We start from the raw sequence: 124,371 nt of genomic DNA, 5'->3' as shown, positions 1-124,371 counted from the left end.
CAACCATCAAATGCACTCACAGCACACACATCCACACGCACACACTCACTTTAAACAAACGACTCACTGCAGCACCCACTTTACACACTTTAGAACACCTAAACACACTTTATATTTATTGGTAAAGAATTTGCACTACAACCCATACCTCATTACACCTTACTGTAAATTGTACCTCATCCCATTTCTACTTTACACTATATAGTATATTAGTATATTGTATGGTAACTCAGTTACTTCTACTCTGCATTGAACATTGTACATATGAACACTTGTGTCCACGTACGTGACTTCTATTTTTACTTTATACTTATTTTATACTTTACTACTTTATAAAAGTATTCTGTACTTCTGTATGACAACTAATAAAGAAACTTGAAGTGGAAATAATGCGAAAGCGGTTTCCCTGTCACTGACACTTCCTCAAACAGGTTGACGTGACGCGAGTGCTGATAGAGAGAGAGCGAGAGCATTTACACACACTCCCATCTGCGTGTGTGTGTGGGAAAACACGCGCGCTCTCGGAGCATCTCTCCTCTCTCTCTCCCTCTCTATCCATCTCTCTCCCTCTCTCGCTTGTTCTCTCGCTCTCTCTCTATCAGCACTCGCGTCACGTCAACCTGTTGCAAAATATCATAGCGCACACGAACACTCCCACGCGTATTCCGATCCGTGCAATAATATTCATGGGATATATATTGTCATTTGAAACAAGTTACCAATGCATTGTCCCGTGGGATTATGCCCCCCCCCCCCCCCCGTGGTGAAATTAATTAGTCTCCCTCTCTATCTCTCTCTCTGTCTGCCAGTGCAGACTGTGGGTGACTGTCATACAGCGCATTGCGAGTATGGGCGGAGCCCAGCCAAAAACAGCTTAGAATCTTGAAGGGTAGAAAATGCTACTCTACAGAACTTGATTAGAAATACAAAACAATGCATTTTTTTTAACCTTACAGATGTGTTCCATAGACTCTCAGGAATTGTGTAAAATTGCCCAAATAGTGAAAGAAATAGTAAGATAGTTCCCCTTTAACATTTACATTTTGTCATTTATCTCAGGGGTTCCCAAAGTTTTCAGGCTGCGACCCCCGAAATAACGGTGTCAGAGAGCTGCGACCCCCACTGTTATAGGAGGTAAAAAAAAACTAAAAAAATAATAATATGTATATATATTTTTTTTTATAAATGGAAATGTATGGTTGAAACATGCAAACTTTCAAACGCACACACACTAATAAGCATTGGAGGCTTTTAACCAGGGCCTGAAAATTCAGGCCAGGAAATATAGTGCGGAATATAGTTTCCCCCACCAGGAAATTCTTTGTTACAAAGACTTCATTTCCTGCATTCTGGTACCCTTTAAATGCCAATGTTTGTGATGGCATCACAAATTATTGTTAAAAAACAGGCTAGCATATATGATTAGCAACAATGGATTTTCTGTTTTTTTGTAATGTCAGATTGAAAATAATACAATCTCTCTTCAACTTCAGCCCTGATCATAATACCACATATTAATTTTATAATTCTAACCCTTTAAATGCCAGTGTGTGTGATGGCATATATTTGCAATATATCAAATGCAAAGTAGATTTTTCTGGGGGGGGGGGGGGGGATTATTACAGGCTAGCATGTGTCAATGATTAGCAACAACACTGATTTTGATGGATTTTTTGTTTTTTTGTAAGGGTCACATGCGGCTCCCTTTGTGTGAGAGCAAGAGAGAGAGAGATAGTTCTCCAACTTGTGTGAGTTGCAGTGATCTCCTGGTTGTTCCCCACCTAGGTTATCTAACTATTGCGCCTGACTATTGCGACCCCCCCCCCCCCCCATGGCAGCTTGCGACCCCCACCTTGGGAACCACTGAATTACCTGACGCTTTTATCCAAGGCGACTTACAAGTTTTGTTCGAAGTCAGCAGGAAGGGTACAACTCTATCAGCTGAGTAACAATGTTCATCACAGTGTTGTGTGCTACAGTGTAGGTTAGTATTAGGACAAGGGCCCTAAAGTTACACACTTCACAATGATTGTAGACAGTATATTCAGTTAAATGATCCTACCCTCAGTGCTGTTGTCAAGTATTAAATCTTTTTTTATTTCTACAGTAAATAAAATATATTCATATTTTTTCTAACTTTACTTGAATGACATTGCCAGAAATCCACTGTATGATGAAAGACTAACACACCACTATGGTGAGTCAAGACGTCAGACTGCTGTGCACAGGTCCAAGCTAGATGCTTGTATAGGTTTTCCAAAAGATGCAGACTAGATTCGGTTAGCCTCCATTCAATCAAATGCAGACCTCTTTTTTTTTGGCAGATATTGATTGATAGATGCACAATATAACCAGGAATGGAAATGAGCTAACAAGGTAAAAAAATAAATGTATTATTAAATGTTGTCTTTAAGATTCCTCTAAGTGTAGGCTTTCTAGATTAACCAAATAATATGACTGATACATTTAGACTTCATGTACTCCACTCAAGTTGTTTCTTCCCATAGTAGGCTGCTATGATTGGAAAATTGGAATCACTGGTTAATGTGAATTTGGAAAGACTATAATAGTCCAGGGACTTATATAGAGCTTTATATATATATATATATAGGTCACAGGCCTGCCTCTGATTCATCACCCCTGGATAAGAGCACCAATATATTGTATTGTGACTAGGTCCCGGAGTGAGACTACTTTACTCAGTGTGGATCTAGTAGCTACAGTAGCAATGTTTTAGCAACTCCTGCTTTGAAGTGCCAACACAATTTCAAGTCACACTCCGTGTTTCTTCCGTCCCCTCTGTCCCGCCCCCGGCGTGTCCTGTCCTCACATCACAGTGCACTTCTCCTCCGCCTTTGTCTTCAGCTCGGTCATGGTGGCTGACGCCTTCTCCTTGATCTGCTCCAGCTCCATGCTCTGCAGGCTCTGCATGTGGCCCAGCAGGGAGCCGCTCTGCTGCTGCTCCTCCACGTGGTCCTCCTCCTCCACCATCTTCAGCAGCTCCTCGGGAACGTCCACGTCGTCGCCGGCCATCTCCAGCATGTTGGCGTCCTGCTCGCTCTGAGGACACGGAGTAACAGGAGGTAATAGCTCGGGGTAAACAAGATTGGTGAGTAACAGATTTACATGGAACTTGATTACAGTAATCAGATGCACAGTAAGGCTATGTGTCCACTAAAAGCCTTTTTTTCAAGGCGGACCGCTTTGAAAAAAGAAAAAGAAAAAGCTCAGAGCGTTTTTCTGAGGCTCGCGCCAGCCGCGGCTCCGCCCCTTCCTCGATGAGTTACATTGATGAGCGCGCTCCTTTTCCAAAAGTTGAACTAGTTTCAACTTTATGCGCTGGGAGCGCTCCGCCAAAAAACGCTGCCGCCGAGAGCGCATAAACGCGAGGCGTGGTGCTGGAAGAGGAGCGTGCCTGTCGCTTCTCCAGCATAGAAAAGAATGACAGAAAGGAGCTGACAACTCATAAAACGTCCCTGGTGGACACAAGCCCTTAAAGGCAATAGTGCTATAGATAACACTCAGCCACTAGATGTCGCACTAGAGCACCAGCATGTCATTCATCCAATCAGGTGCATTCCAAGTGGGGAAATGGGAAGGAGGGAGGGGATAGCTGTACATGTAAACAACATTCATTTTGGACCCACACAAATATTTTCAATGATAAATTCATTAATTCATAACTTTTTGGGGGGGAAAGCAATACTTTTATTCAGCACTTTTCTAAAACTTTTCTGGAAACTGCACTGTTTCCAGACAAGAAGGACAGGAAGGCACTCCAGAGAGTGATACAAAAAAACGGCACAGTACATCTGAGAAGCAGCCTTCCCCTCAGTACAGGACATACTCTACCAAGGTCACCAGGAAAGCACAAAACATCATTAAGGACAGTATACATACTATACACCCCCAGCACAGACGCTTCAAGAGTCTGAAATCCAGGATTACGAGACTGACAAACTACCCACAGGCCATCAGGCTTGTGAACAGCTCCCTCAGCTAGTCCCCCCCACCTTTTCTTTTGTCAGGCAGACACTCTGGATGTATTGTAAAAAATATATAGTTATTGTAAAAAAAATATATATATTCTTTTAAATCTGACTTCAGATACTTTTGAAAAAACGAATAAAAAAAACAACAGTTTGAGATTGTTGGGATTAGAAGCTTCAAGGGGTAAAAGGCATAACATTGTAAGATGATTGACAATTCTTGAAAATATTGTTGTTAATGGCTGTAGATTGATTGATTGATTGATTGATTGAAAACTTTATTAACAGATTGCAGAATGGGTACAGTACAGTACAGCTCAATACATACAATTGTTAAGGGGATGCAGACCAGAGAAAGACTTTCGTCTTGTTTACATCAGGGTCCCCCATTTTCAATTCATCGTAACATATATGACATATATGACATACAGATAGACAGTACTGCTACATCTATACATTTATGACATACCAGATTTGCAAATACAGTACTGTTTGTGATACGAAAAGAGTCCAGAAAAAAAGTATATACATTTGACGTAGAAACTGTACATTGGAGGAGGTTGGGTAGGTGGGGGGGGGGGGGGGGGGGGTACTGTACATTGGAGGTGGGTGGGTGGGGGGGGGAGGTTGGGTAGGAGTGGGGGGGGGGGGGGGGGGGGGGGGTTGGGTAGGAGGGGGTGGGTGGGGGACACTGTACAACTGTACAAGTAAAACTGTACATTGGAATATTGACAAGACCATACTTTTTACTGTACATTTGAGGGGGTTGTGTTAGGACATTTACAGGGGCCAGTTTCGAAGTCTCCCGTAGGTGTTTTTTGAGAGTGTTTTTGAAAGTGGGTAGTGATGATGATACTAACACTATTCAAACTACAGTCTATATAAAATGAAAGAAATTGTTTATCTAACTGCATATTCAATTAACTTTGGAGGTGATGTAATGCCAAAGTAACTAAAAGTAATTACTACTTTACTAGTGATTACTAGTATTACTAAGTAATACTAAAAGAGTGTTAGTATTTTGCATTGCTGCTCACATCCAGGTAACCAGTATTATGTAACAGACTGCATTTTCAAAGTAATCTTCCAAAGACTGGCGATAACACAGCTTTAAAGGGATAGTTCACTTTAGTAGAGGGTTCAGCAGTCTTACCTTAATCTAAGTGCATCTACAAGTAAGCTAGCGACCTGTCCCTGTTGTCAACACCAGATGTTTGGCTCCTTATTTCCTTCCATTCATTTTGGGGACCTAGTCTATAGGTCTAAATAGGTCTAAATAAGGAGCCTTGCTAAGCTCCACGCCATCAACCCCTCCCACCCACTACACAGACTTAAAGACTCCTAGATGTAACACTGAATGGCACAGGAAGTTCTTCATTCCGACAGCCATTAGACTCTATAATGCATCACTGTGCCTCACTGCATCACTGAGCACAGGGTGACAGTACAGCCTGGCGAAATCTTCCTGGACACTTAATTTTTTTTTACACTTATCACAATCTTCCTGGACACTTTTCACTTTACATTTTCACACTTATTATTACTGTATATTTTTGGCTGGATAGTTGTATATTTAAGATTTTAGAATGTATATACATACCAGAATGTATATCCCGGACCGTATTTAATTCTTTATTCTATTTTATTCTTATTTTTAATATTATTATATTCTTATTCCTATTTTAGTCCTATTGACTATACCTAAATGTGTATTGTTGTTCAATGTGAGCGATCTGTAGTGCCGAATTTCCCTCTGGATTATTAAAGGATTTCTATTCTATTCTATTCTATTCTATTCTATTCTATTCTATTCTATTCTATTCTATTCTATTCTATATCATACTTCTGAAGTACAGCAGTGATCGCTAGCTTACTTGTCGATGACCTTAGATAGAGGTAAGACTGCTGAATTTTGACAAGTCCTACTAAAGTAACACTTGTTCAATTATCTTTAGTTAGAATGGAATAGTGAAGTAGATTGACAAGTGGTGATATGGTGATGAAGGGTGAAAACTGAAAACCTTCAAATTCCTCGGAACCCACATTAGTGAGGACCTCACCTGGGCTCACAACACCCAACAGATCATACAAAAAATCCTAGCAGCGACTGTACTTGCTAAGAAGGCTGAGAAAATGTGTCGTGCCACCCAAAATTCTCAGCAACTTCTATAGAAGTACGATTGAGAGTGTCCTTACCAGCTCAATCACAGTCTGGTATGGAAACTGTACTGCTAGTAAGGACAGGAAGGCACTCCAGCGAGTGATAAAAAACTGTGCAGTACATCTCAGGAGCAGCCTTCCCCTCACTACAGGACATACTCTACCAAGGTCACCAAGAAAGCACAAAACATCATTAAGGACTAGGCCCGTCACGATAACACATTTTGCTGGGCGATTAATTGTCCCAGAAATTATTGCGATAAGTGATATTATTGCGGTTTTGAGAGAAATAATTTTTTTGAGAAATGTATTTCCCAGAAGTTTTCAATCAACCTTTTTTTTTTTACTAATATAATGATAATAGCATAATAATGCAAGGAAACCGTTTCAAAGTGCAATAAACCTTTATTTAACATTGGAAGACATTTTAAATATCCTAAATTACTACCTAACCAATCAGATATGAGGTAGTGTCAGAAGCAGAGTAACCTCGTTCCCAGTTTTATCTCCGTGAGAGCAATGATAAAACGAGCAGAGCAATGTGTGTGGACAAGAGGCGGGTTGCTACGTTTACTGTAGGAAGGGGCTTTCAGACCCATGTTTTTATTTTTTGCTTCGAAAAGAGGGACATCCTCTCAATATGCGGGACGTGGGACATTAGGTAAAATGGCTGTGCAGTATACAACCAAAAGCGGGACACCTGGTCACCCTAACTGTGGCTCGCGTTTGTTTACTGTGGCTCGCGGATTATGTGATGGGCAAGCTACTTGGAAAATGTAGTAAGCTACACTACCAGTTACTCTCGATTAAAATATAGCTCAACAATAATCAAATAAACACAAATATATACTATCTCTATTGGAATGGAGACTTTTCAGCACAGGATAAACTAGGGATGGGCAAAAAAAAACAGATCGATTGATCACACGATGTACTTGAGTACTCGTGGAGGAAAACGCTGTACAAAATAAACGTCTTTTCCGGTGTTTTAGACTTTGCTCTTTTATTTTGAAACCCACCGACCGGAAGTATTGTTGTTATTATCCTAGCAGAACCTATGAGCGGACAACTTGTGTCGTCCGGTTCAGTGTTTTTGAGCTAATGATAAAACAAATGTTGAGATTGTTGGTGAACAACTAACTTTAGGTTAGTTTTAACGTTAGCTACTAACGTTAGATGCAGCTACTACAGGCAATCAACGCTGAGGAGGAAGCGTCATAGCATCAACACTAGATCTTTAATCTTTATTTAGCAGTCCAGTTTCTCCTGGCAGTAGCGTATAGCGTTTGTTCACGCTACATCACTACTTGGGTCTAAAAATAGCTACGCTACTTGGTTCAAAAGGAGCGACGCTACCATCACGCTACTGAGAAATGTAGTTAAGCTATGTAGCGTTGCTACTGCCCAACATACGCATGGTGCTCACAGGAGCTCCCGTGCTGTACTCTGTAGTAACGCCAGCGGCCCGCCTCCCCACACGGAGAGGTACTGGTTCCCGCCTCATTAAAACAAACACGCAAATAGCAATTAATTGCGCCCATCAAAATCATTGCATTCATTTTCATTATTGCGCGATAAATTGATTTATTGCTTATTGCAACAGGCCTATAAGGACAGTACACACCCCCAGCACAGACTCTTCAAGATACAGGAGTCTGAAATCCAGGATTACAAGACTGGCAAACAGTTTCTACCCACAGGCCATCAGGCTTGTGAACAGTTCCCTCAGCTAGTACCCCCCCCCCCCCCCCCCCCCCCCATATCACACAACTTCATAAAAGTCAGACAAAGCTTTCCAAAAGCTCAAACAGTGAACTCCAAGCCCACGTGGTTGAACAAAAAATTCAAAGAAACAGACTAAGAAATGACGTAAACACCATGATCAAAACCTAAAAAAAAAAATTCATCAATGACAAAACCGAGGAAAACAAAAACAAACCATGTGAACTTTGGAAATTACTCAATAATCAACTAGGCTGCAGCAAAAAACTTAAAACCAGATTCTCAAACATAAACATAAAGACGGACAACACGCTCATCACAGACAAGCTGGATGTAGCCAATTACTTAAACATCTTCTTCACAAACATAGCCACAACACTGGTAAACAAACTACCCTCCCACTCAGGGCATTATGGGGTAGAACACATAGAAGCATACTACAAGAACCTAGGCGTCCACAAAGACGACTTCAAACTAGAAATGGTAACAACCGATGAGGTACTAAAAAAAATGTGCGCCCTCTAGGGCTGTCCCCGACTAAGGATTTGGATGGTCGACTAGGATTGGCCAAAATTTGACGTTAGTCGACTATTGGTCGGGAAAAAAAGAAAAAAAAGGATAATATAAATATTTTTAAATTTTAAATTTTTTATCATTCCATTTGGGCTGTGGGGGGTGCTTAATGTCTGAAGGAGTCGACTGAAGGCTTCTTGTCCTCTGCAAAAGCATGCAATTGGTCCACTGATGGATACATCTTGATATTTGTCTAGTCTAGTGTGTTCATTAGATGGGTGAAATCCTCTTTCAGTGCCTCTGTGCCTGTTTTCGTAGGCAGTTAGCCTCTGGTATGCGTGCCATTAGCGTTAACCACGCTTCTATGCCTCTTTTCTTTTGGAAAGAATGATAAAAAAAAATTAATATATATATATATATATTTTTTATTATATTCGACTCCTTTCGACCGATTAGTCGATTAATAGGGGTCAGCCCTAGCGCCCTCCAACCTAACAAGGCCACTGGCCATGACAACATCCCCTCCAAATTCCTCAGAGACAGCAGCCGCCATCACCCCAGTCATCACACACATAATAAACCTCTCCATAAAACAGGGACACGTCCCCAAGGACTTCAAAATTGCGAGAGTGACCCCTCTGCACAAAAAGGGCAGCAAATTAGACCCAGGCAACTACCGCCCTGTTTCGATTCTTACCCCCATCTCGAAAGTCATGGAGAAAATAGTCTACGAACAGGTCAAAAAGTACCTGGCGGAAAAAAATCGAATCTACTTCAGAACGTCCCACTCCACTGACACATGCCTTCTCTATTTGAACGACCACATCAAACAAGAGGTGGACGCGGGCAAATACTGCGGCATGGTCATGCTGGACCTACAAAAGGCCTTCGACACTGTCAATCACTCCATTCTGATTGACAAGCTAAAAGCAATTGGTTTTGATAGTTTATCAGTGAGCTGGATGCAATCCTACCTGGAGGGGAGAGAACAGATGGTGGAGGTAAACGGTACTCTATCCCCCCCCTCACAGTGAGCTGTGGTGTTCCACAAGGAAGCATACTAGGACCGCTACTGTTCCTAATTTATGCAAATGACATGTCGTCAGCCTGTGACTGCAACTTGTTCCTGTTTGCGGACGACTCAGCCCTGCTGGTCTCTGACAAGAACAAGTTGCAGGTTTAAAAAACCCTCAGCTCGGAACTAGGCAAAATCTGCATATGGCTCGCTGATAACAAACTATCATTACTAATGGGCAAAACAGAGTCCATTCTTTTCGGTTCAAATAACAAACTCAGCAAGACCGACGGCTTCTCAGTTACAGTGGGTGACAATATTGTCACAAGGAAAGATGAAATTACCTACCTGGGTTCCATCCTAGAGGCAACTCTTTCCTGTGACAAAATGGCATCCAATGTAATAAAAAAAGTCAACCAACGAACTAGATTCTTGTACCGGATCTCCTCTCTGGTAAACAAGAATACTCTGAAGACTCTGGCAGGAGCACTCATTCAAGGGTACTACGACTATGCTTGCACCATACCAAAGCACCTCAAAGGTGCTAAAAACAAGATTACAAACATCACAAAACAAACTGGTCAGACTACTACTTGACCTTACCCCTAGAACCCACCTCACCCCTGCCCACTTTAACAACCTAGGTTGGCTTAGAGTAGACGACAGAGTACAGCAACTTGCAATGGGCCTGGTCTACAAGATACACTACACGACCGAGGTACTTACCAAAGGTCAGTGAATACCACGACCACAACACCAGAGGGAGTTCCACAAATCATGTGCAACCCAGATTCGGCTCAAACAAGGGACTAAACACGTTTAGCAATTATGCCATATCAATGTGGAACGCCCTACCCACAGCCGTAAAAAATTTGAATCCCTACCCACCTTCAAAACCGCTCTCAAAGAGCACCTACGGGAGCCTGCAATTCAAAACTGGCCCCCGTAAATGTCCGAAATCCCTCACACCCACCCGCCCCTCCTAATGTACATTTCCCTCCCCCTCGTATGTATATATTTACTGTTAGGATCTCTGTTTAACAGTACTGTATATTTCCATATTTTGTATGTCACAAATGTAACAGTACTGTATATCTGTATGTCATAAATGTCATGTTTAGATTAGATTAGATGATTAGCTTAGATTTTTACATCTGTATATCTGTATGTTGTGTATGTCATAAATGTCATCATGAATTGAAAATGTGGGACCCTGATGTAAACAAGACGAAAGTCTTTCTCTGGTTTGCATCCCCTTAACAATTGTGTGTATTGAGCTGTACTGTACTGTACCCATTCTGCAATCCGTTAATTAAAGTTTTCAATCAATCAATCAAACCATTTATATAAAAACATTTAAGAAAGATCTCCGTATTTTTAGCATTTGCTTGTATTTAAACTGTAAATTTGTTGTTAAGTATTGTGTGATCTGTGTGAAGGGCGGACTAGCAAAGTAAGACTTCCATTGAACGGCAAACTAACTGTGCACATGACAATAAATAATCTTGAATCTTGAATCTTGAATGTAATGGTAAATGACAGTGTGGGTAAACTATAAACTCCATAAGGTGAACTACCACCTGCTGTTTGGCTACACCTTCATAATAGTGTTAATTTATGTGTAACTTTATTGAAAAGCACCTATTTTTGTGTAAGTTACATTCGTCTCATACTACTTACTTTAATGTGTATACTATGAATTTATATCGTAAAGATTTATCTAGCTTAAAAAGGTGCCTAAACTCTATTTTACAAATAAAAACAGTGGGTAAACTGGGTTTTCCATTTACTATGACCATAGGTTACTCTTTCACTGTAGAATGACTTCAGAGCAATGTGAGATTAGTGATTTCTGGAATGGCAGCTTGACGACAGAGTATATTCAAGAGAAGAGTAGGCAGCCTTGGCAGTTTGGTATTTATTTCTGTTTGTCTGCTGTTTTTTTTTTTTTTTTTTTTTTTTTTTTGGGACCAAAGCAAAGAGTTTCCTTACTTGTTGAACTGATCTCAATTACTGTACTGACTGAAATTTGAATTGTCTGAAATAACAAAAAAAAAGTTAATGAAAAAGTTACTAAATTGACCAAATTCCCTTTTATTGTGTTATTTAGGATTCCGTACACCACAATGAAATGACTATGGAGTACAAGGGTAGGCTATACATAAAATTGTTTACTTTTTTTTTTTTAACCTATGCTGATCCATACTGTTTCCATTTGTTTGTGCTAAGCTAGGCTAGCTTGCAGAGAGGAAATTGGTATCTATCTATCTGACTCTGGAGAAGACAGTAAATGCATTTCCCATAATGTTGTTCCTTTAAAGGGGCTCCGCTGTGTGCCAGGCTTTACACATTGTAATGAAGTCTAACCAGTGGGCACAAGTGGCCTTCTGTGATATCCTTTTAGGTATTGATACAGGATATAAGGTATTAGGATTATATATACTATTAACCCTGAGCCTGATAAACATTATTGAGATAAGTGTTTTGGATGTGTTGTTGATGTTGTATTGTAAACATATGCTGCTCAGCACCCCCCCCCCCTCTAGGACCACAATGGAAATAAGCTTTTAGCTTTATTGTGTAGTATATCCTTGGGGGAAAAATACAACAACAACATCAACACGTGTTAACAACGTTGCTCTATGTGTAACCAGGAGGAGACATCCATCCAGCCATGGTCAATAAGTCTTTTTATTTTTGGATGCTGTAATCCCTCTGGCACTACTCTGAGTACTACTTCTTGTCATGCGACACACAAACGCACACACAGACACGGAGATTGTCACACACTCACACGCATCACTTTACTCAAGCAGTCATATTTGCGTTTACAGGGAAATGACGTAACCATAGGTTCATCTTCTGGACACAGAAAAGGTAAAGTCAGTATTTGTGTTTTGTTGCTCAGTAATGCACCTTGTTTTTCATTGACCAGAGGAAAGGACATGTCGTGACTCCTGAGCTTACCTTTGGTAACCTGTATTTGTCCCTTAGACATGTTCGCAGTGAGGCACGCTCAGCCTTTTTGTGCAAGAACTCTGCATCCCTCTCCATCCTGTTTTTGGATGAGGGGAAAAAAGGTCCTGTTATAAAAATATATGAACTGAGAATCTATTATCTATTATTTACAATATAATTTTCTTATATATATTTATATATATATTTGAATATTATATGATTGACATAGCTTCAGTTTGTGGATATGGATATGTTTGATATTTTACTGTCGCTCTATTGAAATTGGGTGGCTAGTACTGTGCAGAGGTGAAAAGTAACTAATAACATTTTACTCTTAAGTAACTGAGTTGATTCAGGCAAAACCTTTTGAGTGTTTTCAAATACTGTCACTTCTACTTAAGTAAGTATTTACTTTTACTTGGGTAAAAGTACTTTTGATCACAAGAGTACTGAGTACAATGAGATCAGTCATTTACAGTAGAACAGTCATTCAGTCAGTACATAACTGACCTAAGCGCTTAGCGTTGTTGATATAATTATAATTAATATTAAATCTTCAAACCATGAATTTATAGTGAATGATCAAAATACCACACCAGCATCAGTGCTCACTTAAACATAAGATTTTTGTTAAAAAGTAACTACATACTTAAATACTTATTTAGAGTGCTACCCTTTTACTCTAGGACTCTTACTCTAGTACTCTTACTCCTACTTAAGTAAATATTTTACTGAAGTAACAGCATTTTCTACTTGAGTAATATATAGTATTTCAGTGCTCTTTGCCATCTTTAGTTGTATGTTGAAGGACTAATTCAGATAACAGTGTAGATTCATCTGCTCTCAAGCTTTTTAAGAACCTTTCAAGAGTTCTTAACCCCATAATAACTCACTCAAATATGAAACTAATCATAGTAGCTATTATTGGAATATTACAGCTGTTATTAAATATCTCGCCTTGAATTAGGTTATAGTATGGTATGCTGAATATGGCAGCTTGTGTGGCCAAGTAATTGATTTTCTGTTCATCTCCACATGATCATAGTACTACCCAACCTAACCATAATAGAGTCGCCCATATTGTGGAATAAAGAGACTACACATTAACCAATTTCCAACTTAATGCTGCAAAGCTTGCTGTCTATGTTACTGATGAAAATGGAAAAAGAACATTTGACAAAACATACATTGGAGTTGGAATTGTACATGTGGCTCAAGTTGTATATATTTATTTAGAATAATTTAGGCTTGAGTAGTCACATTATGCCACGTGTGTGTGTGTGTGTGTGTGTGTGTGTGTGTGTGTGTGTGTGTGTGTGTGTGTGTGTGTGTGTGTGTGTGTGTGTGTGTGTGTGTGTGTGACTGTGTGTGTGTGTGTGTGCGTGTGTGTGTGTGCTAGGACTTACTTTTCCTCTACCACTTGTTTCTGGTACTCCTCTGCCTCCTCTCTGGACATGCCTGCCGTAGCCATGGTGTCTGCTCCTCCAATGTCCTCCTCTAACGGTAGACTAGCTGGTTTCTCTCTGCTCCTCGCCAAACTAACCCAACCCACTGGAGACTCCGACGGGAGGACTGTCCTACTGTACCGAGGGAGTTGTGGCAGACGTTGGCCAGTGGGACGTCCTAGGCTGGGGAGAGGCGTTGCCCAGGGCGGGCACAGTGACAGACATCATTATTCCTAAATCAGAGCCGTTTTAAAGGCCCAGACTGAAATCCAAATGTAAACAAAAGTGTAGTCCCACCACTGAATACAAAATATGGGATGACAGACTTTATTTTCTTTTTTCCTGAGCTTGATATTGAGTGACGGTTAAACTTGAATTTTGGGATGGATTTGAGAGTGTACATTTTCACAGCTGTAATGTTTGTAAACTCTGGACTAAAACAGACCTATAGTGTAGTCTAACAAGCATATTTTCTATCTACAAGTCAAATGCTTCAAGGAAATTCAAATATACCCATCATTTATATGGTCAAATCCTGGATCCTAGCTTTAATCCCACTCCATAATCTACCTTTAAGCCCACAAAGAGCAGATTGTTTCAGTCAGAAAAATGCTATTTGAGTAATTCAATGTCACCGTAAGGTAATTGCTAAAGGCCAGTAAGCACCAGTCCAGTCGTAATGTGTTACTATCACTCCTTTATCCAATCGGCATGCGGGAATTTGCTGTTAATCTTACATAAGGAGCAGGCCCCAGGTGCCAGAGGATTGTGGGAGCCGTGCTCAGTAGAGTCAGAGAGTCAGACCCAGATTACAAACGTTGTCATGCCACTCTGCTTCACTACCTGGAAGTTTAATATTAAACTGCTAAAAACTGGAAGGGTTAGATGTGTTAATATTGGTAGGATGTAGGTGGGGGTAGGAGCCTTGTCCTGCCAGTTTAGGTTTTTCTTCTTTTGCTTTGTAAAAGGATAAAAAAACAATTGGAACACGTTTACATTTTGTCATTTAGCTGACGCTTTTATCCAAAGCGACTTACAAGTTCTGTACGACAAGTCAGCAGGAAGGGTGAATGAATGAATGAATGAAAACTTTATTTAACAGATTGCAGAATGGGTACAATACAGTACGGCTCAATACATACAATTGTTAAGGGGATGCAGACCTGAGAAAGACGTTTGTCTTGTTTCCATCAGGGTCCCCCATTTTCAATTCATATAGACATTTATGACATACACAACATACATGACATTTATGGCATAGGGACATATAGGTATTTAGTACTGATACATTTGCGACATAAGCGGTATTCAAATATACAGTACTGTTACCCCTAGATCTTGACAGAGTATAGTATATACATATGATGGGGAGGGGGGACTGTACATTAGGAGGGGGTGGGTGGGTGGGAGGGAAATATACATACGGCGGGGAGGGAATATATACATGCGGTGGGGAGGAGACTGTCTATTAGGAGGTGGTGGGGGTTTTGGGCATTTACGGTGGCCAGTTTCGAATTGCAGCCTCCCGTAGGTGCTCTTTAAGAGCGGTTTTGAATGTGGGCAGGGATTCACATTCCTTTACAGCTTTGGGTAGGGCGTTCCACATTGTTGTGGCATAATTGCGAAACGTGTTTAGTCCCTTGTTTGAGCCGAATCTGGGTTTAACATGATTTGTTGAGCTTCCTCTGGTGTAGTGGTTGTGGTATTCACTGACCTTTGGGAAGTATTTTGACATGTACAACTCTTTCAGCTGAGTAACTAAGTTCATCGAAGTGTTGAAACTTGAGTGCTGCAGTGTTGAGTGCATAGTAGTAGAGAGATATTAGTATATTAGGAAGAGTGCAGGATAGTAGAAGACAGTAAGAAGGTTATTTTTTTATTTAAATCTTTTAATATTGATTGAAGAAGTGTGTTTTTAGTCGATGGCCAAGGATTGGTCGGGTTTAGGCTATCCTAACTGTGGTGTCCTTATGTTGACTGATTGTTTTGATAAAAACTTGTGAAAAAAAGCCCTGCTTAAAACCTGATCAATTAGGTATTAGGTGAGATAACATTCAGCCACTCTTTATCGCACGTCATACATTATATCCAATCAGGTGCATTCCACATAGGGAAATGGGAAGTAGGGTAAATTCAGAATAAATTATTTTATTCCACAGCTTTCTAAAAGCTCTGTGGATGTATTCTTTTTTTTAATAATGATTACTCTACATACACATGTTATCTCTATAGCACCTTTAGCTACAATCAGTAATTTATTTGACCACATGTTGGATAAATATATTCTAGAGTATATATGAGTATGACTTGTATATGGAATATAAGCTCTTTGGCACTTTCTTAACTCTTTAGTTCACCATAACTCAAAATAGTGCCATTCTAGTTCAGTTCAGTTCAGTGGGTAGACATGCTGCAGTTGGTTCCCTGACCATGGCTCATCCTTCTTTTTTCTTTAGGGGGCGGGGGTTGTTTGGTTTATCAGTCTTAAATAAAAAATATTTGGTTTATCCATGGAATAAGTTCCTGGAAACAAAGCCTCAAATCATTCCAATGTATGATATCCAGTGTGATATTACTAAGTGTCCACCAAAGTTTGAATGAAAAATATAGGCCTATATTAAGTTGACGAGACGTCCCTGATTTTCGGGCACAGTCTCTGAATTATGTCATCTGTCCCCAACCATAATCCTGTCCCCGAAAATGTCCCAGATTTGTTCTTACAGTAAAAAAAATAAATGCTTATATCCTTATCGCATTATAGAATAAATATGTATTATATTCACTATATCCGGGGGTGACAGTAGCTCGGGAGGTAGAGTCTGGCAATCCAGAGGTTCCCGGTTCGATTCCCGCTCCTCCCGGGCAGCGTGTCGAAGTGTCCTCGAGCAAGACACTTAACCCCTAATTGATCCTGATGAGCAGGTTGGCACCTTGCATGGTTGGCTCTTCCATTGGTGTGTGAATGTTGTAAAAATTGTAAAGCGCTTTGGATCAAAGAGATATATAAATGCAGCCATTTATAATTTATATCCGTTTGTTTACATTTGGATTGCAGAGAAGGCTTTTAGAGGGATAGTTCTGACATTTCAAACCTCCTTCTTACCAATTTGAACTGTTGACTCCTTTCTCAACACAATCCAAGCTTCTTCATACAAAGTCAATGGGCCTCATTCACCAATACCCTCTTATTATTTTTCTTTTATTGTTTCTTAACCGTCTGTTAAGAGAACAAATAAGAAAAGCCACCGCCGCATTCATCAAAATCATCCTCAAGAGGGCCCACATGTGAGGCGGCTGGGTAGCGCAGGGAACTGTGGGAAGTATAGTGTGAGCCTCCCACGCATTACGCTCCCCCAGTGAGAGTCCTCACTGTCAGGTGAAAAGAAGCGGCTGGCTGACTCCACATGTATCGGAGGGGACATCTGATAGTATCTATCAACCCTCCCTAGACCGGCAAGTGGGGGGCAAATGCACGCAACGACCAGGAAGGGGAGGGGGGAATTGGCACAACGACAAAAACATTTGGATGGGAGAAAAATACAGAAAAAGGAGGAGAAACAGTTGATAAAAAAAAAGAGGGCCGTTGCATGTTAAGAGACATAATTATCATAATGATATTCACACCTAAATTCAACAAAATTGTGCTGTTTTTCTTCTAAATAGATTTTTTGTAGATCTGAGCCAAATTAAGAGCATTATCCCACATACACTCCCATAATAAGATTTACCTCACAAATTCATCTTATAGCTTTTTTTTTGTAATCATATTTCATTATTTATCATATATAATCATCATTATTTGCTAGAATTACACATACACACACACATTTACATTTAATGGTTTATCTATTTATCAGTGTTCTACTGTATTTAACACTTTTATTGATATTTGTTTGCACTGGTGCTTTAATGTTTTAACATTTTGTCAGAACTATTTGTCTGTTTCCAAGATGATGTGTCATGTGTCGTTCAACTTTCAGATTGTCTCACATAACAACCGGAATACAACACCTAGAACCCCCCCCCACCACCACTAACCACACTGTACTACCAGGCTAACACTTCAACAGGACTGTCTTAACAGATTACAACAGTCCTTGAATAAAAACACACACATGCACAGCATGATGCATCACAATAAAAATACTAGATGGTTTAACCTAATAAGAATATCTCTCCCACGCTCCTGCTGTGTGGGCCGGCAGCAGCAAGAGTGTGTTTCTCCTTGAATAATGGATGGCGGCTGCTAGGGGAGGGAGGAGAGCAGCAGCGGGCTGGTGTCACGACTGCGTCACCCAGGCTCTGTGTGACGGTAGGGGAGGGATGTACAACACGTAGCCCGTGGAGGAACTGCAGGCAGAGCTGCTGCTACCCACGAGTGTGTGTGTAGGAGAGAGAGAGAGAGAGAGAGAGAGAGAGAGAGGGAGAGAGGGAGAGAGAGAGAGAGAGGAGAGAGAGAGAGAGAGAGAGAGAGAGAGAGAGAGAGAGAGAGAGAGAGAGAGAGAGAGAGAGAGAGAGAGAGAGAGAGAGAGAGAGAGAGAGAGAGGCAGGGAGCTAGCTGAATAGAAACATGTGTACCTCATGGAACCTGCTCCCCTCGATGCTCCTGCTGCTCATCTCCTGGAGAGGCATCAACTCAAGTAAATGGCCATTTGGATTTGATGTGTATATTTCATGTACAGCCGTTTCTGTCTCTATGGTCGGTTATACATCGCATTCTAGTGGCATCGTGTGACCTTGTAAGCAGTGGGTCCTCTGTGTTGTCCCGTGTTGCATCACTTAGAGTAGCATTGCTGTATTGTATTGTAGAATGGCTTTAATGTTTCTGTGTTGACAGCAGCTGGCCGGTGACATTGGTTCCCAGTGAGGGAGTGTATGTTTGTTTGTTTGGGGATTGTTTTCCATTAAGCCATTTGAAGTTCTCTTCAAAGTGTTCTTATGTTGACATTGAAGTATCATGTAATGGTTAGTGTTGCAAGCACTTTGTGACCATACTCCTGTCATTGCCCTTGTGGAGTGTCCACTGCTCCTAAATAGTTAGCATGGCTTAAATGCAGAGGGCAAATTGTTGGTACATGGGCAAATGTATTTGGCAATAAAGAGATTGCAATTCTAATAATAACATCCACACCTGCCGTACATTTTCCATAGGTACGGGCCCGTCCCCATTTGAGTTATATGAAGGTCGAGCTTCAGGCTTATTTATTTTTTCCACCCTAAATGCAGATTAAAAACATGCACAGTACAAAAGATGTGTCTGCCATTTGAATCCTCAGCGTGCAGGCTCACAGACAGAAGAGGCTCAGCTGTTGCAATGGGGGCACACTCCTATGTGCCAGAGCTCTCTCTACTGTCTGTACGTCACAGCCTGCTAATGTTTGACAGTGGAACGTCATCCAACTCTCTGCTTGGAGAAAGCAATCAGAGGACTGTATTAAGTATGGCTGCCCCCATTAACGAGGTCCTCCTAATGGGATAGATTCTTTGCATTGTTGGATAGATTAACTATTTTCAATTACATCATTGATGGGGGCAGCCATACTTAAAGGGGAACACCAACATCTTACTGTCTTCTCAGAGTCAGACAAGAACACATATACCAATTTCCTCTCTGTGCGTTCAGTATCCAGCTGCAAGCTAGCGGATACGGACCACTAGCCTAGCTGTTGGCCCAGAACACCTCTCCCGTATCCGCTTCCATTCATTTGTGCTAAGCTAGGCTATCTTGCAGCCAGATAGCTTTCTACTGAGGCCTAACAAAAATAATAGTTGGTTTCAGGTTGGTTGTCAGTTTGGCCATGGGTAGGTAGGGAATTTTTTTTTTTTTTTTTTTTTTTTTTATTCTTTCCCACGGCGACTATGGATAGGGAATTTCTTTATTTAATTAACCCTTTCACTGCCACACGACAGAAGGTTAGCCCCTTTACTATCACACAACCGACGGCGATGCTCCATCATTAGCATCATTAGCTCCGCGGATGCGGAGCTAATGATGCTAATGATGGAGCATCGCCGTCGGTTGTGTGATAGTAAAGGGCTAACCTTCTGTATTGTCACAGTGAAAGGGTTAACCGGCTGTCGTGTGGCAGTGAAAGGGTTAAAATGTTCACAACAACATGGATGCATGTACTCTGCCAGCATGTTTAATATCCATAATACTAAAAGTTTGACTAAGATTTCTATGAAACTTTATTCTAAAAAAAAAAAAAAAATGATTTTTTTTTTTAATATATAATTTTTTTTTTAAACTCATAAAATATATTGGGTCGCACCTAAATCGGCAGGGTCGGTCGGCAACCTGAAACCAACCATTATTTTTGTTAGGCCTGAACGCACAGAGAGGAAATTGGTACCGTATCCCCATACCAATACCAATACCAATCCCCATACCAATGAGGAAATTGGTATCCCCATAATGTTGGCGTGTTCCTTTAACAGTTCCCTATTACCAGAGCAAGTCTTGAGTGCCTATCTTAATCGTCAGTCTTATACTTACTGTGCCATATTGTATTACATGATGTGCATGTGGACTACAGTGGTTATTGAGTACATCAATTATTGGCACAACCGATAAATAAACACACTGTACATAGCTAGTTTAATTTGAATAGGTTTCATGAAATTAATAATACTAAAAGTGAATGATGATGTCAACGGCACTTTGTAAAGAACAAGAAACCTTTTTTTCCAACAACAGGAGGATGGCTTCACACATTTCGATATGATATAAAGTATGCAGTCAGGTGTAATGATACAAAGACACTGATGTTGTATTGTGTGTCTCATATTTTACTTTACTCTTACAGCAGAACAACCTGCCCAAGTCTCCAAGCCGAACTCAGAGATAAAGACTCTCAGCGTGCTCATTAAAGGTCTGTTTTGCTGCAGCAACCTGCTAGAAACTGTAATGCCTTCAAACAGCAACCTCTAGGCAAAAGAGCCCTGCTTCGTATTGCTTTGTTTCCATTATTTAGTTTTTGTTTATTGATACATTTTTCAAGCAATTAACAATAATACAAAAACAGACAAAGTCAGAACATTCTATGTAATAACAATGCCCACCGTCATAATATAATTAAATATATATATATATTTAGTTTTGGGGTTTTCATATGTGGGTTGGAGTTGGGTGGGGATAGGGAATGAGTTGTTATAGATCGTATAACTACCGCTCTGCGTCCTTCTGAAACACATCCTTACGCCAGTATAATACTGAATAAAATCTCCACATGCACCTTTTTTTTTGTATTTTATTTTTTTATTCTTTTTTAAAACAAACATATAAACAAACATGACAACACACGATAAGATATACAAGCATTAATTGTCAGGGCACATCCAATGAGATCACATTTTGGTTAGTTGTTTTATATAAGATATACCCATAATACCTGTTATCTAAAAAAAAAAACCCTACATACATATGCTCAGCTCGAACCCCCCCCTCCCGGACCCCACCTTGAGAAGTACCTCCACTATCCCTCGCACCTAACCAGACACTACCATTATAAGCTAGCTTTTATTCTCTCCACCACTTCTAACCACATTGACATTTTGGATTCATTGAGACCCAGAATTCTTGCTGTAGATATTTCATGGTAAATTACATCGAGATATGTAAGAAACCAAACTTTACGGCACATTTTTTCCGGTTGAAACCAGCGTGATGCGATCAGCTTTTTGGCTACTGTGATACCCGATAAAACCAATCTCTTTAGCTGTGGATTCACTGCAAACTCAAAAACATCATTCAACAGCAATACCGAGGGGTGTACAGGAATATTCCAAGATACGAGTTTTGATATTTGTTGGGTCACATCTTTCCAGAATGCCTTAACTGGTGAGCAGTCCCAATACATGTGCATAAATGTCCCTTCGTCCCCATTTGTACATTGGGTGCATTTGGAATCTTGTTTGAGCCCCATTCGGCACAGTCTTATAGGAGTCAAGTATGTCCTGTGAATATAGTTAAGATTGATTTGTTGATGATCCGGGTTCCTTGATGTAAGTCGGACATTTGCCCAGGCTCCTTGCCAATCAAAGTCATTTTCCAGGTCTGGTATATCCCTCCTCCAGACAGAGTCAAGTTGGAGGGTTTCATACGAGGACGTTAGTAATTGATGATAAAATTCTGAAACAAAACCTCTCGATGTCTCTCTTGAGTAGAAGAATTTGTGGTATCTGTGGTGTTCAATTGGTCTGTCTAATGGAACACCGTGAGACTTCAAACATAGCTCTAACTGTTTGTGAAAAAGCCATGTGGACTTGGTGAGATTAAATTTTTTGCGTATTTCTTTATCACTTTTTTGCTGCAGCAACCTGCTAGAAACTGTAATGCCTTCAAACAGCAACCTCTAGGCAAAAGAGCCCTGCTTCGTATTGCTTTGTTTCCATTATTTAGTTTTTGTTTATTGATACATTTTTCAAGCAATTAACAATAATACAAAAACAGACAAAGTCAGAACATTCTATGTAATAACAATGCCCACCGTCATAATATAATTAAATATATATATATATTTAGTTTTGGGGTTTTCATATGTGGGTTGGAGTTGGGTGGGGATAGGGAATGAGTTGTTATAGATCGTATAACTACCGCTCTGCGTCCTTCTGAAACACATCCTTACGCCAGTATAATACTGAATAAAATCTCCACATGCACCTTTATACACTCATTCACCTGGCCACACCCCCATCCGCTCCTCTACATAAGCAGGGGTGTGGCCATACTATCAGCTCCTTCCTTACTTTCACCACGGTGAGTGTCTGTATACACCACTCAAGTTTAGTGTAAAGTGTTGAAGTTTGGAGCTGTTAGACATTATTTCTTTATTTTTCTCTCTCTCACAAATTTTGAGAAAAGGCTAAGCTATAATGTCTTCATCGGAGGGTTCGAGCGTTGGCAACATCACCCTTCACCAGCGATTCTCTATTGCCGCCTCCGCCGTGCGTCGTGGAGCTGCGCTGACTCCACGGTCGTGGCAATCAGACGCACCTGAGCGGCGTCCGGTGGAGAGTCTGCCTCTCTGGGGGGCTGTTGAGCCAAGGCCGTCTCCTGTGAGATGGCTTAGTTCCAGCCCTGGTTCCCCCTCTAGTGGACGGTCGGCCGCAAGGCCGACGGCTCCTCTGGGGGCGGAGGATCTGAGACGCAAGCTCTTCGCCTCTGCTCGCTCCCGTCGTAAGATGGTGAGCTGCAGGGGCGAACGGCCTTGGGGAGTTGCTGGAGCCAGACGAGGGTGCTCCTGCTCTGTCTCCTTGTCCGATGGATACAGAGGATTTTATGGAGGGAGCGGGAGCGCTCTTGTTTGACGCCCCGGTGGAGACGTATCACTCTCCCCCTCAGGGTGTGGCAGGGTGTGATATGTCTCCTTGGGGTCCCTCGTCATCCAGTGTTGGGTTAAAACCTCCGACTCGGAGACGGGATGCCCTGCTATCAACCTCGTCGGATGGTGGCGCCACACAGAGTGGCCGCCTCCCGTATGTGAGGGACGCGGGCTGCGGGAGGAAAATCGGCTAGGCAGTTGGCCAACTGGAGTGACCAGTCATTCATCGCCACGACGCAGAGCCTGGTCGCGACGTCAAACATTGCGCAGCTGGCACGCTTCATGTCGGGGATGATGACGGGCGGGTTGGTGTTGGACGAGCACCATCAAGTCCTACACGCCCAGGCGGCTGGAGCCATCCTGCACCTGATACAGCTGCAGAGAATCGCCGCCGGGAAGATCCGCGCCCTGGCCACTCTGTCCCAGCGCCACCTTTGGCTGGAGCAAGCAAGGGTGCCGGAACAGAAGAGGCTTCCCCTGCTCACGGCCCCCCTCTCCGAAGCTGGGCTGTTCGGGTCGGCCATGCAGCAAATGACAGCTGCATGCAGGGACAAGGAGGAGGAGCGCGCTGTGCTCCAGCCCCATTTCACCCCACCCAACGCTGCCGGTGCTGTTCGACGGAGGCCACGTCGTCGGGGATCCGCGACCGTCGCCACCGCCGCCACTGCTGGGCCCTCGGCCAAGAAGGCCAGGAGCGAAGAGGGTGCCTCGTCCGCTGCAGCCAGCCGACCCACGCCCGAAGGTGACGGTAGGGATCGACGTGTCCAGGCACCCCAGAACCGTCCCTCCGGGCCGGCTCCCCATGGGGGCAAGCACCAGGCTGCACGCGGCAGGCGCCGCTAAGTGACTTTCCCCATGTTACCCCTGTTCCCTTCCCCGCCCCAACCATATGATTTTTGCATTAAATAAAGGGTCCCTCCTGAGTGAGGGACTATTTTTTGTTACAAACTGTGTTTATTCACTGTATGTTGGGGATACGATGTGTGAACTCTCACCTAGTTGGGGTTGTTAGGAGAGCAGGACTTTTAGTGCTTCTGGTCGCTACATATATATGTGCTTAGCAAGGCCTGTAGCTAGCACTCGGTCGAAAGGCTTTTCTTTCCTCATCCTGAAGAAATATGTTTCTTCTTATAGTGGTACATTTTTACCGTTGTCTGAGGGCGTTGTGTGTGTTCTGTTACATTGATAAACAATGGCATTGAGTCCACAGCTTTGGAGTGTTAGCCTACAAGAAGTGCTCGTGTGTATAGCACCCTTATTGACCCTCTCTCAACCTTCTGTGTTTTCTTCTTGAAACATGAAACACGGGTGTCGTGTTCACACATAAGCCTTCGGCCTTGTTTATAAACCCTGTTCGCAGACGAGTTGTCGTCTGTGACTAGCGTGCGTTGGGTTAGCTTATCCTGATACTTATACGCTTCTCCATTAGCATGCTGGCTACATAGGTATCACCGCTGAATGGCTTGTTTTCTATAAAAGCGTATCCGGGGTGTGGGGTCATGAGGGGGTGAACTGATAAACCCCTCCTTCCCTCTTTTCTGATTGATCAGGGGGTTGGGCCTTCTATCCTTCAGGTTCCCTGCCGCACTGATTGGTCAGCACGGCACGGGAGAGGGGGGGGGGGGGGGGTAGGGAGTTCCCTGACTCCTCGCCTGTAATGGTCGGTTGAGTCATGGGATTCCCCCCGCCATAGAGTACTTCACTGGGCGCGTTTTTATTGATTGCCGACTTCCGTGAGTTCTTTACAGGCTCCATATGTGGACCTCTGTTGTTGTCAAGTTGGTGTTACGGTGCATGGGAACTCAAGAGTTCTGCTGCACTCTGTATATATGTGTCTTGAGCTTTTGGTCACGTGGCTCAATGTTACACAAACTTTTCAATTGGTTGCTCATGTGGGAAGTCTCTGGGGGTTCCCCGTCCCCTCTATTATGGAGAGGTTGACGGGGTGTTGTTTTCCCTCAGACGCGTCATATGGGACCCATGTCTTTTTTCTGTAAAAAAAGCGGCTTCTTGTCGTTCTCCCAGGCGGCTTGGAGGAACGGTATATGGGTTCTTGATGGAATTACCATTGATATGTTTTGGGTCTCGACGTGTATGTAGTGCTGGCCCTGGGTGCTTCTGATAGGAACCATACATGGGCTTGCGCGCCTTGGTTGCTCATCATTGGAACAGCGTTTTTTATGGGGCAACTGGGATGGAGTTTGTCTCTTCTGAGCGCCAGTGTACTAGGCTTGTCTCAACGAATTCTCGTTCATCTCTGGGGGATGTTAACAGAATATATCGAAGCATTGGTAGAGGGGTCTCACGCCCTTGGGGTGGGCCACTGGGCGCGGTGCTTTGTGTTCTAACCGTCTGGGTGGCGCCCTCTATAATGTTTTGGATCGACACGTGTACCTACCCCCCTCCTGGGACTGGGGATGGTGCCGTGATTAGGGCACGGGACTGGTTCTGGTCTCGCCGGACCAGGTCAGTTAACCCGTTGTCCGCCGGGGCGCAGATCTGCTGTTCTGGTACCCTGAGGGACTTGTGCTTTTTGGGGGGGGAAATGCCGGGTCGGCCCGGGCGTTGCAGGGTTTGATGTTATGGAGGTGTTCGTGGTTATGTTACTGCGTGTTATCCCTCACTGTTGCTTGGTCCATATTGTGGTGTACCTTGCACTGTGCTAAAGGAGCCTGGTCTTTCTCCATTCTTTTTCGCCCCTCTCTTTTCCTGCTGGGCGGGGCTGGGAGGGGGCTGTCGAGGTGGTTCTTGTAGAACCCCTCTGGCATCCCTGTGTACGTCCCGGTCCGCTGGGCTCAGGTCCGAATTTGTTTTCGTCGACCTGTTGGCCTGGGTTAACCCCTTCTTGAAAACTGAAACACTTGTACTGCTGTATAGCCAGTGTATACCCGCAGTTGTGTTTGAGTTTTTTCTTGGGGGGTTATAGGAACAACCGCCTCATGTTAGAACCAAGGTGGTGGTTGGTTTCCTGGTGTGTTGGTAGCGGAGTCAACTCTCGGGGTAGGCCGGGCTTGGCCCCGTCTGCCTGTGAGTGTGCCCCCGCACCTTTCATGACGTCTGCCAATCATGTCTGCCTTCTCTGCCTCGGCCCCTCTAGAGGGTTGGGTTTTTTTTGTGGAGGCTGCGACATGGTGCACAGCATACCAGCATACGCCCCTTCCGCCAGGGTGCTGTTCTCAGCAGATCCCTTTGGCGCCTGTCTAGTCCGCAGTGCTCCGGGCTCAGGTCGAGTGGCTTGTTGCCTGGATTGAGGGATCGCCCTCTTTGAGGGTTGTCTCCCCGGTGCGCTGCCTGGTCCCGCGCTACGCTGCTACGCTGCTACGCTGCTACGCTGCTACGCTGCTAGGGTTTTTGCCCTTGACCCCGTGATGTTAGGGGTTGTAACAGGGTTTTTATTTCTTCCTGTTCGTTCCCTAGTGGCATGTGGGTTGCGCGTTTGTGTAGTCGTGGGTTCTTCTGTGGGAAGGTAAGTCCCACGGTCTGCTCACCCTGTGCGTTTGAGTTGCTAAACCCCTCTTCGCACAGTCGGATCCGATTCCCTCTCGTCCTCCACTAGGGGGGTCCGGGGGCTTGGGTCCTCCCCGGTTCTGATGGTTGTGGGGGGCCTCAGCGGGTACATTTGTCGAGCTTCCGCTCTGCTCAGCTCCTGTGTTCCAGAAGGACGCAGAGCGGTAGCTATACAATCTATAACGTACGGTTATATATATTGTATATTCAAATAACGCACCGGACTGCGGCTTTACGTTTGACGGTTTATTTAATCCGCTCCACCAGTGCACAACACACACACACCATCTCCCGTTACCACAACGCTTTACGGTATATCACAGCAGTGTCGCAACATTACCGTGCCATCTTAAAGGCCCGGTGAACACCGTTGTGATTCACATACACAACATATTCCCCCCCCCACAGGGAACCCCGAAGAACATCCCCATACAGTTTAATTCATATTTAATTCATACTAACAGTCCCTGCAGCCTACCTAGGTGAACCGGGTAGACTGCCAGTCACTGACATAGTCTTGTGGATTATTCTGCCACGCAACAGACTATGCTCTGACTAAACCGGTCAATGAATAAATATAAATAATCTGTAACATAAATAGTCTATCTCTCAAGTAACATAGTCTCTCAAGTAGGCCGGTCTATTCCGGACGCGGACTGGCCGTGCGTCCCGGTGAACCTGGGGCTCGACTGGCAATGGCAATGGTGAGCCCCGCTGGGCGCGGTCTGGAGAGGCCTCCAGGTGAACCTGGGGCTCGGCTGGCAATGGCGGGCCCCGCTGCGGCTCATCTGGCAAAACCCAGTCCTCAATGTCCAGCTCTGAACCCTCCCTGGACTCTGGGTCCGAGATGGGGTCGTTTGCCACCTTCTTAAGCCGGTTTGCGTGCCACCGTGATCCATTGGCCAGACGAAAGGTGGCCGGGCCCAGCCGGGCCGTGACCCGTATCGGTGCCGACCAGAAGGAGAGCAGCTTGTGGTCCCGGTGGGGACGACGAATCCGGACCCAGTCTCCTTCTGTGAAGGAAGGCGCTTTCACCCTCCGCCTCCTGTCGAACCGCTGCTTCATTCGACGCTGAGCATCTGCGACCCTGGTGCCCTGGCAGGGTATCACTGCCGGCGCGATACTTGCTGGGACCCTCAGCCGATCCAGGGGAAGCTGCAACTCGCGTCCCATAATCAGGAGGGCTGGGGAACTGCCCGTAGTTGTGTGCGGCCTTGCCCTGTAGTGCAGCAGAGTGCGGAGTAAAGCGGCTGAGAACGGCAGACCCTCCGTCAGGTGCGCTCTGATGCCGTTCTTCAATGTCTGATTAAACCTCTCCACCCCCCCGTTTGCCTCCGGGTGGTAGAAAGCTGTACGGACGTGGTTAATCCCCCTGGCCTCCATGAAAGTGGCAAAGTCAGCAGAGACAAACTGCGGCCCATTGTCCGTAGTGAGGGTGTCTGGAATTCCCCACCGGGCGAACAGGGCGGAGAGGAAATCCGTGACCACACGGGTAGTCACAGACCCCGAGGCGGCCACCTCCGGCCACTTGGAATGGAGGTCATAGGCAACCAGGAGGAAACGCTGGTGGTGTGGGACACCATGGAGCTCCCCACAGATGTCCAGCTGGATGTGCTTCCAAGGTGCGGGTGGCCACGGCAAAGGCTGCAGCGGCTCTGGGGTCGGCGGCCCCGTCTTACCGCTGAGAAGGCAGGCTGAGCAGTCCCTCACCATTGTCTCTATATCCCGGTCAATGCCCGGCCACCACACCAGATCCCTGCAGCGCTGCTTCACCCTCACGATGCCCAGGTGCCCCTCGTGCGCCATGGTCAATATGCGTGCTCTGAGGTCACTGGGGATGACTGTGCGAAGCCCCCGAGCCACACAAACACTGCTCCAGCAGGACAGCTCATCCTTGACCCGATGAAAAGGCGCCAGCACCTCCGGGACCTTCACGGGCCACCCCCCCCTGATGTAGGTGCGGAGCTGGGCGAGCGTGGAGTCCCCCTCCGATGCAAGCTGAAGGTCCTCCAGGGAGACTGTGGCCTGGAGCGGGCCGTGAAGCTGAAGGACAAGCTCCGGTTCCATTGGATCCGGGCACGTTTTGGGTGCCGGGTCAGGGGTGGCACGGGAGAGCAGGTCAGCCACTACATTCTCCCTGCCGGGAGTAAACACTGTGGTGAAGTTATATGGCTGGAGCCTCTCAGACCAGCGGTGAATCCTCAATGGCTTGTGGCCCGACCCGGATGTAGCGAGCAGGGCGGTAAGAGCCTGGTGGTCCGTCCGCAGCGTAAAATGTCGTCCATACACGTACATGTGCCACCGTTCACACGCCCAGACACAGGCCAGAGCCTCGCGCTCCCCCACCGAGTACTTCTGTTCCGCTGGGGAGAGAGCGCGGGAGGCAAACGCCACTGGGCGCTCCACGCCCCGCTGGACCTGAGACAGCGCAGCCCCGATCGCCGTATTGGACGCATCACAGGTGACAAACGTCGGGCTCGCCAGATCGAAGAACGCGAGCACTGGTGGTGAGGTGAGCTGCGTTTTAAGTTGGCGAACAGCGATAGAGCAGGCTGGGGTCCACTCCCAGACCGCGTCCTGTTTCAGGAGCCTCCGAAGCGGGGTGGTGGTTGTGGAGTATTGGGGAAGGAAGCGAAGGTAGTAGGCTGTCATCCCTAGAAACGACGAGAGCTGCGCTGGGCAGGACGGCTCAGGCAGGCGCAGCACGGCCTCCACGTTAGACTGGAGCGGGCTGAGGCCATCAGCAGACAGGCGGAACCCCACAAATTCGATGACTGGGACAGAGAAGGTGCACTTGTCCCCATTCAGCGTGAGGTTGTGACCGGAAAGGACGTCCAGCACCCTCGCCAGGCGCTCGTCGTGGATGGCTGATGTTGCACCATGGACCACTATGTCATCCAAAAAAACGACCACGCCCGGGATGCCGGCGAAGATGGTGGCCATTATTTTTTGAAAACAGCTGGGGGCTGAGCTGAGACCAAAAGGCATGCGGGTATACCTAAACACTCCGACATGTGTCACGAAAGCCGTAAGGTAGCGACTGTCAGGATGCAGTGGAACCTGCAGGTAGCCTTGGCGAAGGTCCAGTTTGGTGAAAACAGAGGAGCCGTAAAACTGTGCCGCCAGTTCCTCCACTGTGGGCAATGGGTACTTATCCGGAATCACCGCTTTGTTCACCTGCCTGAGGTCGACGCATGGACGCAGTCCCCCTAATTTCCTTTTGACTATCACCAGGTTGGAAACCCATGGTGAAGCGTCGACGCGCTCGATGATGCCCGCATCCAAAAGCTTCTGCAGCTCGGCGGTGACATCGTCGCGTAGGGCGAGGGGCAGGCGGCGCAGCAGCTGGATCACCGAACGCACCTCCGGGATGAGGAGAGGCTGGTGGTGAAACGCAGTGAGGCAGCCCAACCCACTAAACAGAGCAGGCCAGCGCTGGTGCCAGGGCGAACCCACAGACAGAATGTCAGCCCCTGTATTGTCCACCAGGGAGAACCCGAGCCCACAAAACAAATCGTAGCCCATGAGGTTGGCTCCCTGATGAGACACTTGGAAAGTGAATGAGGGAAGGGCCTTGGTCCCGTAGCACACAGTGAAGGTGATTGTGCCTGCCATTCCTATTTTAGAGTGTCCATACCCATACAGGTCCTCTGCGTTGGCGGTGAGCGTCCGGCGCGGGAAAAGTCGACGAACCGTGGAAATGTTCAAAAGTGACTTGGAGGCCCCCGTATCCAACAGGAGTGGGAGAACCACCCCGTCCAGTTCCACCGTGCACCATTTAAATGCACGAGAGGTGGCGTCCACCGAATGGATGGTTGTCGGCGTAGGTGGACGTGGCGAGCGTGGCGGCGTGCTATCAGCACCGGGAGCAGAGCGGCAGACCCGGGCGAAATGGTTCTGCCTGCCACAGCGTTGACACCTCTGTCCCCTGGCAGGGCAAACTGGAGCCCGGCTGGGGTGTGATGCGGAGCCACAATTTCCACACACGGCCCGGCGTGCTGTTGACGCGGCCGTACCCCGGCGTGCAGCGAAATTTACCTCCAGGCTGTCATCCGGGAAAACCGGTTCGGGAAACTCCCCGGACGGTGCCACTGTTTGAGTCAACATCAGAGGTTTGGGGAAAACATTACAGGGTGCTAGCTGTGCTGCCAAACCTGCTGCTGACTCGAGATGGAAAGCAATATTAACAGCCTTTGTCAATGTCAATTCATCTGGCATCATTAATAGCTTATCCCTGAGCTTAGGGTTGTTAGTATGTTCAGCTAGCTGATCCCGTATCAGTTCATCTTCCATCACTCCAAATTTACAGAGGCTAGCCAGCCCCCGTAGGTCAGCTACATAGTGGTGGATCGACTCACCCACTTGTTGACGTCGCTGACGGAAGACGATCCTCCGGAGCATGACGTTTTGTGGAGCAGCGAAATGTCCCGACAGCAGTGTGACACAGTCCGCATAACTCGGTGCAGCTCCGAGAGTCCTAAAGATCCGTTGTCCCTCGGTTCCTAGGTTGTGAATGAGCAGGGCTCTCTTCCGAGCAGCGTTAGCGTCGGCGAGCCCGACGGCTATTATGAACGTATTAAACGCCTCCAGCCAGTGAATCCACGGAACCGGTGGCTCGCCAGGCAGGGCGAGGAACGGAGAGAGAGGTGCAAGTAGGGAATCCATAATCCCATCCTCGTCGCCAATATTGTGTATTCAAATAACGCACCGGACTGCGGCTTTACGTTTGACGGTTTATTTAATCCGCTCCACCAGTGCACAACACACACACACCATCTCCCGTTACCACAACGCTTTACGGTATATCACAGCAGTGTCGCAACATTACCGTGCCATCTTAAAGGCCCGGTGAACACCGTTGTGATTCACATACACAACAATATCTATAACCAATCCATAGTTATATGAGTATAGCGGACGCTCTGCGTCGGACTCACTGAGGACCCCGTGGTCTTCGCCCTGGTGGTGAAAGGCTTGGGAAGGAGCTGATAGTATGGCCACACCCCTGCTTATGTAGAGGAGCGGATGGGGGTGTGGCCAGGTGAATGGGTGTATAAAGGTGCATGTGGAGATTTTATTCAGTATTATACTGGCGTAAGGATGTGTTTCAGAAGGACGCAGAGCGTCCGCTATACTCATATAACTATGGTTATAGATATAACCGTACATTACTGCTGGCCACATCTCAGCTTCTGTGAAGTCTGGACTATAGCAAGTTACTATATCTATATATCTATATTTATATCTATATCTATATATCCCCTCACATCAGATGTAAAAAAATGTGTAGTACCAGGAGCCCTTTTGTGCAGAGGTCGCTCTTTGATTGCATCACAGATTCTACCTTTGATGTCAAGGTGAAATACTTTGTGTTCAATTCATGGTGAATTGAACACAAATGCATGTTCCTTGTTCACACCCATATTGTGTCTTCATCATTAAATAAGGGTAGACTTACAGATGTTCTGGTGTCTCTAAAGGGTAGTTACAAAACACTTGATTAAGGCCCCGTTTAGACGGAAACGCTAGCAGGTGAATCCGCAAAAATATTTTTTCGGATGTGCCTTTCGTTTATACGGAAACAGCGTTTTACGGGGTGAAACCGCAAAAAAGTGAGACTACCTTCCAGGGTGGAATTCCTAGAAACGATAAACCTTTGCGCTCTCATCTAAACTGTCAAACCGCATAAAACGATGACGAAAGGGTTGTCAAGGCTCTCGTCGCATGTACTGCTTACATCACAGGCATGCGTCAGTAGCCTAGAAGCGTAAACAAAGCATGTCTGATTCTATCCATGGCGATCACCTGAAGGCTACACTGGCAGTACTTTTAAATACACAAGAATCTGTCCCGCGGCGTGACTGGACCCACTGTCTGTGAGTGACTCTGCTTTGGTCCAATCACATTCCCCACCCACAGTCTGCGAATCAGAGGCAGAGTAGGGTGGGTCTTCACAGCACGTCATGTGACATATGAGCCAATCGTGTGACAGCGGGGCTCAGTCGTCTGGAGTCGTTACAGCCTCGTCTGCACGGAGAATTCCATCCCAAAACGATAGTCTAAACGCAAAATTAAAAGTGAAACCGTAAGACGACTTTTGCGGTTTCTGTTCAGACTCTCTCCGTCTAAACGTAGCATAAGTGACAGGTACAGTAGCTATAAAACATTGCTTATCATGATAGGAATAACTTTTTTCTTTAAGATAAGATTCCTTTATTGATCCCCTTGGGGAAATTCAGGCATCATAGCAGCATGGGGGAGGGGGAGGGGTACAGGTAGTAGAAGACATGATACAGGTCATACAATTATAGTACAGTGAAGAAGTAAAAATTGTAATAGAATAAAAATAGGCAGTGTAAACAATATAACAATATAATTAACTCTCGGCATGCGCATATGGGTAAGTAGGCAGTGTAAAAAGGTCAAGGTGCAAGGTGAGGTTATGTCCTCTCAGTTATATTTGCCCTACAATAAATATAGTTACAATATATAATCTAATATATATAATCAAAAAATTCTAAATATATGCTCTGATGAAGGGTTAGGGTTTAGGTGGGAGTCAGACACACTCAGTGATGGAAGTTCCTAGTAGTTTTAGTTTAGTACTTTTAGCTGTGACCAGCAGCTCTATAGCTTGTTCTGTCGGTTGGTTGGTCCCCACAAAAGTTCCCCCACCCTCACAAATTTGGCATGGCGGTCAAGTGTGTGTGTGTGTGTGAATGCACTCAGAGCGTAGCTATTGCAGATTTGCGCTTGTTATGATGAATTCCATGTTGTTCATTCAAATGTAAATGCACTTTCTAAACAAACAGTCGTCTGATTTTAGCCTGTGTTTGTGTTTGAAATCCCTCCACAATTCTCAACGCAGGTGAAAGTCACATTGAGCGAGTTGAAGTGTTGAAAGCCGTCAGTTTAGAATTGGAGTGTACCTGGGTTGGTCATAAAAACAAACTGCCAAACATAAGTGGCTTTTGGACAAAGGATGGGAGTGAAATTGACAACAGCCGCCTCACCGTGCCGTTGGAGAATGAGCAATATAATCTCAAAAGAGCGTAAGTATGTATTTGTTCATCCATATATTTTTAGGAAATCCACATTTGACCATGTCTTTCTGTCTTTACACATACAGGCCTATCCATTGCCATATGTGGTGGTATGTATGCGGCCTTAGACTTGTGCTTTACAGTGATATTACCTTGTGCGTGTTAAAGGGACACGCCAACATTTTGGGAAAGGAGCTTACCGTCTTCTCCAGAGAGAAAGAAGAAGATAGATACCAGTTTCCTCTCTGTGCGTTCAGTAGAAAGCTATCTGGCTGCATGTTAGCCTAGCTTAGCACAATGAATGGAAGCGGACATGGCCGGTTAGCCTTCGGGAGAGGTGTTAGTTGGACAATGCCTAGGCTAACCGGCACTGTCCGCTTCCATTCATTGTGCTAAGCTAGGCTAATGTGCAGCCAGATAACTTTCTACTGAACGCACAGAGAGAAAACTGGTATATATCTTCTTGTCTCTCTCTGGAGAAGACGATAAGCTAATTTCCCAAAATGTTGGCGTGTTCCTTTAACTCATTCCCCGCCAACAACGAGTTTACTCGTTATTGGGCGCCATGCGTTGAATGCCAACAACGAGTAAAAGCCTTCTCTGCAATCCAAATTTTTATATTCTATTCAATGTCACGGACCTGTATGTTGCCGTTAAAAGGCATACTGGGACCCAGAGGGTGCAGTACCGGCCAGATCCGGCTAGGTGGCAGTATCGAGAGTGCAGTAAACCCTGTTCCAGACCGTGTGTTACATTTAAATCCCTCCGGGCGGTAAATTTAGACGGAGCCGAGTAAATCGCTTCATCCGACCACTTCGAAGCGCATCTGGCACACTCGATCCATAAATTGTGCCAAATTATGTCCGGGACCAGATGGACACCAATACTGCAAATCGCGATCAGACAATTGGAATATTATTTTTGGAATACCCCCGATCAAAGGTAAGGACTATCTGACATCAATTTCAGCTTGATCCAACAATGTACAAACGCTGATCCAGCAGATTAGCGTCTGTAGTGTTGATGGATTGATTGATTGATTGAAAACTTTATTAACAGATTGCAGAATGGGTACAATACAGTACAGCTCAATACACACAATTGTTAAGGGGATGCAGACCAGAGAAAGACTTTCGTCTTGTTTACATCAGGGTCCCCAATTTTCAATTCATCAGGACATATATGACATACATGACATACAGATAGACAGTACTGCTACATCTATACATTTATGACATACCAGATTTGCAAATACAGTACTGTTTGTGATACAAAAAGAGTCAAGAAAAGGGAGTATATACATTTGATTGACGTAGAAACTGTACAGGTTGGGTGGGGTTGTGTGGGGGGGGTTGGGTACATTGGGATATTAACAACCATACTGGGTAATTTACATTGGAGGTGGTTGGGGGGGGGGGGGGCACTGTATAAACAAGCAAAACTGTACATTGGGGGGGGGGGGGACACTGTACAAACAAGCTAAATTGTACATTGGAATATTGACAACCATACTAGGTAAATTACTGTACATTGGAGGGGTTTGGGTTAGGACATTTACAGGGGCCAGTTTCGAATTGCAGTCTCCCGTAGGTGTCCCTTGAGAGTGGTTTTGAAAGTGGGTAGTGATTCACATTCCTTTACAGCTTTGGTTCAACACGAATGCCGCTACTGGCCATCAAAGCATAAAAAAACGACCCCCCCCTCCCCCCTTTCATGCATTCATGATGAAACATAATACCTATTATAAACATTTGATTTGGAAATAGTAGCATGTCCAGGCAAGAAACGCCAACCCTTATAGTAGAATACACGTAGCGCCCTATAACTAAACTTTTTAGGAATTATCCCGGATCACTCCTAAACTATACTTATATTCACCACAGGATAACGCGCAAACGTATGCATGAAAATCTTTTCTCTTTTTTGCATGTTCGACGGAAGAAAGTGACTGTCAAATGACTATAGTATTGTCTCCATAGCTATAATATAGAATATAGATATAGCTCTAAAAACAAGGTGACGCACCCCTATCCTTAAAACGTGGCATAGCTAGAACGGGACAAGGCTAATCCCTGGCGCTGAATGAGTTAACACAGAATCTTTAATGCTGTGACCTCTGGGCAAAAGAGACCCTCTTGGTATTGCACTTTGTTTACCTTTTTTCTTTTCGTTTTACAGATTCAACATCACTGGTGAAGGTAACCTTGGGAATTATTCCTGTGTCTTTGGTGTTGAAGCACACGGAGACTTCATTGTGGCAGGTACACTATGCTTTATGATTTAGATCTGCAAGTACATGTATCAAATCATATGTCATATTTTCCTGCTGGCCACTGTGTTAAAAGAACACGGCAACATTATAGGAAATGTGCTTACCGCCTTCTCCAGAGTCATACCAATTTCTTCTCTGTGTGTTCAGCGGATATGGACCAGCTAGCCTAGCTGTTGGCCAAAAACACCTCTCCCGGAGTTTTAAGTTAGGCTAGTGGTCCGTATCCGCTTCCATTCATTTGTGCTAAGCTAGGCTAGCTTGCAGCCAGATAGCCTTCTACTGTCTAACACTGGAGAAGGCAGTAAGCACCATTTCCCATATTGTCGGCGTGTTCCTTTAATGTGAGTCCATCTAGTGTTCGATACATGTTTTCTGGTGTCTCTAAAGAGTAGTTACAAAACACTTGATTATTGCCATTCAAAACCACATCTTGTGTTTGGGTCTCCTACAGTCAGAACTGACTAATTGCATATTACCCTTAGAATATTTGAAAAGTTTAACCCAAATACACAAGCGGATGTTAAAGGAGCACTTCATGGAAAAACAACAGCAATTTATTTTGCACATAATCTCACACATACCCCAAGGCTCTAAACTGTTTTGCACACATTAATTTAATTTGACAGTTAATGGGATTAAATATGACCACCAGTGATGCCAAACTCTATTGCAATCCTTATCTCTATTTTTTTTTATCATTTCATTGAGCTGTAATTAACACAACACAAATATTCAGTGTCCTCTGATGACATCACTGGTGCCAATATTCAAACTAATTAATTCTCAATAACTGTCAAACTAAATGAATGTGTGCAAAACAGTTATAGCCTTGGGGTATGTGTGAGATTATGTGCAACACAAAGTGCCCTTTTAAATTGAACAAGAGTTGTAGCAGTGTAGGGTGCTGTGAGTTATGTACAGGCCTATGCTGCATTCAGGCTACACAGTCTTGTGATTGATATATTTATTTCCTTCCTTGTCTACCAGCTCCACAGATGGGTGAGGTGCGAGATAAGCCTATTGTTAGCTACGTGGGAGACTCTGTAGTTATTACATGTAAGATGGAGGAGCCCAAGCCAAAGCCCACCACCTGGACCTGGTACAGGGCTAATGGAACGGACAAGGTGAGTGGGCTGCTGCTGAGCGCCATCTTTGATTAAGTTTTAGGTAGGATTCACTACCACACTACAGAAGGTTAACCTTTCACTACCACACTACAGACGGTGTGGCTGTGAAAGGGAAACCCTTTGTCGTGTGGCAGTGAAAGGGTTAAGTTGGCGCAGTGAAAGGGTTAACCCTTTGGTAGTGTGGTAGTGAACGGGCTAAGGTTAATTATGGACGTACCCTTGCTCTATTTGTGAAACATTGTTACTCAGCTGATAGAGTTATGCCTTTCCTGATGACTTGTCGTACAGAACTTGTAAGTCGCTTTGGATAAAAGCGTCAGCTAAATGACTAAATGTAAATTAAACCTTTTGCTTTTTGAAAGAGTCAATGGGATAAATGACACGAGTACATCTACAGAATAATATGTAACCTAGGAAACTATTATGTTAAATTCTGTTTGTGTTGTGGCTTCTTATATGACTTCCTAACTTAAATTGCCGTTATGGCAATTCATTAACAGTTATGGACCAATGCATGTTTAATAAATGTATTTCAACACAAGACTATACCATGACTATCTTCAATAAACCATAGATTTGGATTTGCCACACTGGACAAAACAATCTGTGTTAACCTGTTAAGCTGTAGCCCTATTTTCAGAAATTCTGCCTAAAGGTACATGCCCAAGTAAATGGAAGAGTGCTCCACTTCTACAAGGTCAATTTGCATGTTCTTGGTATCTAGGAACATCTAGGGACCTGGGGCTGGGGGTATGTATTCCCAGTCTCAGAAATATTGTGTCTGTTACTAGGCTTGAGTAAATTGTGATGAAACAAAGGAGAATATTATTTTAATAATTTTTTGCATCTTTGCCAGTGAATAACACCATGAAAACATTGAGGTTCCTTTGATTACGCTCACTGAGCTCACCTTCTTGAGATCAAGTGTACAAAAAGTCTAAGCAAATGAATAAAGGGAAGATGATTAAACAGAACGATTTGTAGATGCAGTAATAAATTATAATCCATTTTAATTATAAATTCATATTTGACCTTGAACTTGACCTTGGCCTTATTATGGCCAAATCATACATCTATGGATATAGAAAGAGGTCCTCTTTCTAATGGCAGTGTTAAATCTGGATTTAGTCATTTCCTCACGGTTTTACGATAAAAGAGATATAATTAGCATTTTTCCATTAAATTCTTATTTTCGGTAAATCTTAAAAACATCGGTAAAAATGAAAATATACACTTTGACAACTGTTGATAGGGTTATGGTCTTTACTCTTGGCTACATTTGAAAAAGAAACACAACATTAACCTCTTAACTTGTGGGCCCTCTTGAGGACGATTCGCGACGCGCCACTTTGCCGACCTCTAGCGGCTTGGGTGTGCATTTCTTTTAATGCAATATATATATAGAATTAAAGCCCTATGTGTTGCCTATCGATGGCCATTTCAGGCGACAAAATCCGTTCAGCGGTTCTCGAGTTACATGCCGATATGTGAGGCGTGCGCCAAAGTACACAAAGTACACGGCGACTCCCGGGGCTCTAGCTCCGTCAATCATTTGGTGATCTTGAAAATCTTTAGACAGGGTTGTAGCCAATGAGTGTGGCTTTCCAATGATACCCAACATGGGGATCTAATACGGTCTGTATTGATCGATTTATGATAAAAACAGCCGGGTCCCCCAATTGTTCCTGATATTGTAAAACCTACAGATCTGTTACTTTTAAACAGGTTAAAAGTAATAATAAAAAATTAAAAAAGAATGCCTACTCTTTGACCCACGTATTTTGAACCTTATTCAGTTACAATAACTTCCTGAGCACTTTACACTGGGGACAATGAAAACTCTGTCAAAAATGTATGGTCACATGAGTGACTGTGAGTGTAACTCATGCCCTCATGAATGCTCAACATTAGCTCTACCCTGACTGACACTTGGATAATAATAATGATCCTTTCTGATTCTCTGATCGGTTGTCGTCCAGGAGGAGCTCATCGACACCGGCGTGGCCTCGCGTCGCTACGAGATCCTAAACGACAAGGGGAAGACCGCGCTCACGGTGCACGGCCTGACGGAGGCCGACACGGGCATGTTCTACTGCGGCGCGGTCTACGACATCAGCACCAGCGTGAGCCGCGTGGAGCTGCGGGTCATCACCTACCTGGAGCCTCTCAAGCCCTTCATAGCCATCGTGGTGGAGGTCCTCGTCCTGGTCTGCATCATTCTGCTCTGTGAGAAAAGGAACTCAAAGAGCGACTCTGCCTCAGGTAGCTACGACAACACACCAAAAGTGAACATCCTTCCTCAGTCAGGAAGTTATGGGATAATACAAAGGGATAATCCACAATCCACATGATTATAATTTTTATCTTTTTTGGATGGGCGATAAGCAGTCATTGCTGTTGCATTTTTGCACAGCACTTACTTGCTCTCCATCTTGAAAGGCTATGCTATCAATCAGATTTTATTTTTTATATAGCAAGTTTTACATGACACAGGCCAAAACAAAGTGCTTTACAAAGGCAGGTAGGGCAAGACGGATTGAGGTAGGGATACTGTTCCACAGCCTGGGGGCTGCAACAGAAAAAGCATGGTGGCCCTCTGTTCCTTAAGTCGCCCCTGATTGGCTGATCTAAGGGTCCTAGCACAAGAGTGGGGGGTGAGTAGGTCAGGAATGTAGGAAGGGGCTTTGCCATTGAGTGCTTTGTAAATAAAAAGAAGAACCTTGAATGCTAACCACTGAGTTTATCTTATCTTTATTACAAACAAACCATTGTTGCTGGTGGTGATGTAAAATGCATTACTTCCTGTGCACCGGATGATTTTCCAGGGAATTTCCTACCAGACACTGGTATTTAGAACAGCAAATTCTAGAACAGCAATTTATAAATTAGGTATAGGTAGAATTATTGTTATGTCATATCAATCAATGATACAGACTTACAGAGTAGCAACATTTTGCATTTATCTACTGTATGTATTTGAGATTATTACTTGGTTGCACCTTGTAGTTTGTATGATCGCAATTTCATTAACACAGCTGTCTGTGGGTCTCTGCCTTCATCCTTAGGAAATGTGGTAAATGCTGACCAAACAGATAAGCTGTGAGTATTACTGAATCTATCTTGTTTTTTTGTGTGTGTAGCCAGATAGCATATTCATAGTATTTTCATGATGTGTCATGCCAACCAATATGGCTTAATGCCACAGCTCATTGTCCGCGGTGATCATTTCATTTTAATCACCTGCTAGTTGATTACAATCACCTGTTGTCTGCAATGGAATGCTAATTGATATTTATTCGTTTGTGTCCTCTCATAATAATGGATGTTGTGTCTCTTTTCAGGACACAAGGAGAGAGCAATGGGATGGAGGGGAGTTCCTCCACGAGACAAAGGAAGGTGTAACATGGAACGTACAGCAGCTTCCATTTGACGAAGGATTCCCGTACTGTTAATGTAGCATACCTGCTTGTTTTTCCTCAAATTGGCTAATCAATGTTGGGAATAGTCTTGAGGTTTGAACCATACAGAGCTAATACAGCAATATATAATTTGTTATTACACTGATATACGTCATCTGTTGTTACAATAACATGTTCACCAAAGGGAGAGGCAGCAGCTGCCAGTGCCACTAAATAATCACCAATCTACCTGTAAGTGTTGATTGACGATAGTACATCTGGTCTATTCTCTGCTACAATGTTCAGATTCTTGCCACACACCATATTTATTTTAATTGGTTCACATGAGATAGAAATCATGGAGTGAACGATGCATCTCGTAGCTGCTTCCTCGGGTTTGTAATGCATCCTTCGCTCTATGACTTTATATCTCATGTAGAATAAATAAATAACTTTTTCTAGAGACTTGAGTGTGCAGCAGGAATTGGAACTTTGTAACAGTGACTGCCTTAGCCAGCACCCTGTAGCTACATTTCAGTTGTGCATGGTTTCATGAACTCTTTTACTGGTCTATATTTCTATTTGATTATAATTCAGTCAAGCAATACTGTCAGTCAGTTTTTGTCCTTTCTCTTCTTTTAGAGATGTTGTCATTAGCTAAAACAGCAACCTGTATGCTTTCTTTGTCTTGAAGTATAGGCAACTTCCTGACAGGCCTTTCCAGCATGGCTGCCTATAACATAGGAACCATTGTTTTGTACATGGCAACGCAAGAGACAACGGTTGCTATGTGCAAAACAACAGTTGCTATATATTGACTTAGGAGAAATACATAAACAAAAACACAATACTGGATCTTGTAAACAAGTCACAGTGGAACAATAATATCATGCTTTTCGAGTGTTTTACCTACTCTACCCACTGACTCTACTACCGCACAGAAATGAGGCATTTTGTTTTCAAAGTGGTTATCAATGGTCACAGGCAGAAAGAGAACTACCGGTACACAAACATTCCGTGCAAGGCCTCTATTCTATGGGTTAGCCCCCTTCAACTGTATTTATTTTAGTTTTTAAGACGGTAAGAATGTATTCAAGATTGAACACTGTGCAGGGGCGGCTAGAATACTTATGAAGATACCGCCGCCCCTATATAAGTATCAATAATCCTACTTAGTAAAAAGAAAGATATATATATATTGTTATGGTTTGTGTGCTCTGCCTTATACTAGAAAAGATTTCCCTGCTTTGCTTGTGTTCATCTCTGCAGTCAGTTCAGTACTGTGTGCCTACAGTAGAACTGCCTACATCACCTACATTAAATATACATGGCTTATGCAACAATGGGAATGTATCACAGTGAAAAGTTTAAAATGCATGTTTTTATGCAATCATTACACATGACTTTAGTGTGCTTAATGCATCGTGCCTACAGTATCTTTCCCTGTTTGCCTTCTCTTGTGATGAGGTATGCTGTTGTTGATATTATCTATAGAAGTACCACAGTCATGTTTGTCAGACTATAGTCTATGGACTGTACGATGGATGTTGTATGATTCGCTAAATATTTCCCTGAATATTATTCACAGCAGTCATACACGTTAAAGGGGCACTTCACCAAAAAACAATGCCGATTTATTTATTTTTGCACATCATCTCACACATCCAAAAACTCACTTTAGCACATTCATTTAGTTGAGTTATTGAGTAGGCTTGAACATGGCCATGTGAGGTCATCGAGGACATAAGATCCTTGTGTTGTGTCAATTACAGCACCATGAAATTAAATAAAAATAGCACTAACTGGTCTTATAGGGACTGCTACAGTACCTTATTTTATTTAGCTGCAATTAACAATGATTTAATGTCCCCAGTGGTTCAAGAGGTAGAGCAGTCGTCTGGTAATCCGGAGGTTCCCGGTTCGATTCCCGCACAGCGTGACTAAGTGTCCTTGAGAAAGACACTTAACCCCTAATAGCTCCCGATGAGCAGGTTGGTGTGTGTGAGTGAATGGGTAAAATGTGAGGAACAAATTGTAAAAGCGCTTTGGATAAAAGCGCCATATAAATGCACCATTTACCATCACTGGTGGCCATATTCAAACTTATTTACTCCAAAAAACTGTCAAACTAAATTAATGTGTGCAAAACTTTCCTTTTTTGAATGTATGAGATCACAGTATGTGCAAAATAAATATAAAGCAGTTTCAGGAGCTAAGTGCCACTGTGATCTCACAAATTACAACAGTGGCCTCTTGAAAAGCATGGTATCTTTATTTCTGCATAAATACAATCTGCACATTCACACGTATAGTGCAGTTTGTGACTTCTTCTGCCACAGTTCAATCCAGAGATTACACTCTTAAAGTCATCTCATGTGTATTTACACGTCTCTGTCATGATGACATCTAAAATATTTTCTTAATCCTCGTGTCCTCACCCTTCCTTGAAAACACTTGACTACAAAAAGAATCCTCTGTGATGGATTAAAGGGGGGGGGGGGTTCGGAATTTACTTTGAGGTTGAGAACTTCTAACAACAGAAGAAATCCAACTCTGGAGGAGAGAGTGGAACTGGATAGGCCACACTCCGAAAGACAAAACGAAATCGATCACAAAGCAGGCTCCAACATGGGACCCACAAGGCAGGAGGAAGATGAGAACCACCTGGAGAAGAATCACTGAACAGGAGATGAAGGGGGAAGGCCCATCATGGCACAAGAGCGGCGCAGATGGAAGGGTTTCAAATCGATGGCCTATGTTCCTCAGAGAATTTAAAGGCCTAAGCAAGTACGTTCTAAGTGTAAAAGTATACATTTTCCTAAAATGCTTTTCTTTAAAATAAATTCTGAGCTCTCAGAAATCAAGACATTTGCATTTCTGTGACATCACTTCAAATGGCTGAAAGTAAATTTTATGGGAAACTATGTCCTCTGTGACTGTATGAAACGGCTAATCTTATTTTAAACTGTTGATTATATACATAGTTATACAGTGACTATTCCAAAGGGGTTCACATAACACTGCATTTTCTTTACTTTGAAATCTGATATACTGTAACAACAGAAATCAGTTTTTTCAGTTACAACATAAAAAGACATTTAGGCGGAATTCTCCTTTAAATAAAAAGATTTAGTCAAGAGATAAGGAGGACATCAAAGGAATTGAAGGGAAGACTTAGGAGAAGGAGCAGAGGACATCGTGCCTAGGGCTTGTTCATGAGGAAGTGCACCAGAAGCTTGAGGACGCCATCGTCCAGGCCCACCAACTCTCCGTCCTGCACCGTCTCGTACAGGCGCATGCTCTCCGTGCCCCACAGCAGGTTCTTTCTGGGGTTTCCCGCGTCGGCCTCCACAGACAGGGCCAGAGTGTTGAGTTGGTAGCAGAAGAAGGAGAAGTACTGGCCATCTGTGATCACGGCCTGAGACACAAACGGCCTGCTGACGTCCTCCCGGCTCCAGAAACCTACAGAGACATGAAGGAGGGTCATTAAAGAAAATGCCCATCTCTGCCCTCTGAACATTTTGAAAAAAGCTTTTTCCCCCCTTTAGGGTGGAGTGAGTGTGTATGTGTGTGGCGGAGGGGGGTCACCTGAATTGCAAAATGGTGTTGCTTCCACACATAACGGTAGCATAATTTATGCACTATACTGACTCACAACACCTAGGGGCTCTAAACGATGACAAATTCCAAAAGATTACAGTGACAAGTGGTCCAGCACAGCAATGAAAATCCACAAGCCAGAAATTAGGCATTTTGTTTTGAAAGTGGTTACCAATGGTTACAGGCCAGCTCTCTTCCTGAAATAAAAATTCCCAAGGATAGAAGGATGGAATGATACGGGAATGGGCTGTGTGGCAATAGGTGCGGAAGCATACTGTGTGTAGATGATGCCCCAGGTTTCAAGATGACCACAATGCCATTATTCAGGCAAAATATTTTCAACCACTAGATGGAAACAGTGAACTGTGATTTGCACAGAAAATCCAGGAGACAGAATGATAATGGTGTAAAGATTGGATGGATGTTTCGTTATAAAATCTGGAACATCCGAATATGCATTTGGGAAAGCACAGATAATAATGAGATGGACAGATATTTTTATTACACAGATATTCATATTATTATTATGGAATTATTTGTTTTTATGTTATGAGCTCCATAACGTGCTCGGCCTAGGTGCACCATCTGTAGGACTGTCCCGTCTACGTCTGAACCCACGGAAATATCAGTAATCATATTTTTTAAGTTGTGTGTCAAATGAGAAAGAATATGTCCTGGTATTACAAATGGAGATGGTGAATAAAAACGTGCATCACAATGCTTGTTGTTCTCCAGACACACACCTTTCGAAATATTATGGAATAATAATAGGCATGTCAAGTTTGATATCACGCACGGAAAACTCATCCTTCCTCATGTATGGAAAACAGACTACGAATTTCATATTTAGGCTATTTATCATGCTTATTTTATATATAAATAATTCGTTAAGATAAACTTTAAAACCGAAATCTTGAACATGGGCCAATTTAAATTTGTAGATAGTGAGCACTCTTTAAAGATTAGTTTCAGACACTCATCATAAGCATCATGTTTAAACCTTTTCTGCTCTATAAAGCTGATTTTGTTTTCAGAACATCATGCACATATTAGATTAGATCAAACTTTATTGTCAGAGAACAACAAAATCTGATGTGGAGCCTATTAGTCTACAGCAGGGGTCTCGGATGATATTTTGCGGCCCCCTACTGGACATCAAAGTTTAGTGTTAATGCGGCCCGCGCGCAACTGTTTGCCGAGTCGTTGCGCGAGAGTTGGAAGTTTTATTTATTTTATCACTTGTAGGCTACCATAGCGCAGGCTCATGACAGCAACGTTATGTTAGTGACTTGGTTGAAACGTGATTCCGGAGTGATATCAAGTAAAGTGGAAGTCAAATGCATCCTCGCTATTTTTCTCCTCTGCGAGCAGTGCTCTGCATGTCCGGCTGCACTGCCACTGTCTGTCTGTGTGTACGGGTCTGGTCCAATCACATACGCGTCCCGTCAGCGTTTTTCCCCCTCACCCACAGTCTGCGAATCAGAGGCAGAGCAGGGGAGTAGGGCGGGTCTTCACGGACTGCATGTCGTCTCTCTCTTTCAGTTCAAGTCGGAGCAGAGTTGACTGCGCATCTACAGTAAAATCGCTCCCAGTTTTATCTCTGTGAGATAAATGTAGCTATTAGCCTATTTTCGCCAGCAGGCAGCCAGCAGAAAAATATGGCATTTTCAAAGATGGTCAGTAAAAGAAAAGTCGACTGCAATTAAAGGTTAATGGACTGAAAAATATGTGTTCATCCTGAGTCCCAGCACCAAACCAATTATGTGACTATATGCCAAGAAACGGTAGCTATTTGAAAATAATGTATGACTGAAGTGGTGATGGAGACCATGTTTGAAGGCAAACAAAAGCAAATCCCCCTCAGATCGCACAGCAACCAGAATAACTGAAATACTGGCTGGTGATTTGATTAAACAGATTTGTGATAGAATAAAAAAAATGCACAGTGCATTTCCATAGCTGTGGATGAGTCCACTGACACCACTGAGAAGCCTATGTTCTGAAGAACCGTTCATGTTCTGAAGAACTGTTCATGTTCTGAAATGTTATTGCTAAAGATTGAGAAGATTGGATCAGTTGTACTTTTTTTTTAATACTTGAAACCCTTTTTTTGTGGAATATTTGATGCGGCCCAGCCTCACCCAGACTCTACCTCCAGCGGCCCCCAGGTAAATTGAGTTTGAGACCCCTGGTCTACAGGCTGCGTAAAAAGAACACACCTGGTTTAGCAGGAGAGGGAAGGTGGGGTGTGTGCAAAGGCCTGCTGTTCTTTTTTATATGTTTTTGGTACGATATTTTATTGGTTTTGTTACCGGGCAGTCCGGTAGAGAGGAAGTATGGGAGATAGACGGGGGAAGACATTCGGCAAAGGTCGCCGGGTCCGGGAGTCGAACCCGGGACGGCCGCGTTGCACCCCAAAGGCCTGCTGTTCTTCACTCTTAACAAAAAGGGTACTAAATAGCACTCAAAGTTGTTAATTTGATAACACATGTAATAATAAAGTATAAACCACCACATTTCAGAATCTGAATACAGATACTGATTATTTTGTTGGTGGAACAGATACAGATAATGATGTCTCCGCTCACCCCTACTACACAGTCTTATTAGGAATTTAATTCGTTGCACACCCCTCTGAGCAACACATAGTAATGTACATGACGGGGTCAAAGCACAGGGTCAGCCTTTCGCAGCAGCCCTGGAACAGGCTGACACTCATGGCAGGAATGGGTGCAGGAATGGCTGTATGGATAAACAAGACGCAGTAGCACACTGACACCTCCCACACATGATGTTCAATAGCACAAATGTTTCCATAGACAACCATATAAGGCAAACAACTTAAATAAATGTATTTAGATAGTGTGGGACAGGGAACAAACGTAACTTTTTGACTTACCAGCCATTTGGCTGGTAGATTTTTAAAAGTACCAGCCGGGCAGATTTTTTACTAGCCAAAAATTATAAATAGCTTTTTAGTATATCGCCATGTGTTATTATTACATATAATACTCTCATATGCTATTTTCAATTAATATCATAAACAACATAAGGAATATTAGCATAATTTTGAGTGGACTGAAGGAATGAGTCAGCGTTAATAGTTTTAAATGCAAATAATTTATTGAAACATAGAAGTGGGGTCGGGACACACAGTGTTTCAACTCACCACCCCCGCATCATATTGTAGTCGTCTTCAAACTTCCACTCCTCTCAAAAAATGTTATATTTGAATATCAACATTATCTGTCTATCCTCAGTAATCCTCAGTTTACTATAATATACTCCTGTCCTGAGTCCTGACTAGTGACTCCGTCGTCTTTCCAAACGCACGCATACACACACACAGTGCCCCCCCCCCCCATTTCCCTTTCCTCAGTGCTGTTTACTGTGGCTCTGCCTCGTCTGATCATCAGGATTAGCTTGTTAGCTGACGTTAACGTTGTAGTGATTGGTACATAAACGTTAATTTCGGGCGATGTGGGCATAAAGGAATGGCAACGGTGCAAAGTATGTAGCTGCATTGGACTCGTTGTGAGAAGAAAAAAAACATCACAGACTTATTTCGCGTCTGTGTAGGCGCACTGCTATGTTAACGCTGCTCTGTTTACAACGCTGCTCTGTTTTCAAGAAACAACACGGACTGGGCGGATATCATATGACTCGCGGAGTTGCTAGAGGGTTTTCAAAATAAGAGTATCATATTAACCTGAACGTTGCTAGCTGCCGGAGCCCAGATATTATGACTGGAGCTGCGCTTGGGGCAGCAATGAGACCCGCACAGGATTTTCAAAATAAGAGTATCGATATGAATTACACGCCAGCTGGCGGGCAGACTATTATTTTTAGACGCCAGACGGTAAATCTACACGCATTTGGCGATGGGCGCCCAGTTATTTTGTTCCCTGGACTGTGGGAGTAACTTTTGTGTTACTATAGGACTCCATTGGCCATCACCTCACAAACAGCCAGGTATGTACTTGGTATCCTCTTTTGTCGCAGGGATCAAACCAGTTTACCCACCCGGCCATTCCTGTCGCTCAGGCCAAACGCCATCACCCATACATAATGATTGAAGAAATTGCAACAGTCATGTAGTCATGCAGTAGTCTGCTGTGTGAAGCAGCTGGGATTGTGATGCATGCATTGTTAAATGAATAGCTTCAATCTCATAAAACCATTAATGTCACTTTGTTTTACAGTTTCATGTTAATTTGTTTAGACTAATTATTAATGTTGTTGTTTTTGTTATTATTACTTTGATTATTATTGTTATTATTATTATGATCTTATTATTATGAAAATTGTTTTATGAACTTATTTCACTTTACTTTTGTTTTTGTGTATTTTTTTTTTTATCCAATGATTTAATGAGTTGAGGCCCCATAAAGGCCCATCTGGGTCTCTTGCCTCTACTCAGCACCTTTATACACTTTCTGTCATGGTCAATGTTTTTACTGTTTTGCTGAAATGGTGCGAAATAAAATAAATAAAATTGTGATGCTCTACCTTGGTACATGGCCTGTGCTGCCGTCCAGGCGAAGAGGCTGGCGAGGCCGTTGGCCCTGAGGAAGACCTCGATCTGGTCGGCCAAGTTGCGTTTGGCCATCTTGTCCCGGCGGTACCGGTCAGGCACCAGGTGGAACTGAGTGTGGCCATAGCACGTCGGATCTGGAACCTTGGCGCCTGGGAAAAGGGAGAAAGAGATATTAGAATAGAATACAAAATAAATCCCTTTATTTATCCAGAGGGACATTCGGCACTACAAATCGCTCACAGTAAACAGTTAACATTTAGGTAGTCAAACAAATAAGTCGCGAAGAAGAATAAAGAATAAAATACGGTCCGGGATATACATTCTGCTATGCATATACATTCTAAAATGTAAAATATACAGCCAAAAATATACAGAAATATACAGTAAAATGTACAGTAATAAGTGTAAAATTGTAAAGTGTCGATTTAAAAGTAACGGTCCAGGAAGATTATGCCAGACTGTACAGTCCAGGACTCCCTGGAAGAAGAGATCGTGTATCTCAATGGCACATTCCTGGATAAATAAAGGATAAATTAAATAAACAGTCACCCTGTGCTCAGTGATGCAGTGAGGTACAGTGATGCACAGTGATGCGTTATAAAGTCTGATGGCTGTCGGAATGAAGGACTTCCTGTGCCGTTCAGTGTTGGATCTTGGGAGTCTTAGTCGAACACTGAACGTGCTCCTTCTACCAGCCATGTCCGTGTGTAGTGGGTGGGAGGGGTTGTCCATGATATTAGGTTCTATGGCAATTTGAGAGAGAATAGAATCCACGTTACTGATACAAACTATGGACATAACTTAAGTGCTCTTCATTCACTATAACTACCTCATGGAAGTTATAAGTGGAGTAATCTATTACTGGACCCTTCCCTCTCCACAGCTATAAACAAACTGTATTCCATTCCGTTAGTATTAATGTACTGGTACTCCATGTATATGTGGATTGGTATATACAGTACACTATAGTCCGTCTGTTTGTTGTGTTGTGTCCCCATGTACCGTGTACAGAGCATTGCAACAGGAGCTGTTGTCATTGAACCATAAGTGTATGTCACACTGTGAGACTAAGGGCTCGGCTACATTGATCCGCTCTGCCTCTCAGTCTACGTTGGTTATTCATTCTTTTTCAATCGAGGAGCGTCCATTTTATTGGGCAGGTCTAATGATTTCATCTTCAATCAAATTTGTATCTGTTTTGACAGACGGATAAGTTCGAAGGGGATGAACTTGAACTGAGAATGAAGTGGAAGTGACGGATACATCAGTCAGGAGCAAAGCTGTCATTTCTGCAAGTGTACGATTAATTATGTCACGATTATGTAAGTTCTAATTAAAAACAAACCATACGGCCATCAATAACTTCCAGCTTGTTTTCTTGTTGTTTAGTGATGGATCAATGTAGCCGCTCCCTAAGTTGTTGATGTCTGTGTGTACAAGTGAATTATGTTCTGTATATCACTCAACATTTCTGCGTTTGCCATTAGCTACTCAATAGGCTATGTGATGAGAATAACATTACATATATATATATTTTATGAACAGACTACTACATTACTAGGGTTGGGTACCGACCTCTGTACTTTTAAGGGTACTGACCAAATTACGTCTGTAAAAAATTATCTGAATTCCAATGATGAGAAATTGTCATTTCATAATAGACACAGACCTGCACAGACATTCAATGACGCATAATTCAATACAGAGTGTAAAGTACAGACAAAAAGGTACTGTTGGGTACCGGTATCGATTCCCCAGGTACCGGTACAAATGTGAACGGTACCAAACTCAATACATTACCTATGAAGATGTTATTGTCATACTGTCTTCTGAACAGAGGCATCACGTCAGGGGAATACTTCATTTCTGGAATTTCAGCAGAGACGGAAGACTCCATTGTGGCGAACTACAGGGGATATTAATTTGGTAGGAAGTAGATTAATTCACACAGTGGCATTGAAGCAAACATGATATTCTAAAAACTGAAAACATATCGCCATGTAACTCGAGAACAGAGGCACGGATTTCATCGAGTGAGGTGGTGTTTCGAACGGCAACAAATAGATCTTTAATTCTGTCATTTATATGTTCTGCGAATACGGGCCGTTGCATGTTAAGAGGAAATCTGATTTATTTCACGTCACTAATAGATCAATACAGTCCGTATTAAGTGATGTTGCATTTCTTTTTCAAATGTAGCCAAGAGTAAAGAGACCCTAAGCCTATCAAAACAGCAGTCAAAGTGTATATTTTCAGCACTACGTTTGTTTACCAATGATTTTAAGTGTTATTAGCTAAATATGAGCTTATAAAAATCTCTGTGCATTGCACTGGAAACGGACGATTTAGACGCAAGAAGAAGCACTCATGAAATCGTTGTAGTCCTAAGAAAGAGGAGACCCAAGGCTTTCGATGGACATCTACATTTCATAAAACTACACTACCCAGCTCACACCAGCCACCGACAACCGAAGTCCAACCATTTTTCTCTTTCAAATATTGACGTGATTTTCATGTTTATATCTCACGGGTCGAACTAACCTCAACATTATTAACATAAAATACAACATATATTGTTTCTTTACCTTTCTATGAACGTCTAGAAAAAAACTGCGTCGCAATCCGGTAAAAGATGCCGGAGCTATGGACATTATACAAAAGTAACTGTACTTCTTACAGTAATTTCATTCACGGTCTTTGCTGCCCTGTAACGAGTGCCTGGTGGTACTAAATCCAGATTTAACTCTGCCATTGGAAAGAGGAGATTTGGCCCGATCCATAGATGTATGATTCTATATTCATATCATGTGTCCGGATTGCAACATTCTGTACTGTATCTACAAAGACCCCTGTAAATCATCTGCCCTTTGTTCATTTGCTTAGATTTTTAGTACACTTGATCTCAAGAAGGTGCTGAATGAGCTCAGTGGCCATTTCTAATTTTTGGTCAATGTTAGCATGGTGTTATTCACCATCAAATATGGAGAAAAGAAACGTCCATTTTTCTAGTAACAGACACAATATTTCTGGCACTGGGAATACATTCCCTGAGGTCCATATATGTCCCTAGATACTAAGAACATGCAAATGTAGAAGTGGAGAAATATTTTACTACCTTGAGTTTTATTTATATGCGTAGGTATGTACTTTTAGGCGAATTTTCTGAAAATATGGTGTGAGGGAAATGTTATCCATGTCCATCTGTGTTAAATCTCTGTACAGCTTGACTATAGTTAATATGATCAACTACCTACAGCCCAGACACTAGGCTAAAGTCTGACAGTGTCTCTTTAACAACGACCAAGGTTAGGAGATGGCCTATTTCTTCAGTTCTAGTGAGAGACATAACACTGCCATAGAGCCAATCTTTGTTATGATTCTCTCACTAGGGCAATTATTTGTTTACCTTTCTTATCATATCTGGTATCTGTGTACGTCATGTAAATTCTGTATTTAATGTACATCTGACCAAGACCTCTTGGTCACTTTCTGGTCAGATGCTTTGTGTGTACACACATGTTGTCTCTGATTATAAACTGATCACTTTTTCTATGGCTATGGCCATAGAAATAAACTATGTTCTATATTTTTATACAAATTGACTCGATCTGAATTCCTACAGCTTACTGTCATGGCTCATTTGTTATTCCACAACAGAATGACGATGAGATGGGCCTTGTTATTTCCACAACAATGGCTAGGGCTTAAGAGGTTAAAATCGCTGTGTTGACTCTAAAAACTAGTTTTACCCCATGACAAGGGACTGGACAAAAACTGATTTCCCCCACTGCAGAGTTGGAGCTGATTTGTTACATACTAGGTGAACCTACAGTAGGTTCTAAAAGCATAGTGTGCGGATAATAGGGTTAGTTATATCCCAAATTAATAGTGTGGTACTGGGGACATTTTAGACACAGCCAAATCTTACCAGGACAATTGCATGGATATGGGAGGGAGTTTGATTTACCTGTGGCAGTTGTTCAGGTATCCTGATTTGACTGTGTGGTGTATCATCAATCTGGAACTTGATTGGCTCCACCCGTCCTCTCCGGTGGCCCTTTGGGACAGTCCTCTGCCCTCTCATCCAGTAGAAATTCACCTGAGGCTCAAGATCTAAACAAGGAGTGATGGAGGTATTATAAGTCAACACAAGGCCAACAGTAAAATAAAACATTGTCGTCAATATCATTAAATGCATAATATCCATGGTGGAATCTGAGCCTCTACACACACACACCACTGACAAGATAACAGTCTGTTAATGTGACAATTCATCAAGCCATACCTAAACTGGAGTGCTGGAGCACAGGGTTGTGTTTGACCAGATAGTTGGTGAGTCCAGGGACCAGGTTTCTTAGGAAGGGCGCAACATTGTGCCGTTGTTCGTTCTGCAAGAAAGCCTTGCGTTTCTTCATGTACCAGTGCTCTTGCAAAACGGCATGGGTAACATGGGAGCGAATGTCAACGAAAACGTCGTCGTCAATGCTGATGGGCGGTTGTGCATTTGGAGTCCCAGGCGGCGAATCCTCCTTGGTCTCAACAACCCCGGTGTATTTCTCGGGCAGGCCGGGGAGGTATGCGGTCTTGGTGAAATGCTGGTACCATTGATCTGCATTGCGAGCAAAGGTCTGTGGGCAAACCACGTATTTCATCCGCTGCTTGCGAGTGAGAAGGGACAGTTTATCTTGCACGCTAGAGGCACGCACTCTCTCGTGGAATTCATATATCCTACCCTGTCTCGCAGACTTACTTTTAGCAGTGTAAGAAGGGACTATGGGAGGATATGCGGGCTCTCGAAGTGCTACTGCCTCGGTTTGAACAGCCCTTTCGCTTCTAAAAAGCGGCCCATTTTTATGGAGTAATGCCCGCAAGGACAACTGTGTGCGAGTCGCCATGTTTGATTCTCATGTGTACTGTCAGAGTGTCAGCTGACTGACGTCTTGTTCTACTGTTTCTTATTGCGCGTGTCCACCTCAACACCGCCACCTGTCGCGTGGATGACAAGAATGTTTAATGATCATAAATGTATTATTTGGCAACGTTGTCGCTATATATATATACGCTTTTGAGCAAAATAATCTAAAATATCAAAACTGATCTAGCGAATGTCCGCAGCAGTACTGGAGTTGAATGTACATACCAACAGTGGTGACTTTTAAAAGTTTTAGCATTACAAAACGTTTGAATTCTTGAAGCTACCCTTGTGCTTCCGGTCAGAAGGCGCTCGTCCTTCCGGTTAACCCGTGCGTGGATTTGAAAGCGTACGGTTCACTTCACTATGCAAACCTCGCTCTATCGGTGTGCACCGCATTTACAGGAGCGAGCTAGCTAACACCGTGCAACAGACAGAAATGATTCCTCGTCATATTTTACGGATATTGTTCCTCAGGAACAACACTTGTAACTTCAGCCTTTTGCACCGTGCGTGTCGAGCAGAGGTAGCTTGTGTACGAATAAACTATTATTGTACTAATCCTCATAATAAACCTTTTCTTTTGGTGGACTGATGCAGATAATAGACTTGTTCGCTGTATACAAACATACCGTGTTCGAGCCCATCAGCAATACCAAATGAGTCACGTGACTAAATTGCCTCGGACCTGCGCGAACTACTGCGCTAAAATAATACGATGGGGTTCTATGGAGAAACCATGGCACTCGCCTGACTAAAAGTAGTTTCAAACGAAAACGGCTGGATGTCATTTAGCCAAATCAGCATGGCTGTGAGTGTGAGTCTTTCACCTTTTACATAATAGCATTGGCATGGATTGATTGTTTAGATCGCTAGCATGGCTAACAAATGCAAATATATTGTAGTCTGCTCCGTTGTTCTGACCAGGATTACGTTCCTTTCTGCTCCGGGGATGCGCGCGCGCACACTGAGTCTGACGTAAACAGCGAACAGGTCTGGCTCTGGGATACAAGTAGAAGAGGTTTGGCTTGTTTATGGATCGAATCTGGATAGAATCTGGCCATCTGAGAAGTCAAGAGTGTACATATTAAAATAAAGAAAACGACCCCTGAACCTTGGCTGTGGTGGTTTTACCCTACCATAGCATTTGCAACACAATGAAGCAAAGGAAATTTTTTAGATTCGTTGAGATGGGAAAAAAGGTATGGATATTTTATTAGGGCTGAACAATTCATTGAAATTTTCTTGAAATCCCAATATGGCCTATAGTGCAACAAATCTGCTGGAGGTGCAATATTTGTTAGAGGCGAAATATGTCAAATACCATTCTAAATGTGTCAATACCATAGTACAGTGTACACAGACAATTTGAATAATATAATTCCCTCGCATATCGTGAATCATATCGCAATATCAATCAAAATACTTTCAATAAAATATTTTTTCTAAATCATTCAACGCTAATGTTTAGGTAATTATCCAAGAGATATTTTCTTCCCCCCCCCAAAAATACACAGTGGAGCTTTAAAGTAAGCACATTGCATGTTTAGCCTTGTATTTGTTTTGTTTTATTTCATTGTATTATTTATTTAAAGGTGTTATAGAAAATGTTTATGGGTAATCATTTATAAAAAAAAAAAAAAAAGCTTTTAGAAAGGTGCAGAATAAAAGTATTGCTTTCCCCCCAAATTAATATTGATTAATGAATATATAATGTTTTAATATTTTGCGGGTCCAAAATTAATGTTGTTTACATGTATCCCCTCCCTACTTCCCATTTCCCCAAATGGAATGCACCTGATTGGATAAATGACATGCTGCCACATCTAGTGGCTGAATGTTATCTATAGCACCTTTAATAATTTTTTTGTTTGTCAGGAATGATGTTACCAGCGTTAAATTATACATTCTATATCTGTCACAGAGACACTTATGCACAAAAAGTGACGAGGTGCATCTGGCAGAAGAGGCCAGCAAGAAATATGGGTCTCCAGCTCAGACCATATTTTCCAAAGTGATTGACAAAAGTATTCCTGCAGACATAATTTATGAAGATGACAAGGTAAACTACCTCTCTCGAATAATCATACATCAACATGTTTGGCACCATGTTCCATGTTGAGTCCAACCATTGATCAACACTCTGCCTAAGAGATTGAATCCATAATGTAAATTCAATACTTTTATATTATCTTGTCTTTGTGTATTTCAGTGTTTGGCCTTCAGAGACATCAGTCCGCAAGCCCCCGTCCATTTCCTCGTCATTCCAAGGGTGCCTATCCCAAGAATTAGTGAGGCTAAAGATGACGATGCAGAGGTATGGCTTGTCTTGTGTTGTATAGAGTATAGGGTTACATTTGCACTCTGGCTAGATTACTATTTATTTTCGTTGTACTGTATTTGTGTTGTATAATGACAATATATTTGAATCTAATCTAATGCACCAATCTCAATGGTATCACTCTAGTTCTACCAGACCATCCGAGTAAAAGAAAAGTTAATACATGCAATTCAAAAAGACTCACAACACTGTAGTAGTTCCCAGCTTTTTCTCACTTTATTACATGAAAAACAAAAGTTTCCAGCCCTCACAGGGTCCCTGTCAGGTCATGTCTTCATACAAAGCTGACGAAGAGCCTGTGAATTCTCTTAACATTGTATTCTGTAATAAAGTAAGACAAATATTGGGAGCTACAGTACAGTTTTTGCATGGCATCATGGAACACCGTGTCTGAAGCATGATGCAATCATTGGTGTAACACATTAGACTCTATTGATTGATTGATTAGAAAATGCATCAATACTAAACAAATACAATAAATGCTTGTTTTCCCTTCAAACCTTTTATTTTTTCAATTCTTAGCTGTTAGGACACCTCCTGGTTGTTGCCAAAAATCTGGCAAAGAAAGAATCTCTAGGTGAAGGATACAGAGTTGGTAAGTTACCATTAACACTACAGTGGTATGAATGGTCAGATAACTGCTGCTATTCCAGCAAGAAATGTTAGGGATTGTTAGATTTCTTTAGGGGAAGACTCCTCAAGTTCAACTTTTTTTGCCCTGAGCAAGAATGCCTGAGAAATATTTCTATATCACACGTGCGCGCACACACACACACACATTCAGTTTTAATACAAGAGCACCGTACAACCTTCTGGACAATACAATATTTACTCTGCTGAGCACTTGTCAATCCCATCTATTTCCAATCTTAGAATTTAGCTGGCTCAGTCATGGCATATCGGGCTAATTCTACATACAGTAGCCTATGTGCCTCAGTTCTATGCTATTTTACTGAGGCAAACAGCAATAAGCAAACAGCCTACTTGCAATTGTTCATGAATGGTTCATGTAACTAAAACTGACTTTATGGTGTAAGTTCCTGTGTGTTATGTTCAATTACCTTGGCTTTTACTGAGTAGTCAACGGGGCACTCCACGCCCCTTGGCTGACTGTTCTGGAAAGGCTCCTTTGATTTTTGTCAGCAGGTCCTCTGATCTTTTTTGGCAAATCCTCGATAATGAGGTGACACAACATTCTACTCTACCCCAATGTGCTCTGCCATACACTCCATATGGGGCACAATCACTGGACAGAAATAGCTAGCATGTTAGCTAGGTAGCAGTAGGCTACCTTGCTTTGGTTAAAATAACATGCCAACATTTTGGGAAATTAGCTTATCGTCTTCTCCAGAGAGAGAGACAAGAAGATAGATACCAATTTCCTCTCTGTGCGTGTGCGTTCAGTAGAAAGCTATCTGGCTGCATGTTAGCCTAGCTTAGCACAATGAATGGAAGCGGACATGAGCCTAGGCATTGTCCAACTAACACCTCTCCCGAAGGCTAACCGGTCATGTCCGCTTCCATTCATTGTGCTAAGCTAGGCTAACATGCAGCCAGATAGCTTTCTACTGAACGAATTAATGATTTTTAGGAGAATACAGGAGGGGACACACACACCACTGTGGATAAATGGGGCTGTCGTGGACAGGGGGACACACACACCACTGTGGATAAATGGGGCTGTTGTGGACAGGGTGAGCAGTTTTAAGTACCTGGGAGTCCGCATCACAGAGGACCTGACATGGACAACACACATAGACACCGTAGTAAAAAAGGCAAAGCAGCGCCTCTATCACCTGAGACAATTAAGGAAGTACAGAGTATCGGGGAAGATACTCTACTCCTTCTACTCCGGGGCTGTAGAGAGCATCCTGACTGGGAACATCACTGCCTGGTTTGGAAACTACCCAGGACAGGAAGGCCCTACAGAGAGTGGTGCGCTCAGAAGAGCGTACTACGGGTATTGCACTACCACCCCTGCAGGACTTATACAATAGGAGGTGCAAATCCAGAGCCTGCAGAATAATGAAGGACCCTCACCACCCCAACAATAGCCTGTTCAAGCTGCTGCGGTCAGGCAAGCGCCTCTGCATACACTCAGCAAGAACAGAGAGACTCAGGCTCAGCTTCTTCCCCCAGGCCATCAGAACATTGAACACTGATCTCTCCACACACACACACACACACACACACACACACACACACACACACACACACACACACACACACACACACACACACACACACACACACACACACACACACACACACACACACACACACACACACACACACACACACACACACACACACACACACACACACACACACACACACACACACACACACACACACACACACACACACACACACACACACACACACACACACACACACACACACACACACACACACACACACACACACACACACACACACACACACACACACACACACACACACACACACAGTTAGGATAGCATAGCATAGTGACATAGAGTATAACTGTATGTACATAGGACTCATTACCTTTTGTATTTTATCTTAGTACTTTTATCATGTCTATTTTATTTTATTCTATTATTATTTGTATTTTTTGCACAATCGAAGCGGGCATGGCCACCTTCATTTCACTATATCTCTTGTGTATGTATGTGAGGAATAAACCTCTTGAATCCTGAATAAAATAAATTAAATATAGCACAATAGAATATAGTACAATTATAAGTAAAAAATGTAATAGGAATAAGAATAGGCCTGGGCCCTCATTTATCAACAATGCGTAGAAAGTGTTCTATTTTCGTTCTTAAGCACAGAATTTAGAATGTGTGTACGCACAGAAAAATCGGGATTTATCAACCGTGCGTACACGGGTCCTACACACACTCAGTGTTGATAAATGCCATTTGTTCTGCGCTCGTGCACGATTTTAAGTATTTGCATATAGAACCGCCCGTAATTAACCATATATGTTAATGAAACACCCCCATGAAATGTGGAAAAGTGGACTAAACCGAGCGAACGCGGGGGAGAAATACGCGACAGGCTGACAGACGTGTACACGCTACGGTGATGTCGGATATGATATCTATTAACTTAAAGACCATTGCTGCCTGGGCAGCGCAAACACTAATAAAGACCATTAACCACTGTTTGGCGTTGGTGTCATTAATAATAACCATGCTGGAATATGAATGCCCTTTTTCGTTTTGTTCTTTTAAAGTTCGATTACCCAGGGATTAAAGTTCTCCGTCAATTTGATTCCAAATTGCGATGGATTTTCCGTAAATTTTCTACCTGCATGGTTTAATATGATTTGTAGAGGCATACAATCTATTTTGATGTCGGTATTAGGTATAGCCTATATAAATTATATATGCAACAGTAATTTGCGCATAACGCAGCATGGCACAGACATGTCACACGGAGCCCTGTGCCTGCATACAGTAAACTAACATGATTGTTAATATAACTGTTGTCCTTGTATCTATACTATACGCTTATGAAAACATTTAATAATATTTATAGGCTATATGCCCTCGTTTGGCCATAATAGCCTATTCTCAAATGGCCAAATCTCCTCGCTGACGGACCCATGTATAGCCTATATCATATTCCTATATGTCTCCAAGGAATCGTGGGGCTCGGGGAGGAAAGGGAACCCCTGCTATAACCTATCCTTTATAATGTTATATGCTATTTTATTTACAGTAGTCTATTTATGATTTGTTTCCATAGCCGGTCTCAGTTATGCTGTGGCTGAGATGGGTCGGGATTAATGAAGCTGATAGGAGACTGCTTCTCGGCTATACGAATTAAAGCCACGATTGAAAATAATGTACTTCCTTCTTGACAATAGCATATACTATAACAATAATACGAGAGTACAAGAACAAAGAATCTCACTGCCATGTAGCCTACGCCATGTATAGCCTGCCTATGTGATCAATAAAAACGCGAACTTGAATTCCATCATCATATTTATATGTTGTGTCTGTCCACTATGTTTGTTACTTTGTTATTTTTTTCCCCTATGTAAAGCGACCTTGGGTCTCTTGAAAGGCGCTATATAAAATGAAGCTATTATTATTATTATTATTATTATTATTATTATTATTATTATCACGTCTGTGCGGGAGCTCACAAATAGACTGTTAGTCTCAGTGAAGTTTCAACAGAGGTCATCTATTCTAACCAACAAATTGAAGTAGAAAGCATTTTGTTTTGACCAATCTTATTTGGAAACATGGCACACAAAATAATAGTATTTCGCTTTTTATTTTAAACAATATTTAATCGTGTTTGGAGGTGGGTGTTCTGCGTCTCATTTCTCTTTGCTTGAAAAAAAGGATCTGACTGTAGCTCGCAGTTCAAGCTGCAACGGTGGGGGCTGCTCTGACACCGTAGCGGTGAGGGGGCCGGCAAACAGCGCTATCCGTGACTGCATGCCGTTGAAATCTTCAAACCGATCATTGAATTGCATTTGCAGTGTTTCAATGTCGCTCCTGTACTTTCCGACGGCTCAGCCATCGGATTTCTGTGTGTAGCTGCAAGTCGCCATAATCAGTGTCCATCTCTTCCAAAAAGGAGACAAACTTTCTATGGTTTAGTGACCTGTTGCCTCCACTAATTAGATTGGTAACCTTGGTAACCAAATCCATAACATGGCTGTATTCAAGCTTCTTGGCACAGAGAGCCTCCTATATCAGATAAAAAAAAAGAAAAACGATTTAACGACTCTCGCATATAATTTTACTACACTCGACTCGCATTGGTCATTATAGTGACGCACAATAGATGGAAATTATGTTAGCGAACTTACCTGATGTATAATGCAGTGCAGCATTGGACACTCAACGCCACTCTGCCTTAGAAGCCCGGCGAATCCATCGGTAACAACAGCCGACAGTTTATCAAAACCCCCATATTGCTGCACGGCACTTTCAACAGCGTTGAATATGTGCACACTAGGGCTGACCCCTATTAGTCAAATAGTCGACTAATCGATCGAAAGGAGTCATAGTTGACTGCCAACTCTTCTTAGTCGAATACAATACAAAAAAATAAAAAAATATTATAATTTTTTTTTTTTTTTTTTAATATTGGCCTGGGGCCGCATGGAACGTCGGTGAGGGCCGCATGCGGCCCGCGGGCCGCCAGTTGCCCCTCCCTGAACTAAATGAATGTGTACAACACAGTTTCCACATGGGTGTGTGAGAAAGTACGATGCAAGTTTTTTGTGTCAAAGGTCATGGAAATTATGAGGTTTTTGGTCGTGGAATGTCACTGAGAATCTTGGGAATTTCACTATCGTCTAAAAAGGTGTGAAACCTGACTACATTTACGCCTCTGTCGTCTGCAGTGATCAATGATGGGAAGCATGGCGCTCAGTCAGTCTACCACCTTCACGTCCACGTCATGGGAGGGAGACAGATGACGTGGCCTCCAGGATAATGGTTGTGCGTGTGTGTGTGTGCATTTAGCCAGTTTTCGCGATATGTGTAAATGTCTATCTCTTACTCAGGCTAGTTCTCACAATCATGTTTCCCAAATATATCAATAAATGAAACTGATGATGACATGATGAAACAACTGCAAATAAAGACACAATTTGAACAATGGAAACCTGTGAATTATTGACCCATTCAAAACAACAGTCTACTGTCTTAATTGTTTACTTGGTAAGGTGTGAGAAGGGTCTCATGTTTAGTATATGTAAAAATGTACCAGTTGTGAAATCATGTCAAACGCCCTTTTTATTTTTTAGACACTATGTACTATTTATTTATACTAGGGCTGTCAGTTTATCGATTAATTAGATTAATTAATTACACAGCAAATTATCGCGTTATGAAAATTAACTTTACAAAAAATATATATATTTTTTTTATACTTTTTTTTTTATCTCATTCATTCCATAATAACGTAGAATACACATTTACAGATTTCAAATTGAGGATTCGTTTGAGGATATATAATAAAAATTATTTAAAAAAAAATAAGTAACTATAAATGTTCTATAAAGGTTAGAACGTCCGTTCGAAGAACCCTGACGAAGTTTGAATCCCAAAAACAGGCTTCGGGGACAGCCTTACCATATTATTATATTATTTATATTAAAATGGAACTCACATTCATTGTGATGGCACAGTATGATGTCATAATAGATCATTCTAGAACATTTGTGATGTCACAGTATGATGTCATAATAGAACATTTGTGATGTCACAGTATGATGTCATAATAGAACATTCTAGAACATTTGTGATGTCACAGTATGATGTCATAATATAACATTCTAGAACATTTGTGATGTCACAGTACGATGTCATAATAGAACATTCTAGAACATTTGTGTTCTATATATATTCAACAATGGACCTGTCTCAAACCCCGCCCTCTTTTCTTGATCCTCCAATCACAACTGTCGCTTGTTTGTCCGAGGTAAGCGACAGTTGTGATTGGAGGATCAAGAAAAGGGGGCAGGGTTTGAGACAGGTCCATTCTCTAAGTGAGACGGGGTCCAGTAGAAGAAGAGGAATAAGAAGAAGAAGAAGACCGGACTGAACACTAAACAACACATAGACTGAAACCTGCATTTCTCAACCAAGGTGCCTTGCCACCGTTTTGCTGTGGAAAAGTGAGTGTCCACAACGGCTAGCTAGCTGTTCTACTTGAATACTGAATATTAATATTGAATCAGACAATATTGAATACTGAATGTTAATATCAGACCATATTGAATACTGAATGTTAATTCAGGTTGACAGTTGACTGCAAAAGTGTGTGTAATGTCAACAGGGCTGTCAGTTTATCGTGTTAATTAGATACATTAATTACACAGGAAATTATCGCGTTATGAAAATGAACTCAAAATTAATTACAATTTTCTTTTTATCTCATTCATTCCATAATAACGTAGAATACACATTTACAGACTTCAAATTGAGGATTCGTTTGAGGATATATAATACAAATTATTTAAAAAAAAAAAAGTAACTATAAAGGTTCTATAAAGGTAATAAATAAAGGTTAGAACGTCCGTTCGAAGAACCCTGACGAAGTTTGAATCCCAAAAACAGGCTTCGGGGACAGCCTTACCATATTATTATATTATTTATATTAAAATGGAACTCACATTCATTGTGATGGCACAGTATGATGTCATAATAGATCATTCTAGACCATTTGTGATGTCACAGTATGATGTCATAATAGAACATTTGTGATGTCACAGTATGATGTCATAATAGAACATTCTAGAACATTTGTGATGTCACAGTATGATGTCATAATATAACATTCTAGAACATTTGTGATGTCACAGTACGATGTCATAATAGAACATTCTAGAACATTTGTGTTCTATATATATTCAACAATTCTCTAAGTGAGACGGGGTCCAGTATAAGAAGAGGAATAAGAAGAAGAAGAAGACCGGACTGAACACTAAACAACACATAGACTGAAACCTGCATTTCTCAACCAAGGTGCCTTGCCACCGTTTTGCTGTGGAAAAGTGAGTGTCCACAACGGCTAGCTAGCTGTTCTACTTGAATACTGAATATTAATATTGAATCAGACAATATTGAATACTGAATGTTAATATCAGACCATATTGAATACTGAATGTTAATTCAGGTTGACAGTTGACTGCAAAAGTGTGTGTAATGTCAACAGGGCTGTCAGTTTATCGTGTTAATTAGATACATTAATTACACAGGAAATTATCGCGTTATGAAAATGAACTCAAAATTAATTACAATTTTTTTTTTATCTCATTCATTCCATAAGAACGTAGAATACACATTTACAGACTTTTTTTTAATATGGTCCATTAAATGTTCTTGGTATCTGATTCTAGGGAAATATATGGATCTCAGGGAATGTATTCCCAGTGTCAGAAATACTGTGTCTGTTACTAGGCTTGAGTAAATTGTAATTAACCAAATGAGAATATCAATACATTTTTTTTTATCTTTGACTGTGAATAACACCATGCTCAAATTGACCAGACCTGAAAAATCGAAGCAAATTAATAGATGGAAGATGATTAAACAGAAGGTTTTGTAGATACAGTACTGAACTATGATTATAGAATATCAGGCATAAAATGGTTATGCGATTAAAATGCGATTAATTAGATTAATTAATTACAAATCCTGTAATTAATTAGATTACTTTTTTTAATCGCCTGACAGCACTAATTTATACATACACATTTATAATTATATATAGTTTTGGTGGTTCCCTTGTAAGTATAGTGTATGTGTATGTCTCAATCTAGCATTGTTATTGATAGATGTGTAACTACAGTATTTACCTACATATTTAGCACAGGCACGTGTCCAGCAATGAGGACAGTGTTCGTGTGACCGGGTTGTAAGACTGAATGACCTTGGTGCCCACAGCCGAGGTTACTGTGTGTCATCTGAGAACGGGTTTGAACTTTCACCTGTATTTACTAAAGCACAGTGTGCAGCGACATCTTTCAATAGAAAAAAAAGATAGTCAGATATGAGACATGTAAACCGTTGACAGTAAATAAGTGAGTACATTTTTATTTGTATAGCACATTTGAAGTGAAGAGTGTTACGAAGTCCTGCTTAACATTAGAACAATGTAAGAATGGAATACAATAACCGCACTCCTATGTTGTGACGTGTAGAGGCATCTCTGCACAGGTGTTTGTACGATTGTCAGAGTAACAACGATGCATTTGACTAACATGACATATCTTGTCAAAGTAATGTCAGAGAGAAAGACAGCTGCGTAATCTTTTTTGTTCTAGATCTTGTGGGCCAAAGTCTCATATTTCTTATCTAGCTTTATCAATGTCTGGTGATGTACCCTAATCAGGATGGGAATCTCAATAGCTGACTCAATAAGTTACTCAAGTCAAGTTACATGTTTTAGACGGATACATATCGATATTAACAGTAACTGCAAATTATAACATCAAACTCAGTTTAAAATCAACAATAGCAATGCTTTTTCCTTTCCTATGAATGTCCTGAAGTAGAATAGTCAAAGCTAGTCCAGACTGATAAGACTATGTTTCTTGGTCAGTTCTTGCTCTCCTCTACCTTTAGGAAGTAACCTTTGATCCAAGTGTGTCGCTGGATCTTAACTGGTCGGCTCAACCTCAGTAGGTGGGCACACAACATTACGTAAGTTTCCATGAGGCTGGACTGACCTGAGTGAGTGGTCCGTTGTGTTGTACCCTCATACAAGCCTCCCATAGGCTTATTGGGCTCCTAGGACCAGCTGTTCACAACACTCGTGCCAGGCAAAATCTGACCCCGGTTTGTCCTGCACCTGACTGCTCAGTCAAATTCATGTCATTCAGCTCTGCCTCTGGATAAGGTAGGCTCTATGTAACATTCTCTATTTCAATGAAATGTGATGTTAATTCAGAGGCATGGGGGGGGGCATAGCTGCTTATTCACAAGAATGAGACGTGAAGCAGAATCGGCTGGTTTCCGAGTATCTAAATGTTTTAGGTCTCATTCTGTTTTGATGTGTTCGCTTGTGTTGTCATGGTGCTCGTAGGCCAGTCTCTGCCCTTGTAACTACTGTTAAGTATGTGTTCTCACATGTCATTGTGGACTGGGTGAGGGTCATATTGTCCACATGGTAACTAATAGATCTGTCCCTGCTATGAGGCATATGGCTATTCAAACTACATTTTAAGTATAGATGCTTTTCATTGAGGACATTATTCTTTACCAGTAATGTCTACTACATAGATTACCCTGTAATTATAACTGTTCAACTAAGAGGGCATTGACATAGTGGGGGAACAAAATGCAATGCACCACAGTCCCCTTGAAGATGTGTTTGAAATAAATACACCATGTTTGAGGAGAGCAGGTTCCTCGTCTTCTCATTGTTTGGTCAACAGAGTCACTCTCCTCAACCAGGGGGTCTAGCTAAACACTAAACAAATACCATTGTCTGGGGCAGGGCGCCGAGGTCTCCACTGCTAGATCCCATCCTTGCAAACAGACTGTAAGCATCTAAAATCTGGAAGATACAGCGATGTTTCCTAGGTCAACTTAATACTTTTATTACATGCCTGAAAGATTCACTTTTGGAATATAAAGCCAAGCAGTTGCAGTGTCTTCTCAAAGAGCACAACTCATTCATAGGTAATGTACACACTCTTCTATATAAATGACAAATGGGAGTAAATGTATGCTACCTTTTCATAAATGTCAGCGAGAGGTACTTTGAAGAATGTTTGCTTAATGCCGAGCAAAGGCTGCGTCTTGGCCACCTCTTATTGCCACACTATAGTTTTGTAATTAGGATGAACTTTGCCCCAGTACAATCTCCACCAAAGTTACCCCGTACACCATGATGTCAGATTAATGGGCTGATTATCTCTACATCTGAAATTAGTTAACAGATCTTTTAAATTATGTCAAATTATATATTTCTCATTATGTTAATTGTAGATACGGTCATTGATTTGATTTGTTCGTTTATTGATTACAAATTAATATTTGTATTATATTGAATGACTATGTCTTGGTAAATTACAAGAATTTGAAGTCAGACGCTCTTGATGAGGCAACCGTTATGAATAGCCTCAAATGACCCAACCAACATTCTGGCACAATGTCCACGGTTTCAACACAGAGAACTGCGATAGACCGTGACGTGTTGCAATGACCTCTGTGAACGTCTGTCTCTTATAAATATCCAAAGTGGGATACCCATCTCTGTGAAATCTCATCTCTGTGAAGAGACTGATGGGAAAGAAATCCTCTTCACACAATAACTTTATTTGTCACCCGACTAATGCAGTATGCTCTCCCCTTATTCAAGCACGTGCAAGATGTCTAATCAAGAAGATACAGTCAACAATGGAATCCCAGTTATGGAAGATAATACTGACAGGTATGTATACAAGTATGAGGATGTATGAGGATCATTATCATTAACCGTAAAATAATCTCATTAAGATTTAAGCTGCCAAGCACCATATGATTTCAAATCTAATAATCATAATAATAATAATAATAATAATAATAATTATTATTATTATTATAATTATTATTATTATTATTATTATTATTATTATTATTATTATTATAATAATATTTCAACAGAGTTGGATATCATCTTTCAATCATTTCTTCTCAATTCCCTCTACAGTACTCAAAAGGAACAAGCTCGGCTAGATTCGGAACCCCTTCAGAACCAGGCCCACTATAGTCACCTAGTCAACAGAGGGGCCTCGGACTCAGAACTACAGAACTGTCCTGTAGAATCCCACCCACTGGAGACTGCTACGAATCCAGAGCCCTGTATGCCGTCGGGTTCGGAGAGCCAGGAGAGCCTGGTGGAGCCAGAGCCCTGTACCCTGTCGGGTTCAGACAGCCAGGGGAGCCTGGCGGAGCCAGAGCCCTGTACACCGTTGGGTTCAGACAGCCAGGGGAGCCTAGTGGAGCCAGAGCCCTGTACACCGTTGGGTTCAGACAGCCTGGTGGAGCCAGAGCCCTGTACCCTGTCGGGTTCAGACAGCCTGGGGAGCCTAGTGGAGCCAGAGCCCTGTACCCTGTCGGGTTCAGACAGCCAGGGGAGCCTAGTGGAGCCAGAGCCCTGTACACCGTTGGGTTCAGACAGCCTGGTGGAGCCAGAGCCCTGTACCCTGTCAGGTTCAGACAGCCTGGTGGAGCCAGAGCCCTGTACCCTGTCGGGTTCAGACAGCCTGGTGGAGCCAGAGCCCTGTACACCGTTGGGTTCAGACAGCCTGGTGGAGCCAGAGCCCTGTACACCGTTGGGTTCAGACAGCCTGGTGGAGCCAGAGCCCTGTACCCTGTCGGGTTCAGACAGCCTGGTGGAGCCAGCAGTGATAACGCCGTCCAGTTGTGCTGAGGCAGCAGGTAAGAAGAACCCTTTTTTTAATCTTAGGAAATGATTTATTAAAGGAGAATGCCACCCATTTTAAGAATGTACATAATTATGTTCCGGTTTATATAGCATTTCTTTAAAACCTTGTTCATTTTCTATGGAGGAGCGGCAGCCCCAGATTTGACATCCTAGTGACATCACTGATTGTAGATTTTTTGTTTCGGGAGAGAGCTGCATGACTGAACAAATACTGACTGAACTGTCCCGAGGCACAGGAAGAATATGAATTCTTAAAATGTGTGGCACTCCCCTTTAAAGTTTTGTTGGAGACTCCCCTTCTCCTTGTTGGGGGTTAAGGGCGAGATGTGTTGTAAGGTGGGCCTATGTGGCCCATTGAGATGTGTAACTGTGATAGTGGGCTGTCTGAGTAAACTTCACTTGACCGGTTTGACCTGGAATAGATGCCTTACAACAACAGCAGGCTAAACTAAATGCTAATTTATTGATTGAATTCGTAGCTGAGGGAGAGTTGTGTGTCGAAATGAGTGACTAGAGCTACCTGGAGTGTATGTATGGTATAGACGTGCATATAAATGGGTGTCTAGAGGGGGCGGCTACGTGGCGTAGTGGGCAAGGCGCTCGCCACGAATGCGGAGACGCTGGGCTCGCCTGTTCGACCCCAGCGCGCCACATTGCTTTCAGTTTAGCTGGTCGTTCATACTAATACACATTGGCCGTATTAGGGGGTGGGAAACTGATGGGTGGGGATCGGGCGCTGTGGACAGCGACTCCTACAGGTCGGTTGGTGCGCCTGCGCAGTAGAATCAGGAAGTGTCGGGGGCAGCGTGAGCCTCCCACGCGTTACTCCTCGCCACTGAGAGATCGAGCTGCGCAGGTGAAAAGATGCGACTGCTGTTACCTCAAGTACCGGAGGGGACTTGTGCTATGTATGACTTAGTCCACATTGCAGCCGGCTTGTGGGAGGCAAGAAACAGCGTTCGTGACAGGGGAGGGTTGAATTGGATGATACGAAATTGGGATGGGAGAAAATATAGAAAATGGGAGAAAAAGTGGATCAAAAAAAAAAATTGGTGTCTAGAATAGAGCTCTATAGGGGCTTTTGGAATGGACAAAAAATAAGCCTTTCTCTGTTGATCAATAGATTGCGTTAGTAGCTCAATGAGGGAGACAGTTTGTTACCATGGTGTAAAATGGTGTAAATGACAAAATGATGGTAACAGCAGGAAAGAGTCCTGAAATATATTAGTACTTAAGTAGAAACAGTATTACTTAAGTTCAGATATGGCTAGAAAATTACTCATGTAAAAAAGTAGCACACTTGAAAAAAGTACTCAATTACTTAGTTACTTCAAAATGTCCCTCACACAAATGTAATGGCTTGTTTAGGTGGTCTTTGAAATATATATATCATAAAAAATTTAATAAAAATAAAAAAGGTTGGCTATAGGCCAAGGTTTTGGAATAGTCTATTTTTAAAATCACATCTGTTAAGGGTTTACATTATTTATCAAAGAAAAAGGGTAACACATGCACATTCCACAATTAGAGACTGGGGCAGAACAATTATATTTCATATTTATCATCAGGCAAACATGAAAAGAGGCTTAAATGTTTTGATTAGATACTAGTCTTCAGAGTTTGTGAAGATTATTAGGCCTACTTTAAACAAAAAAAAGCATTGAGGCCTAGCCCTCATTTACGATGACATTGATGTAAGAGTAAATTACAAATCGCTTAAAGATTTGTTTTTCAATCTCATTGCATTGTTCAACAGAAATGTAAAGTTACTCTGACGTTATAGCCCTGGTGTTATAAGATGTTATAGCCCTGTGGCAATCCGACTAAATCCCCTTGAGAAACCAGTTCAGATAGCCAATCTATAGTGCCTGAAAAGATAGCATCGTCTACTCCTTTACGAGTTGGTTGTCAGTAGTTGTAAAGGATATCAGCTAGGCTAGCCTAGTCCACACACAAGTAATGAAATTAGTTTACTACAATTTAGTTAATTTTACTTAATCCTCTTCATCCCCTATGGGACATGTCCTCTCTGTATTATAGGGACGCTAGGGACATGTCCCTGCCAGTGCTGAAGCCAGAGAAACATGCATCAGCAGCTATCCTATTTGCAATATACAATCAACAACCTGGACTTGTCAGTAGAAGTCATAGGCACACCTGTAGACTATTTAATCTCTGAAATATCTTTTGGTAAGGTTTTTTGGACCCAATTTACTATCAAATTGTATGCAGCAAGTGCACATGTAGGCCAAAGGTCACAGCTCTGTGCCAGGTGCTTTTGGGCTTCCCAGGTTGAGTTATTTTAGTGGTTCAAAAACATCCAGAGCAACTCTTACTATATTTATCACCCGCTAGCAAAGGTTAGCGAATGTTAATCTTCCATAGCAAATTATCACACTGATCCCATGAATTTCTTTACATTTGAAAGCTTCATGTATTGATACTAACTTGATACTCCTTTAAATGAACAGAGGGCCACGCCTCCTCATACTAAATAGTTAGATGTGCTCAGAGAGAGTGCACTAAAACACTATGAATTGAAAATAGGGGACCCTGATGTAAACAAGACAAACGTCTTTCTCTGATCTGCATCCCCTTAACAATTGTATGTATTGAGCCGTACTGTATTGTACCCATTCTGCAATCTGTTAAATAAAGTTTTCATTCATTCATTCAGTCAGTCTAACAAATAAAATAAAATACCTGAAGCTGAAGAAATTACACTCCTAACATCATTGTAGTGGTTCATTAACCCTTTCACCGCCGCACTACCAAACGGTTAACCCTTTCACTGCCACACGACAGAAGGTTAACCCTTTACTATCACACTACCGACGGTGACAGTAAAGGGTTAACCTTCTGTCGTGTGGCAGTGAAAGGGTTAAATAGGCACACCAACATAAAGGGAAACACGCTTACTCTTCTCCAGAGGCAAGATGATATCAATTTCCTCTCTGTGCGTTCAGTAGAAAACGTTCCGGCTCCTATCCGAGCTCCAGGAGGGTCATCAAAGAGAAGCCATCCTTGCTCCACAATGGTGGAATGAACTTCGCACACACTTAGGACAGCTGAAACACAACCAATCTTTCGCTGTAGACTAAAAACACACTTCTTCAATCAATATCTGAACAAATTATAATAAACAAACCAAATGTCCACCTCTGACTAAAAGCAATGTAATGTATAAAATGCACAAGGACACTTAATCCTCATAGAGTTTAATATAGACCTTTTCAGTGGAATCGTTGCAGCTTGGGGGAGCATGTCTATGTTCCCCGGGTCCTATGTTCCCCGGGTTCTATGTTCCCCGCTTGATTGATTGAACATTTTAGACCACCAGCCCTGATTCCAAACTCTAACCATAACCAACTTCGAAAGAGGGCCTAAGCTTAACCAGTTCGAAACAAGGCGGACATTAATAAGTAATAAAATAATAAAAATTTATAAAATGTTCAATCTATTAATCAATCAAGTGGGGAACATGGGACCCGGGGAACATAGGGATGATCCCCAGCTGGGAACCAAGTGTATTTCTGTCAGCAAACACTGCAACAGGAAATTTACTTGGGCCAAGCCCAATCTACAATGTTTGTTGTCAAGTTTGACATGGTCTAAGTGTAACGGATGGTATCGTGAAGCGCAGTCAAGAAGGGCTGGGGTGAGTAGCGGTGCTATGGGTTAAACTCACTCTCACATCCTCAAAAGACGCATAAATCCATTACTTAGAAGTGGATTCACCTCTTGGTATAGCGGTCTGTGTTGCTGCCTGCGGTGTGGGAGACCGGGGTTCGACTGCCACTCGGGGCATTGAAGTTTGAGGTGACGTTGGCACAAAAGTACATGCTCCATCTTATTTTACATTCATGCAGAAGTGCAAAAACTGGAGTCAGGGAAAATATACTTTGGCAACTAGAAAAACAACAGTGAGGCGAGGCTAGAAGACACTCAACATACAAACAATAAAACAATACTGCCTGAGGTGACAGATGACACTGGAATTGAGTAAAGACGGAATGTGATTGTGAAACTAATGAGGGACAGGTGAGTGTCATTCAAATGAATGAGGGGCAGGTGGGAGTAGTTAGTTCACTGGAGATGTGGATCTCTTGAAAGTGTGTGGGTGTTGTTGACGAATGGTCTCTAGACAATACCTATCTATTATGTAAGGCTGCAGAAATTATGTACCGAGTCGGTTTTTCAAGCACCCCCTTCAATTTTGATTATTTGACACCTACTGTACACACACAAACTAAATTGGCTTGCTGATCCTTGAACGCAATTGCATGATCCCAGTCTCGTCTACCTTGCAGCCAGAGCCATCTAAAAGATTATTATATGGCTCTGCTTGCAGCTTGAGAGTCTATCTTTTGTTTTAATCAAGTTCCCCTAACCAAACCTGATTGGTAGGTAGGCATCATGGACATTCCAGAGCTTCCTGTTTTATCTCATGTTACGAGAAGGCCAGCCCCCCGCCATAGAGTCGCAAATTATTAGACAGCTTGCGTGAACACACCCCTCCCCACAGCAGGTTAAACTATATATGTACTACTAGTACTGATGGACATGTCTGCAGCTTCAAACCTCTCGCACACCTGACTCTCCTCTCAGTGGTCGTAGTGAACCCGGCGTGCCACTTAACTCCCTGGTGGATCTTCTTGTTTGACTTTGACCGAGCTGTCATGCTGATGGCAGGCACCTGCAACTGTCCTTGTTGTCCTCAAGCAGAAGAGCCCCGGACGGTCCCTCTGTCGTCGTCGGCCACTCTGTCCCACGCCACGCAACTATGGGTCAACCGGAGGGACGAGCCTGTCAAGCTGAGGATGGAGAACTGCGGTCCGGGATCGGAGTCTCCCCTGACGATCCATCAGATGTTCCGGGAGGCGGTGGAGTCCAGCGGTGACCGTCCAGCTCTGGCCTCCAAGCAAGAGGGAGAGTGGGTCACGCTGACCTGGAGAGAATACTACGAGCAGTGCCGAGCCGCAGCCAAGAGCTTCATCAAGGTGTGTTTAATGTCTACTCTAGATCACACGCATTAGGTACACATAATTAATTGATTTGGTTGTCATTTTGTGTAACTTATTTTAAAGTATTATACTTGCTCTACAGATCGGATCTAATTAAGTAACAATATATTATTAGTACGTTTAATTATTAGTATTATGAAGCAGAACCGCAGTCTTAGCCCCTGGTCCTGAGCATTTGTTTTGTTTTGTTTGTACACTGCAGTAAAGACGCTCATTGTAATGTCCATCTGAAAATGAACACTTGGGCGTGTGGGATTCACAGCTTTTGTTACATATCCCGTTTCGCACCCGTGCGTGGGGGTAGCTCAAGCATGATGTAGGTCAAGAGTAAATGAGGCCATTTCATTTACAGTTTCATAGTCAAAGTGAAATAACTTCTGTGTTCCGTTTCCTTGTAGTTGGGGCTGCAGCGTTATCATGGTGTTGGTATTCTAGGATTCAACTCTCCTGAGTGGTTCATCTCTGAAATTGGCTGCATCTTGGCTGGGTAAGATAACATTTAATAATGATAATGTTCCCCCCTAACATGGCATGTTCACGTTACACTACAAAGTGCGCGAGTTGTCAAATTATTTTTCACCTGACACCTGCACAGGTATACACATCTCTTATGTCGGTCAACCTGTCTGCCTTGTCTACAGAGCTTGTTTAGTCTAATAATTAGACTCGAATTAACATTGACGTTCCCATTTTTTGTTTGTTTTTTCGAGATCGATTGGTGATAAGTGATCATTGCTGTTGGGTTTTCACATTGTAGTTGACTTGTTTACCATCTTAAAGTCATGATAACTACTGAATTAGTCTTGTATTAATTCCAAACAAACTGCTGTTGCTGCTGGTAAGTTAACATACTGTACGCATCACATTCCTGTGTGCATGATGATTTTCTCTGGAATGTCCTACCATAATTTGGAGTCACCAGTGTTTTAGGACAGCAAATGTAAAGGCATTCATGAACTGGTTAGGTAGAATCAATTTTGAGTTATAACAATTGGAAATGGTAGAGTTGCAAAATAGACATTTATTTATATGAAAATGTTCCAAGATTATTACACTTTGGTCTCATATTGTGATGATGATGTCAGCAGTGATAACAATAGTCGCTATGAAAATGTTATCGGTGCAATATGCAATTATCAACTCGTTTTACAATGCATTGTTTTGGTAAATGATCTAAAGCAATGGGGTTGTTTTCTACGATGATCAGGATATACAATATGCTCAACTCCAAACCAAGCTGCCTTCTCTAAATGTTACTCCTCACATTTCCTCTTTCTTCACTTCTCTCTACTAATAATTATTATATTGCAGTTTGATTTGATTTGAAATCTTTATTTCGAACATGTAAATGAATACAAACAAAATAAATAACTAAACAAAATCAAAACATAACTCAAACTCGCTCATCACAGACAAGCTGGATGTAGCCAATTACTTAAACATCTTCTTCACAAACATAGCCACAACACTGGTAAACAAACTACCCTCCCACTCAGGGCATTATGGGGTAGAACACATAGTAGCATACTACAAAAACCTAGGGGTCCACAAAGACGACTTCAAACTTGAAATGGTAACAACCGATGAGGTACTCAAAAAATTGAGCGCCCTCCAACCTAACAAGGCCACTGGCCATGACAACATCCCCTCCAAATTCCTCAGAGACGCAGCAGCCGCCATCACCCCAGTCATCACACACATAATAAACCTCTCTATAAGACAGGGGCACGTCCCCAAGGACTTCAAAATTGCGAGAGTGACCCCTCTACACAAAAAGGGCAGCAAATTAGACCCAGGCAACTACCGCCCTGTTTCTATTCTTACCTCCATCTCGAAAGTCATGGAGAAAATAGTCTACGAACAGGTCGAAAAGTACCTGGCGGAAAAAAACCTAATCTACGAATTCCAATCTGGCTTCAGAACGTCCCACTCCACTGACACATGCCTCCTCTATTTGAACGACCACATCAAACAAGAGGTGGACGCTGGCAAATACTGCGGCATGGTCATGCTGGACCTACAAAAGGCCTTCGACACTGTCAATCACTCCATTCTAATGGACAAGCTAAAAGCAATTGGTTTTGATAGCCTATCAGTGAGCTGGATGCAATCCTACCTGGAGGGGAGAGAACAGATGGTAGAGGTAAACGGTACTCTATCCCCCCCCCTCACAGTGAGCTGTGGTGTTCCACAAGGAAGCATACTAGGACCGCTACTCTTCCTAATTTATGCAAATGACATGTCGTCAGCCTGTGACTGCAACTTGTTCCTGTTTGCGGACGACTCAGCCCTGCTGGTCTCTGACAAGAACAAATTGCAGGTTGAAAAAACCCTCGGCACGGAACTAGGCAAAATCTGCATATGGCTCGCTGATAACAAACTATCATTACACATGGGCAAAACAGAGTCCATTCTCTTCGGTTCAAATAACAAACTCAGCAAGACCGACGGATTCTCAGTTACAGTGGGTGACAATATTGTCACAAGGAAAGACGAAATTACCTACCTGGGTTCCATCCTAGAGGCAAATCTTTCCTGTGACAAAATGGCATCCAATGTAATAAAAAAAGTCAACCAACGAACTAGATTCTTGTACCGGATCTCCTCTCTGGTAAACAAGAATACCCTGAAGACTCTGGCAGGAGCACTCATTCAAGGGTACTATGACTATTCGTGCACCTCATGGTACCAAAGCACCTCAAAGGCGCTTAAAACAAAATTACAAACATCACAAAACAAACTGGTCAGACTACTACTTGACCTGAACCCCAGAACCCACCTCACCCCTGCCCACTTTGCCAACCTAGGATGGCTTAGAGTAGACGACAGAGTACAGCAACTTGCAATGGGCCTGGTCTACAAGATACACTATACGACCGGGGTGCCCATGTACATGTCAAAATACTTCCCAAAGGTCAGTGAATACCACAACCACTACACCAGAGGAAGCTCAACAAATCATGTTAAACCCAGATTCGGCTCAAACAAGGGACTAAACACGTTTCGCAATTATGCCACAACAATGTGGAACGCCCTACCCAAAGCTGTAAAGGAATGTGAATCCCTGCCCACATTCAAAACCGCCCTTAAAGAGCACCTACGGGAGGCTGCAATTCGAAACTGGCCACCGTAAATGCCCAAAACCCCCACCACCTCCTAATAGACAGTCTCCTCCCCACCGCATGTATATATTCCCTCCCCGCCGTATGTATATTTCCCTCCCACCCACCCACCCCCTCCTAATGTACAGTCCCCTCCCCATCATATGTATATACTCTGTCAGGATCTAGGGGTAACAGTACTGTATATTTGAATACCGCCTATGTCACAAATGTATCGGTACTAAATACCTATATGTCCCTATGCCATAAATGTCATGTATGTTGTGTATGTCATAAATGTCTATATGAATTGAAAATGGGGGACCCTGATGGAAACAAGACAAACGTCTTTCTCAGGTCTGCATCCCCTTAACAATTGTATGTATTGAGCCGTACTGTATTGTACCCATTCTGCAATCTGTTAAATAAAGTTTTCATTCATTCATTCATTCAAACAAAATAAATAACTAAACAAAAGCTAAACATAACTCAATTTACATGTTCGAAAAGGAGTAGGAAGAAGTATACACTTATTTAATCCTACCCCTTTTCCACTACTCAAATGAGTGTACCAATTTAAAACATTTCAAGACAAATATATATATATATGCAAAACAAAAAAACAAACTATATATGTAAAACATGAAAGAAATAAAATAAAAATGTAAACACCTGTGAATATCAAGTCCCTTCCTCATCCCTGTACCAAACAAACAACATTGGTCTAAATAGATGCTCGGAAAAGAAAAAAACATTAATTCTGACAACTTTTGTGTCGTCGTATACGGACACCCTGACCCAACAGACCAATCGATGGCTAATAGTCTTTTAATGTTAGCTGGCAAAATTTAACCTGGCTGGAAGTAAAGCACTACCTAAGCACCTCAAAGGCGCTAAAAACAAGATTACAAACATCACAAAACAAACTGGTCAGACTACTACACTCCTAGAACCCACCTCACCCCTGCCCACTTTGACTACCTAGGAATCGGATGGCTTAGAGTAGACGACAGAGTACAGCAACTTGCAATGGGCCTGGTCTACAAGATACACTATATGACTAAGGTACCCATGTACATGTCAAAATACTTCCCAAAGGTCAGTGAATACCATGACCACAACACCAGAGGAAGCTCAACAAATCATGTTAAACCCAGATTCGGCTCAAACAAGGGACTAAACACGTTTCGCAATTATGCCACATCAATGTGGAACGCCCTACCCAAAGCTGTAATGGAATGTGAATCCCTACCCACATTCAAAACCGGTCTAAAAGAGCACCTACGGGAGGCTGCAATTCGAAACTGGCCACCGTAAATGTCCAAACCCCCCCACCCCCTCCTAATAGACAGTCTCCTCCCCACTGTATGTATATTTCTCTCCCACCCACCCACCCCCTCCTAATGTACAGTCTCCTCCTCACCGTATGTATATATTCTCTCCCCACCGTATGTATATTTCTCTCCCTCCCACCCACCCCCTCCTAATGTACAGTATCCTCCCCATCATATGTATATACTCTGTCAGGATCTATGGGTAACAGTACTGTATATTTGCATATCATATATGTAACAGTACTAAATACCTGTGTCATGTATGTCCCTATGCCATAAATGTCATGATGTTATCTATGTCATAAATGTCACTATGAATTGAAAATGGGGGACCCTGATGTAAACAAGACTAACGTCTTTCGCTGGTCTGCATCCCCTTATGTATTGAGCCGTACTGTATTGTACCCATTCTGCAATCTGTTAAATAAAGTTTTCATTCATCATTCACCTAATCTGTGTTTGGTCTGTCCCACACAGGGGCCTTGCGGCAGGCATCTACACAACCAACTCTCCTGAAGCGTGCCAATATGTGGCAGAAAACTGTGAGGCTAACGTCCTCGTTGTGGAGAACGACAAACAGCTCGCCAAAATCCTCCAGGTCAGGAGCTGCACTGTAGTACTAAAGATACGGCCTCTGACCCTGTGCACATTGATTTAAGCCATGTTTCCCACTCTTATATTATGGAAAATCAAGTGTAATTTGTTTTATTGTATTGTTGATTCACTTTACTGTAGATAAATGAATCCCTGAATACCCCTCATGTCTCTGAATACCCCTGATGTCCTTCGTTGTTCCCTTCAGGTTCGAGATCAGCTGCCTCATCTGAAAGCCATTGTTCAGTACAAAGGCGAGCCGAAACAGAAGCTCCCAAACGTGTACTCGGTATGTTTGCAATGTGTAACACTTGATGATGCAGATGAGACTATAGATACCCGTATGGGGCCACGTATGGCCTGCATGCTGTACTATTTATGCCTTTATTACCTTTATTTGTGATCGGTACAGAGTGTATTGAAGCTCTGGATATACAGTACATAAAACTGGAACATGGATACATTTACATTGTTAACTCTTACAGAAAAATATCATGGTATTTCCAAAGCATTTTATCATGCTTCCCACCAAAAGATTATACTTATTAAATACTATGTCTTCACCATTGATATCAGGGTTGTAATTGGATTCTACCATGGTTTTGATTGATTGATTGAAAACTTTATTAACAGATTGCAGAATGGGTACAGTACAGCTCAATACATATAATTGTTAAGGGGATGCAGACCAGAGAGAGACTTTCGTCTTGTTTACATCAGGGTCCCCCATTTTCAATTCATCATAACATATATGACACACACGACATACAGATAGACAGTACTGCTACATCTATACATTTATGACATACCAGATTTGCAAATACAGTACTGTTTGTGATACAAAAAGTGTCCAAAAAATAGTGTGTATACATTTGATGTAGAAACTGTACATTGGAGGAGGTTGGGTAGGTGGGGTTGGGTGGGTGGGTGGGTGGGTGGGTGGGGGGGGGGGGGGGGGCTGTACATTGGAGGTGGGGGGGGGGGGGCACTGTATATTGGAATACAGACAAAGCCATACATGGTCATTTACTGTACAACTGGGTTAGGACATTTATAGGGGCCAGTTTCGAATTGCAGTCTCCCGTAGGTGTTCTTTGAGTGTTTTTGAAAATGGGTAGTGATTCACATTCCTTTACAGCTTTGGGTAGGGCGTTCCACATTGATGTGGAATAATTGCGAAACGTGTTTAGTCCCTTGTTTGAGCTGAATCTGGGTTTAACATGATTTGTGGAGCTCCCTCTGGTGTTGTGGTATTCACTGACCTTTGGGAAGTATTTTGACATGTACCTTGGTCGTGTAGTGTATCTTGTAGACCAGGCCCATTGCAAGTTGCTGTACTCTGTCGTCTACTCTAAGCCATCCTAGGTTGTCAAAGTGGGCAGGGGTGAGGTGGGTTCTAGGAGTCAGGTCAAGCAGTAGTCTGACTAGTTTGTTTTGAGATGTTTGTAATTTGGTTTTTAGTGCCTTTGAGGTGCTTTGGTACCATGAGGTGCAAGCATAGTCGTAGTACCCTTGAATGAGTGCTCCTGCCAGAGTCTTCAGGGTATTCTTGTTTACCAGTGAGGAGATCCGGTACAAGAATCGAGTTCGTTGGTTGACTTTTTTTATTACATTGGATGCCATTTTGTCACAGGAAAGATTAGCCTCTAGGATGGAACCCAGGTAGGTATTTTTCCTTGTGACAATATTGTCACCCACTGTAACTGAGAAGCCATCGGTCTTGCTGAGTTTGTTATTTGAACCAAAGAGAATGGACTGTTTTGCCCATGTGTAATGATAGTTTATCGGCGAGCCATATGCAGATTTTGCCTAGTTCTGAGCTGAGTGTTTTTTCAACCTGTAACTTGTTCTTGTCAGAGACCAGCAGGGCTGAGTCGTCCGCAAACAGGAACAAGTTGCAGTCACAAGCTGACTACATGTCATTTGCATAAATTAGGAACAGTAGCGGTCCTAGTATGCTTCCTTGTGGAACACCACAGCTCACTGGGAGGGGGTGGGGGGGGGGTAGGGTACCGTTTACCTCCACCATCTGTTCTCACCCCTCCAGGTAGGATTGTATCCAGCTCACTGATAGACTATCAAAACCAATTGCTTTTAGCTTGTCAATCAGAATGGTGTGATTGACAGTGTCGAAGGCCTTTTGTAGGTCCAGCATGACCATGCCGCAGTATTTGCCCGCGTCCACCTCTTGTTTGATGTGGTCGTTCAAATAGAGAAGGCATGTGTCAGTGGAGTGGGATGTTCTGAAGCCAGATTGGAATTCGTAGATTAGATTTTTTTCCGCAAGGTACTTTTCGACCTGTTCGTATACAATTTTTTCCATGACTTTCGAGATGGATGTAAGGATAGAAACAGGGCGGTAGTTGCCTGGGTCTAATTTGCTGCCCTTTTCGTGCAGGGGTGTTACTCTCGCAATTTTGAAGTCCTTGGGGATGTGTCCCTGTTTTATGGAGAGGTTTATTATGTGTGTGATGACTGGGGTGATGGCGGCTGCTGAGTCTCTGAGGAATTTGGAGGGGATGTTGTCATGGCCAGTGGCCTTGTTCAGTTGGAGGGCGCACATTTTTTTGAGTACCTCATCTGTAGTTACCATTTCCAGTTTGAAGTCGTCTTTGTGGGCGCCTAGGTTCTTGTAGTATGCTACTATGTGTTCTACCCCATAATGCCCTGAGTGGGAGCGTAGTTTGTTTACCAGTGTTGTGGCTATGTTTGTGAAGAAAGTGTTTAAGTACTGTAATTGGCTACATCCAGCTTGTCTGTGATGAGCGTGTTGTCCGTCTTTATGTTTGAGAACCTGGTTTTAAGTTTTTTTTACTGCAGCCTAGTTGATTATTGAGTAATTTCCAAAGTTCACGTGGTTTATTTTTGTTTTCCTCAGTTTTGTCATTGATATTTTTTTTTAGCAGTTTTGATCATGGAGTTTACGTCATTTCTTAGTCTGTTTCTTTCTAGTTTGAGTTCAGTCACGTGGGCTTGGAGTTCACTGCTCGTGCTTTTGGTAAGCTTTGACTGACTTTATGAAACTCAGCATTTTTTGTCTCTGGCTTTCATAGCGGTCAGTATTTCAGTGTGCATCCACGGCTCAGCGCGATTTTTTACCCTGGTGGTTCTTAGGGGGGCCATGTTGTTTAGTATTGTTGAAAATTTGGTTTTGAAGCCAAGCCATGTTTCTTCAACCAGTGTACCATTGAGCTCATCTGACCAGTCCAGGCTCTCCAGTTCAAGGTTAAAGGCCTCGCTAGAGTAGGTTTTGAGGTCTCTAGATGTGGCTGTTTTGTGACAGCCAGCCTTTTGCTTTAGCTTTTTGCGGGTACAGAATATCATATAATGATCACTTAACTCTCATGCTATAACCCCTTTTATTGGAGATCCTGGACTTGTCAGAGGTCAGGATGAGGTCAATGGTAGTCGGAGTTGAATCACACACTCTTGTGGGTTGGGTGATTAGCTGGCTGAGGCCGTGTAGATCACAAAACCTACTGAAGGCCTTGAAGATGGGTGCTGCTTTACGTATCATGTCCGTGTTCCAGTCCCCAATACGAATTTTTTTCTACGCCCTCCACCTCAGCTAAACACCCATCAAGTGTGTCATAGAACCCACTCTGTTCTGGCGGTCTATAGATTGTGCCTACTAGTACTGATTTCGCCCTTTCAAATAAGATTTCAATCCAAACAGTTTCAATCTCGTCATGGTTAAGGTCAGTACGGTTGATGAATTTGGTATATTTGTGAATATACACACAGACGCCACCTCTATACTGGTTTCTATCCCTCCTGACTATTGAATAGTTCTTGATTTCAATCTCTGGATCCTGTACAGATGAGGTTTTGTTTCTGTGAAACACAATATGTTAGTCTTACCGTTTAAAAACAAATGTCTGATTTCAGCCAGTTTGGGTCGCAGGCTGTTTGTGTTTAGGTGAAATATATGAAGCCATTTGTGTTCTTTATTTGGTTTATGTCGTCGAGTTCAAGGTGTTGATTGTCTGGTTGTCCGGGTGGCGGTAGGTGGGGAGGGGGGGATGGGGTCCTATGTCCATTGTTGTTAGCCCTGTTAGCTTTCTGGGTCCGTTGTCCATTGATGTTAGCTTGCCGGCTAGCTTGCCGGCCAGCGTCTATATTAATCCCAGCCCAAGAGTGCTTCGCGTTTCTCTGATTGGCCACAACGCCCATGTGACCGCGGCGCACGGCAGAGCGGAAATAGGCTGCTGCTCCGGCGAAAGAAAGACGGGCATTCTATTGCCATGCTCTGCGACAAACTCTAACCTTAACCAACTCCGAAAGAATGCCTAAACTTAACCTTAACCAACTCCGAAAGAATGCCTAAACTTAACCTTAACCAACTCCGAAAGAATGCCTAAACTTAACCGGCGAAAGAAAGACAGGCATTCTATTGTCATGCTCTAAGACAAACTCTAACCTTAACCAACTCCGAAAGAATGCCTAAACTTAACCGGCGAAAGAATGCCTAAACTTAACCGGCGAAAGAAAGACGGACGCTAGTTACGTTTATATAGAGAGATGATAAATGAATTAAACGTAAAAAAAAAAAAAATTGAAGTGATTCAAACTTGTCACCAACGCATCGCAGGCTCCACAGCAAGCTGAAGAACGAGTTGAGCTAACCGTAGATGTTAAAACAGGGGGGATTACGGCTGCATAATGCCGCCGCTCTGCCAATCAGGGAAAACGTGGAAGCACTCTTGGGCTGGGATTAAAGAATAGGCCGCCGGCCATGGTATTATTTAATTTAGCCTACAAAAAGTTTTACCATGGCAGTACTATGGTAAACTATTTATACAATCGCCAGTACCATGGTAAAACTGAAATTACCATAAGGCCCGGACGCCTGAATACTTTACCAACGGATTTCCAGTTCCGCATTCGCGTTCTGCGCTCTGATTGGCCACTGACGTTTCTGGTCGCGCCAATCGTGTGACGCCTATTTCTTTCACTGGTTAAGCTTAGGCACTCTTTCGAAGTTGGTTAAGGTTAGAGTTTGTCTTAGAGCAGGGCGATAGAACACCAGCCCTGATTCCAAACTCTAACATTAACCAACTTCGAAAGAGTCGCCTAAGCTTAACCAGTGATAAACTAGGCGTTAGGTAGTTTGCTGCTGTTCGAGGCGGAAATTGGCGCGTCACACGATTGGGCGCACATGTCGCATGACCAGAAACGTCAGTGGCCAATCAGATCGCAGAACGCGAACGCGGAACTGGAAATCCGTTGGTAAAATAATAGACGCGGCCCGGACTGGCCATCGGGACGTTCAGGACGAATCCCGATGGGCCGGAAGTAAAGTGGGCTGGTCCCAAAAAATAAGTATATATATATTAAATAAAAAATTGGGTGGGGGGGTTCGACTGGCCCATTTAGTCCACTCCGATAGGCCCACTTTGGTAGGGTAGGGCTGAAAAAGTTAGATGCTGAAAAAGTTAGATGCTTAAAAATAGCCTACTAGCTCTTTCAGTGATTTCAGTCATCTCCCAGGCTACATGGTCTGTACGGCGGGTCGGTGAGTCGGTGTGTGGGCCGGTGTGTGAGTCGGTGTGTGGGTCACTAATGTGGGCCGGCAGTGGCGCAGGCAGGATTAAATTCCATAGTACACATGCTCGCTCGCACAGAAACAGTCCGTCCAGATGATGTAGCCTACACAGCGCTCTACTACAGATACACTACCCAGAGCGCAACGACACACGTGTGGGCCGGAGCGACTCTGAACGTCTCAGGCTGAATTTGTGTCCCCTAGCCTATCCGTGACATCGAACGAGAGAAACTCAATGCCATTTGGAGCATACCGTAGTGTATCCTAATTCTCCTAATTCTCTGACACCGTAGCCTATTCTCTGACAATATAAGCCTTCAGAGAGGTTTTTTGTCGTCCTTTTAATGAAGGAATACTCTCCAAATCAGATAACACGGACGATTGCTTCTACTGTGAGAGCTGCCTGCCATTGCTGTTTGAATGAAGATTCGCTTCTGTGTCGTCAAATGTTGTGCTTAGAGGGGGGCTCCAGTAGCTCACCGCATATCTCTGCGCTATTTCTGCGTCGGGGAAACCCGTGCTGCGTCACGGATCTGGTGGACTCCGAGTTCGATTCCCGGACCCGCCGTCATTTGCCAGAATGTCTTCCCCTGCTCTATATCCCGTTTCACCCTGTATCTGTCGGTCATGCTTGACCAGAAAAGCGATAAACGCTAAAAAATAAAGTTTAAAAAAAAAAAAAAATGTTGTGCTTAGTGAACAACGTGAGGCTGCCTGGAGATATAGCTCTAAGGTGGAAGAGCTGATCAGCAGAGGGAAGCAGTAATCTAACAACTGTGAGAATTTCAAACAGTAGGCTATCTTTCCTTCTTTCAGATTTTTGACACACTTTCTCCATCAAGAAAGCTTTTTCATAATTCGGGTGGCATTTTACTATCTTCAGTGTCAACCAAGAATGATATGCAATTCGAAATTGGCCCCTGTGGAGCTGAAAAAGCTAGAATTAAAAAAACTAAAATTGCTAGTAAAAGACTCGGAACAATATTTGCAAATTACAAACCTGTTTAGTAGAGGAAGGAACAAGTGACTTGCTGTGAAACATGCTGGTGATGTAGAGTAGGACAGTTTAATTGGGGGAGAGACAGAGACAGAGACAGACGGAGACAGACACAGAGACCGAAAGACACACAGAGAGAGAGAGACACACGCAGAGAGAGAGATGCACAGAGAGCGAGACACACACACAGAGACGCACACAGAGAGACAAAAAACGGAGAGAGAGACACACACACACACGGAGAGACACACAGAGAGAGAGACACATGCACACAGAGAGAGACACAGCGAGAGAGACACAGCGAGAGAGAGAGACACACACAGAGAGAGACACACACGCACAAAGAGAGAGTGAGACACACACAGAGAGAGAGACACACACACATAGAGAGAGAGAGTGAGACACACACAGAGAGAGAGACACACACACATAGAGAGAGACACAGAGAGAGACACACAGAGAGAGAGACGGAGAGAGAGAGACAGACACACACGGAGAGAGAGGGAGAGACACACACACACAGAGAGAGAGAGAGACCTGGAAAGCGAACAGGCTCTTGGAATGGGTGTCTGGGAGGAAGTGGGGGGGTCTTTCGATGTTGATTAAATGGCAAGCAACTAATGTCATGAGTGCAAAATTAAAGGACAATAAATTGAATCTAACTGAAATTGTGTAGCACAGACCTTTCTATGGATCAAAACCTCTATTATGGTGTAGTTAATACTTCATGTATCCTTAATCCCTAGGCTAATGAAGCACTAAGATGTTAGTAGAAAAAAAGAACTTATGACAGGAAGTAACGGTATATATGTGTGTGTGTGTGTGTGCACTGTGCACAAGTGCACATCTAGGGGCGGGGTGTAGATTTGATCTCCCTGATGTTGACTCCTTAGCCACAGCCTTGGGTTGTTTAATACTGGACGAGTGTTTCATAACGGCCGTTGTGTGGGCCGGTTTCGGGGCCGGTGCGTGTGCTGGTGCGTCTGAATGTCCCGGGCTGAATTTGTGTCCCAGTCCGCCCCTGCCATAAACTACTATGATCCTTTCTTTTGTGAGGGAAAATCCGGTTCAACCACGAGTAGGCCTGTTGCAATAAGCAATAAATCAATTTATCGCGCAATAATGAAAATGAATGCAATGATTTTGATGGGCGCAATTAATTGCTATTTGCGTGTTTGTTTTAATGAGGCGGGAACCAGTACCTCTCCGTGTGGGGAGGCGGGCCGCTGGCGTTACTACAGAGTACAGCACGGGAGCTCCTGTGAGCACCATGCGTATGTTGGGCAGTAGCAACGCTACATAGCTTAACTACATTTCTCAGTAGCGTGATGGTAGCGTCGCTCCTTTTGAACCAAGTAGCGTAGCTATTTTTAGACCCAAGTAGTGATGTAGCGTGAACAAACGCTATACGCTACTGCCAGGAGAAACTGGACTGCTAAATAAAGATTAAAGATCTAGTGTTGATGCTATGACGCTTCCTCCTCATCGTTGATTGCCTGTAGTAGCTGCATCTAACGTTAGTAGCTAACGTTAAAACTAACCTAAAGTTAGTTGTTCACCAACAATCTCAACATTTGTTTTATCATTAGCTCAAAAACACAGAACCGGACGACACAAGTTGTCCGCTCATAGGTTCTGCTAGGATAATAACAACAATACTTCCGGTCGGTGGGTTTCAAAATAAAAGAGCAAAGTCTAAAACACCGGAAAAGACGTTTATTTTGTACAGCGTTTTCCTCCACGAGTACTCAAGTACATCATGTGATCAATCGATCTGTTTTTTTTTGCCCATCCCTAGTTTATCCTGTGCTGAAAAGTCTCCATTCCAATAGAGATAGTATATATTTGTGTTTATTTGATTATTGTTGAGCTATATTTTAATCGAGAGTAACTGGTAGTGTAGCTTACTACATTTTCCAAGTAGCTTGCCCATCACATAATCCGCGAGCCACAGTAAACAAACGCGAGCCACAGTTAGGGTGACCAGGTGTCCCGCTTTTGGTTGTATACTGCACAGCCATTTTACCTAATGTCCCACGTCCCGCATATTGAGAGGATGTCCCTCTTTTCGAAGCAAAAAATAAAAACATGGGTCTGAAAGCCCCTTCCTACAGTAAACGTAGCAACCCGCCTCTTGTCCACACACATTGCTCTGCTCGTTTTATCATTGCTCTCACGGAGATAAAACTGGGAACGAGGTTACTCTGCTTCTGACACTACCTCATATCTGATTGGTTAGGTAGTAATTTAGGATATTTAAAATGTCTTCCAATGTTAAATAAAGGTTTATTGCACTTTGAAACGGTTTCCTTGCATTATTATGCTATTATCATTATATTAGTAAAAAAAAAAAAAGTTGATTGAAAACTTCTGGGAAATACATTTCTCAAAAAAATTATTTCTCTCAAAACCGCAATAATATCACTTATCGCAATAATTTCTGGGACAATTAATCGCCCAGCAAAATGTGTTATCGTGACGGGCCTAACCACGAGGAACGGCAAAATACAAGGACAGTTAAAATACAGTTGGTGTGCGATTTGCATTTCTCTGTACTAACCGGACCTCTTGTGTTTGTGCAGTGGGCAGAGTTCATGGAGATGGGAAAAGATGTGCCCGACGAGCAACTGGATATTGAGATTAACAGTCTCAGGGCGAACGAGTGCTGTATCCTCATCTACACCTCCGGCACCACCGGCACGCCTAAAGGAGTGATGCTGAGCCACGACAACGTGAGTGACCGGACCCAGGTCTTGGAAGGAGGTCCTTTGACGTAGTGACTGAACTAGCTTTTGTGTCAAAATCCTAAGCCTGCCACTGGACTTCTACTAGGGGATATATATATATATATATACAGGGTTCGCACAAGGTGCTTGATTTTTTACCAAAAAAAATGCAATTAGATGGAATTCTGGAAGTCCTTAAACAGCCAATTCGTTAACAAGGTGCTTAAAAAGTCCTTGAAATTCAAATCAACCATTCGCATTGAAAGTTTTGTTCATCCATGATAAAAAAAATTCTGAATCAAGAAATTGGACGTTTTTTTATTTAAAGTGCAACTAATTGTCGGAAATTGGTTTTAAGCCATAAACATTGGATCGAGTACAAGGTCTCCCTCCTCACTCACAGTGCGTACACGGTGGTGCCCCTGCCTACCTCAAGGAACTCCTCACCCCCCAGTCCTCCTCACGCTCCCTCCGCTCCGGCACAGCCTACCTCCTCAAAGCCCCCAGGACTAAGCTGCACACCATGGGCGATCGAGCCTTCTGCTCTGCCGCACCCAGACTGTGGAATGCTCTCCCCATCCACCTGAGGGCACCACAATCCGTCGAGGCTTTTAAAAGGGGCCTAAAAACTTTTCTTTTTAACAAGGCTTTTGCCTGAATTTTCCTTTTTCTTTTATTATTTTAATCTATTTTATTTTTATGTTCTTCCATTTCATTGGTTGTTTTATTCATTTAACTTTTTGTCTTTATCTCCTGTAGCACTTTGAGATTTTTACAAATGTAAAGTGCGGTACAAATTGAATTTATTATTATTATCTGATATTTTTTCTATAAAAAAACAGCATTTAAAAGTGAATTGTATCCTTAATGCCCTTAAAAAGAAAAGAAAAATAGTGCTTAGGAAAGTACTTGAAAGTCCTTGAAATTTAATTTTGCAATGTCTGTGGGAACCCTGTATATATACCTATACATCTCATACACTCATTTCTACACGCATGCACAGACAAAGTACAATAACAACAATGTAAAACGGTACCAAAAAAAAAGAATTAAAAGGGGGAAAAGTTCAACTTCTTTTTAGGCCAAGGGCGTTTTAGAGTACAAGCTGATTTAGGCTCACTGACATTTACTCCACAGTACATCAGTGAGCTGAGTCGGCTTCTACAGAAGGGAGCTTGACCCCATTGACTTTGCATTGGTTTGTGGCCAACTAGCCGGAGCTAGTATGAGGAACGGCATGGGTTGTGCTGAGAAAGGACTCTTAAGATGAGATGAGATAAGATATTCCTTTATTGATCCCCTTGGGGAAATTCAGGCATCATAGCAGCATGGGGGAGGGGAGGTACATTTAGTAGAAGACATGCTACAGATCATAAAATTATAGTACAGTGGAGAAGTAAAAAATAAAAATGGGTAGTGTTAACAAATACCAATATAATTAACTCTGAGCATGTGCATAATGGGCAAGTGGCAGTGTAAATAGGTCAAGGTGCAAGATGAGGATATGTATGCCCTCTCGGTTATATTTGCCTTACAATATATATATAATCTAAATATATGCTCTGATGAAGTAAGTATACAGTATACACATATGGTGCAGTATGCATAATGTATGTATGCCGTGATATACTTCATACGTTATACATTGTCCGTTTAGGTGGGAGTCGGACACACTCGGTGATAGAAGTTCCTAGTAGTACCCATCAACGTTAGGGATGTCCGATATTATCGGCCTACCGATATTATCGGCATTAAAATGTGATATCGGTTGATATCTGTATCGGAAATTAAGAGTAGGACAATATCGGTATCGGTAAAAAAGCCAATATCGAGCATCCCTAATCAACGTCATTATTGTTTATTGGTAGAGAAATAGGGCTAGAGTTCAAAGATCAGAACTATCCCTTTTTAAATGTAAATTGTGACTATTCTTCTCCCTCACCATTGTCCAGGTCACCTGGACAGCCAATGCGGCGGGCACCATGACACATTTGAGACACGGAGAGGAGGTGGTCGTGAGCTACCTCCCCCTCAGCCACGTGGCTGCCCAGGTCAACGACATGTGGATCATCATGCGGTTCGCCGGCACCACCTACTTCGCTGAGCCAGATGCCCTAAAGGTTGGTCACTAAAAGCCCATACCAGGGGTTCTCAAACTTTTTTTATACCACGACCCCATTTTATTTAGGATTCTTTTGCCGACCCCATACTTAATGTATCGCGTCATTTCAACGTGGTCATAAGGAATATCAAAATAAAAGCACACGTTGTTGAACTTGATCATGCATATTTATTAGAACATTTTATTACAGCACTATGTTATCAATACACATTTATAAAATTATGCATATTTAGCCAAAATATGTTGCCAGAACATAAAAAAAAAGAAAATAATATATATATTTTTTTACTTGCCAATGCACTGTCACCTACCCACGACCCCACTTTGGGTCGCGACCCGTAGTTTGAGAACCGCTGGCCTATACGGTACATAGCCTATATGGTTTGAGAGGCTCTTTTGTGCTCATTTATTTTGCAGTCTCCCACATATTCACAAACTAGGCAGTCTCCCACATATTCACAAACTAAGCAGTCTTGCACAAATGTATTTGATTTGCAAGATATTGAGTTAATGAGTTTGAATTTGTTACATGTGATATCATACAACCACATTGAGTCAATTATTTAACACAAGGATAATTTCTCCATGAAAATAGCATAGTCTAGAGATTTATTGTGGTGTAACTTTAGTGAAATATAGTTTTCAAGTAATTTGTTTGATACATTTAGTACAATGAAAATATTTTTTAAGGAATATAAACCAAAACAAATCTTTTACAACCAAATAACTATAGACGATATAGTGCGATAATATCTCTGAAAAGCAACTACACTGATGACTAGGATAGGATTCGGATGTATTATAGGTGAAATGCGCCTTTCTAATGATGCAGTTGTTCAATTGAACAGTGGTAATGATTGAGAGAATGTTGTTTCTGTGGGAGAGAAAACAGTGGTGTGATTTGAGGAACTCTGTATACGTTTGTTGGGTTAATAACACTGATATAATTAATTGGATAACTCAACTTACAGCCTGTGCTTTTATTTTCTAGGGCTCCCTAGGGACCACTCTGAAAGAGGTGCGCCCCACTAGCTTCCTGGGGGTCCCCCGTGTTTGGGAGAAGATGCAGGAGAAGATGAAGTCCATCGGGGCCAAGTCGTCCCCCATGAGGAAGAGGGTGGCAGACTGGGCCAAGTCCATAGGACTGCAGTACAACTACAGTGCCATGAACGGGTGAGAGACGAAGACTTTAGAGACCCCAATGATTTTGCATAGATGCCGTTTTAAATTTCATTCCCGATCAAACTCACAATGAATAATTGGTCTTCTGATTATTATTACTGTATTATGTGCTGTCATGTTTTGTTTTATATTCTATGTATAAAAAAAATAGAAAATTATCACACAAAAAAAAATAATCCATTCCTGATCACCCCGTAAAATGTCATGTGGTTTGTTTTGTGTTCCAGGGAACACGTGGTGCCCTGGGGCTTCATGTTGGCCAACAACCTGGTCTTTAAGAAGGTACGCGCTGCACTGGGCTTGGACCGCTGCACGATGTGCTTCACGGGCGCCGCCCCCATCACCAAGGAAACCCTGGAGTATTTCATGAGCCTGAACATGCCTCTCATGGAGCTGTACGGCATGAGTGAGAGCTCCGCCCCACACACCATATCCTGCCCCGAGGACTACCACATCATGAGGTCAGCTCACAGGAGGATTCTGGGACAACAACATGACTTCCAGGGTTGGGATCAATTCGCTTCCAATTTAACCCTTTCACTGCCACACTACAGAAGGTTAACCCTTTACTATCACACAGTGTGATAGTAGAGGGTTAACCTGCTGTTGTGTGGCAGTGAAAGGGTTAACCTGCTGTAGTGTGGCAGGGAAAGGGTTAACCTGCTGTCTGTCGTGTGGCAGTGAAAGGGTTAATGAATTCAAGGAGTGGATTTTCTTTCAAATACTGAAAAGCATTTGATATAGAAAGTAGTGGTCGGGAATCTTTTGGGAATCTCATGATCTATTAAACTTTGATTCTTGGGGGTCACAATTATGGCGCTTTTCCACTGCATGGTACCTACTCTACTCTACTCGCTTTAGGTACCTGGTACTTCGTTCCTTTTCCACTGCAGGTACTAAAATAAAGTACTCAGTTTGTCTCCGTGTGGGGAGGCGGGGCTGCTGGTGTACAGCTGAGAGCTCCATAGCTCTGTGAGAGCTCCAGCATAGCTATGTCCGTGAGCTAGTAGGCGCAAGCCAGAGTAAAACACAGTTTTCAATCAATCAATAACAACATTAACGAGACTCTCGTTGTGTCTATTCTGCTAATGCTAATGTTACCTCTCATTGTGTCTATTCTACAAGCGTTAACGTTAGCTAGGCTGTCTATGCTAACGTTAACGTTAGCATTAGGCTAACAAGCTGTAACGTTACCAGTCGCGTCTATTTGCTAACGTTAGCATTAGGTAATAACCGGTTTAAAATGGATGGTGATTACCTCACGTTGTGTCTATTCTACTAGCATTAACGTTACTCATACAAACAATCAATAGCGGTTATATTGATCACGCTATGTACGATAGCCATGCTAAAACGCTAGCACAACATTAGCACAACATAAGCTTAAGCCTTAACAAGTCAGCGATCTTTTTGCGAGACTAAACTCTCCGCTCGGTGGCAAATTGTGTTGATGTCGGTTTTGTTTAATCAATAAATGAGGCAGAATACACAGTGACTGTATCGTTTGTTTATTGAACTTGTGCCTGCTGCAACCATAATGAAATCCTATGCGAGACATTAAAAATGGCGGCTTTCTGTTTTCGTTCAGACTCTCCAACGAGTGACGCGTCTCTCTTCTGACCAATCAGTGGTCTGCAGTGTTTCACGTGACTTTTCTAGTACCAGTTCTACCCGCTTGGCTCGCGCTTGGAACCACGACAGAGCAGGGACTAAAAGTACCCAAAAAGTACCCAAAAAGTACCTGGTACCAGGTACTTTGGTAATGGAAAACCGAAAATACAGAGTAGAGTAGAGTAGAGTAGGTACCATGCAGTGGAAAAGCGCCGTAGATTATCACGATTATCAAGGCAATTTGATAAAAGCTTGTATATTGTGAGTCTTTCTGGTTGGCTAATCCTGGGAATCTGTAGGATTTATCAAACTAACAATTGATTTTTCTAAGGTCAGGAGAAAGTTGAAACCATATATCGGTGATCCTTCAAGATTAAATAAAGATTGAATGAATATCACAAAGATTTGGGGGCATTTTTTAATACATTTCTAATCTTAGAAGATGGAAATAAACGAGTGTCGCATCGGCAAGTAAACGGCAATTTATATTTTGAATTGGAAAGTTGACATTCCTGATGCTGCCATGTGTTCTTCAGTTTAATTATATCGGTCTCCAATGGTTGCATGTTATGTTATTTGACCTGCAAAACTTGTTGAAGCTCTCATTGTGCGTCACACCCTTCCTGTTGTTTTGGTGTCGTGTTACAATTTCCTCAACAGATGAAATTTTAAATGAAACAAACATTACACATAGACAATGTTATTGACTTTTCTTTCATTTCTGCCCAGCTGTGGAAAGGTGATGAAAGGCTGCAAGACCAAGCTGGACAAGCCAGACGCTGACGGGAACGGAGAGATCTGTTTCTGGGGACGCCATGTCTTCATGGGCTACCTGAACATGCCCGAGAAGACTGAGGAGGCCCTGGACCAGGATGGCTGGCTGCACTCTGGAGACCTGGGCAAGCACGACAAGAATGACTTCCTGTTCATCACGGGAAGAATCAAAGGTAGGGGCCCGGCTGGCATGTTCATGTGACTCGTACTATTGTGGCTTTACTGAGTGAATGGGTGTATGGATGGTTTGGAAGTTGACAACATAAATTGACTACATTTGATTTCCTGTCTGTTGTTGGTATTGGAAAACCAAGCTGTTCCCTAGCAACGCAATTCCACTGAAACTGTCTTTAGCCTCTAGTAACCTATGGCAATGTGGTAGGTACGGTAGGTACTAAGTTGGCCAATTATGCAAATGTAGCCATCGGATAAGTCTCATTTTATGCTACATGCATCGCATGTGACATTTAATAATTTCTGTACAACTGCTCTGGTAGTCGAGGGAATTGTTGAGAAAATGCTAATTGCTTTTCTTTCATTATAAGGTGCAAGGAATGACCTGGAAACTAGGACTGACATCGACTAATCGATCGAAAGGAGCCGTAGTCGACTGCCAACCTCTTAGTGGAATGCAAAGAGAATTTGAAATATTTTTTTATCATTCTTTCCAAAAGCAAAGAGGCCTAGAAGCGTGGCTAACACTAATGGTGCACATACCAGCGAGGCTAACTGCCTAAGAAAACGGGCACTGAAAGAGGATTTCACACACTAGACATATCAAGATGTATCCATCAGTGGACCAATTGCATGCTTTCGCAGAGGACAAGAAGCCTTCAGTCGACTTCTTCAGACATTAAGCACAGCTAATGGAGGATAGATGTACTGTAGGGAGGATATGCAATGGTTACCTATGTCATCAGAGCAGAGACTACAACCGGCTACTCCCAATTGTTGAGTTGGGAACTTTGTGTTGTCTTCTTTTGGACAGAGCTGATCATCACTGCTGGGGGAGAGAACATCCCTCCTGTGCCCACTGAGGATGCACTTAAGGCCGAGGTGGCCATCTTAAGCAATGCCATGCTGATTGGAGACAAGCTCAAGTTCCTCTCCATGCTGCTCACGCTCAAGGTAAGCGCAGTGCTGTGTCGTTGTATAATGATGTCACAATTACTAGATAATCCAGAAGGAATATGGGAGCGACAGTGGCTCAGGAGGTAGAGCGGTCGTCTAGTAATCGGAATGTTCCCGGTTAGATTCCGGCTCCTCCCGGGAGCATGTCGATGTGTCCTTGAGCAAGACCCTTAAACCTCTTAACTTCTCCTGATGAGCAGGTTGTCACCTTTCATGGTTGCCTCTGCCGTCGGTGTGCGAGTCGATGGGTGAATGTGAGGAACAAAATTGTAAAGCGCTATATAAATGCAGTCCATTTACCATATAGTTTCGGTGTGAATTTCAGAGTTTTGCATATATCTGATATAGAGATGTACGCTGTCACTCCAATACAATGGAGCTCAGTGGCGCTGCGAGTGTGTAAAGGAATGGGTGAATGTGAGTCATAAGTTGTAAAGTGCTTTGGATAAAAAGTGCTATATAAATGCAGTCTATTTTCCATTTGACTAGCCTGTAATGCCTCCTCTCTCTTTCCATAGTGCGTGGTGGATGAGGACGGGGATCCCACAGACGAGATGACTCCTGAGGCGCTGGACTTCTGTCAGCAGCACGGCGTCACAGCAACCAAGGTCTCGGAGATCCTAGCCAATAAGGAGCCGGCTATCTACAAGGCCATTCAGGAAGGCATTGAACGTGTCAACGCCAAAGCTGCCTCCAATGCCCAGAAGGTCCAGAAGTGGGTCATCTTGGAGAAAGACTTCTCTGTATCAGGGGGTGAACTGGGTAAGTTAATGGAGGAGGTTTTTTAGCTGGACTGACTGATCGGAGATCTAGATCGGACCATGGGAGTCCTCTAGCTGTGGCCAAACATGTGAAGCCAGTGTTGCCCGAGGTGTCCAATCTAGCACCAGGGCTGTGTGTCACTTGTCGGAGGGAGTGGTGGAAAATGTATACAGTTCCTTTACTGTTTTCATACACTGTTACACTAAAGTGTGGAATAGGTCTGGCAATGCAGTCAATTATTGATTATTTGGTTGAAAATATGCTTACTGGGGGGTGGCTGGGTGGCACAGCAGACATTGTGCTCGTCACCAACGCAAGAGACACGGGTTCGAATCCGGCTATCGGCGTTGCCTCCGGCTTGGGCCGGCCGTTATACTAACTCAATTGGCAGAGTTAGCGGGTGGGAAGTCGAAGGGTGGTAGTCTGGTCGTTGTGAACAGCGACTCCTACAGGTCGGTTGGGGCGCCTGCACAGCAAAGTCAGGAAAATGGCGCGGGCAGTGTGAGCCTCCTACACACGTTACTCCTCGCCAAATGAGAGTCCACACTGGCAGGTGAAAAGATGTGACAGGCTGCCTCCACATGTATCGGAGGGGACATGTGATGCAAGGCTTCTCCAAACCTCCCTACAACCGGCCAGTGGGGGGAATATGCGAGCAACGATCAGGACGGGGGAGGGAGAATTGGCATGGGGAGAAAAATCACAGAAAAAGTAGATAAAAAAAAAAAAAGCTTACTGATTAAAGTTGCTAACAATTATTATCCTCTTGTTCGAATCCAGCTCACAGCTCCGGGGTTGTCACCAGCTTGGCTGGCCGTTCACACTAATACAATTGGCTGTATTAGAGGGTGGGAGAAGCTGGCGGGGTGGGTCCGGGTCGTTGTAAACAGCGACTCCTACAGTTCGGTCGGGGCGCCTGCTAAGTGTGGATAGGACCTGAGTGGGATAGTGTGATCCTTCCACACGCTACGCCCTCTCGGGGAGGATCCGCGCTGCCGGGTGAAAAGAAGCGGTTGATTGGCTGGACGTGTGTCGGAGGAAGCACGTGATAGCCTCCACTCTCCCAGATGATCTGACTGTGGGGGGTAAGTGCGCAGCGACGAGGAAGGGGATTGGGAATTGGCATACGACTAACATTGGGATGGGAGAAAAATTGGAGGAAAATGGAGGGGGAAAAAATATCAATAAAAATAAAAATAAAAAAGAAGTGAAATTGGTCACAATTTTGAACATTGATTTATTATTTGGTATTTTTTTATAACATTCTAAACAAAATATTTTAACCCTTTCACTGCGACAATACAGAAGGTTAACCCTTTCACAACCACACTACAGACGGTTAGGGTTAACCTTCTGTAGTGTGGTTGTGAAAGGGACAAGGGTCAAGGAAGGAGGAAGTAGAAAAGATTTTACAATTCTATAAATATTTAAAGATGCTGTAAGTGCTATTTTTTGTTATGTTGAGTAGCTCTACATTCCGACAGCCATCACTGATGGAGTGTTTGGTCAGTAACATGGATCTCCCAATCCCTCCACTCCGCAGTAAACGGAAAATGTATCCAATCAGGATGGAGAACTCTACAAAGTGGGTCATGGGTAGCAAGAAAAGCATGATGATTTGATCATAAACTCGTTCGCCACTTAAAACGGTTCACTAAAATATATTATTTGATGTGCAACGCCTAGACAGGAAGTTGGCCAGAATGCCGATCACCTTTAACCTACTTCAATGCTTAATCACATCAAAGGCCATCTGACAATGGTTTGTCTTGTGATAGTGCTATGCCAAAACAACATTCCAGCCATTTTCTCTGGTAGACAGTCTTTTGTTTACCTTCAGAGTTTCTCCCCCATGTGCTACTTTATCAGTTAAATGTTGCACTCTGTGGTGGGAGGGGAGATGGATTCTCAATTTGAGAATGTGATTAAACAACTTTTTCTTTTCTTCAGGACCTACCATGAAGCTGAAGAGGTCTGTTGTTGTGAAGATGTACCAGGAGAAGATAGACCAGATGTATGCAGTGCCCCAGGAAAGACAGTAGAACCTGACTACTACAACACGAAACACAGATGAACAAGAACTAGGACAGTGGAAATACAGTTCATTTCTATACTGTGCATTTTGTACATCCTCGGATATAGACCGGTAGACATCCCTAGTGATGAAGTTCACCTGAAAGTGATTGCTAATAGAGTGCAAATGTTTTGAGTGTTCTAATTGGGGATCCTGATTGGAAAGAGCAAGTCTTGCATCTACTGTTATTGAATGTCTATGGTCTTTGTTGACATCTTTTATATGTCAGTTTCTTCCCCACAGAGACCGGAAATCCCTTCGGTATCTGTTCCATATCAATATTTAAGCTTTTTGAAATGTATATAAGCATAAGCAGCAATGCACTATTTTCTTTTTGTAAATAAACCATCTCATCGAAGCCAAATTCTGCCATTTACAAGTATGCAGAAATGAACTGCTGTATTTAGAATCTTGCATCATAATATACTTGGGAAGTTTAACTACGATTTGTAAGCAGCAGGATCTTGCTGTGGAATAAGTATTGATCTTGTGAGGTGCCAGGTTTCAATCCAACACAGTGTACCTAATAGAATCATTATCTCGCACATGTTGCTTCTGGTGATGGGAAGTGATATTTGTATATGGGTATCGCATTCAAGATTATGTAATAAGAGGAAACTTTTTCCAATCACACTGTTGGGCAAAATGTAATGAATGCCTCTTTATCCAGTGCCTCTCAGTGTACAGTTTAATAAATAATAATGTTTATTTTGTGATGCATGTTGTATCAAAATGGGCTTGGTCAATAAAGAAGAGAAACATTAAAATGTTCAAGTCGATTGACTCGGGTACATACACATGGGCTGACACTAGGTTTTGAATTGTATTTGCATGTGTTTGGTAACATATTTACATTGGTAATGTTTGTAGACATTGGAGTAAAATAGACTTACTGTATATCCTGCTTTGTTATGGGTTCAGAAAACAAAAATATTTATCTTAATATCCATGGGGCAACAATAGATCTGAAGGTTCCCAGTTCGATTCCCGCTCCTCCTGTGCAGAGTGTCCTTGAGCAAGACACTTCGCCCCTAATTGCTCCAGATGAACAGGTTGGCACCTTGCATGTTTGCCTCTGCTGTCAGTGTGTGAGTGAAATGTGAGGAACAAAATTGTAAAGCACTTTGGATAAAAGTGCTACATACTGATATAAATTGACCATTTACCATATAGTTTTGGTGTGAATTTCAGACTTTTGCATATATCTGCTATAGAGACTCCAATACAATGGTGCTCGGTTTGTGGTGCTCAAAGCGGCAAAGAAATTGAAAAACTCAAGATAATCCAAATCCAATTTTTATGAGCAATTTCATGTAGGAACTATTTTCTTATCTACTTTTTCTCCTTATTTTTCAATTTTTCTCCCATCCCAATTTCGCCTTGCCAATTCTCCCCACCCCTAACACTGCCAATTGTGTTAGTATGAACGACCAGCCAAGCTGGTAGCAACGCCGCATCTCCTGCGTTAGTGGTGAGCGCCTTCCCCACTGTGCCACTTAGCCGCATGTAGGAACCATTTTCTACTGAAGTACACCGTCATAATAATGTGTGGTGGTGGCACTTCAGTAGAAAATAGTTCCTAAATGAAGTTGGATTATCTTGAGTAACCTGGACATGATTTCTGGAAAGACATTGGTCCTCATTCTCGAACGGACATATGAGAAAGTTACCAAGAAATTCGTTCGTAACTTGATTTACGAACTTCTTTGGCATTCTCGAACTACTTTGTTTTGTAAATTCGTTCGTAGGATTTACAAACTCGAAAAAGCAGTCGTAAGTCTGACATCCATGGAATTTAATAATAATAAAAATAAATACGACTGTCTCGATGTATTGGTGTGCACCTGAGTTTTTAACGGCTTCATTTGGGAGAAGTCCTTGGGGATTGTGGTCACTTCCATTCTACATACTGTAGTAGAAAAGACTCAAGCACATCCAAAGTATAGGCACGGGTGCTTGACACAACGTCTGCAGTGTTCCCAAGTTTAATATACTTTAACACAACGTTTCGGCCTGTGGCCTTTTTCAAGTGTCACCAACATGTGAAAAGGGGTGGGGTATATATACATACATATTAGGGGTCAAGGTTGAACCAGGTCAAGGTTCAAATCAATTAGCCTATAGGCTACAAATTTACAAAACATACTGCAACTCAAGTGCCAGAAGCCCAGAACATATGGTACATAGTTACAATAACAGTAGTACGGTAGTTAAGTCAAGTCAAGAGTTTTAATTGTCACGGCATACAGGTATACAATGAAATGCGGGTGGTCTTGCCCGCGACCATGTGCAATACAGTGGTACAACGTATAATAGAATCCAAAAAAAATATAGTGGTACAACATATAATAGAATCCAATAAAAACAACAGTGCAATAAACAGGTAACATGGAGTGACATCTCGGTATCTGTACATAGTATTTACAGAGCATATAGGACATGCTAGGTAGCTTTAGTAGTGCAATACACTGTTCCTGTTGTTATACTAATTTAAAGTGGCCTTTCCTCTTGGCCATAAGTGTGCGTGTGTGCGGCATGAGTGTTAAAGTGGCTGCTAGTGTGTGAGCGTGCTCAGCGTGCGTGTCGTGTGTGTGCTTGTGTGTGCGTGTGTGGATAGTTCAGTTTCTGTGGCTCTCAATGTTCATTGTTCAAGGCTCTGATGGCCTGGGGGAAGAAGCTGAGCCTAAGCCTCTCTGTCCTAGTAGCTGGGGTTCGCAGGCGTCTGCCTGACCTCAGCAGCTGGAACAGGCTGTTATTGGGGTGGTGGGGGTCTTTCATTTTTCTGCAGGCTCTGGATTTGCACCTCTTGTTGTATAGAACCTGCAGGGTAGGTAGCGCAATACCCGTGGTACGCTCGGCTGAGCGCAGCACTCTCTGTAGGGCCTTCTTGTCCTGTGCCGTGCTGTTTCCATACCAGGCAGTGATGTTTCCGGTCAAGATGCTCTCTACAGCTCCTGAGTAGAAGGACTGGAGTATCTTCCCCGATACTCTGAACTTCCTTAACTGTCTCAGGTGGTAGAGGCGCTGCTTCGCTTTCTTTACTACTGTGTCTATGTGTGTTGACCATGTCAGATCCTCTGAGATGTGGACCCCCAGGTACTTGAAGCTGCTCACCCTGTCCACGGTAGCCCCGTTAATCATCAGTGGTGTGTGTGTCTCCTGCTGTCCTCTCCTATAATCCACAATCAGCTCCTTGGTTTTACCAATGTTCAGGAGCAGGCTGTTGTCCTGGCACCAACGTTCCAGTACCTCAACCTCCTCCCGGTAGGCCTTCTCGTCGTTGTCCGAGATCAGCCCCACCACCACCGTGTCGTCTGCGAACTTCACTATGGAGTTGGAGCTGAACTTGGCCACACAATCGTGTGTGTAGAGTGAGTACAGCAGGGGGCTTAGAACACAGCCCTGGGGGGACCCGATGCTCAGGGTGATGGTGTTGGAGGTCTGACCCAGTTAGTAGTTAGATGTAACACACCTTCACATGCAAAATAGAGAAAAAAATATATAATAAGAAAACTTAAAAAACAGAAAAATTCAAAAACAGAACCAGACAGAATGTGTGTATTTACAGGAAGGGTTTAATGTCAAACTCTTCATTCAGTCCAAGAGGGGCCATAGTCTGAAGGGTGTGTATATGGTAGGTCTTTCTCTGCAAAAGTAGTCCGCTGAGCGGACTCCCCTGATGGAATCACAGTCACAGATGCACTCCTCCTCCCCAGATCAACAACCAGTTCCCTGTTCTTCGCCACATTTAGCTGAAGGTGGTTATTTTCGTACCATGTGACGAAGTCCACCACCAGTGCCAGGTATTCCTCCTCATCACCGTCCGTTGTTATGTGTACTTTCACATGGTGGAGGGCAATGTTCCCTCTAATTTTTTTCGGTCTGAGCAAACACTCAAACCTCCTGAGCAGACATCAGCAACTACTGAGCAACATACGTCACCTGCCGATTAACCGGTTAGTTGATAAGCGGTGGTTTGTAAAAAATCTGAGAATCTTAATTTCCCTCAATGTCTAACATAAAAATATATACATTTTGCTGATACACAGAGAAATAATACAAAAAGGCATATTATATTCCTTAATCAAATATTTATTTGACCATTGATTTACGATACAGAGCAAAGTCCTTACTTTGGCGGCAGCGGTGTGAGTCGCGTCACTAACTTTTGTCTTTTTAGGAGGCTGACTCGTCATTATTTTATTAAGTGAATTATAATGCGACTTCAAGGGTGACCATATTGTGATTTTTTTTTAAAGAGGACACTGCCTTCAGCCTCAAGATACTTAATGATACTCAAAGTTTACTCAAAGAGCTTATAATATATTTAAAGTATGCCTTCTCTGTATGGATATAAAATTATTGTTTATATTATTTTATATAACAAAATAATATCTCTCTATAACCAAAGTTACTCAACATGCTGTATTATGCCTAAAGTAATTTATCTGACAAATCTCAAGAAAATAACTAAATCAACCTATGACAAAATAATATATATTTTCACGTCTTACTGGACAAAATAAACAACAAGAAAAATATGAAGTAATGTTCTAAATAATACCTCTTCTGTATTAGAAAATCCAGCTTAAAAAATATATCTTTGTATCTTTTCAATGTAATGTAAATTATAAAACAGTAACCTCACAAAGATACTAATTTAAAAGTGCATTATGCAGTTTCAGATTTGTTGCAATTAGTGTACTAAACTAATTTATTACACACATAATCCTTATAATGATTGTATCATAACATAACAAGCATCTTATCAAACCAAAACATCATTTTGAGGCATCAAAATAGTTTTCAATTCTTTTCTTTCTCCCTCTGTATAGCTGCATACTTCAATCAATTCGGTCAACTTTGCCATCAAACTCTCGCCTTGCACTGCTTTGTTTGTAATGTTTTTCTGTGTCCATGTGAGCTTTGAGATCGCCACCACTTTTATTAGACACAGAAACAACGCGTTTGCACGCGTTGCACTCCGCTTCCAATTAGTCTCGACCGGGACGATAAATTGGGAATTTTCTCTGCAGTTAATCTGTAATGTACATTTTCGCGTTTGCATTGTGAGGAGCCAGCAATGCTGGTCGGATCTGTCCGCTTCCTGCTCTGTTGTGTGTGTCTGTGTGAGAGCGCAGTAGCCACAAGGCACTGAAAGCGAGGCTTCTCTTGGTAACGTCACACGCAACAGGTTACCGTAGTATTCGGTGCAACGCGCCAGTCAATTTAACTACATGCATATTTTACACAAGCGCTTCTGTGCGCGACAGATTTCAGATGTGCGCGGGAGCGTTTTGCCATGTGCGCGCACCTGGGACACATTGGTGGAGGGTATACTTACTGTTCTGAAGATCCAGATTAACACTGAAAGTCTGCGTTTATTATTTTGTATAACTTATATATTGTTTATATATATAAGATATATATCTTTACGTCATCTGTTTGCCTAACAGTATTCTCCATTTGCTTATGGTAGATCCCATTCTTAACGGCTAGGCGCCAGAGACGCGCCCCCTAGACATGTTTTCTAGACATGTTCAGACATGCCCGGACAAGCCCAGAGCGAGCGCATTGATTCTGTACAAGTGAACAGGCTGAGCCCAACAGGGACCAGATAGAGTATATAGACGGTGCAAGCAGCAGCAGCGGCAGTAGCATAACAGGAAAACTAGCAGAGCGAGAGTGAAAGACGTCTGGTGCAGTTGTACACAGACCGACAGCGGTGTATCGTTATAGAGAGCTAATGGCTATTTAGATACGACTATAATATTGTCGAGCCATTATTGGCACAGTATAGTGACTTGTGTAAGCGAAGTAACGTGGAGAGACTTATAGTTAAACCCAGCGCCGTTTGGATATAACTACTCATTGGAGACCGTCTGCGGGTTAGCTTCACGTACAAACGAAGCTAGCTAGCTACCATCTATGCCAACGGGCTTTTGGATTAATAGCTATTAACCCTGCCATCGGGCGCTAGGATTACAAGGACCGGTTCCGTACGAGACCCCTTCTTCCAGCGGCGACAGGATTATCCGACCAGTCTACAGTCTCTCTGGGGCAGGAGCTCTAGAGAGAACCCATCGTCTCCAGCCACCATCTTGCTTTCCCTGTATCGCCTCGCTTCGTCTCACTCCCTTCAGAGCTCCACCGGTCGAGTATCCGTAGTCTAGGAACTATTCGTTACCGCTGACTTTGTTGCACTGACATTCTATTATTAAAGGATAACCGTACTAAATAATATGTATGTTGCTATGACTATTAAAATGCTTATTAACTTGGTATCCCTGTCCCTGCGCAGTCAATTGAGTGTCCGCCATTTTGTCTAACTGTACTGTCTGGCTATTAATATTCTTTAGTAGTGGTTTAATCTAAACAATCTTTAATACAGTCAGGGTTGTGTAGCCCCTTAGCTACACTTACTGTCTTTTGGTGATACATTCACATTGTGGTTTGAGTGTGGTGTCAGTCACTAAGTGGTGAGTTGTGATTGACACACTGTTCTTTCTCGTAATTAACATGGTTGCTTTCATGTAATTAAACACAGGTGTGGTGACGAAGCTCCACGCCCTACAGACCAGAAGCTCGTCACTGCTGTGTGTGTGCTCTCTCACCTGTGCTCTCACCATTTTTGGACCATTTGCTTTTGTCCTTTTTGCTGCTTGTAAACTATTGATTATTGTTGTATCTTGAAGGTTTGTTCAAATCATGAGGGAACAAAATACTATTTTGAGGCCTCAAATTGATTAATTTGAGGGAACAAACTACTTGAGGTAACTATTTTGAGGCCACAAAATATTTGTCTATTTTTAAGCCACAAAATATTATTTTGATGCCCAAAATTTATTAATTTGAGGTAACTAAATACATTTTGAGGTAACAAAATACTATTTTGAGGTCACAACATATTTTTTTCATTTTGCGTGGCAGCAATAAGCCTTTGTAGCAAGCAGATTAGCTGGGCTAGCTAGCTAACATTAGCTGAACTGACATTAGCTTGATAACTAACTAGCGAATAGCATCAGCTAGCTAACATTAGCTAATGTTCTGACACTATTATTACACCAACACCATGGAACTAATGACCAGTTTGACAACGTTCTCTGTCAGAATAGTCAGTAATTTTATATAGTGCTGCTAGCTAACGTTTCAACATACTTGTCTTGTTGCCCATCAGCACTGGCAAATTCACTATTACTAAACTAGTTACAGTAGGTAGCTAGCTGTTACGTATGGGGGTGAGTGGTAGTGAGTCCAATGGTGGAGGAGACAAGGAGAGACGGAGATAGGTAGCTCTTTCTAAGGATGTGTCTTTATTAAAACACACAGAGCAGCGATTATCCATGAAAGACGCCGGGCGTCAACAGAGTAAACAGAGCAAAAGTAACATAAGTGTACAGCGAGTGGCTCAGCAACCTCTGACCAGCTCCTTCCCACACGAACGGATATCTGAAGCCTCGACAACAAGACAAGGGAACAGAGAATGAATAAGTAGTCACAACCCAACATTCCAATCAATTAGCAGTGACAGCAAATTGACAGCACAGTGACAGCAACCAGTGGAGAGTACCAATCAGTGACACACAGGAATGTGGGCGTGACAACCAAAATGCGAATACCAACCACCAGGTGACAACATTCCAGAATGACAGCTGGGTTCCCGGGAGAGGGAACCCAGAACGTTACAGTACCTCCCCCTGACGAACAGCACCAGACGTTCACCTAGGGGCCTCGGCAGGCGCGGAACTTTGTTCCTAGCGGTGGGGGGGGACATATTAGGGGCGTGGTCAGTGACATAACCCTAACCCTAACCCCCCCCTTCCAATTTTTTTTTCTTCTAATACCAGGTGTGCAATACGCATTTTCCCAGGCGGTGGCGCCTCTTGTAAGAAGTGGTCATCGTGGAGCCAGGGCTTGTCCAGCTGCACGTCCGCTAATTTAATATAATGATACTAGTGACATTTTTTTAACTCTGTCAAAATAAACGAGCTGCATAGGCATAATAAACTGTAAGCGACATATACATGTTTGCACTGTCTTTTTTCTATTATAAAGTGCCTCTCGAGACTCGGGTCCATAACACATAACAGATCAGTCATTTGATTGTAATGCAGGTGCTCGCATTATAAATCGAATGTATGCGAGACAAACAATGTAATCGTTTTGATGCATACATCTCTGCCCAGCCTACCCCACCTATTGCTGTTGCGCCCCCGCATGCCTTTATTTTTCAATATTCACTAGTATTCGGACAACAGCCGCACACTTAAAGTGATACATCTAAAATCGCTTACCTTACCTGTCGGGGGTCCAGGACTCCTGCGTTAGAATGAGAATTGAGAGCGTCCCAAAAATGATTCCAGGCCGCTATTTCTTTACCAACGGATTTCCAGTTCCGCGTTGACGCTTCCAACTGGTTCATGCGTCGGCTACACGCTGCTTTAATAACACTGCATTATCGAGACAGCGCCCCTATGTATGACTTTGAGGATCTGGCAATGAATTCCAAGAGTAGGGTAAATCTGCAGTGCCGGCACTGTGTAGTAGCGACTAGCGAGTCACAGTGCTGGCCGCCAGGCCGCGCAGTTGCAGCGGTTTGGGGGTAAAAACATGGGGGGGACAAATACTGCATTCTGAAATCATGCGGGGGACATTTTCCGGGGACCCCCCCCGCAAATTACGCCCCTGGGCCTCGGGATGCAGCCGCCGGAAAGAACGCCTTCCAAAACCTGGAGGCGAACTGAGGGCCCCGGTCGGACACAATATCCACTGGAAGCCCGTGGACCCAAAAGACGTGCTGCACCACCAGGTCAGCCGTCTCCCGAGCCGAGGGGAGCTTGGGAAGGGGAATGAAGTGAGCCGCCTTGGAGAATCGGTCCACTACCACCAAGATGGCAGTGAACCCATCCGACAGAGGAAGGCCAGAAATAAAATCCAGGGATATGTGCGACCAGGGACGTTTGGGAATAGGAAGCGGCCGGAGAAGACCCGCCGGTGCACGGCGAGAGGTCTTACTGCGCGCGCACACCGGGCAGGCCGCTACAAAGGAGCGTGTATCCCCCTCGCATGAATATTTTAGGCAACCAACTTGTGTTTAGCGTTTCTCTGATTGGCCACTACGCCCATGTGACCGCGGCAGCGCGAGAGAGCTGCAGCGCGGAAATAGGCTGTCTATTGCCTCGCGCTGCAGCGCGGAAATAGGCTGTCTATTGCCATTCTCTAAGACAAACTCTAACCTTAACCAGCTCCTTAACAGCGCCTAAACTTAACCCTTCTAACCTTAACCAACTCCGAAACAATGCCTAACCTTAACCTTAACCATAACCAACTCCGAAAGAATATTGCCATTCTCTAAGACAAACTCTAACCTTAACCAGCTCCTTAACAGCGCCTAAACTTAACCCTTCTAACCTTAACCAACTCCGAAACAATGCCTAACCTTAACCTTAACCAACTCCGAAACAATGCTTAAAGTTAACATGCCTAAACTTAACCGGCGAAAGAATGCACGTTAAAAAAAAATTAAAAAAAAGATTTAAGGGAATCGAACTTGTCACCAACAGACCACAGGATCCACAGCAAGGCGCCACTGCCAGTTGAGCTAGTTGTCGATGTTAAAAAGGGGGGATTACTGCTACATAATGCTGCCGCGACAGAGCTCCGCATTGGTTGCCTTTAATATTTAGGCACAGGCCCGGACTGGCCATCGGGAGCACCGGGAGTTTTCCCGGTGGCCTGGCATGCACAGATAAAAAAAAATTAAAAAAAAATTATAATTTTTTTTTTTATAATTATAATTTTTTTTTGTCAGGCCATTGTTTCTAGTTGTGGCGGCGGCGCGGCGCGATAGTTAGATAACCTAGGTGGGTGGGGAACAACCAGGATTTCACTGTGTGCGACAGAGTTGGAGAACTATCTGACTCTCTCCCTCGGATCACACACACACAATGGAGCCGTGCTGCCGCTTGTGATTGGTGGAGGCGGGACCAGGCGATACAACTGATTGACAGTGGAGGCGGCGAATGGAATGGCAAATGGCACTCTGCAGAATACTGTAACAGCCAGGCAGTGAGCCAGGTAGTTTTGTAATAATGAAAGGTCTGTTATTTAATGTTTGTGTAAGGGCTATTTTAACTGTTGATGGGTAGTGCATCAGTAAAGTGAATATGGTATTGTGCTCTTGCTCTGTTTGAATAGGTGGAGAGAGTGGTTAACTGTATTATAATAGTAAATAGACAAATATGTTGTGCTCTTGCTTTTTTCTTTTTGAAGGTGGAGAGAGTAGCATTGCTAGTGCCACAACAGTTGTATTTGAGGTTCATAACAGTACATTGTACTAAGCAATTGTTGGCTCATTAGTTTGTGATTCACATGCACTAAAATTCACCAGAATGCAGGAAATTAAGTCTTTGTAACAAAAAAAATCCTGGTGGGGGACCCCCAGACCCCCCGCTTAAAAAGTGGCCTGACTGGGGCTATATTTCACGCTATATCTCCCGGTATGAATTATTTCCCCAGTCCGGCCCTGTTTAGGCATCCCGCGTATCTGTTGACCACCACAACCTCCTACGGATAAACTCCAGGGTTCTGGCGGCCCCAGGGTGGCCGGTGAGAGAGGATGCATGCGCCGACTGCAGCAGGCGCGAGCGTGCAGCCTTGGGCACATACATCCGCCCCGGAGGACCCCCACCGGGATCGGGCTCTCGTGTCAGAGCCGATCTTACCACCCTATCTATGCCCCATGACACGGGTGCCGAAATCAAGGCCTGTGGAATAATAGGGTGGGGCTTCTCCTCCCGACCCGGAAGGTCAAACTGGCGAGACAGAGCGTCAGCTTTGACGTTCTTGGAACCGGGTCGATAGGAGATGGAAAATCGAAATCGAGTGAAGAATAACACCCACCTGGCCTGGCGAGCGTTAAGGCGTTTAGCCCCTTGGATGTAAGCCAAGTTCTTATGATCAGTCCAAACAATGAAAGGATGTGCCGCTCAGTGGCGTCGTTAGCCCTGGGCTTCCGGGGCTTTAGCCCCGGATGTTTTTCTCCTAGCCCCGGACCTAAAAAAAAAACAATAATAAATAATTGTTTACATCTTTTTTTCTACTTTTTTTTCTTTTTTTTTTATGTCAGCATTCCCATTGTCTGTGCTGAATGTTTGTTAGTGTTTGGTATTTTTTGTTGGTTTTTAGTACTTTTAAACATCCATTTTTAGTAAGTAGTTTTCATTTGATCCTATAATTTTTTCATTCACCGATTTGTGGACTTTTTTTTTTAGTGTCCTGAAAGGCGCCTTATGAATCAAATGCATTATTATTATTATTATTATTATTATTATTATTATTATTATTATTATTATTATTATTATTATTATTATTATTATTATTATTATTATTATTATTATTAGTATCATCCAGGAGGGAAAAGACACTTTGGATAGTAGGGACTGCATCTCTGCCTGTCCTGACCAGGAAACACTTTGCAACTGTGATCTCCTCTGGCAATAGTTGGATATTGTAATGTGTGGCGAGGGGTTGCAGCAATTCCACTGAGAGAAACTGGTCTGAGGCTGGATAACATGCCTGTATGCCTCTCATAAGTTGTTATCCAACTCATGAGAACCTGCTCTCAAGCTCTTGCAGCATTCTGTCGACGACTGGATAGAACAGTCTCTGAGCTGAGGTCTGAGCTTGTGCCACAAGATGACTCAACTACATACTCGTCCATCCTTTTCTGCTTCCTCCTTTGTCCTGTCATACATGTCCACTGCCATCTCTGAGGTGCGATAACCTTTGAGTGTGTCCTGCACAGGGGCGTAGCTGGGGGGGGGTAGCTTAGGATGATTCCAAGGGCCCAGCACTGAGGGGGGGCCCAAAAAAAAAAAAAAAAATCTTTTTACTAGACATCACTCAGGTGTATTATTGATGCTCTCATTGATACTATGTTTGTTTCTGAAGTGTGTGCGTGCGTGTGTGTGTGTGTGTGTGTGAGATATATAATGATAATAATAATGATGACTTGGATTTATATAGCGCTCTTCACTGACCCAGAGCGCTTCACAGAGTCCATTATTCGTTCATACACAGTCATACCGGTGGTGGTAAGCTACAATTGCAGCCAGAGCTGCCCTGAGGCAGACTCACGGAAGTGTGGCGAATAATCAACGCCTACGGCCCCTCTGACCACCACCAACATTCATTCACATGCATACACATTCATACGAGGCAAGTAGGTTAAGTGTCTTGCCCAAGGACACAACGGCAGTGGGATGGACATGGGCTTGAGTGGGATTCGAACCACCAACCCTTGGATCATTGGACAACCCGCTCTACCCCTGAGCCACGCCGCCCCAGAGAGAGAGAGGGGGGGCTTTGGTAGACTATTGCATTGGTCCATTCATTGAAGATGAACGCAATGCGACATCCTTTACTAGGCTCACCCACCAACAGTGCAGGTGCTGAACTGCTGATCCGAATGTATAGGTAAAAACCATATTATGCGTTTATCAATAAAAAAATGACCAAAAAATGTCCGCTTGCGCGCTTAAGCGCGCTCGCATTCACTGGGGGCCTACAAATACATTCTTTCATGGGGCCCAGAATCTGGAGCTACACCCCTGGTCCTGCACTGTGCTTTTAAATAGTACAGATATTGAAGATGTGCACTTTAACGCAGCAGCACCTGGAGCCATCCATACCCATGTCCAGTGTCCTATAATAAGCTTTAATCGAACCCTGGTTCATTTCCTCAGATAGTCCGGTTGGTTTGGGGTGGTGTGAAAGCTCATTCACTCTTGCAAGTGAACCCTGCTGCGGTTCATTTGAGATGTGAATGCAAAGCGGACCAAAGGCAGGAAAATACCCCAAAATCGAATATTTTTTTTATGAGAAGACATGTATATAATGAAACACACAATACAGTTTTTTTTCGATTGCCTAAGCATGATTTTGAAAACGGGGCCCGGTGTTTCAAAACACACAATTAGCACAACCACACACACAATTATCAGAACACATCAGATCCTTTGCTAAATTAAACACTTGTCAAAACCATACACTAATTTATAAAAAGTACATTTTGTTACCATATGAAACACACGTTTCATATGACTTAATTCTGTTTGAACCAGTTACACACACTGCTGTGCTTAACCTAAAACACATTTAGCAATTCTACTTCTCAGTGATTAGAGTACTGTAAGTGAAGTACGCAGAGAATGTGCAAATATACAATAAATTCACCAAACACTACACAAGACCAATGCTGTGATGAAAATATAATTTATTTATCTACATGTAGCCGGTGTGATCTTGTCTGCGTTGTGTTTTTTTTGTCGATTCGACCCCTGTTAAGGGATCGCCCTGAGTGGGAGTTGAACCCCGGACGCCCGCGTCGCGGGCGGCATCACAGACCACTAAGCAAGAAGTGAATTCACTTCTTGCTTCCGGGTCTGGATGCCTCTGGGGAGTGAGTTTACTTGCAGTACCGCTTACCATCCACAGCCACGTCACTACTTGTACCCGTGACTGTGGATATACTGCGGTACCTCCGTTACACTCACCCCCCTAAACTCACTCCACCCAGGGCATCCGGGTCTAACGGCACCACATGTAGCCGGTGTGATCTTGTCTGCGTTGTGTTTTAGTCGATTCGACCCCTGTTAAGGGATCGCCCTGAGTGGGAGTTGAACCCCGGACGCCCGCGTCACGGGCGACATCACAGACCACTAAGCAAGAAGTGAATTCACTTCTTGCTTCCGGGTCTGGATGCCTCTGGGGAGTGAGTTTACTTGCAGTACCGCTTACCATCCACAGCCACGTCACTACTTGTACCCGTGACTGTGGATATACTGCGGTACCTCTGTTACATACATATACCCAAATCAATGATGCAGACTGATGAAAAAAAATTACATTTTCTCTCCATATACCCAAATCAATGATGCAGACTGATGAAAATATAAATGTTCTCTCCATATAACCAAATCAGTCAACATTTCAACATGGAGAATCACAACAATACATGTCCCAGTTTTCATGCTACTATGTGCATAACACTGTAAGCTCAGCAAATATCAGACAAACATAAAATACTGTACCCAGTACAGGTTAAAATGACAGTAAAACAAAAGAAAATTGAAAAAATGTAAACAGAAAATACTAGACATTATCTCTTTGCCTAGCTGGATCTGGCAAGATACTTTTTTGTTGTGATTCTCCATGTTGACTGATTTGGGAAAATGGGAGAATGTATTGGTGGATGTATTGTATATTTTCACGTTCTCTGTGTACAGTACTTCACTCTCCTTCCATTTTGGTTGAAGACAGGTGAACTCACCTGCTGCATTTTTATAGTGCTTAAACCTGATTGGTGTATATACAATTAAGCAATGGTGTGTTTGTGCATCTGATGGCTGTGTTTAACCAATTGGCTCATATATGTGGTAATTTGACATTCTGTGTCTAATGTAATGCAAGTGTGTTTAGTGTTTTGCAAATCACTGTGTGTATTGTTTTGCAAGAAGTGTGAGGCTGACATTGTAGGGGTGCAAATCTGGGCCTATATTTTGCTCCTTGAGTGTAAGGTTTTGATAATTGTGTAATACTTTTGATTTGAGTGTTTATGCAATTGAAGAAAACTGTAAAGACTAGAGATGAACTGTTTATTTCTTTTGTACATAGGCTGTGCATATGTTTGTTTGTTTGTTTATTTGCTTATGTGTATGATTCTTAACTGTGTTTTTATTTTGTTATTGGTGTATATGTGTGTATGTATGTACAGTGTATATATATTATATATATATATATGTATATATATGTGTATATATGTATATTTGTACTCCTGTTGGGGCTTCTTGGACCAGATCAATGTTTTATCTGGCTAAATAAAGGTTAAATAAATAAGAAACTGATGATTTGGTCCTGTTAACGTTGAATTTTCTATGGGGACTGCCCAGATCCCTCTCATGGACCTGGACCTCACTTTGAGAACCTCTAATGATTCTAGTTATTCAGTATTCATCTCTAATTACTCTAAAATTGCGTATTTCTGTGTTTAAATAACAAATAACAAATCCCCCCCCCCCCGGGCTGAAGCCCCCAATGTTTTCTAACCCTAAAAACGCCCCTGGTAGCGCTCCCTCTAACCAATGTTTCCATTCCTCCAGTGCCAATTTGATCGCCAATAACTCCCGATTACTAGGGATGTCCGATATTATCGGCCTACCGATATTATCGGCCGATATCGGCATTAAAATGTGATATCGGAAAATATCGGTATCGGTTTTCAATTTTTTTTTTTTTTTTTTGCATTTCTATAACCTTTATTTACCCAGGCAAGGAAGTAAGAACAAATTCTGATTTTATTTATTGTCAAAAGTATGCATAATGTTGTGTTAATTCCACAACAAGAGATATGTAATGTTAATTACCTGAAATTATTCCATTTTTTGGGGGGGGAAACCCTGCATATATCGGTATCGGTTGATGTTGATATCGGTATCGGAAATTATGAGTTGGACAATATCGGTATCGGTAAAAAAGCCAATATCGAGCATCCCAAGACTTGTGTTACTGCTGCTTACCATGTGAATAAAAGAAGTCACGCCAGTTCAGGCTCAAGATAGAAACCATGCCTCTTGACCACATTATTGTCGCCCTATAGTTGAATTCTGTTAACATGACGAACAGGAAGTAATGTTAGAGCTGGCCAATAGGAATGAGCCTGGGGCTGCATGTTTAGAAATGGAACTCAAGGTCACAGAGAGTTAACATACGTTAAGGCTATATGCTAAATAAATGACCAGATCAGTTCACAGTTGTGAGTCTCACGTTATTACAAGAATACTCGACACACATCACCGACAAACTCACCTGGGACGTCCACACAACTCATGTGGTAAAGAAGGCCCAACAACGCCTCTACCACCTCAGGAGGCTGAAGAAGTTCGGCAGGACACCAAAGATCCTCAAGGCATTCTACAGAGGGACAACAGAGAGCGTCTTGACGGGGTGCATCACCGCCTGGAGGGGGAACTGCACTGACCTCAACCTCAGAGCGCTGAGCAGAGTCGTGAGGACAGGTAAAAAAATCTGTGGATGAAAGCCGGTGCATCAAAAAAGCCCGGAAAATTATCAAGGACCTTAACCACCCCAATCATGATGCAGTCTGGAAAGCGCTACCGCAGCTACACAGCCAGAACCAACCGGCTGAAGAACAGTTTTTCCCCCCCAAGCCATCAGACTCGTCAACAGAGCCCATTGACGCCCCCCTAACCCCCCCCCCCCCCACACTTGAGAACACTGCTGCTGATGATTAAAAAAATAAATAAAAAAAACTATGTGCACATTGCTCATTGCACATCACACCACATTTTCTTTTTGGATCTGTACATAGCCATTTTGTTATTCAATTTCATAGTAAAATATCTACATCCTGATCTGCAATGCACACTTTTTAGAACTGTATAATAATCTTTATTTTAGTCATCTTATTTTATTCTATGCAAAATGTATTGTATTTATTGTATTTTATTATTGGAAGCTGCTATAGTCGAGGGACCACAATAAATAGATTTTCACTCTTCTTGCTGTAAAGTACGGAAATAAGTAATAATAAAAGGAATCTGAATGTTCGAGAATGAGATCCATTGCTTTTGAGTTTTTCAGAACTACCTGGATGGATACATAGCAGTCCGAGTAAGAGAAATTGTGTTCCACCCCTTAGGGTCGGTACCGACCCCAAAATGACATTATGGTCATAATTAAATATTTTTCAGAGTGTTGCATATTTTTTGCGATTTTTTCATCAAACGTTTTCAAGTATTAACATCACTAACATGTCACAAAAGCATGTAGAATGTATATTATCATCAATACGTTAGTTTAGCAATAGGTTAAAAGTGCCATTAGATAGTTTTAAGTTTTCGATTTTCGATCGCCTATTCCAAGCCGGAAACGGAAATGGACATTTTTAACCATGGGAATTGTAGTCTTTTTGCGACCATTTTCCAGCGTTGAAATTTTCCAAACTACACTTCCTGGAAGATACTGTGGGGGTTCAAAGTTCAGCGTTGTGAATGAATCATATCAATAACTGTTATGATTCACGATAATAAGCCACAAAAGGTAACGTTTTTGACAAATATTGAAACGCAGTTAGTTTCTCCTCCCTATTGTTAGCATGTAGGAACAATTAGATCTGAAATTAGTTTCAAAACGGTTGCACTGTGGGGGAAATAAAAAAGTACACTAGATTACAGTAGATATCATTATCTGTTCTTATGCACGCCTGGTGATACTAAATCCAAATTGAACTCGGGCATTTGAAAGATAATATATGTATATATATATATAAATGTGCGAATTGGCTATAATAAGGTAATGTATAAGCATCATATTCTATATTCTATAATAATATTTCAAATTGCATTGGTCCGGATGGGAGAATTCAGTACTGTATCTACAGAACCTTCGGTTTTATCATCTTCCCTTTATTAATTTCCTTAGATTTTTTGTACACATGATCTCAAGAGGGTACTGAATGAGATCAGTGGCAGTTTTTTAAGTTTGGTCATTATTATCATGGTGTTATTCACTGTCAAAGATGCAAAGAAAAATCATAATTCATATTCTCCTTTGTTTCATCACAATTTAAGCAAGCCTAGTAATAGACACAATATTTCTGACACTGTGAATACATTCCCCGAGGTCCATAGATGTACCTAGATACCAAGAATATGTAAATAGCCCTTGTAGAAGTGGAGCAATATTCCATTTACCTAGGTATATATTTTATGCGGATTTTCACATCGTGTGGAACAGGTTGTTAGAATTTTGAATGAATTGAATGAATACAAATATACCCCACAATTATATGGTGAAAGAAATGACGGATTTGGCCATGGTTGGAACTTGTATTAACATGGGTTGGAACTTGTAACCTGTTAAGCCTGCTTTTCTTTATCATAAATTGATCAATAGAGACCATATTAGATCCCCAATTATCATATGGGGTATCATTGGAAAGCCACACTCATTGGCTACAACCCTGTGCAAAGATTTTCGAGATCGCAAAATGATTGACGGAGCTAAAGCCCCGGGAGTCGGGGGTGGTAATGTGTACTTTTGCGTACTTTGGGGCACGCCTCACATATCGGCATGTAACTCGAGAACCGCTGAACGGATTTTGTCACCTGAAAGGGCAATCGACAGTCAACAAATAGGGCTTTAATTCCATCTATATATTGTATTAAAAGAAATGCACACCCGAGCCACTAGAGGTCGGCAAAGAATCGTCCACATGTGGGCCCTTGGATGTTAAGAGGTCAATGTTTTTAAATATTTTTTTTGTAGCCAAGAGTAAAGACCATAACCCTATCAAAAACAGTAGTCAAAGTGTATATTTTCATTTTTACCGATGTTTTATACGATTTATCAGAAATACAAATTTATCTGAAAATGCTAATTATCGTAAAAACTGCAAGGAAATGACTAAATCCAGATTCAACCCTGCCATTGGAAAGAGGAGCATTTTCCCTATCCATAGATGTGATTTGGCCATAATAAGGTCAAGGTCAAGTTCAAGGTCAAATATGAATTTATAATTAAAATCGATTATCATTAATTACTGTATCTACAAATCCTTCTGTTTAATCATCTTCCCGCAGTTCATTTGCTTAGATTTTTTGTACACATGATCTCAATAAGGTGGTGAATGAGCTCATTTTCTCCTACCCGTATCAATTCTTGATCAAAGATGCAAAAATCATAAATCATAATTTATATTCTCCTTTTCTTCATTACAATTTACTCAAGCCTAGTAACAGACACAATATTTCTGACACTTGAAATACATACCCCCAGGTCCCTAGATGTTCCTAGATACCAATAACATGCAAATTGACCTTGCAGAAGTGGAGCAATCTTCCATTTACTTAGGCATGTACCTTTAGGCGAAATACGGCTTACAGCTTAACATGGGTTGGAACTTGTATTAACATGGATTGGAACTTGTATTAACCCTTTCACTGCTGCACTGCCAAACGGTTAACCCTTTCACTGAGACAATACACAGGTTAACCCTTTCACTGCCACCCAACAGCAGGCATGGATTGGATCAGCATTACCGTTTTGTATCTTTCCTAAATCTTGTACCATAGCCTCCACATTTCTCTCTCTCACAGTCTCACTTTAGGAAACTTTAAGAGGAAAATATTCCTTTGGGCCTCAGCTGTAACCATTGATCATCAAAATGGTGTGACAATTCATAAGATATGGGAAACCAATGGGGACTGCACAGTAATGGTATGTAAACAGAGCCTAGAAGACCCCCCCCCCCCACCCCCGCCGTACCAGTGCAAGTTTGGAAATGCAGAGTATTGAGTAACACTGTAACCAAACACCGGTCAGATGACCATACATGCCATTCTGGTACAGGTGTATTCTCATACAGTATGCAGCTCCTCTGTCCTGCTCTGTGTACATGTGTATTAAGATCACTATTATATGCTCCTTTTTGCAATGTAACGGAGGAATGTGAGCAATCTTCCACACTTTGGGAATTATACCTGATAGAGTGGTTAAATAAAAAAAAATTATTCTGAGAGCTGGAGAACGGGTCCAGACCAGGGGTGGCCAACCAGTCAGAGACTAAGAGCCACAAAAATGACTGTGGTACCACAGAGCGCCACGCCCTTCATGTGTTTTTAGGGTCCCACCCTCTGGCCTGTGAAGTTGCTAATGTCTTTTTTATTTGGGCCTCACTGGGTACTTTTAACCCTGTGAGGCCCAAATAAAAAAGACATTAGCAACTTCAGAGGCCAGAGGGTGGGACCTATAAAAGTACCCACTGTTGCAAAATTACTAAATCACTTTTAGCCATTAAAAAATTGTCTGTAAATGTTTATTTTACATATTTTAAGCACATGTACATAGTCAATGGGTCCTGTTGTTCAGCCTCACAATGCTATTGGATAGTAAATGTGTTTATAGGTCCCACCCTCTGGCCTCTGAAGTTGCTAATGCCTTTTTTATTTGGGCCTCACAGGGTTAACCTCTTAACACATTGATCGCCACGCTGGGAACGGGATATGACTATGTGCTGCCACGTTATGTGTCTATGGAGTCGCTCACCTTGTTTGCAGGGCTATAAAACTATATATATATTATAGCTAAGGATGCAATACTATGGCCCATTTGGCATCGAGTATCTATCATTCAAGATGTGAAAAAGAAATAATTTTTACATCCATACATTCCCGTTTTATACCGTGGTGAATATAAGTATGGTTTTAGAGCTGTTTAGGGTAATTCCAGAGAGGCCAGTAATAGGCTGTGACGCATATTATACTTTATCCATTGGCATTTCGTCCCTATACACGCTACAATAAAAAATTAAAATGCATATGATCGGTATATTATGTTCCATCATGAATGCATGAAAGGGGGGGGGGGGGTCGTTTCTGATTGTCAATAACGGCATTCGTTAGTACAACAGCATACGCTGATCTATGGCTATGAAAACAAGGCACAATCAGGCTGAAATTGATGTTAAATTGCTCTTACCTGTGGCCGGTGAGATTCCAAAAAGAATATTCCAATTATTTGATTGCCATCTGGTAGATCAAATGTCCATTTGGGCCACGACATAACCCACCACAGCATAATGAATCGGGGGTCACGAAAACTATTCAATACGATCGGATAAAGGCTACTCGGTCCAGGCTACTAGAAAAGTCCGCCATGCGGCGGTATTGGACTTTTGCGATCTTAGACTCATTCCCTATGGTTACGCAGGCTCCCTGGATGGATAACGATTGGAAATAGCAAATAAAAGAAATAACGATCAAATAACGTATATATACGTGGTTGGCATTCAACGATTGGCGGACAAACACGTATTAAATCGTTGTTGGCAGGGAATGAGTTAAGCCAGAGCGGTCCGGTACTGGACCGCAAATGACATCTTGCCATAAATCCATCTCTACAGAATGTATGATTTAATGTTGCGTTTTCTTTTCAAATGTAGCCAAGAGTAGGGCGGCTGGGTGGCGCAGCGGACATTGTGCTCGTTACCAACGCAAGAGACACCGGGTTCGACTCCGGCTGTCGGCGTTGCCTCCGGCTTGGGCCAGTCGTCATACTAACTCAATTGGCAGAGTTAGAGGGTGGAAGTTGATGGGTGGTAATCTGGACGTTGTGGACAGCGACTGCACAGCAGAGACAGGAAATGGCGGGGGTAGTGTGAGCCTCCCACACGTTACACCTCGCCAATGAGAGTCTGCACTGGCAGGTGAAAAGATGACAGGCTGCCTCCTCGTGTATCGGAGGGGACAGGTGATGCAAGGCTTCTATCCTCCCTACAACCGGCCAGTGGGGGGAATATGCGAGCAACGTTCAAGACAGGGGAGGGGAGAATTGGCACAGCGGGTAATTGGGATGGGAGAAAAATAGAAAAAGAGGGGAAAAAAGTGGATACAAAAAGAGTAAAGACCCTAACCCTGTCAAAACAGCAGTCAAAGTGTATATTTTCAGCATTACGTTTGTTTACCAATAATTTTAACTGTTATTAGTGAAATGAGTCGCAAACCGGCGCAAATTGACGGGAGGAAGTGGTGCAGCCAAAAGTGAGTGTAGTCTTTTGAAGGAAGAGACCCAGGGCTTTCGAATTTCGAAAAACTACACTACCCAGCTCACGCCAGCCCCTGTCAATCATATTTTTTTCTCTTATTTTTTGGGATTATCTCCCACAAACCTGAACGTTATTTCCATAAAACAGAATGCAGTTAGTTTCTCTACCTTTCTGTGAACGTCTAGCAAAAAACTGCGTTGCAATCTGATGAAAATGGTGGATACATTTACATTATAAAAAAGTAAATGTACTTAGAGTAGATTTCATTCACGGTTTGTGAATCACGCCTGGTGATACTAAATCAAGATTGAACTCTGCCATTGGAAAGGGGAGATTTGGCCCAATCCATAGATGTGCAACTTGGCCATAATAAGGTAATTTATAGGCCTGATATTATATAATAATCATATTTCAAATAGCATGTGTCCGGATGGCAGAATTCAGTACTGTATCTACAAAACTTTCTGTTTAATCATCTTCACTTTATTCATTTGCTTAGATTTTTCAGGTCTGGTCGATTTTAGCATGGTGTTATTCACAGTCAAAGAGAAAAAAAAATACTCAAGCCTAGTAACAGACACAATATTTCTGACACTGGGAATACATTCCCTGAGATCCATAGATGTCCCTAGAATCAGATACCAAGAACATGCAAATGGACCATTTAAACACAAAAGTCTGTAAATGTTTATTCTACGTTCTTAATTAAATTATTATTTAAATTTTGTATCAATGGATGGAGCCGCGGGTTGGCCACCTCTGGTCCAGACCATCTTTTTCAGTAGCTTTCTGTGAATCAATGGCAAGAAGTGCTCCAGTAATTACATTAGGAGTGAGAAGATGGAGGGCAAACTGAGTGGCATGACTTACACAGTCTGTACAGAAATATCCAATTCTGGATTACTCATAGATTTACTAGATCCCATGCTCCCATGCTGGACATAGAATGGTGTCCACCTCCAGTTTCTGGCTCTTACTGAGATTTGGATAACACCAGATAACTCAACAACGCTTGCAGCTTTATCTACAGCATACACCTTCATTGGACATGATCTTGGCACAAGATGGCACCCCCATTTTGCTAATGGGTGACTTCAACCTGCCTGACTCGTCCCAGTCTGCCACAGTATCTCCTACAATCCTTCAACCTGTTTCCCACTGCTATGCCTCCCACCCACAAAGCTGGCAGCTCCCTGGATCTTATATTCTCCTCTGACTCCACCATAATTAACACCACAGTAACTCCCCTCCATGTATCAGACCACTTCATTGTATAGTTTTAGCTAACTCTTATGCTAAACCCCAAACTTCCCACTCCACCTCAAACTGTCTCATTCAGACGCAACCCGTGCTCACTTTCCCCATCCACCCTCTCCTTGGACATCCTGTCCGCTCTACCTTTGAGTGAAACTTTCTCTGCTCTCCCCCCAGATACAGTCCACCCTCCACCCTCCTTCGACAAGCTCTGTCCCCTCGCTAAGAAGCCTGCCACTCCACACCCACACCATGGCTGACAGATGCAGTGAGAGAAGAAAGACAGAGCCTGAGAGCAGCCGAGAGGAAGCATAAAAAGACCCTGATCTATCTATTACAGAATGACCTCCTAAACTCTAATCAGTCAGGCTTCAAGACTGGTCACTCCACAGAGACGGCCCTCATAGCAGTCACAAAAGCTGTTCACTTAGCAAGAGCGAAAGGCCTCTCTGTCCTGATTGTCCTCTACCGGTCAGCAGCCTTCGACACAGTCAACCGTCAGATCCTCCTTGCATCCCTCGCAGGAATCAGGAATTGGAGTTGGAGGTTCTGCGCTGGCATGGCTGTCATCCTACCTTGACAACCACTCCAGTATCATGGAGGCCCCCCAGGGCTCGGTCCTCTCTCTCTACACTAAATCTCTAGGTAACATTATCACATCTCATGCTCATATCACTGCTATGCTGACAACAATTCCTCTCCTTTTCTCCCTAAGATATCCAAGTCTCGAGTGGATCTTGGCCTACCAGTCCGACAATTCCACCTGGATGACGACCAATCACCTCAAACTGAACCTAGGAAAATGGGGCTACTTCACCAGTCGGCCAAACCCTCCCCGCTGATCGACCTTTTGATCACAGTGGAGAATGTACAGTAGCTGTGGCTTTGTCCCCGATCGGCAAGAACTTAGGTGTAGTCCTTGACGCCCGGCTGAACCTCTCTGCTCACATCGTCTCAACAACCAGAACCTGCAGTAAGTAGTAACGGCAGAAGGATCTGCCTTCCTGACAAAAGAAGCCACCCAACTCCTCCTGCCGTCAACAGTGATGTGTCGCCTCGACTACTGCAATGCACTGTTAGCGGTTTACCGGCTACCGCCACCAAGCCACTTCAACTCATACAGAACGCAGCAGCCCGCCTGGTCTCCAACCTACTAAAGTGACATGCTACTATGCTAACATGCAGGCACGTGCACACATAGAGGCCAAGGGGTGCCTGAGCACCTGCCTTTTTGAGCCTCATCAAAAAAGTGCCCTTTTTGAAAAAAAAATTATATATATTTTTTTTTTTTTTTTACAGTTACGCATATAGACTGCCCTTCCAACTGAAAAATGTCAGGATAGAATCAAAATATTAGGTAAAGAGAGAGAGATGCCCCATATTCCATTGCAGTTTGCACGGCCTCCTCAGCGTGCCTCTCCGCGGACCTATATATTTTATGCATAGCGTGGGTGGTGATGATGATGATGATAGAAACCGCTGTTGAATGCTGGTATTACACTCATTGAGGGACACGAAGAAGTCAAGTCCGATGGGATTTGGGAATCTCAAATAGAAATCGGGATTGGAATAAAAAATGCATTTATATTAAACAATACAGAATATACAGCACTTCTTGGGGTCTGTAGGGTAAGCACTTATTCCCTCCCCCCTGAACATTTATGGAGATTTATGGTCCTTTTAAGTCAGTGATAAAAGTGTCTTTCAAGGATAAGTGATTGATTGATTGATTGAAAAGTTTATTAACAGATTGCAGAATGGGTACAGTACAGTACAGCTCAATACATACAATTGTTAAGAGGATGCAGACCTGAGAAAGACTTTCGTCTTGTTTCCATCAGGGTCCCCCATTTTCAATTCATCATATGACACACATGACATACAGATAGACAGTACTGCTACATCTATACATTTATGACATACCAGATTTTCAAATACAGTACTGTTTGTGATACTAAAAAAATCCAGAAGAGGAGTATATACATTTGACATAGAAACTGTGCATTGGGGGAGGTTGGGTAGGTGGGGTGGGGCTGTACATTGGAGGTGGGGGGGGGGGGGTTGGGTAGGGGGGGGGGGCACTGTACATTGGAATACTGACATACATTTGACATGGAAACTGTACATTGGAGGAGGTTGGGTAGGTGGGGTGGGGTTGGGTGGGGCTGTACATTGGAATACTGACAAAGCCATGCTTGGTCTTTATTGTACAACTGGGTTAGGACATTTGTAGGGGCCAGTTTTGAATTGCAGTCTCCCGTAGGTGTTCTTTGAGAGTGTTTTTGAAGGTGGGTAGTGATTTACATTCCTTTACAGCTTTGGGTAGGGCGTTCCACATTGTTGTGGCATAATTGCGAAACGTGTTTAGTCCCTTGTTTGAGCCGAATCTGGGTTTTACATGATTTGTGGAGCTCCCTCTGGTGTTGTGATCGTGGTATTCACTGACCTTTGGGAAGTATTTTGACATGTACATGGGTACCTTGGTCGTGTAGTGTATCTTGTAGACCAGGCCCATTGCAAGTTGCTGTACTCTGTCGTCTACTCTAAGCCATCCTAGGTTGGCAAAGTGTGCAGGGGTGAGGTGGGTTCTAGGAGTCAGGTCAAGCAGTAGTCTGACTAGTTTGTTTTGAGATGTTTGTAATTTGGTTTTTAGTGCCTTTGAGGTGCTTTGGTACCATGAGGTGCAAGCATAGTCGTAGTACCCTTGAATGAGTGCTCCTGCCAGAGTCTTCAGGGTATTCTTGTTTACCAGGGAGGAGATCCGGTACAAGAATCGAGTTCGTTGATTGACTTTTTTTATTACATTGGATGCCATTTTGTCACAGGAAAGATTAGCCTCTAGGATGGAACCCAGGTAGGTAATTTCATCTTTCCTTGTGACAATATTGTCACCCACTGTAACTGAGAAGCCGTCTGTTTTGCTGAGTTTGTTATTTGAACCGAAGAGAATGGACTCTGTTTTGCCCATGTGTAATGATAGTTTGTTGTCGGCGAGCCATATGCAGATTTTGCCTAGTTCCGAGCTGAGGGTTTTTTCAACCTGTAACTTGTTCTTGTCAGAGACCAGCAGGGCTGAGTCGTCCGCAAACAGGAACAAGTTGCAGTCACAAGCTGACGACATGTCATTTGCATAAATTAGGAACAGTAGTGGTCCTAGTATGCTTCCTTGAGGAACACCACAGTTCACTGTGAGGGGGGGGATAGGGTACCGTTTACCTCCACCATCTGTTCTCTCCCCTCCAGGTAGGATTGTATCCAGCTCACTGATAAACTATCAAAACCAATTGCTTTTAGCTTGTCAATCAGAATGGTGTGATTGACAGTGTCGAAGGCCTTTTGTAGGTCTAGCATGACCATGCCGCAGTATTTGCCCGCGTCCACCTCTTGCTTGATGTGGTCGTTCAAATAGAGAAGGCATGTGTCAGTGGAGTGGGATGTTCTGAAGCCAGATTGGAATTCGTAGATTAGATTTTTATCCGTAAGGTACTTTTCGACCTGTTCGTATACTATTTTTTCCATGACTTTCGAGATGGATGTAAGGATAGAAACAGGGCGGTAGTTGCCTGGGTCTAATTTGCTGCCCTTTTTGTGCAGGGGTGTTACTCTCGCTATTTTGAAGTCCTTGGGGACGTGTCCCTGTTTTATGGAGAGGTTTATTATGTGTGTGATGACTGGGGTGATGGCGGCTGCTGAGTCTCTGAGGAATTTGGAGGGGATGTTGTCATGGCCAGTGGCCTTGTTCGGTTGGAGGGCGCTCAGTTTATTGAGTACCTCATCTGTAGTTACCATTTCCAGTTTGAAATCGTCTTTGTGGACGCCTAGGTTCTTGTAGTATGCTACATGTGTTCTACCCCATACTGCCCTGAGTGGGAGGGTAGTTTGTTTACCAGTGTTGTCAAGGCTCTCGTCGCGCGTACTGCTTACATCACAGGCATGCGCCAGTAGCCTAGAAGCCTAAACAAAGCATGTCTGATTCTATCCATTCTATCACCTGAAGGCTACATTGGCAGTACTTTTAAATACACAAGAATCTGTCCCGCGGCTATCACAACTATTAGTACTGGACGCGTCTATATTAATCCCAGCCGAAGAGTGCAAGAGCGCTTCCGCATTCTTCTCTGATTGGCCATGACGCCCATGTGACCGCGGCAGCGCGAGAAAGCGGCAGTGCGGAAATAGGCTGCATCCTCCACGTCAAGAAAGACAGACAGGCATTCTCTGTGACAAACCCTAACCTTAACCAACTCAGAAATAATGCCTAACCTTAACCCTCCCTAACCTTAACTTAACCCTAACCTTAACCAACTCCGAAATAATGCCTAACCTTAACTTAACCCTAACCTTAACCAACTCCAAAAGAATGCCTAACCTTAACCCTCCCTAACCTTAACTTAACCCTAACCTTAACCAACTCCGAAATAATGCATAACCTTAACTTAACCCTAACTGTTGTGAAGGATCAGATTAAACCGAATATGTATATTTATTTATATATATATATTTAATTGTATTTGTATATCGTTTGATATCCCCTGTATATTCCTTGTACAATATGCATTGAATATCCCCGTTTCTACTAAACAGCCCATAATAGTTTCATTCTACCATTGGACTAGAACCTGGCGCCAGGTTGCCATACCCCTAGGTTCAAGTTCAATCGTGCCGCCTAACATGTCGAGGCAGCCCCCGGTTCCGCGCAGTAATATGCCGGGCGAAATACGTGTGGTACTATTTGTTCATAGCGCATATATA

At 42.8% G+C, this 124,371-nt stretch overlaps 5 protein-coding genes across 9 annotated transcripts; 3 read left to right on the top strand and 2 right to left on the bottom strand.

The window, feature by feature from the left end:
- Window positions 1–2,826: 2,826 nt before the first annotated feature.
- On the bottom strand, window positions 2,827–13,828 carry cplx4b (complexin 4b; the record flags this gene model as incomplete). Its single annotated transcript, XM_084308830.1, has 3 exons — window positions 2,827–3,060; window positions 12,367–12,454; window positions 13,764–13,828. The coding sequence occupies 3 exons, from the start codon at window positions 13,826–13,828 to the stop codon at window positions 2,827–2,829; spliced, it is 387 nt and encodes a 128-aa protein (XP_084164956.1).
- A 4,518-nt stretch (window positions 13,829–18,346) lies between these two features.
- Window positions 18,347–41,367, top strand: emb (embigin). The gene is made up of 8 exons (XM_084307949.1): window positions 18,347–18,442; window positions 20,609–20,674; window positions 33,501–33,684; window positions 35,854–35,936; window positions 36,935–37,071; window positions 39,054–39,336; window positions 40,140–40,173; window positions 40,416–41,367. The coding sequence occupies exons 1-8, from the start codon at window positions 18,373–18,375 to the stop codon at window positions 40,474–40,476; spliced, it is 918 nt and encodes a 305-aa protein (XP_084164075.1). The 5' UTR covers window positions 18,347–18,372; the 3' UTR covers window positions 40,477–41,367.
- Window positions 41,368–42,720: 1,353 nt separating this feature from the next.
- On the bottom strand, window positions 42,721–53,615 carry mrps30 (mitochondrial ribosomal protein S30). Its single transcript, XM_084307277.1, has 5 exons — window positions 52,895–53,615; window positions 52,577–52,722; window positions 50,410–50,515; window positions 48,582–48,758; window positions 42,721–43,934 (listed from the first exon to the last, which is right to left on the bottom strand). The coding sequence occupies exons 1-5, from the start codon at window positions 53,502–53,504 to the stop codon at window positions 43,675–43,677; spliced, it is 1,299 nt and encodes a 432-aa protein (XP_084163403.1). The 5' UTR covers window positions 53,505–53,615; the 3' UTR covers window positions 42,721–43,674.
- Window positions 53,616–53,838: 223 nt separating this feature from the next.
- On the top strand, window positions 53,839–61,464 carry hint2 (histidine triad nucleotide binding protein 2). Of its 5 annotated transcripts, none has more exons than XM_084307279.1 (5): window positions 53,839–54,047; window positions 55,446–55,583; window positions 55,734–55,838; window positions 56,385–56,457; window positions 61,225–61,464. In XM_084307279.1, the coding sequence occupies exons 1-5, from the start codon at window positions 53,961–53,963 to the stop codon at window positions 61,314–61,316; spliced, it is 495 nt and encodes a 164-aa protein (XP_084163405.1). In that variant the 5' UTR covers window positions 53,839–53,960; the 3' UTR covers window positions 61,317–61,464. The 5 variants fall into 5 exon arrangements, with proteins under 5 accessions (XP_084163405.1, XP_084163404.1, XP_084163408.1 ...); XM_084307278.1 differs by having other exon boundaries at window positions 53,839–54,056; XM_084307282.1 differs by lacking the exon at window positions 53,839–54,047 and adding an exon at window positions 54,088–54,332.
- Window positions 61,465–65,847: 4,383 nt separating this feature from the next.
- Window positions 65,848–97,510, top strand: LOC311223072 (long-chain-fatty-acid--CoA ligase ACSBG2-like). The gene is made up of 15 exons (XM_084307802.1): window positions 65,848–66,013; window positions 66,696–66,767; window positions 67,026–67,756; window positions 72,489–72,763; window positions 73,186–73,274; window positions 77,700–77,820; window positions 78,025–78,105; window positions 86,941–87,090; window positions 89,037–89,204; window positions 90,198–90,379; window positions 90,616–90,849; window positions 92,729–92,946; window positions 93,762–93,901; window positions 94,423–94,666; window positions 96,617–97,510. The coding sequence occupies exons 2-15, from the start codon at window positions 66,706–66,708 to the stop codon at window positions 96,706–96,708; spliced, it is 2,787 nt and encodes a 928-aa protein (XP_084163928.1). The 5' UTR covers window positions 65,848–66,013; window positions 66,696–66,705; the 3' UTR covers window positions 96,709–97,510.
- Window positions 97,511–124,371: the final 26,861 nt, after the last annotated feature.

The sequence above is a fragment of the Notolepis coatsorum genome (assembly GCF_963971535.1).
Source record: "Notolepis coatsorum genome assembly, chromosome: 2".
NCBI classification, from domain to species: Eukaryota; Metazoa; Chordata; class Actinopteri; order Aulopiformes; family Paralepididae; genus Notolepis; species Notolepis coatsorum.
The sequence above is the reverse complement of the archived record's forward strand: the minus strand, read 5'-3'. Positions and strand labels throughout refer to the sequence as shown.

Coding starts and splice junctions, on each gene's coding strand:
- LOC311223072 (XM_084307802.1), top strand. CDS start 66,706: ATGTCTAATCAAGAAGATACAGTCAACAATGGAATCCCAGTTATGGAA. Junction 72,764..73,185: donor CAGCCAAGAGCTTCATCAAG/GTGTGTTTAATG, acceptor GTTTCCTTGTAG/TTGGGGCTGCAGCGTTATCA. Junction 78,106..86,940: donor AGCTCCCAAACGTGTACTCG/GTATGTTTGCAA, acceptor GTGTTTGTGCAG/TGGGCAGAGTTCATGGAGAT.
- mrps30 (XM_084307277.1), bottom strand. CDS start 53,504: ATGGCGACTCGCACACAGTTGTCCTTGCGGGCATTACTCCATAAAAAT. Junction 52,723..52,894: donor GCTCCAGCACTCCAGTTTAG/GTATGGCTTGAT, acceptor CTCCTTGTTTAG/ATCTTGAGCCTCAGGTGAAT. Junction 43,935..48,581: donor AGCACAGGCCATGTACCAAG/GTAGAGCATCAC, acceptor ATGTCTCTGTAG/GTTTCTGGAGCCGGGAGGAC.
- emb (XM_084307949.1), top strand. CDS start 18,373: ATGTGTACCTCATGGAACCTGCTCCCCTCGATGCTCCTGCTGCTCATC. Junction 35,937..36,934: donor CGGAGACTTCATTGTGGCAG/GTACACTATGCT, acceptor CTTGTCTACCAG/CTCCACAGATGGGTGAGGTG. Junction 39,337..40,139: donor AAAGAGCGACTCTGCCTCAG/GTAGCTACGACA, acceptor CTTCATCCTTAG/GAAATGTGGTAAATGCTGAC.
- hint2 (XM_084307278.1), top strand. CDS start 53,961: ATGATTCCTCGTCATATTTTACGGATATTGTTCCTCAGGAACAACACT. Junction 55,584..55,733: donor TAATTTATGAAGATGACAAG/GTAAACTACCTC, acceptor TGTGTATTTCAG/TGTTTGGCCTTCAGAGACAT. Junction 56,458..61,224: donor AGGTGAAGGATACAGAGTTG/GTAAGTTACCAT, acceptor TGTCGTCTGCAG/TGATCAATGATGGGAAGCAT.